This window comes from Marmota flaviventris, chromosome 16 (assembly GCF_047511675.1).
Source record: "Marmota flaviventris isolate mMarFla1 chromosome 16, mMarFla1.hap1, whole genome shotgun sequence".
Taxonomy (NCBI): Eukaryota; Metazoa; Chordata; class Mammalia; order Rodentia; family Sciuridae; genus Marmota; species Marmota flaviventris.
Window position 1 is genome coordinate 20378178 of NC_092513.1, and position 144179 is coordinate 20522356.

Sequence of the window (144179 nt, forward strand, 5' to 3'; positions counted from 1 at the left end):
AATTTCTGAGGAATTTCTAGTCATGTCACCTCTCTAGTTTTTGATATTGACAATTTGACTTTTATTTCTTTTTTCATCACTAGTCTGGATGAGGTTTATTAATTTTATTGATCTTCTCAAAGAAACAGATTTGGTTTTATTGATTTATTCTATTAATTTCCTGTGTCTCTTTTATGATTCCCTTTTAGATATTTATTGTTTTCTTTATTCTGATTACTTGGAGTTCATTTGCTTTTGTTCTTGATGGTTCTAATTATGGGATCTGAAGTCATTAATTTGGGAATATTCTTCTTTTCCAAAAGAGTCACTTAGTGCTATAAATTTCCCTCTAATAGCTGCTTTTGCTATATCCCTCAAATTTTTTTTGAAGGCCACATATAAATAGGGTTACGGGTATCACTTTTTGTCACCATTATTGTATCATTTCAAGCAGCATTTTATCTTGGCCTTTGGGGGGAGTTCCCCACCCCCCCACACAAAGCTTTCTGATCATTTTTGTATTTTAGCTGAGAGAAATTACCTTCAGAAAATGGAAAAATTCAAATAACCTATGGATGTCTTGGCTGCTTAGGAACCTAAGTGATAGTTTCAGAGAAACAGTTTATCACTCAAAATCCAGTGACTCTCACTCTACTTTAATTAATAAATACTTATTTAATAAATAAGGCCACATTATAAAGGCTCTCCATGTTGTAATTTTTACCACTGCAACTGGCCAACCTGCCATATTTATCTTAAGTAAATGCCTGTTGCCTCTCTTTCCTACCACTTGTCCATTTACATTAGTCAAGTAGATTCAAATGTATGTCAAGGTTCTAAAATAGTGAAATAAGTAGAAAATCATGGACAATGTTTAAAAAATAGAGATGCAGGTCTGGCTGATGCTGAACAGTAATATCACTTTTATTAATAATAATTATAATAATAACTCACACTGTGGATTTTTTACTATATGTCAGGGCTTCAGCTAAGTGGAGTCTTCTAAGTATTGTCCCATTTAATCCTCATGACAATCTGAGATGTAGAACGATCCTGATCCTCACTTTGCTTAAGAGGAAAAGGAAGCTCAGAGCAACTGATACACTACTCCAAGTCACAAAACACATGAAATAAATTTTCAGTGACATGGGAAGGAATAATACGGCTCAAAGGAGGAAGCCATCTAGTTTTTTAAAAAAAGAATACAGATACATCAGTAATCAGGATGGTATCAACATTAATTTTTAAAGTCAAAAGAGAAATGATAGAAATTTCTGCACTTACCAGTTCCATTATCTTTAGACCTTCTAGAGGAAGATGCTCTCCAACAACTTTTACCTACAGTCATCCTCCTGCAGAATCAATCTATTTTTTCCTCCATGGAGAAGACAGAGAATATGAAATCGATATTCATTCACATAGCATCTTTTGCTAATTTTATAAAGAAATTTATTTTGTTCTTCAGATTTCAACCTTTTCAACTTCCATTGTCGATCCAATTTTCTAATATTTTTCTCTCCTCAAATTAGTTTAAATACACATATGTACAGATATCACACAATTACAAGACAGTATAAGGGTATGATTAGGAAAGATCACGTGATTTCCTTAGGTGACCCAAATTAGGCATATTCAAAATTTTTAAGCCAACATATTGCATGATGGAATTATGCAGATGTTTGAGCTAATCAAGAAATGTAGTGTGAAAAAGCAACTCACTGCCACAAAAAGACTGATAAAGAATGAAAGAAAGGTGAGATCTATCCCAGCAACACTCTCAATGAGGTTGGGGTTTTACAAGTCGTTTTCTTTTCTTTTCTTTTCTTTTCTTTTCTTTTTTGTTTTGTTTATTTTTTATTTTCATATAAATCTTAGAGGTGGTAAAATACATTTTTCTGTGTGCAGGAAAATAGCTCACGTGAGTGTGGGAAAGAGTGGGAAAGGAGCACCAGACGACCTGCCAAGGGACCCAGAAATCATTTTTCAGAATGTTCACATCATGGTAATTCATCTCTATCCCAGCTGTACACACTTCCTGAAACTTAGGGAAGTGTCCTTTAGATAATTAGGGATTAAGATAATTGTGGCCTCCAAATCACTGGCTCATGCCTGCTTGATTCCACTCACTCCACTCACATGATTAATATTGAAGACCACTGTTACCTGAACAAAGAATCTTCCTCTAAGGAGCACTCATGAGCAGCTCTGGACTTGTCTTTGTAAAAGCACTCAGAACACTGGGAAAGAATGACCCATCCACTTATTCCACTCACAGCGGGCCCTCCTGGGCTAGGACAACGTCCTTTTCACTTTCTAAAGTGACCAGCACAGCACTGATTCCTGGGAGATAGGAAGCCCTCAATAAATATTCCCGAACGAAAGAATAAATTCGATTGGAAGACTACGGGGCAATCATGTCAGAACATGCCTCCTTCCCTTGCCATGCAATTATGAAACACCAGACCTGGAAATAATCAAAGTTCCTAAACATTTATTATAAAGATTTAAAGATTTTATTTGCCAAGTAGTAATTTTAAAATTAGTCCTAAATTAAAATCATGGATTGGTACATTGGGTAAAACAGGTAATCTTGGCATGTTTTTCTATTTTAAAAAGTTTCTAAAAGTTAGACTTCATACTTCATATCATATTATTGACACCTAAAAAGTAAATGTATCTTGAATGTTTCCCAAAGGCCCATGTATTAGAGGCGTGGTCCTCAGGGTATGGCTATTAGGAGGTGGTGGGACCTTTAACAGGCAGGGTTTACTGGGAGACTTTTTTAGGGTATGCCCTTGAAGGAGGCTGTTGATAGCCTCCCTCTTTCTCTTCCTCTTCCTCTTCCTCTTCCTCTCTTTCACTTCCTCACCATGAGATGAGCGGTTTTGATCTGGCAACAATCTCTCCATGATGTGCCACCTTGTCACAGCCCAGGAGCAACAGGGCTAATGGATTATGGATTGGAACCTCTAAAACTGTGAGCCAAGATAAACATATTCTCTTTACAAGTTCATTACCTCAGCTATTTGTTACAGTGACAAAATGTTAATACCAAACATAACTAATTTGGGCTCTGAATATGCCAACAAGTAATATATAAGATTATTAGTACAAATGCCCTTAATTCCACCAGTTTCATCTCACCTTTTAAAAAGAAGAGAGACAAACACACATCTGTGCCCATAACATGCGAATGAGCCAGTGGAACCAGCTACAGAAAGGCTAAAATAGCATCTGTGGCAAAACCACGAGTATTTTTAAGCGTCAGCAATACCTTGTACCTTACAGTCTTAACAACATTATGCATAAAGCAATCATTCACAGGTATTTGGTTAGTTTGCTTTGTGTGGTTTGCTTTATTTCCATTCTTCCCTTGGGTCTTGAAGAAAGTATAGTGATGAGTAGTACGTTGAGGAGGAGAAAGTATGTGGTGAGACAAGACTCTTGTGAAGAAAAGTAGTGAGGACCCACCACCCACTGTGGTTCCTTTAGAATCATATTATGGAGCAGCCACTAGGTTTATTAGATTGTTATGTCTAGGTAACTCCTTAAGATGACAAAATTAAAGTAATACTTAAAAGGGTATTGGAATTTTCCTTGAGTCCCTTTTTATATAAAAACTGTGGCCATGGGGCCGGGGCTGTAGCTCAGCAGCAGAGCATTTGCCTAGCATGCATGAGGCACTGGGTTCCATCCTCAGCACCACATAAAAATAAGCAAATAAAATAAAGGCATTCTGTCCATCTACAACTACAAAAAATTTTTTTTAAAAACTGTGGCCATGACAGTATTTTATCCTAAGTGTCCCATATTAATTTACTGGCCAGCCAGATAGTTTTCCTTATACAATAAATTGTGTGACTTGTTTTATATGAATTGGTTTTAGAATGGCATAAATTCCCAAGGTCGTCCTCTTTATAATGCCCTGTGCTGTGGCAATGGGCTTGTGACTTTGATTCTCTCTTCTTCCTTGTAAGTTCTAATGATGTGTCTAGACATGCAGAGGGAAGTTTTAAAAAATTTGAAGCAATCAGCAACATAATTTGAACAGAAAAATCACATACAGCTGAAATACTGAGTTGATTGGATAAAATGAAATAAACTGCCCATCAGACCTTCCTTTTCACTGCCTGCTCAGACGCAATTCTTGTCTAGGACACAGTACTAGGACTCAAAATTGGCAGAAATCTATGCAATCTCTCTAAATTGTTGATAGCCAGTCTCAAGCATAGAAATAGAGATCACCAGTTATGATGAAGTAAACCAGTTCTCCCTGGTCATAGAACCTACGTGGGTATAGACAATACCCCCAGTAACTGAATGAAAATTGGCTTTTTAGCCTAAGATTTGATGACCATGTAGATACAGTATCACATTTTTCAATTTTCAGTTTCTCTACGCATTTACAAAATGTCTGTTAACTAACCTTGCTTTACAAATATAGAAGCAAAACCGGAACTTCAGGTATATGGGAAGAAAAAGAAGAAAAGAAAGTTCTAGAAACTATCCATGAAAATTATCTCATGATGTCCTCAAAAAAAAAAAATCCTTCATTCCTCTGTTCAACAAAAGGTGATGAATAGTCACTATGGGAGCACAGTCTAACATGTCACAGACACGACCCAGGCTCTCAGGGGTTATAATGAGTTGACATTGAGTAGATGAGCACCATCAAGCTCCGGGCACTGATGAAAGGACCCTGTGTAGTTCTCTGAGATTAGATGACAGAGGAAGTCGGCTGAGACCAGGGATCTCTTATATCAGATGAGGCCACAGAGTTCAGAGGATAAGTCCCTTGATCAAAGTCACTCTGTAGAGAAGGAATGGAAGTAGGATTCCTTCCTCCCTGTCTCCAGAGCCCTTACCCTTATTCTTCTGTTTTTCTCAGGCTTCTCAAGATGATGTTTTGTGACACAGGAGGATTCCTTTCAGGTCATACCTGTTGGCTCCAATCCTGGAAATTTCAGTGCCGCACTGTTGGGAGGTGAGGCCCAGTAGGAGATGTTTGGGTGGTGGGATGGAGACCTCATGAATGGATTAAAGCCTTTCCAACAGGAATGGATTTGTTGCCCTGAGAGAAAATTGTTACAAAGAGAGGCTGCCTCTTGTATTTCATCTTTTCTACATGCTCCCACTTGCCCTTCTGATTTCTGCCATATTATAAAAGAAGCATGAAGTCTCTCACCACATATGGCCACCTGATCTTGCACTTCCCAGCCTCCAGAAACATAAGCCAAAATAAACCTCTTTCCTTTATAAATTGCCCATCCTCTGGTGTTCTGCTATAGCAATAGAAAACAGATTAAGACACCTCCCTTTCTTTTAGTTCACCCCGGTTTATATTGCTTGCAAAGGTCCATCTAAGTCTAAGGCAACTGTGCTTAGATTAACTGTGCTTTTGCACCTCTCTGGTTCCAAGCTGGGGCTTGAAGATGGTAGTGAAGTTGGTCTACAAATCCTTGGTTGGTCATTCTTTTCCATTGTTATATGTTATAAATACCGTATAAAGGATAAGGATAAATGCTCCTCAGACCTAGGACAATTCCAAGTCTTACAGTAAACACCACCATAACTCCTTTGTGCATGGAAATTAACATTAGTTTTATTACACACTTGTTAGGCTAGTAGTCAAGGTAGCTTATACTGACCAAGTTTTTCATGTCTTGGTATATCATTATTAGGTAATGAAGGCGTTACAATATTATTTGTTATTATTATTTTCTTTAAATTATTCTCACATTCTCCCCCAAACCAATTGAAATATCAGAATGTTAAAACCCATGTAAAATAAGATGTTTCTTTTTTTAATTTTTTTAATTGTTGGTGGACCTTTATTTTTATTTACTTATTTGTGGTGCTGAGAATCAAACCCAGTGCCCTACACACACAAGGCAAGGGCTCTATCACTGAGCTGCAATCCCAGCCCCAGATAGTTCTTTTATTTACAACTGATAAATGTCTAGAAATATGTGTTAAATGTCTGGTATAAGATCATTTTTGAAGTTAAACACTAAATTAAGTTTTGCATTTCTATCAGTTATTGGCCCTCTTACCTGTGAATTCAGTATCAACCTATAATGGAAAAAGTTAGGTTCTTGCTGATGTGTACTAAGTAATTAGGCTTACCATGACTGTACCTGTGCTGAGCATGTACAGACTTTTTTTTTTTGTCATTCATCCCTAAATAATGTAGCAGGACTATTTATGGAGCATTTTGCATTGTATTACAAACTGTAACTAATCTAGAGATGACTTAATGTACAGGAGAGGATGTACATAGGTTATATGCAAGTATTAAGCCATTTTTTTATAAGATACTTGAATGTCTGTGGATTTTGGTATCCTTAGGGGCCCTGGAACCAATCTCCCTTGGATATACAGGGACAACTTTATATAAAATAAATAAAGGTGAGAGTATATTATTCATATTATTCATTTTATTAAAAAACAAACAAATTCAAAGTCAAATTTTTTTTCTGGCAACAAATCTTAAAAGAATTTTTTGTTGTTGTTTAACTACAGTAACTACTATGTAGGGAGCATGCATTCTACGCTGGGTGCTGGATTTGGTAATGTACATAGACTGCCTGTTAGAAAAACCCATGTATCAATCACGTTAGTCCTTCTAATGGACTCACAAAATAAAAGAAATGTTTTTGGCTAAAGTTTCACAGTTATTCTGATGCATTCTTCAAATGAATATTTTTATCTGCCTTCTGTGAAAAGAATGATATAGCATTAATGCAGAAAGAATATTTCGGAAAACTTAAATAAGGTAGAAAGATGATATGACCTGGAAAGTCTTGGTTCTGATGAGCTGGTTTAGTGCAGGAATAGAATGAAAGAAATGGGGGGGGGGGGAAGTAAGCAAATCCTTCTACTAGCTCTGTGAAATGTCAGATACCTTAAGTAAGCACTTAGCATATGCATGCCTGCAGTCAGTTTTTTTAAAAATAAATTCCTTAACATGTTCCTGTCTCATAGTTTTCTTTGTTGTCAAAAAATCCCTGATACATAAAAAGCAGTGTTAGAATTCTGTGGTATTGCTAAAAGTTCTCATGTATATATTCTGTCATCTTTTAAATCAGCAAAGTGAACATTTTCGTAACTTGGAATAGATAACTTTCATTTTAGAACTTGCAAATATACACTGTCTTCAAATGGTAAATGTGATTATTTAGCATGCAATTTACATCACTGCTGCAGGTAAGTTTTGAAATCTGCTTTTGTATTTCATTTGGGATTTTCTATTTTTATTAATTGAGATAAGCAAAATATCTTTCTATGATTTTTCGTACTTTTTTAATGAAATGAAGCAGCTACTGATAAGTAGTAAAAAATAAGGTGTTTCACTTTTTGTATTTTTTATATTATAACATTAATAACATTTAGACTCACCAATCCAGATGTATTAGTCAGTTTTCCATCACTATGACCAAATACCTGAGGTAATCATCTTAAAAGGATAAAAGGTTTACTTTGGCTCACAGTGTCAAAGGATTCAGTCCGTGGTCACTTGGCCCTGTTGCTTTAGTCCTGCAGCAACACAATACATTATGGCAGAAGCACGTGGGAGATGTTTGTTCACCTTGTAGCCTCAGAGAAGTAAAAGAAGAGAGGAAGAGGAAGAGTCCCAATGTCCCCTTCAAGGACACATCAGTCAACTCACTTCCATTCCTGGGCCCCACCTCCTAAAGGGTGCATCACCTACCAATGGCACCAAGAGACAATCCTTTAGCACACAGGCCTTTGGGATCCAAAATCCAGACTATAGCACCAGGCACCTCTACAATACTAGGAGGGACTCAAACTCAGCATTTTATGAAGGCTCTAAATGGATTACATAAGAATCACTGGAAATTATTGGAAAATACACAACCCAAAAAGGATAAAAATATACATTTACAATCGCTGTGTGGCCCAGTTCTGCCCTAAGGAGGCTATTTTCTCCTTGAACTGGAAGCCGTGAGCCACTGCTGTGTGTGCTGTTTTCATGGATGGACAGAGGACCTCTTGCGGACGGGGTCTGAGCAGACTCTGGATGTCTCTTGGCGAGCGTATGTCCACATGACCCTGCTAAACCCATTATCCAACTGGTCTTCAGCTCGGCATCCTTTATGACCATTTCCAACTCTCCCTTTTGTGACTGTCCCTTCTTGGTCACACTTGAGGAGTGCACTCCTTGAGCTGCACTGAAGGCCCTGTGAGTTCATTATTGAATATTTCTGGTTTCCTTCCAATTTATCAGGAATACCCAATGGGCAGTTGGAGAGAACTGAACTACACTGCACAGCAGTGCTGTCCTGGGCTCCTCTCTCACTCTTCACCAGCCAATTCCCGGTTGTCGCTGTTTCTCAAAGGGCGGTCCATGTATTAGTCTCCCGGATGTCCATTAAAAACACAGAAACCCAGGCCCACTTCCTAGATTAAAATCTCTTAGGAATGGGAATAGGTCACTGTATTTTTAAATTTCCCAGGATGGTTTCTGCAGACACACAAGACTGAGTGTCACCATCATAAAATAGATAGATGAGCTGAGATGCATCTAATGGACCACACTTTTTCCAGCAGACTGCCTTTGGACATCGCCGGCAAAGCTGGCTCTTCCTTCTCCTGATCTCAGACTGCTGATCCTCAGACTGGGAAGTCAGCACTGCAGCCTGCTGGCCCACCCTCTAGGTTTTAGACTTTCCAGCTTCCAGAATTATCTGAACCCATTCTTTATATATATAAATAGAATAAATAAACAAATGTACAATTGAGAGTTTCAATTACACACACACACACGCATACACACACTATTGATTCTATTTCCCTGGAGAACCCTGATAAATACAGCAGCCTTAAATAATAATTCAAGTCACAGAGACCTTCTTCTACAGATGATGGGGGAACTTCAGAGATTTCTGAGCACAGAAGTGAGTTAACCAGGCCAAAGCTGGGTAATAGTGTCTGAAACTGGAGTGCATGATGGTTGGGAAGGAAAGACAAGAAGCAGGACAATCAGAAAACTATCATGAGAGTCCAGTGCAGCAGCATCAGGGAGAGACAGAAATCTCAACAATAAAATCAGTAGAACTTGCTAATTGGTATGAGATGGGATCTGAGTAAGGGTGAGGGAGGAGACGGGGCAGAGGCTTGAGGACAAGGATCTAGGCAAATTGTGATGGCCTCACTAGAACAGGAATGACAAGAAAAATCTGGTTTGTGGGAAACTCTTGAAAGCTCAGGTTGGAAATTATGAATTTGACTTGCAATATGGGACATCTGGGTCAAAATTAGAAAATTATAAGAGAAACAATAGCAAATATTTATTGAGAAATAGATTCAGTACCCAGTGATTTACAGGTCTTATTCAATGTCCTCTTTCCAAGCATCTCATAAGATAGAAACTTTCCACTGTGCATGCATCCCCTGTGTACAAAGGAAATTAAAGGGGTCCTTGGGAGAAAGCATTCACCATGTCTTGAATGGAGAGTGAGAAGTGTGGCTAGAAAGTGTGGCCAGTGTGGCCAGAAAGCTGTGAGCAAGAGATGAGAAGGTAGATCATGAGAGCCCGGTCAGGGAGGACCTCTGTACGGTGTCCACATTGGTAAAAACTCATGATGAGAAATCATTGAGGGGGAGAGGAACTCATGTTTTAAATTATTTATTATTTCAGAAGAATTACTCTGGCTGCTACATGAGAACCTACTGTCTGGGAAAAGAAGAGTAGAAGCAGGAAGCAGGTAGGAAACTCGTGGCAACCCAGGCCAGAGGAGCTGATTCTTTGAACCAGGGTAGAGAACATGAGGCTGGGTTGGGGAACATTTTGAAATGAGCATCTTAAGGATTCACTTAGGAACTTAATAGAGAACAAGAGAGAAAGAAAGAGATCAAGGATGACTCCAAGGTCTCTGGACTCAACAAGTGGTGCCTATGCAAAGGTATTTTTTTTTTTTGTACCAAGGATTGAACTCAGGGGCACTCAACCACTGAACCACATCCCCTGCCCTACTTTGTACTTTATTTAGAGACAGGGTCTCACTGAGTTGCTTAGCACCTCACAATTGCTGAGGGTGGCTTTGAACTCACAATTCTCTGTCTCAGCCTCCCAAGCCGCTGGGGTTTCAGGCATGCACCAGCACACCTGGCTAGGCAAAGGTATTAACCACTATGGGAAACACAACCTGGGGCAACACTGGGAGGAAAAACCGTGAGTCCTAGTTTAGACATGTGGAACTTATTATCATAAGTGAAAAGTAATAATGATATCCCACAAATGGACCGTCTAGGGACAGGGTGACAAGATAGAATCTGAAATACTGAAAAGTGCAATAGATGACTTCTATCTACTTATTACCCAAGAAAGACCATCCTTTGGGGGGAATGAATCATTTTTATGTATCATAATATTCATATGCATCAGAACCCAAACCCAGGATACTATAAACTCAAAAACATACAGAACTGTGTTACACCCTAAAGAAATCTTGAACGATTTCCAGTGATGGTTAAGCACTGAATCTTTCCCTAGTGGAAAGAGAGAAGCCAATACAGGCTTAAGAATAAATCAGCTCTGATTTTAATTATTTCTTGCCTTCTACTTCTTTTGCTGTTGTTTTGCTCTTGTTTTTCTAGGATTTTGAGATGAAGTATGAGATCATTTATTTGTTGGTTTTTTCTTTTTTTAAGGAATGAACTCCAAGCAATGAATTTTCCTCTTAGAACTGCTTTCAATGTGTCCCATAGATTCCGATATGTTGTGTCAGTGTTTTCATTAATCTCTAAGAATTTTTTAATTTCCTCCTTGATGTCTTCTATAACCCATTGATCATTCAGTAACCTATTGTTCATTCTCCAAGTGATGTATTATTTTTCCTTCCTTCTTTTATCATTGATTTTCAGTTCCATTCCATTATGATCAGATAGGATGCATGGTATTATCTCTACTCCTTTGTATTGTCTAAGAGTTTCCCTGTGACATAATATATGATCTATTTTTGAGAAGGATCCATGTGCTGCTGAGAAAAAAGTGTAACTGCTTGATGTTGGGTGGTATATTCTATATATGTCAATTAAGTCTAGGTTATTAATTGTGTTATTGAGTTCTATAGTTTCCTTATTCAACTTTTGTTTGGAAGATCTGTCCAGTGGCGAGAGAGGTGTGTTGAAGTCTCCCATGATTATTGTATGGTGGTCTATTAGACTCTTGAACTTGAGAAGAGTTTGTTTGATGAACATAGCTGCACCATTGTTTGGGGCATATATATTTATGATTGTTATGTCTTGTTGGTGTATGGTTCCCTTAAGCAGTATGTAGTGTCCCTCTTTATCCCTTTTGATTAACTTTGGCTTGAAATCTATTTTATTTGATATGAGTATGGACACTCCTGCTTGTTTCCGAAGTCCATATGCGTGATATGATTTTTCCCAACCTTTCACCTTCAGCCTATGTATGTCTTTTCCTATCAAATGCGTCTCCTGTAGGCAGCATATTGTTGGGTCTTGTTTTGTGATCCATTCTACTAGCCTGTGTCTCTTGATTGGTGAGTTTAAGCCATTAACATTTAGGGTTATTATTGAGATATGGGTTGTTCTTCCAGCCATATTTGTTTATTTATGTTACTAAACATGGTTTGTTTTCCTCTTTGATTATTTTTCCCCCCTTTACTGTCCTACCTCCCACTGTTGGTTTTCATTGTTATTTTCCATTTCCTCTTCCTGTAATGTTTTGCCAAGGATGTTTTGAAGAGATGGTTTTCTGGCTGCAAATTCTTTTAACTTTTGTTTATCGTGGAAGGTTTTAATGTCATCTTCCATCCTGAAGCTTAATTTCGCTGGATACACAATTCTTGGTTGGAACCCATTTTCTTTCAGTGTTTGAAATATGTTATTCCAGGATCTTCTAGCTTTCAGAGTCTGTGTTGAAAGATCAGCTGTTATCCTGATTGGCTTACCCCTAAATGTGATCTGCTTCCTTTCTCTTGTAGCTTTTAAAATTCTCTCCTTATTCTGTATGTTGGGCATCTTCATTATAATGTGTCTAGGTGTGGGTCTCTTATGATTTTGCACATTCGGCTTCCTGTAGGCTTCTAGGATTTGGGATTCTGTCTCATTCTTCAAGTCTGGGAAGTTTTCTCGTATTATTTCATTGAATAGATTGCTCATTCCTTTGGTTTGAAACTCTGTCCCTTCCTGTATCCCAATGACTCTTAAATTTGGTCTCTTGATGTTATCCCATATTTCTTGGATGTTCTGCTCATGGTTTCTTAACAGTCTTGCTGAGCTGTCTATGTTCTTTTCAAGTTGAAATACTTTATCTTCATTGTCTGATGTTCTATCTTCTAAGTGTTCTACTCTGCTGGTAGTATTCTCAATTGAGTTTTTAAGTTGGTTTATTGCTTCCTGCATTTCTAGGATTTCTGTTTGTTTGTTTTTTATAACCTCTATCTCCCTGTATAGTTGATCTTTTGCTTCTTGGATTTGTTTATGTAATTCATTGTTGAAGTGATCTTTCATTGTCTGATTTTGCTGTCTGATGTCTTCCTTGAGACTCCAGATCATCTGAAGCATGTATATCCTGAATTCTTTATCTGACATTCCATCTGCTGCAGCTATTACCTCTTCTAACGTTGAGTTGACCTGCATTGCTTGTGGTCCTTTCTTTCCTTGTCTCTTCATACCGTTCGCGTTCCTTTCTACTTGGTGAAACTGTTGTGCTATTGAATTTTCCCCCTATATATTTATATTGGTCTTGTATAGTTGCAAAGTCTCCCTTGCAGGCGCGGGCGGCGGCTCTGCCCCTCCTCCAATTTGGGCAATGTGCCTACCATGCCGGCAGGCCACTGGGCCTGCTCTGCCGGTCGGTAGCAGGTCCGCCTACCTTGCAGGCGCGGGCGGTGGCTCTGTCCCTCTGCGGGCCGCTAGGCTTGTTCTGTCAGTGGTTGCAGTTCTGCCTACTTTGCAGGCGCAGGCAGCGGCACTGCCCCTCTGCAGGCCTCTGGGGCTATTCTGCCAGTGGGTCGCAGGTCCGCCTACCTTGCAGGCGTGGGGGGAGGGGGCGGCTCTGCCTCTCAGCAGGCCGCTGCTCCTCTTCTGCCGGTGGGTTGCAGGCCCGCCTACCTTGCAGGAGTGATTGGAAGCTCTGCCCCTCCGCGGGCCACTGGGCCTTTTCTGTGGGTGGTCACAGTTCTGCCTACCTGGCAGGCGCGGGGGGTGGGGGGCGGCTCTGCCCCTCAGCAGGCCGCTGGGCCTGCTCTGTGGGGGGTCACAGTTCCCTCTACCTTGCCGGCGCAGGGGGAGGGGGCGGCTCTGCCTCTCAGCAGGCCGCTGCTCCTCTTCTGCCGGTGGGTCGCAGGCCCGCCTACCTTGCAGGAGTGATTGGAAGCTCTGTCCCGCCGCGGGCCACTGGGCCTTTTCTGTCGGTGGTCACAGTTCCGCCTACCTGGCAGGCGGGGGGTTGGGGGGCGGCTCTGCCCCTCAGCAGGCCGCTGGGCCTGCTCTGTGGGTGGTCACGGTTCTGTCTACCTTGCCGGCGCAGGGGGAGGGGGCGGCTCTGCCTCTGAATATCTAGAATAATGCCTAGAATTCAGAGGACACCCAGTGAACAAGGATAAAGAAAGAATCACACCTTCCCTCTAACATTCTTGCCCTGCCTGCACATGTGCGGTGAGACAGATTTAAGACCTATCCTCTTAGCACATTTTAGGCAAACAATGTAGTATTTTAACTACAGTCACCAACTGCACATTCATTAGCTCCCCAGAGCCTACTCATCCTGCATAACTGAAACTTGGTACCTATTGATCAATGTCTCTCCCTTCCCCCCGGGGAATATATTTCATAATCAAAGAGTAGACCTTAAATATACAACTCTTGGGGCTGGGGTTGTGGCTCAGTGGTAGAGCACTTGCCTGGCATGTGTGAGGCACTGGGTTCGATCCTCAGCATCACATAAAAGTAAAACAATTGTGGGGGGAAAAAAATAAATAAAAAAAATAAAAGTAAAACAAAGGTATTGTGTACATACATCCACAACTAGAAAAAAAATTCTTAAATTTATATATATATATCACTCTTATAGGTCAATGATAGCTCAATAAAGCTGTCCTAAAAAAGAAAAATAGAGAGAGGCAGGGAAAGAGGGAGGGAAAGAAGAAGGGAAGAGAAAACAGTGAATAGCAATTACTCACTGGGAATTCTTGCTGTTGAGATGTCTACAACTTTCAGAGAGTCTATCTAGTTCTCCCGCCACCCTATATTGGATATCTTTTTTTTCCCTAATATCACAACCAAATAGATGTTAGCAATTTAAAGTAATTATCATTAGATGTTCTCTAATCTTTTCCTCATCCCTCAAAAGGGGTCTAAATGTTTAAAGGTATGTAGGGCTTACGAGAGTAGAAAAAGCATCCCCCATCACAATTATAAAACGGGATTACTGTCACTCATGTAATAGCTTTGCTAAAACTCTATTTTTTCAATTGATTAGAAGTTATATGTGACTATAATTAATAAAAAGGAATTAAGCATGATTAGAATTATTTGCCCAAAGAGGTGATATTTTTATTCAACATGTTGACCATACAAATTATATATTATTAAGTATTATTAAGTAATTTATTATTATTAATGTAGGTGGTTACATTTGCCCTAATGATAGGCATCTAGATGTGCAAATACCTTAAAGTTTTAAGAAAACAAAGGATGTACTAACAGGAAAACAATTTATGGAAATACAAATATCTCAGTAAAAATTGTTCCCAGTATGCACTGAATTCAAAGGAGAGGTATTAAAATAAATCAGACATATGTTATTTCTCTGCTCTGTCTTTTGCAGCCCTCATCCTGGTGTCTCCTTGTCTCTTTTACCAATTAGGTATTAATATGTGAGCTTAGGACTCAAAGCTCCAGTATTATTACTCTGAAAAATTATTATCCAAAAATAAATCACAAGTTTTCCTGGGATATTGTTTTTACTAATTGCTCCAAAAATAAACAGATTGTCATAGATATTTTTCCCCAAAAAAATTACCTTAAGAACTCTGGGTATTAGGCACTGAACACTGTATTAACTATTTTTGTTGGCCAAGGTCAAGAAATCAAAAATGATTCTGTGTTTTGACAACAGCATAGGACACTGGCTAAGTTCTAGTCCCAGGGAGAGTCAGGCTGTCCCAGTTTAGTTTTGGACTCAGCTGCTTGTTCTATACCTCAGTTTCTTCTCTATAAAATATAAACATTGATGACAAGGATGGTCCAGTCACAAGATTTGTGTGAGAATTAAATGGGTTAATTTCTGGAAAGCATGGTGACAACTAGCACTTACTATCATTTCTTTCTGGCAGTAGACAAACCAATTTCAATAAATCCAAGTATTACGATTCTTTTCTAATCTAGGAGATCGACAGTCCTGGAGATTCCCACCAAGAGAAGCTCATTTGCATTTTCTGATTCTGATGGGAACTACGTACTGCTACCATATATAAAGTTCATTGGAAAAAAAAATAAGATAAATCTGGGTTTGTTTTGGTAGCTTTTAGAAGGCCAGTGGATAATTTTAAAATAGTTTAAATTATTTTATTTATTTTATGTGATACTGAGGATGAAACCCAGTGCCTCACACATGCTAGGTAAGTGGTCTACCACTGAGCCACACCCCAGCCTGGATAATCACATTTTTTGGGAGGGGCTCCAGCTTTTTAAGTCCTACCTAAAGAAACTGTTTCCTAAAATTTTTATTTTGCTAAACATCCTTTAATTTTTCACATATATCATTTTTTCTCCCTCTGTACTGAAAGTTCACTAAGACTTGGGATCTTCTCATTTTTACCTCCATATCCAAGTACCATATTGCAGGTTCTCCAAAATCTTTGCTGATTGATAGCTAAAATGGCCTTCCGTTGGTATAAATCACTTTGTAAATTTACAAGGTTTCCAACACATATCATTGAGTATGAGAACTGCCTCAGGACACACATTTTCCAGTTTAGAAAAACTGAGGTTGAGAAGAATTAAATAATCTGCCAAAGATCATAAAAGCATGTGAGCAGGTAAAAGTCAAGCTTTGAGCCAGGTCCTCGGAGCAAGCCCAGTGCCCTTCACACTACGCATGGCCCACAGCCAGCTTTTCACCCTCCACCTCTAGAACTTACAGACTCACAGCTGTGCCAAGCCCCTCATCTTCCACATCAGGAGTAAAATGGTGTGTTCACTGCCAAGTTTGGAATTCAGGGTCCTGAATCCTTACGCAGTGTTCTTCTAACTGATAAGAAAGTGCATCCATAGAATATTGAAAAGAAAGGTCAATGGAGTATTAAAGTCAATAACTACCCCTTCACTCATGCCTAAAACTTAGACCAAAATGACTTGCAAACTCCTAAATTTAAATATATATATATTCTCTAAAAGAAAACTGGCTAAAGTTTTAGAACCCTGAGGATGTATGGTAATACAAACCCTCGATATTTACCTACACATTTTACTTCTTTTCTCTCTTTTATTTATTTACTTATTTGTAGTTGTAGATGAACAGCATGCTTTTATTTTGTTTGTTTATATTTATATGGTGCTAAGGATCAAACCCAGAGATTATGTCCATCCAGCAAGCGCCCTGCCACTGAGCTACAGCCCCAGCCCTTCTTTTCTCTTGATAGAAGTTACATACAGTTTCTTTTTCTTTCTTTTTTTTTTATTGAGGCTGACTCAAAAATTTGCCTTTGGCGTGAAGGATCGATATTTTCCCTTCAAATTGATTAGCCATGAATTAATTCTAGTGGAACAGACAGAAGTCTCAGTCCACAAGCTCAGGTGTTCAGGCAATCTTGCTGGTTTATGGCTTTTTAATCAAGTTAATAGGCACCAGGCCTGCATTTTCACCCAAGTCAGAACCGAGTACATCCTCCATTGCCTTGGTGCACCACAATCAATGGGTAGAGAAAAGGCAGGAAGTGCCTCCCCCAACAGTTTGTAGTGACCATCATTGGCATCCTGAGCCTTCAAGCTGGAGTGGTTCTGAGGGCCAGGACTCAGGCCTTGTTGCTGTATACGGGAATTAGAGATCTTTTCTTGGTCTGGAAATCTCCATGCCCAAAGTCTCTTCTCTAAGCGCCATTTTTCTGAAGTCTTCCCATCTCCCAGTCATTATCCCAACATGATGCATTTATTCCCACTTTTGATGGGATACTTAAACTTCTTATCAATTTGAGAGACTCTTTCTTGCTTTCTACAGGCCCTCAAAGACCTTATTGACTACACTTTTTCTGATAGGACAGTCTCATAAGCTCTTAAATCCCCAGGAAGGAAGGAAGGAAGGAAGGAAGGGAGGGAGGGAGGGAGAGAGGAAGGGAGGAAGGAAGGAAGGAAGGAAGGAAGGAAGGAAGGAAGGAAGGCCAGCCAGCCCAGAGGGGAGGGGATGGGAGGTTCTCATTTCCATTTCACAAAATCCCTGAGCCAAGAAAATTGGACCAGGCTATAGAGAAGAGAGGGGAATTACCAGAAGAAAGCAATCAGTCAAAACTTCTCTACTTTACCCTACCACACTACTTTTGCTCTTAGATCTTTGAAATGAATAAGGCATTAACGCTAAGCTATTTCATTTGAGACAAGATTTAACAAGATTGGCTTCTCAAAATTATCAAGTTCAGCACAGTTGACTACACATGAATATAAACTTCCAACAGGCCCTGCGGACATCGTGAAGGTGCAAAGCTGCTGGATGAACATAATCTCTTGTGTAGGAGGGAAGCAGGTGAGAGTTGAGAAGGATGAGCCCTGCTAATAAGGGTAGAATCCCTGACACACCCTCTCCCTCCTTTCTCCCAGCCACTCCCTGATCCTTTAACACCTTCAAATTCATCCATCTCTTCCAGGGATTGCCAAAGGGAATGTGGACACAGTCTTTAGGGAGTAAGTTCCAGGGTCTTTTGTTTTGTTTTATTTTGTTTGACTTATCTAAAAATATTTATTCCTTAATAAAGGAATAGTTTTTGAATACCCACAAATAACATTTGGTGGAAGGAGACAGAAAGATAGAGAGAAAGAGGAAAGATCAATCGTCACTTCTTCCAGCCTCAGTTTTTTTAATAAGGGGAGAATATAAAAGGGTTGTAGTCATCTTCAGAACTCCTATTACAGGATTACAGGCTTACAAATCATTTAAAACAAGGATAAAAGAACACTGGAAGCTCCCATTTTCCAAGACAGAGAGGTGCTGATATTGTTTCAGTTTTGTGTTTACCTCCAGAAACTTGGTTTTGACCTGGTACTGAAAAAGGAATTAGATTTTAGAATTGATAGCAATTCTTCTGTTTAGATTTGTTTATTCCCCTTTCCCACTTATTTGCTAGTCTATCATTTATTTGTATCAGTACTGATATTTATTTTAGACTTTGAGTTATAATCCTATATTATTTATTTTGCTACTGAAATTGTTTCAGCATTGTAAAACAGGTCTTTAAAAAATAATGTTTTTTTAAAAAAAAACAAAAGTAAGTTGGGCATGTAGCACATGCCTGCAATTCCGGCAACTTGAGAGGCTGAGGCAGAAGGATTACAATTTTAGGGACAGCCTCTGCAACTTAGCAAGACCCTGTCTGAAATTTATTTTTTAAATGGCTGGGGATGTAGCTTGGTAGTTAAGTTTAATCCCTGGTACCAAAAGAAAAAAAAGAAAGAAAATAACAACCATACAAAATTAAAATCAAAATATATCCCCATTTTATAACAGAGAAACTGAGACTCAGAGATCTTAAGCAATTTTTCAAAGAGAGTGATTTAAATCCTTAATTGCAGGTCTCCAAGGCAAGCAGAAATTTTCTGTACCATTGCCTCCAGTGGTTGGCAGGAAAAAGGAAAAAAAAAAAAGAACTGGAGAAAGGCCAAACTTACTGTTTGTTTTGCCCTTAAGTAGGCCCTTAAAAATGACTGGCCTAATAAAACAAATTATTGGAGGACAGAAATATCATCTGAGCCAAAACATAGTCATCTAGTGTTATGCTGTGAATGTACATCAGATCATACTAATGATTGGAGAGCATGTTGATGCAGAAAAACACAAAATAAATTCCATACCAAAAGCACCTTGAGGGAGTAACCAAAGCAATATTATTAATACTGTTCCTCTAGGCAACACCTGCTCACTCCAGGTCTCCAAAATTTAATAGGAATTAACAGGAATTCCTTCCCTTCCTCCATTTCTCCACCTGTCCTATTTTTTAAAGCTCCTGTTTCAATCTCCTTGGTGGTGATTAAGCCAAGTGGCAAGGCAATAAATGGTGATTTAAGACAACAAAAGTCCAGGTAAATGTAGTAGGAGCCACACACGCTGTCCACCCCACCACGCCAGGAGGGAGTAGGTGCTGTCCATGGTGGTGCCTGGTGGGAAAGAAACTATGGAGTAAAGATGACCTGGGAAGAGGGAGAGTAGATCCAACCTGCTCTTCCCAGTCCCTTGCTCCATACTTGCCCCAGCAAGCGGCACTGAGGAAGCTCTGGAAAGGGGATGCTTGAAAGAAGAAGATTCCGATGCTGCTCCATGCCTGGGAGGCCCACTTTCCCGTATGCATTTCCAAATCACAGAGCAAGTTTCAATCCTGTGGGCAGAGTTCTTCCCCAGGAGGCCTGCGTAGTGGGCCTGCCCCTCCACCTTCTTCCTCCCACACCTAGCACTGAGCTGTGTCCTCCCCTCACACCTGCCTGGCCCACTCGACCCGTCTCCCACCCACAAAGCACACTGAAGCCTTGCTTCACATCATCCTTATTTTGTTTTGGATCCAAAATATTTAAAATCTCAATTTGATCTTAATTCTACCCAATGGTAGAGTTTATTCCCTACCATCCAGACACAAGTGCTTCAGAACACATTTTAAATAAGTCACTAACGCAGAAGGGCTTGCTCCCTGAAATATCTCTAGGAAAAGATCAATAGCACTTTCTCAGTGGTGGCTGTGCAAAAAAGCCTGTTAAATCCTTAAATCCTGATGTCTAAGCCAAGTTCAAGACCAACTAACTTAGAATCCCTGAGAGTGAGACTCTAGCACTGGTGTTAAAACTATATATATATTTCCCCAGTGACTCTAATGCACAACCATGAGGGAGAACCACTATGTGGACATTCCTGTCCTGCTGCTGGGGGCCAGGCAGGGTAGACATTTACTTCTACAGCATTCCCCCACATGCAGTCCAAGACCCTCAGGAGTTGCATGCAACTGTCTTGAATGGTAGAAAAATAGAAGAAATCTGGGACCTTGGACCCTGTCATGAAGCCATCATAACAGTTCAGAGTTATATCGTGGAGAAAGAAATTCTCATTGTATTTAAATTATTATTAATGCCAGGTCTCTGTTTCTTTAGCTAAATCTACACCCTAATTAATACTATCTCCAGTTCATTCCTTTAGTACTGTTTCATGTTCGTGGCGTGGTAAAGAACTAAGGAATGTTCTAACCATGTGCTGAAGTGGTGGCACTGGCAATCTGGTACCAGCACCATATCATAAACACAATGGGTGCAAGATCCAGGTAGTGACCGCCCATGAAACAACCAGTCCCTCAGGGCCAACCTGAGAAAAATGGGCAGGAACCTGTACTACTGAGGAATAACCTAGGAGGAAATGCAAGATAAATCATCCTCCCCTGAATAAACATTAAAGACGGAGGTTGACACTTGACTTACATCTATATTTGGACAAATTAGGATGAAACAGATGAGTTAGTGCACAAACCTTTGTGAAGGGAAGACTTGAGATCGAGTCTACCACTTGACCATGGGCCAGGGGGTTGACCCCCATTAACCTACATTTCCTTCTCTGGAAACAGAGTTAGTAACAGCTACTTCAAAGGGCTATTTTATGGATTCCGTTAGATGACATACTTTGATATTGGCACAATGTCTAGAAAAAATATCTATGCTCAATAAATAGGCTTTTAAATATTCCCCACTCCAGCCAAAAGAAAAACATATTTTCCCCTGAAATATAGACTTTATTCATTCCTGTTTGGGGTCCAGTAGATCTCCACTCCTGAAAGGTCCCTATTCTTCCCTTCCCAGAAGAGTCTAGACAGAATCCTACCTTTGAAGGATAAAGGATATCCTTCAAACAAACGTGCATGTGTAGCTCCCAGAGAGCCAAGAATAAGAAATGTCATTCTATTCATATACTGAGTAACCAAATGGCAGAATACCTTAAACTTTAAAAATCAAATTAATGGAATTTTGACATTTGCAATCATGGGCGAAGCCAAAACAATGTACTTTAAATTCTCTCTTGACAAGAATAGTTCCCTCCCTAACAGCAGGTAAGTCCTAGCTACAAACTCAGCTCCCTGCTCAGCTGCTTCCCCTGCCATTTCAAAGCCCATCAAGATGCTGTATTTTGCTGGCTTTATTCATGTAATATTAACTTCTTTCTCAAACACTTATGTGCTAAGTAAATCTCTGAGCACCAAAAAAATAATAATAATAATAATTCACAAAGTTGCCAATGTAATGTAGTTTGCTACCTACCTGTTGTTTGGCTGTAAGTGATTGCACTAGTTTGCTAGGGCTGTCATAATGACATACCACAAATTAAGTGCCTCCAAGTACTGAAGAAGTCTAAGATCAAAGTGTTGGCTGGGTTGGTTTCCTTCTGGGGGGTGTTCCATGACTGTCTCCTAGATTCCAGTGGTTTGCTACCAGCTTTGGCATTCTTTGGCTTGTGGAAATATCAACCCAATCTCTGCCTTGATATTTACATGATGTTCTTCTCTATGTGCATATCTGTGTCCAAATTTCCCATCGTTATAAGGATATTAGATTAGCTGCTCCATATACACTCCGGTGTGACCCTATCTTGCAACTACTCTATTTCCAAGGAGGTCACCTGCAGAGGTACTGATGGTTAGGACTTTAACATGAAAATGTCAAGAGGACCCAGTTCAACTCATAATGGCTATTATATTTGTTCCTTAAATCTGAAAAAAGCCAAGGGAGGACAAGAAACATCTGCATTCATTGTAAATCTAGCGTCGTGGGAAAGCATAAACTGTTACTCTGCACATCGACTGTAATCAATGTTTTCGGTACAGAAGTCAATCTATGTGAAGCACTCAGAATAGTCCCTGGCAGCAGATTAAGTGCTTGACAAGCATTAGCTGTTGGTAGTAGTGGAATCCATATTATTAGTATTAGATTTTAAATCACAGTATTCAATATAGTGTCAAAAATACTTCAGCTGCCACTGTGAGTATGAATAACAGTTGGAAATAAAAACGAGTGGAGGTAAAAACACAATGAGATGAGCTTCAGTGCAGTTGGCCGTAATTGGGAACTCATCAATTAGCTTTTCATGATCTAAAATTAATTAGGAACACAAAATTAAAGTGTAATGAAATTATTATGTAAATATTTCCCCGATATATCTTTTCCCATCACATGCTTTTACTTTTACCGAAAAACAGCAAAGAGGAAGCAAGAACACCCCCATAGGATGTATTAAATGAATGATCTATGGAGCTGTGCATCTTGAAAAATATTAGAAGTATAAAATTAAGAAATGCATTCAGATTATTCAGCTCAAACATTGGAAATTTTAAAATAATATGCAAATATTTGGTTGTATTTTATAACAATTGTTAAATTAAAAAAAAAAACACTAAACAATGCAAATATTCTCAAAAGTGGCAGCAATCGTGCTGACACCTAAGTTTCTGAAACTTTGTAAGTGAAGTTTATGCAAATGTTTGAGTAGTAGAATTAATCACAAATGGAACTGATTTTTAGGCAAAACAGGATTAGGAAACAGTTTGTTTATAAGCACTAAAGGAGAAAAATTCACAGGTGCACGGTCCAGATTTCCTTGGCTTTAGAAAGAGACTACCTTAGGTGTTTAGGTAACTGGAACTATTAGTTTGAAGGAAAGGGTACTGAGTATGAGTACCAAGGAAAAGGAAATATGATGTTATAATAAGAAAACAGCAGCCAGTCAAAGCAGCACACATTTAACAGTGAGATGACTCTGGAGAGTATAAGCCCCATGGGGTCTTGAAATCACAAGCACAACAGGAAGCCAGGTCAATGTTTCAGGAAGAGCCTGGGAAGCCTTTCTTACAAAGATGGGCCATAAGCAGTGCTCTTAAGGACCACAGACAGGCAGGAATAAGTGGGGATGCTCTACTCCCAGGAAAGGAGACGGAAAGAACAAGATCTTGAAGGATGATCAGCCAGCAGAGCATTAACAGATAAAGTCCCACATTGGTGAGGCTAAGTTTATCCATCTACTTTCCCCTTGAAGTCATTTTTAGGTCTGTGTGTTCCTGGAAGGTCTACTAGTGTCTTGAGGTTTCCACTCTGGCTTAGCCTCCACAACCAACCCAAAAAATGAACGATGCTGAGAAAGAGAAGCAAGAGCCCAAGGTGAGATTCCATATCTTACCCACCTACACATCACCAACTACTTTAATCAGTTCTCTCTTTATATTACTTTAATAAGAATCAAAAATTATATTATCAAACTGACTTCAGTGGCATGGTACAGTTAACAGCAAAGAAGAAGGAACACAAAATTAAAGGGTTCTTTCTGTGTTTTGCATGCTGATTAAGCCCTGGATCCAGCCTAACCGTCTCCATTCTTAGGAAAGCTACCCAGCTTCTCCGGGCTGCAGATATGGGGGTTACTCTGTACCCCAGACCTGCTGGTCTCTGGTTCATCTCTTGCCATTTGTGTCTGCCCCACATAACTTATAGACAGGAGCCCTGTCAAGACTCAGCTTCTGGAGCCAGACCACTCACATTTGAATCCTAACACTATTTTGTGTAGGTGTGACCCCAGGTAAATCAACTAACCTCACATTTTCATTTGTAAATGGGGATTGTGAGACCACTAGTTACACAAAAATCACCTTGAGCTGTCAGTACCTTTCTTTAGTAAGTGCCCAAAATATGTTAGCTATTTGATTCCCCAAGTGTGTGATTAGAGTGTACTCAGGAAATGCTGTGGAATGAATGAATGTCTTGGTGAAAAAAGTGCCTTCTTTGTGTCTCTCCCAAAACCCAGCTCAGTGACTGATTATAGATTTGAATGAAGAAAGACTGTGATGCAAAAGTTCTGCCTACGATGAAGAAACAAAGTCATTGAGGTGGCATTCTAGGTCCCCATGAGAAATTTTTCTTGGCCAGAAAAATTTCTCAGTCTTTCTGTTTGGGCATTTTGGGGTTGTCTATTGAAGCCACCAACACAAGAAACCCATGAGATCACTCTGAACTTGACCTCCTATATAAAAAGGTATTTACAAGGGAGAAATCCATATGAAGGAATCCATCTTCAACTTCTGAAATTTGATTGATTTTGCACATGATGTATGCTGCTGGCACCCCCAAGTCCAGAAGTTCTGGAATCATTCTTTTAATAACAATTCATGAAACATTGAAATATTGAAGCTAGTCATTGGTTTATGAAACAGAAAATGAAGGGTGGAAACCTGATTGAATGCTAAGGGTGGAGCATAGGTGGTATGAATCATTCCACTAGATTAATGGCAGTGTTATCTAAAAGCAACGTTATCTAAAAGCTCTCTGCAAGGTTGTCCTGCGTTTCTGTCAGATATTTGTACTACGTCTCACCTAAGAACCCTTCAGTATGAATCAGAACTTCTGTACACATAAATATAAGATTTTAATTCCAAAGACTGAAATAAAAGAGGACACTAGCTCAGGGTGTCACAGTTGGTAAAATGGTAAACAGGCAGAGCCTGTTTTATATGTGGGGGTTTTTGGTGTGTGCTTGCTTCTTCTTTGTTTTTTCCACTTCATCTCTGCAGATTGACAAACCCTTTCTACTCTTCCCCCTTAGATTCCAAGAATAAGAGAAAAGGAAAAACAGGAGGAAAGAGATCAAGGCACAATATTCTTCCAGAGAAAAGGAGACAATAGTTGATGGTACGTAGTAAAATTTTTACATAGTAAAAAATGTGCCTTCCCAAAGATCAGAATACATTGAGTCAAGTGTCCTTATTCTACAGATGGAGAACCCAGAGTAAGTGATTTGTCCAAAGTCACAGGTCACTGCACTGGGTTTCTCTGTGGATCAACTGTAATTCTCCAGTGTAGGTAATACCCTGTCTCTTTAGCTTTCTCTCTGCATTTTCTTTGCTCTTTTCTTTCTCTGTAAGGAAGCTATTTACAAAGACCATTCAAGACAAGACAGTGGCACTGTAACACAGATACAGCCTGAGCTGAGGCTTTATCAGAAGGTTTTCAAGGACTTGTATCAAACCCTCCTTTGGAAAACAGACTGTATAGCCCAGCACTTACAGGAGATCTGTTTGTTGAGAATTTGACTTAGAGCCACAGCTATCCCCTTTGTAAAACGGAAACTTGAGGCTGAAGGGGTTAGCAAACACATCTCTGGTGGTGTGTGAGCGCCATCTGACGCCCAGAGGCAGAGTGGCTCCAGGCTCAGACTTCTGATAACATACAGCCTTGATTGACATCTTCACCAGAAAATGTCATCAGAATATGGGGCCACCCACTCAGATTCCTCATCAGTGATACACAACAACTAATATCCATTCTGACTGATTAAACAGTTGTAAATTTCATGTCGTCAATATTTTTCCTGTGAATTTGATTTTATACTTATGGCCTGGGTCTTGTCAAGTCAATCTCCTATTTTATGTGTATATTATGTCACCTCCAATTTCATTCAGTCAACTAAAGCCTTCCCCTCAATCTTATCATGGAGCATAGATCGAGGCTATAAAAAACCTCCAAGTCACTAAAGTCATGGAAATTGTGAGAAAGCATCACCCCTGAGGGGAGGTCCAGTGTGGACTAAAGCACCGTGAGCAGGGGGAGGAGACACCAGGGAGAGGAGACCTCTGTCCACCCAAGGACAGACTCCAGTCAATCTCCCAGCCTGCACTGGTTTCCCTACCACTCGCTCTCTTCTCCCCTGAACTGTAGGAAGAGACTCCAGAAACGAGATGGGTAGCTCGGGGGTATACTTTAATGGATTGAAAATGATGAGGAAAGCCACTTTGTGTCAGAAAGAAAACGGGGTTTGTCTGTGTGGGTTCATTTTGTCCAATGAGGGATGTTCTTGTTAATTAATTACACGGTGAGCAAATTTATAGAGATAGCTTAAAGTTGAAGCTTCAAAAGTACATTTGAGACACAGACATAACTTGCAGTAACCCAGGTACTGCATCAGGTACAACTATTTAAATGTATGATAAAAATTGTAGATGTCAATCAAATACAAATGTGACATGGAATATATAATTTTCAAATTATTTGGAAAGCCAAAAGAGAAGGGGGAGGGAGGGAGGGAGGGAGGGAGAGAGAGAGAGAGAGAGAGAGAGAGAGAGAGAGAGAGAGAGAGAGAAAGTACTGCACTAGAAAACCAAAGGAAAAGTTACCTAAGCCAAGTCCTAGTTGTCAGTTTTAACGTCTCTGGAATTTGCACTGGCCATTGTGTGACCTCCATGTCTAAGGAATCTCAATTCTGAACCAAATGCCCACCACCCAAGCTCTTGTATGAGAGCCCTTTGTAGGGGCTCTGGAACATGGGGGAAATTCAGAATTCCTTTTCTATAACTTCACCCCAAGTTGGGTTTTGTCATTCATTTACAAATATTTTCTACTCTGTTAATACTTCTTTCCTTGACTTTTTTTTTCTAATTTAATGTACCTTACTTAGCAACCAAATATCCACATCCCAGTCTCCTAGTTTTCCTCTCCCCTTCCTTTCCCTTCTTATATTATGCAATGCTCCCAAACGGCACCTCACAGAACACTAACGATGGTGACAGTTCTCTGCCAGAAGAGGTGCATAGTCATACATATGGTGCATTCTAAATATTCAACTGTCCCTCCTAGAGATCTGTAATCCTTCTTAGCACTATCTCCCTATTAGGGAACTGGACCATGCCTAAGGTATTCGCCGCTGGGACCTGGTAGGTGCTCAGTGAACGACCTGAATGAGTCAGGATACCAGAGACTCCCTATGGATCTTCTTGATATTCTTTTGCCCACTGTTTCTCAGGAACTGTGTGTGTGTGTGTGTGTCTGTGTCTGTGTGTGTGCATGCTTGTGTGTATATGTATGTATGTCTGTCCTAATAAAATTCATTGAAATGCAGACACAATCCTGAGACCATAACAAATGTCCTTATTCTTCCAGGGCTTTTTTAACCTGCTTAGAAACAATTCCTTCCCCTGATAACCCATGTTGTCTCAGGTGTACCCCAGCTTATGCGTGCACAAAATTAGAGCAATGCTTGTTACCCCTATTTTGTGGGCTCTTACCTTTACTTGCCACAGACCCCTATATTTCTAAACGCTCCCTTGCATATTTCTAACAATACTCAAGGACTGCCTCAAATGTACTCACAAGCAAACTCAGGCAGGTATCCTATGAAGTATCCCAGCCACCTCTCCTCTGGTGTCATAAGGCACCAGGGCAGCCACTGGTAATGCCTGTTTTGGAAAGCCCCTGGAAAATGCCATTTCTTCTTGGGACTTCAGCATCCTCCAGCTACTGCTGCTGCCAGTAGTATCATGATTGTACCTGCAGTGCTTTTCCTCCACGACTGCATTTCCCAGGAAGTGTAGTCTGTGCTACTGATAAACACCTTATCTACCAGGCTGATGTTTTGAAGACCTGGAGAAGTCAGAGGTGCTCTGCATTCTCTGAAACCCTCAGTGCTGAAGCTATGTAGCAATCTCTTACCAAGTGGGAAGACCCTTTCTCTCCCACGGAGATTATACCCACTACCTGCCAAAGTGGTGTCTCAGCCCCTGATAAGTTGCAGATGCAGCCACCTTGCTATTGCAGAAGACTCACAGGGATACCTCTGGTCCCCAGGCATGGATGTTGCTGGGGCTCCAGCTCTGTACCACCCACTGACTACCCTCCCTGCAGGGCTCCTCTCTCCACTCTCACCTGCTACTTGCACTAGACTTGGCCTCTACTCCTGCCAAGGCACCAGTGGCCCCCTAGACAGCAACATCAGTGCAACAAGACCATTCTGTAGCCCTTGCCTCTCCCTCCTTCTCGAGCTGCCTCCCTTCTGCCTCCCTTCTCCCTCCTTTCCATCTTCAGTCCAGCTTCAGAGCATTTCCCCTATCAACCCTGCCTCTCCAAAACCTCTGGCCTTTTTATAATGGCCAGAGTGATTTTTGGGACGTTGACACTTTGAGGACCTACATGGCCCATTTATCTAAATCCTTCCAAATTCCAGAGCTGTATATTCAAATTGTCCAACATGATTCCATTTAGAATCCACAGGCATTTTGATCTCAGCATGTGCAACTCTGAACCTGATGCCCTCCCAGCTGTTTTTCTTGGGTTTGCTATTGAATCATTTACTCAGAACTCCTTCAGTATACTTTTATAAATATATTACCTAATATTTCCAACAAACTCGTGAGAGAGTTACTTCTGCTTTCCAGGGGCTAAAACTGAAATTTAGAATAATGGCACAAATTTTCCAAAGTCCCCAACTGATAAAACATAAAACCAGGATTAGGCCCTGGTTCTATCTACCCCAAAGTCTATACAATATGGATAGACAGGAAGAGTCCTGAAGCTAGAGAACCTCTGTGCACCCAGTTCTTAGTTTAATGTCTGACACTAAAAAGGCCTGCAATAAGTGCTTGATCCTTGAAGTACTAAATATTGTCTTACAGTCAAATATACGTAAAGCACTATGCTCAGGATCAAGGGTGGAAGGATAAAGAACAAGACATAACCCCTTCTCTCAAAGAGCTACTGTCTTGTTTAAAGAAAACATTATAGGCAAGATTCAAAAGAGGGTAGGTAATTCATCACTACTTTCTCCAACATTATTCTAAAAGTGCTAACCAAAGCAATTAAGACCTAAACATAAATAGAGAATAAATAAATTAGAAAGGAGAAAATGTTATCTTTATTTGCAAGTGTATGATTCATAGAGCTAAAAATTCAACTATGAGAATTTTCTGAAATAGAATTGAGTGTCAGTTACCCAAATCAGGTACCAAAGTAAAATATTTTCCTAAATATCAATAATAAAACATAAGGGGGAAAGATCCCATTTCTAATACAAAACACCCAAAAATCAACTCAAGAAATGTGAGAAAGCTATATGAGGAAAAATATAAATTATTCTGTAATATGCATATTTTTTTAAATTTAATTTTATTTTTTTATTGTTGGTTGTTCAAAACATTACATGTTTCTTGATATATCATATTTCACACTTTGATTCAAGTGGGTTATGAACTCCCATTTTTACCCCATATACAGATTGCAGAATCACATCAGTTACACATCCATTGATTTACATATTGCCATACTAGTGTCTGTTGTGTTCTGCTGCCTTTCCTATCCTCTACTATCCCCCCTCCCCTCCCCTCCCCTCCCCTCTTCTCTCTCTACCCCCTCTACTGTCATTCATTTCTCCCCATTGTATTATTTTTCCCTTTCCCCTCACTTCCTCTTGTATGTACTTTTGTATAACCCTGAGGGTCTCCTTCCATTTCCATGCAATTTCCCTTCTCCATCCCTTTCCCTCCCACCTCTCATCCCTGTTTAATGTTAATCTTCTTCTCCTGCTCTTCGTCCCTACTCTGTTCTTGGTTACTCTCCTTATATCAAAGAAGACATGATACCATCTCACTCCAGTAAGATTGGCAGCCATTATGAAGTCAAACAACAACAAGTGCTGGCGAGGATGTGGGGAAAAGGGTACACTTGTACATTGCTGGTGGGACTGCAAATTGGTGCAGCCAATTTGGAAAGCAGTATGGAGATTTCTTGGAAAGCTGGGAATGGAGCCACCATTTGACCCAGCTATTCCCCTTCTTGGTCTATTCCCTAAAGACCTAAAAAGAGCATGCTACAGGGACACTGCTACATCGATGTTCATAGCAGCACAATTCACAATAGCAAGACTGTGGAACCAACCTAGATGCCCTTCAATAGACGAATGGATAAAAAAAAATGTGGCATTTATACACAATGGAGTATTACTCTGCATTAAAAAATGACAAAATCACAGAATTTGCAGGGAAATGGATGGCATTAGAGCAGATTATGCTAAGTGAAGCTAGCCAATCCCTAAAAAACAAATGTAATATGCATATTTAATAAATAATTTAAAAGATCGTGTTTCTAGATGAAACAGCTTAATATTTTTTTTAATGCCATAGTTTTAAAATCATACATTTAATGCTATTCCAACCTGAACTCAACATTTACTTTTTGGGAGGTAGAAAACAATATCAAGTTCCTATGAAGAAGAAAAATACAAGAATAGCCAAGAATTGTTAAAGAAAAAAGTAATGAAGTGAGTCCTGCCTTTCTAGATATTGAAATATACCTTTGAGTAAAGCCAAACCACAAAGGACCAAAATAAGTCTGTAGTACATAATGGAAAACCCAGAAGAAGACCCAAGACAATATATTTGGAGTGAAAGTGTCATTTCAAATCAGTGGAAAAAAGATTATTATTATCAAAGAGTATTTGATAATAGTGTTACACCACAGGCTCTACCTTAGTGAATTCTCTACTTCATTCCCAGGTATCTATTGTCATAAAACAGAGCAAGCTCCCAAGATTGGGGCCTTAAAAGTAACTAGTTCATTTAGTTCACTTTTCTGTGGGTCGGCAATGTGGGCTGCACTGAGCAGAGTAGCTCCTTTTTTCTGATTTTGACTGGGCTCATTCGTGAGTCTACCATAGCTACTGCTCAGCTGATCTCTTGACTGGGCAGCAGCTGGTCTGTGACAGCCTCGCTCACATCTCTAAAGGTGACTCCTGTTAGCTTGAGTGACCAGATTAACAGGGCCACATGCATCTTCTTATGTGACCCCATAGGGTTACAGGACAGCAAGCAAAAGCAGGAAAGTCCTGTGAAGGACTGGCCTTGAACTGTCACAATGTCATTTCCACTACATTCTACTAGTCAACACAAGTCACAAGACCTGCCCAGATTTAAGAGATGGGGAAAGAGATTCCACCTCCTGGTGGGCAGAATGACAAAAAGGGGTTCATTCTCAGCTGAGTAACTAAGAGCAAAAGTTGGAAAGATGAGTTCAAAGAGGTATTGGGGGTGAGAGGTTGAGCACACAGAAAGGGGCATTAAAGGGAAGGAGGCAGAGCACATTGGACCTTAGAGGACTCCAGCTTCTCTCTGGACGAAGTAGGGAGCACCTGGGTGGTTTGAAGAGAAGACTGTATTGTCTGACTTAATTATCAAAAGTATGGCTCTATTTTGTTAAGAATGAACTAAATGTAGGGTAGGAGAAGCAGAAAACCAAGTTAGGAATCCCCTGAAACAAGTCAGGAGAAATTTGGTAGTGGTTCAGATCAAAGTGGTGGCTGTAGAGGTGGCAAAGCTGGTCAGATCCAGGGTTTGCCAAGAAGGAGGATGAAGAGGGAAAGAAACAGATGAGACAAGAATAACCTAAGATTTTTGTCCTGAGAAATTGGAAGGATTGAGCTTCCATTTATCCAAAACAAAACATGCTCAGGTAGAATGGGTTTAGCAGAGAAAATCAGAAATTCCATTTTGTCCAGGGTGAGTTTGAGTCATTGATTAGATAGGCAAATAGAAATGTCAAGTAGGTGTCTGCGTAGAAGAGTAGAGCATCTTAGAGAGAGGATCTAAAGGAGAGAGGGGGCTAGCCAGGTAGAGGAGTAAACACAAGGATCTCCAGCATCATCACCGCAAATTGAGAGATTGTCATCCCAGAACGACAGAATGTGTTTGAGGTGTATATATGATTTCATCATGGTCTTCTTCACAGGCTGGAAGGAAGCTGCGCACTGAATACAAGCCTGAAATGGAAGAAGTTTTCATCACAGTACCCTGCGTTTGGTCCCACATTACCAGGAGATGCATTAGCCAAAAGTTGCCAGGAAATTGGTTCCCGAAACAATACAATTCTCCAAAATTTTGTTCAAAAAACAAATAGAGAATTTAAAAAAAAAAAAAAAGCTAAGCACATCCTCTGTAGGGTTGAGATGTCTATCTATACCAGACCAAAGCCTTACAGAGTCACGTTGCCATTTAACTCCCTCTTCCAGAGAGCTGGGCTTCATGTGACCAGGTATCAACAAGTTCTGGAGCGACTGCATCAGCACCACTCTCCTGTGGCGAGCATTGAAGGAAAAGAGCTGCAGGGCAGAGGAGAGCAGCCCTGTCTTTCCTCCCCTCTCCCCTTAGCTCTCAGTTCTTCCCAGATAACCATGTGGGTGAGAAAGGGCAGGAACAGCCTCAACTGGAAAGACTACTGGGAGGACCTGACTTAGAGTCACTCTATCTACATGTCACGAGTATCATCACTGAATCAAATAGGGGATTTGATTTGTCCACCAGGAGGTGGAATCTCTTTCCCCATCTCTTTAAACCAAGTATTTCTTTTTCTGAGGGGGAAAAAGAAAACACTAAGAATCATAAAAATTAAAAAAGAAGCATGGGCTGGTGCCGGGGCACATGCCTGCAATCCCAGCTACTGAGGAGACTGAGGCAGGAAGATAACAAGTTCAAGGCCAGCCTCAGCAGCTTTGCAAAATCCCATCTCAAAACAGAAAGAAAGAGAGAAGCATAAAAATGAAGGGGGATATTCATGAGCTTCATAAACAATACCGTACAAAAGAAACCAGGTACCAAAAAACACATGTTGTATGATTCCACTAACACAAAGTTCAAATCAGGAACAAGTAATTTTGTCATGATGGAAGGTGGGTGGAGACTGAATCAGGCACCAGAAGACTTAAAAGTAATGTCATGCTTCTCATTCAAGGAGCTATTGGATGAACATATTCAGTGTGCAAAGATGCACCAAGCTTGGGACATGTGTGTTTTTCTCCATGTGTGTTTATATTTAAATAAGCTAAAAGTTGAAAACCTAATGGGTAATAGCTAAAGATATGGACTGAGGTAGATCATGCCTAATTAAAGAAGTGTACCATTCAAAGGCAAATATTTTATGGAGAAAATGTACAAGTTAAGATATCTCATGGGAAGAAAGTTCAAGAGTTCTGCTCCACCTTTTGGTCAAATCAGGAAATTTAAAGGCAGAAAGTAAACCCATAGTTTCTCTCTCCTGTTTTGTGATCCTGGTTTTCTCTGTCTTGCAATTTCCTTTATCTTTCCAAACTCCTTTTCACAGCCAGGCCAGGTGAGAGCTCAGTACTATAAACTTGTAAAACTATCTCCAATGGCTTGTTTTACAAGATAAGAGAAAAGTGTACTTGGAAGGATTTTTTTTTCTCAGCCTTCTTTATCTCTAGCTCCTTATAAACAGAGACAAAACTGTCTCTGAGGACGACAGTCACTTGAGCAGTGCTGATACTGTGGAAAAGGTTATCTAAGTACAAGTGACATTTAAGGTCTTTACATGAATCACTTGATGCCAACTTTACTAGCAATTTTTCTATTTATCATTTAATTTATGGCCAACACTGCTAACATCTTCAGCACTCTGCATCCTGAATGCCAAAACAAAAATAAAAAGCCCTGCCCCACACTTGATTACAGGTGTGCACCACTACATCCAGCTCTTGGCTTGCTTTTTAAGCAATACTACTATACTTCTGACTCATTTTCAACAGTTGATAAATTACGGTCATTAAGAGTCAAGTTATACAGTAACAGTAACTGTTTTCATTTTCCTAGATTGCATGGGTGATAAAAAGAATTCCAATTACTCTTTAACAGGCAAGGATGAGAATATGAACAAAGAAACTTTTTATAACTGCTTCCCCTTATTCAGAAGCAATAAGGAACATTCAGTGGATCTTTACCTAACCTGTAGTTCCTTTATTCCGATAAGATTCATTGTACTTAGTTACTCTAAAGCTGTTAGAAAGGTTCCTGAATTTTTTGCCAGTATTTAAGAACATTTTATGTACTACAATACATGCCACTTCATATTAGTCAAATATGGCCATATCACAGAATGTCTGTTATAAAACAGTTATTAGGGTGGTTTCAGTTTAAAAGGTTTTTGCCTACCTGATGCCAAGTATCAGTCTGAGCAATTCACTCTATCCACTGATTTTACATGAAGAAAAATAGGTATACCAAAAAGTATAAAAGCACTTGAATATTTTAATGGATGAAGTGGTGTGGAGAAATAGATACCAACATTTCAAAAGGGAGGAAAAGAGCCAATATTAGATAATCAAGTGAATTTTAAGAACATTTCCCACCATAAAGTAATTTATCAATAATATTCCAATAGTATTGATTTCAGTAGGTTATTTTTATTTTTAAGACATTTCTTTTTTAAATTCATGGTGGACTGAATTTTAAGTCAGACTTCAAGTTGTTATCATCAGGAAACTCAGAAAGTTCTAGCACTATAACATATTTTCTTTATGTGATGATAAGTCATATTTAAAAGATGCCTAGGAAGAATCCAGGAATGTCTCAGATTTATAAAACCATAAGAACAGATTGTATTCAAGATTATAATGACAAAATAATATGCAAAAAAGCACAAAACCTTTATTAAATGACCACATAGTAATCTGATACAATACTTTCTGATACAGGAAACGCATGATGAACTGACTTATAGTATATACAATAATTCCAAAGTAAAACAAAATCGGTAGATAAAATCTGTATCTGCACATTGTCATCTACTTTTATGACTATTTCCCTCTATTTGGACACCCTCCTCCGTGTACCCATTTCCCTGTGCATTGATGGCATCTTCTCAATCCTCCTTCTGGGTAGTGACACTTCCAAGTGTCTTCAAAACAACAGACTTCCCATGGTTCCAAGCTCTGATCATAGCCAGCTCGCCCAGAAAAGGAAAAGACTGTAAATTCACAATAAGGGGGTTCTCTAAGGAATTTTACCAACTGATCCCTCCCTCTTTCTCCGACCTGGTCTCTTGCCGCTGGGCGCCTCCCTTCCAGCCACTGTGAACTTTGTCCTACTTCCTTGCTGGGCACCACTGAATTCTTCAACCTTCAACCTAGAACAGCCTTGACACACACAATCCATCTTTCTCTTCGTGATTCAGCTAACTCTTAAACTTCACTCAGAGCTAATCTAGGAAACTTGACATTGCCCCCTTAAAACCCCATGGCTGGTTTGATGTTTCAAGTGTATATATATGTACGTATGCATATCTAGTTTGTGTGTTCATGTACATCACTTATTACAGTGTATACCTACCATAGCATTATTATAATATATCACACTGATTGTTTTTATGCATCTGCTCAATGGGCTGTAAACTCCTTGAGTGCAGAGATAATTTCATAGTCAACTTCATATCACTAATATTTAATCCCAGTGTTTGCTTATAGTAGTTGCTTATAAACGTTTAGTGAGATCGATGGATGGATGGATGGATGGATGGATGGATGGATGGATGGATGAATCAAGAATGACTTAAGAGCAGGTTAAGGCTGTCTTGATGTTCCTAAAGTCTGTTATGCAGGTGACCACTCCCCCCTGCTAAAGGTGAACCATTCCTCGTTTTCACTGTATTCTACACTTGTAGTCAACAGACTAGTTATTCAGATAGAAAGAAAAGAGAACTACAATTCTTTGTAGCCTCAAAATAGCCTGAGACAGCTAAAAAAATCTCACTAGAGATCAGAGGACTGGTTTAAAGAGGATGGTGGTCAAAGGCATTGAGAACCAGCCATTCCTACTTTAGAACTATATATAGGGTAGCCCAGCACTGATGGTGGTACCTAGCACACTGTAGGGTACAAATACCTGTTAAAATAAATCACAAACACAAACAAAATACAGATTAGATCTGAACAAATTATTTTCTTAAGACAGTGACCTCCCACTTAGAGATGACCAGCCCTGACAAGCTTCAGAATGCTAATAAGTTATCCTTGAATACTTATACACAGACAGCATTACCAATAGATTAGATGAACCATATGCTTCTCAAACATAGAGATGACTATTCCTTAAGTGCAAACAGATGATGTAACTAATAAAATCCAAAGATGGTGTTGAATTCATTAAATATTTTAACTAAAATATAGTTAGTACCCAATACTAGTATAAGTATTGGCACTCTAAAAAGGGAACTTCCAGTGGAGGACTTAAAACTAAACTCCATAGACAAGGATTGACAATGTCGATTTCATTGCCTCAATATATACGTACATAAGCTGACCTTACTTCTTTTCACAATGATGAATAACAAAAATATTTGCATGGAATTAAGTTTTACCTATGTGCAAAAGAAGAATAGATTTTCATTTGGAATAATAAATTTGAAGTAACAAAAGGGAAATAAATATATACATACATATACTAAAATTCATACAAAAATATGTTAATGTATCAGGTCTCCTCCATACATCTATTAATCTGAAGTGTTCCCTTAGCCCATAATCACTATTAGCTAAATGAGTCTGCAGGCTGACCTGCTGTCTCACTTTACTCTGTAAAGAGCCCCAGCTCAGTAGCCAAGTGGTCCTTCTTTAACAACAACAAAAGCAGAGGAATAGATTTGAACTCATCAGTAACTCTAAGGCAGGTTAATTGCCTGGTCCTCCTTGAATTTGGGAATCTTCTTAAATTCACTTTGCTTCTTGAAGAAAAGCTGAGCCAAGATATGATCTGCAGTGGCCTGGAGATAATCATCCATGTCAAGGGTTTGCAGCTGATAGCATAAATCAAAAGAAGATGTGTCAGCACAGAAATGCTCAAATTCCCAAAGAGATCTTCCACCTCTGATGTAAGTACTCCCTGGCAGTTAGCTGTCTAACTTTACCCAGTCATGCACATAGTCACCTTGGGTGCCAATCTTCCCTTGCTTATGGGAGTTGGCCTTTTCAAAACTGAGAAGTAAAATCAAACAAACAAAAAAGGTCTGATAATACAGATAAATGGATAAAAAAGTATAGTATATGTACACAATAAAGTTCTATTCAGTCATAAATAAAAATGTAACTATAATAGCCAGGTATGGTGGTGCACACTTGTAATCCCAGCAGCTTGGGAGGCTGAAGCAAGAGGATCACAAGTTCAAAGCCAGCCTCAGCAATGGCGAGGTGCTAAGCAACTTGGTGAGACCCTGTTTCTAAATAAAATACAAAATAGGGCTGGGGATGTGGTCAAGTGCCCCTGAGTTCAATCCCTGGTAACAAACAAACAAACAAAAAGTAATTATGTCATTTGCAGGAAAATGGATGGAACTTAAGAACATTATGTTAAGTGAAAGAAGCCAAACTCAGAAGGTCAAGGATCAAATGTTTTCTCTCATATGTGGAAGCTAGTGAGGAAAAAGGAAAAGGAAATGTGGGTGGGGCATCTCATGAAAATTGAAGGGAGATCTATAAAGTACAGGAAAGGGACCAGGGGATGGGAGGAGAGAAGGGAAAGGGGAAATATGGGGGTGGGTGATATTGGCCAAATTATATTGTTATCTTGTGTTCATGTATAAAAATGTAACAACAAGTCCCATCATTATGTACAACTATAATATACCAATGAAAAGTATGGGGAGGCGGGAAGGCCTGATAGCTAGAGGGGCTAGAGCATCTCAGGCTTTCTTTAGAAGCAACCTCTGTCCTTCTGAGAAGTGGTTCTTTTTGAGGAGTGAGCAGTTTCATCTGATTGCCTGTGAGGAAGGGCTGGTATCCGAAGGACTTCTCAGAGCTCCATACCCAGAGGCATGTGATGAGGCAAAATTTACTGCCAAGTAAGCGATCCTGGCACTCTACCCCCTGAGACTGGTTTCTCTCTGCAGAGCTGATTATGTCCTCCTACCTGGCCTAATGTCCAATGGGGTGGGTCTGACTCCCTGTGTCTGTTCCCTGTATTGTGCCCCCCACCAACACACACACACACACACACACACACACACACACACACACACTCTTCCTTGGCCTGCTCTTCTCGATTTCTGCATGTGTATGTGTGCATTTCTTTTTCCCCCTGGTTCTGTGTGTGGGTGTGTCTGTGCATGTACGAATCTCTCTCACTTTTGTCTGTGTTTGTCTCAACATATGTTGGTGCCTCTGCATTTGTCTTTCTTTCCCCCTCCAAGTGGGGAAAAAAAAAAAGTATAAGTCTGTCTGGATGTGGGTGTGTGTGTGTCTCTTCTCCTGTGTCTCTCTACAGGTCTCTGCCCTTCTGTGCATAGGTGTGTTCCTTCCATTTGTGGGTCTGTGTTGCTTCTATCTGTGTGTCACTTTCTCTGTACCTTGTTTCTCTGTATTTCTCTTTATTTCTCTATATTTCCCCCTGTGTGGGCATCTGTATTGTGTGTAGCTGTGTGCCTGCCTCTTTGTGAATGTGTAACTCTGTTTTTCTTTCTCCACGCTCTTCCTTCCTTTCTCTTCATGCTCCTTATGCAAAATACATCCCTGTTAGAAGCATGTCCCATTACCCACTCACACAGGGTAATGAGGGGCTCTCATGCCTCAAGGACATGAGACATTCCTAAAGGCAGGAGTGAGTAAAGAAATTGTCCTACCCAAAATTCTGATTAATTTCTTTCTTCCTTGTCAGGAATCACTCTTATATTGTCTTTTTGTTTAAAATTTCTATATTTCTACCTCTTTACAACATTTTAAGTTCATTATATTTTATACTCACAAAAAAAATTTCTCTTGTATCATTTTTTGGGGGACAGGGGGTTACCAAGGATTGAACCCAGGGGTGCTTAACCACGGAGCCACATCTCCAGCCCTTTTTACTTTTCATTTTGAGACAGAGTCTCACTAAGTTAGAGCCTCACTAAGTTGCTGAGGGTGATCAGCAACTTGTGATCCTCCTGCCCCAGCCTCCTGAGTTGCTGGGGTTACACACTTGCTCCACGGCACCCAGCTTCTACTCATTTTTAATTCTCTTTTCTTATTCTCCACTTTTAAAACTCTAACTTGCTATTTTTAGTTTTTCCTTCTTGCCCTCTTCATATTTGATTAAATTGACTTTTGCTTTCTGATTTGTTCTTTTAATGGCTGTACAGAGTGGTGCCAAGGGGGTGGCAGCAGCACCAAGACCCACATCAGAAATAGGGATCGCTTCTTCCCCAACAAAATCTACAGCCAACTTTTGATCCATCTCTTTATAACATGGGTCTCTACAAACCTCTCAGATATATGGACCCAGGAAGGTTTTGAGACCCAGGGAAAGAGCTGCTAGAATTTTTCAGTTTCCCTGAAAGAAGGTGGGTATCTTCCTGGGAAATGAACATCACCATGTGGATCCTAGCCCATCCTAGGGCTGAGGCCCTGTTGATGACACTGCATAGCTCATGCTGGGCTCGTCACTGGAACTCTTTTGGGGTCTCCTTGTAGGAAGAACCCCAAATAGGAGCCATGTCTGTCCATTCTGGACTTGCCTGGGGGTACCCACACAGATCATTATAGTTCTTACCCAGTCTTGAACGTAATCTAGTCCTAAAGATAGTTTAATTTATCCTTGTACCTTGAACCCATTATTCCATTGGATAAATTTTAAAAGCAAATAATTAAATTCAGCAAATAATTTCTCTTCATTTATGTTTTATATATAATTTATGTTTTCTTACTTTGTTTTTAATATGTTTTCTTAATTTATAGATGATGGGAAGAAATGCTACTTTACTACCCTTGCAGTCTCCCTCACACTCTCTTCCCTTCACTCCCAGTACATTTAAGAGGAATGGAATGGCCAAGCTCCCTTCAGCTCCTCCGTCTTTGTGTTTGAGAGCTAGAAAACCTTAAAAGAGCATGCTCTGTTACTTTATGCCATAGGTATAAATGGTATACAAAGGACCCTGCATCAACATGGAGAGGCCTATCCAATTCAGGGCATAAATCTAGGAAACCCACCTGCCCACAGACATTAGTCACATTCCCTAATATCTGCTTTATCAGTAATTAATTTTGTGGATCTCTATACTGATCCTTTGGTTCAGAATTTGGGGGATTAAGAGAGAAAGTGATACACTGGACCCTTTAACCAAATGGAAGCTTATTTGATTCCCCGCTTCACACAGTTTCATCCAGCTCACTCATTCATCCATTCTACACACATCTACTAAGAGCCCCCTTTGGTCTGGACACATGGCTCAGCAGAATTTTCTACAGATCACTGAATCACAGTCTTTCTTAAGCTGGCTTATTCTTACCTGATCTCCAGTGCTGAAGGCAAGAATGAAAAGCAAATCTTCATCACATGTGTTCTTAATGTAATGCTGGGTTCCAATGGGGAAAAATACCACATCTCCAATGTTAATGTTAAACTCTATGGTACTCTCAGTATTAATAATGCCCACCTAAGAGGGAGGAAGTTATAGAAGTTAAATTACATAAAAAGAAAGAAAGAAGAAAGTTAAGCACATAAAATCAAATATTCACTAAGGATAAGTATTGACAGTGAAGAACAGAAGAAGCATATGGTAATACAGGGACTTCTTCATTAGGGTAAAGAGCAGAGGTAGAAAATATTGTTCACAAGAAAAAAATTCCTGTTTCAGAGATGTAGCCCCCAAATGTTTATTTAGATAAATGTTCTTCCAAGTACATTAGTGAGTTCGACATGCAGAACATCATGCAAAACAAAACAAAAAAAGCATCAACCACAACATTCTAAATAAGGATTACAAATTATGTCCTATATACTCTAGGCAGAGGATTTACAATTCCATGTTTCACTACCCTTTTGCTTTTATTCCCACCAGTTTCCTGAGAGGGTGGTATCCTAACAGTCTTCCTTAATAATTAAGGAATCAATGCAAACACACAAGCACAATAAAAATAAAGTCTGATCTTTGAAATACAATCTGTGGAAGATTAAAAATCGCTTTTTCAATTTACTAAACTTTCATATCTAAATACATAGAATAAAACTTTTACTATGAATAACAAAATGAGTGAATTTTAAGTCTGGTTTCATTTTCCCACTCCACCATTGTTTACTTACTTTGTGACTTTAATATGCTTTCTTAATTTATAGATCATGATATATTAAAGTTGCTTAAAACTAAGAATGAAAGGAAGAAATGCTACTTCACTACCATTTCCCTTCATGCAGAAGAAAGTCCTTTCGCATATTCTCTCTCTTCCCTTCACTCCCGGTACATATAAGAGGAATAAAGTTCCCCAGAGAGTCTTGAAAAACTACAATCAAATCACTATATTAGCACACTACCCAGTTTAGCTTTTCTTATGGTACCTATGGAACTGATCATCCAAATCAGGCTCTCTGAAGAGTTAAAGCGGGTGTCATTAATTTTACCTAGACAACAAGTACACATCAGGAGTATCCTGGATAAGCTGGGATATATGGTCACCATACTGATGCTCTGCACCTTCCCAGCTACTCACACTCACATAATTCTCAGAGGCAAACAGTTCCCCCAAGGGCAGCAGCAACTTCCACTTTGTATTACCTGAGGATGCAAAACTCTGAAAAACTAAGCAAGTGTTGTCTGAAACATTCTTGGCCTCCTCTCATGCACATCTTGAATCTTTCTGTCTCATCAAACTTGGAGACTATCTGCATGATACCCTCTGAAGAAACTGTGCCCCGAAAGCAATTAGAACTGAGTCCTTTTTATGTTACTAATGACTGAACCAAAACAAAGAAATACCTCAAATTTGCTTCTTTCTGCATAAAAGAACATCCAAAAAATGTTTTCAGAGAAATTACCTTTCCACATCCACTTAACACATATCCCATTTCGTTCGCATTAAAATGAAAATGTGGTTGTCGTAATCCATTGTTATAAATTCTGAGTGTACTCAAAGCGAGGGTATTTTGATGCTTCAAAAAGGAAAAGAAAAAGAAATCTAGTTATTTAGCCCCACATCTTACTCAATAACTTAACAATCAAACAATCTTGATAGTAGCTAATACTTATGCAGCTCCAACTTTATTTCCTCACACTTACTATATCAGTTATTCCTCACAACAATCTTATAAAGTGGGTAGTTTTATACTATTTCACAGGTGATAGAATTAAAATCTATGTTGGTTGAGAAATTTACCTAAGGTCACACAACTAAGGAGTGGCAGAATTAGAATCTGAACCCACACAAAGTGATGACACAACTATGTGATACAGTCAATTCAGCATTTCAAACTAATGAAGAGAACTCTCGAAAGTATCCAGTCTTTTCATTAGTCTAACTATTCATGCCAGAGAAGTGCTCCCTGTATTCACACTGAAGCTTCAATCACAATTTACATTGATCAAAGCAACCAATGTTCAACAGAATTTTCCTTTTCCTTTTGTCCAAAAGAAGTCTGAATCCAATCTAAATCTCACAGTTCATCAATTTGAATGCTTATCAAAATATTTTTCTCAGACAGGCGCAGTGATGCACCCCTGTAATCCCAGCAGCTGGGGAGGCCAAGGCAGGAAGATCTGGAGTTCAAAGCCAGCCTCAGCAAAAGTGAGGTGTTAAACAACTCAGTGAGACCTGCCTCTAAATAAAATACAAAATAGAGATGGGGATGTGGCTCAGTGGTCAAGTGCTGAGTTAAATCCATGGTACAAAAAACTAAAAATAAAAAAATTCTCAAATACCTGATTAAGGAATTCACTGAAAATTTTCTCATTGTTGCTGAGTTCACTATCATTCCTCCAGTGTTGTGCCTTTTGTATTACTCCTCCTGGAAACTGATATTCTTTTGAACCTGAGTGAGATGAAGTTTAAAAAACAAAATAAGGGGGCTGAAGGTATAACTTAATGGTAGAGTTATGAATAATCCTCTGGGTTCAATCCCTGGCACCACAAAAAACGTTTTAATTTATTATAAAAATAAAATCGAACAATAACAATGTACTCCAATGGAAATCCAACCAAGCGTGCAGCTCTTCTTGTCACAGAAAACTTATGTAGTAGAAATCACTGACAGTGGAGCATGGGGCCCCCACAATATTAACCTGACCCAGTCAGAGTCTATCCTACCCTCTAAGTGCTCTCAAAATTTCTAGCCTAGAGTGTCCTCTTTAGGAAAGTGTTCAACTCAGAGGACTGGCTAGAAAACTTGGGAGTCATCCTGCACACCATTTCCTATCCCACCTCTCACGCCAGTCAACCATCAAGGCCTGTTTGCCCTGCTTCTTTAAGGATTTTGCTTTGCAACCTTTCTGTCCCTGTCACCACTGCCAAGTACAGACAGGCCACCATCCTCCCTACCTGAGGGATTGTTACAGGCCCTTGACTAATCACCCTGCTTCCTGTCTGGCCCCTTTCAATCCATTTTCTACAATTCAGCCAGAGTGTTCTTCATTTCAAAGAGCAAAAAGGACTGTATTCCTCTCTCCTTTTAACTCCTCAATAGCTCCTTTTTTCCATTAAGATACTGTACATACTCTTAGAATGGTTTCTAAACCCTGCATGATCGGATCCATCCTCTCTCTTACTTAGCCTTCTTTCTTGCAGCCTCCCCCAGCCCCAACACTCACCCCTCACACTTTGAAATCCACTATCACATTCTACTGTGCCTGCAGGACTATTTCTCAAATTACCTACTCTGTTGAGAAATGTGGTTTTTCGTTTTCCTCTTGGTTATGGCCCACCATAAAACATACACATACACATGCACATGTACACACATGCACATTGATTCAATCCAAACATATATGATTTCATATATAAATGCTTAATTAAAATGGTTTCATAAAACAGCATGCTGTACCTTTAAGGTCATAAAAGTATCTCCACACAAGGCTGTCAGGAGACTGTACATAACTAGCATTCATAACCAGTTCTGCCAAGTTGGAAGGAAGATTGACCGCCTGATCCTCTTTTTGCTTTTGGAATTTTCTAATGAAATCAATTCCACCTTCAGGCTGAAAGACATAGGAAAGCAAATAAATAAGATATTTGTGAAACATTCTACAAATAGACGGGTAAGTAGCCAAAGGCAGGATAACATCAGTAGCATGGTTTTCAGTAGCCCAGGCAGAAGAGCTGATCTCAATAAGACTTATGCTTGTGATCTTTATGAAAATTCCATAGATTTGCAATGTATCTTAATTTTAAATGGTTGGTTTCTTTATGGTCAGTACAAACTCTTGCAAAATTATACATTGGCTTCTATACTTACTGTTATTCTCCCTAATGAATCATTTCTCATACTTATCCCTATTGCTCTAGACTACTAGTGTCCACTATAAGGTAATCTCAAAAACTTCCTATGCAGATTTCTAAACTTAATACAGAATGCCCTCCAACTGCCTACCAGAAGCCACCATCAATTCTGCACATTTATACTCTCAGCATCCAACACTGACTCCCTGTAAGCAGCAATATCATTTGTCCCTCCAATGATAATATAAATATATGGAGAGATCAAAAGTAGTGATTCGTGGTACTAATTTTACAATTAGATAGAACCAAGAAGTTCTGCTATGCTATTGGTCAGTAAGATGACAACAGATAAAAATAATGTAATGTAAAAAATAAAGAAAAATTATATAAATATAAAAAATAATAATGTAATGTATATTTTTTTAAAACTAGGAGGGATTTTTAAGGTTTTTACCATAAATAAATGATGTTTGAAATATATAGATAGATATAGATTATAGATATATGCTTAACCTGATTTAAACATTACATCCTGTATCCATGTATCAAAATATATTGTCGTACCTCATTAATATATACAATTTTATGTTTATATATACATCAGTTAAAAATGCATTTTAAGGGTCTGGTGTTGTGGCTCAGCAGTAGAGCACTCGCCTAGCATGTGCAAGGTGCTGGGATTCGATCCTCAGCACCACATAAAAATAAAGAAATAAAATAAAAGGTATTGTGTCCACCTACAACTAAAAATATACATTTTTAAAAATGCATTTTAAAACAGTATTAAGTAGTGATTATTTAGGAAAAGTATGGGATCCTCTGCATGAGACTAAGAAAATATGTTTCCATTATCTGTAGAAAACTTCTCCCTACAGAAAGAATGAGTGAGCTTATGGTTCCTTAGGAATATAAATTACAGTAATTTTTCAGTGATTACATTATATGCTTTCTGCCAATACATTAAAGTTTCCTATGGAAGACCTTCATGAAAGAAAATAAAAAGAAACTCAATTTCAACAAGTTTCTTTCTTCTGTAGGGACACAAGATCCCTTTGAGTCAATAATTCAATGTTTAGCATACTTATTAGCCAATCTTCTGGATCTGTACCAACTGCTGCCCTACAAACACAAAACACTCATAATCCCTTTGTGCCTACCTCACCTTCATGGTGAGATGTGTTTTTAGAAATGGTGCATACCTTAAGTGACCTTGAAGCAATGTCTTCAGGTGTAGAAAAAAATACATCATCAACATCCAGAGTCTGAAGTTCATCATGTGTAGAAAAAAAGAGTAAGAAGAAGCAGTCTTCATCGCCCACATTCTTTATCCAGTGTAGTGTGTTTTGGGGGAAGAAGATCACTTGGCCAGCTGTGACATTGTATGTAGTAACTATCTCACCACCATCATCAACCACCCCAATCCATGCTGTTCCCTGAAACATAAAAAGAAAAGCACACCCCACTTTGCTTTAGAGCAATGTTTCTCAACCTTTTTTTTTTTATTACCTTCTTTCCAAGGTATGTTTTTAAACTTTTTTCCCTAACACCATACAGAATTTTAACATGACAGATAGACTCTAGATCAGTGTTCTGGATACTAATACTGCTTATGAGCCATTATGTGTACCTACACTTTATGTGTATCTATCCCCCGCCATGGGGGCAATATTCCCTTCATGGAGCTTCCATTCTACAGAATCTGAAAAGACTCAAACCACATGTTGAGGATATGTGCATGTTCATCGATGACTGTGCAAATACCCATTTGTAAGTATGCTTGTGTGTATGTATGCATACAGATGTGAGTGTGCTTTCCAGATAGAAAAAGTTTACACACAACTTTAATAATAAGCCATCTACATTTTAGTATCAGGGATCCAAGCATTTTACTTAATTCAACTCAATTATTCCTTATATCTACCCTATGAACACTAAAACTACCATTATCACATTTTACAGATTTAAAACTCATTTAAAAAATTAGTTTGGTAAGAACATAAAATTTCCCCAGAGTTACTCAGTTTGTCAAGGGCAAAGATGGTATTTGGGCCTAAGTAGTCTGCTCCAAAGTAGACACATTTTTATCCACACTGCACCATACTTTGATTCTGCTGATATAAAATTCTATGCTTTCTCTCATTCTCTACTTTTTCTTTATTACACTTTGAGGCAGGTAGTGAAGATACCATTATTTACGTTTTACCACAGACTCATAATTATAGAGTGGAATGTATACAAAAAAAATATGTAAAATATATGTGAAAAAGAAGTCTTTGTTCTGTCTGCACAGACAATATGTCTGAAGTTCATCATGTGTAGCTTGGATTCACTTGGGTATTAAAGATAGAGGGGAAAAATGAACCTCAAAGAGCTCTTTTTTCAATCCATACACAGAGAAGGAACATCAGAAATCTCCATCTGTCCCTAGCAGGGCACCAACTATTCCAGATGCAGAGCAGAGAGAGTAGGGTGCTAATGGGATCCTCCTTGCATACCAGGCGTACCAGCCACCTCATCCTCCCTCTTCCCTCAGGGCTGCCTGCTAGTCCCAGGAAGACCCTCAGAAGCACAAATATCTCATGATGAGTCATGGAGGGACTCCTCCTCATCCTATTTGATGGTTCCCTGCTTTGATTGTGACAGTTGGTGATCTTACAGTTTTCCTGGGATCTAGAGAATGTTCTACTCCACACAGTTCACATTTAGAAGCTCACATTATAAACACTCTCTGGACTTCCAGAAGAGCCTCCCCAGGCTGAGTTAAGATTACAGGGCTGTTATCTCTGAAGTATGTTCCAGAGCAATGTCCCTAGCATAGAGTTTGTTGTATAGTTCCCCTTCTAAGCAAGTCCACTTAGCAGCCTTATCTTTCAACAACCACTCTGCCACTGCTCAGTGAGGGCTATGAAAAATTAGTCTTTTGGAGATCATCCTCCTTCACATATTTTTATATGTGGAAAAAGACAGGAAGTCAGAAAGCATGTCAATAACCACAGTATATCTTATAGCCAACAACTATAGTACATCTTTAGAAAAGTCACCTAATCTTTCTCAGTCTTTCATGGAAAATAAGAAGGGCTTGGTCTCATATAGATGAAACTCCAATCTTTTTTCTTGTTGTACATTCTAAAACTGAATGAATCATCCAAATGCAAAAGAGGTTTAATTAATTAATTAAAACAAAAAGATACACCATAAAATTGACTGTACATCCAAGTACCAGATCATCAGAGTGTGACCAAATTCCGAAAATTCTGGGAGGAAGACTTATTCACCACTGCTTTCCCAGTATCTAGAATACAGATGGAGACCTATAAATACTTTTTGAAATTAATGAATTCTTTGAAAATTCAAGTAAGTACACTCATTTCAACTCCAGCCATCTCCTCTTACTTCATTTGAATTCAAAATATTCTGAAAGGTCTAAACCACAAAAAAGCATCCAGGTGGCCTAATCTTGGGGACTCAAAACTCAACACAGAAAACTAGTTGCTGGTTTTCTCCATGGAAGAGAGCTGCTGTTTCTTTGCTCATTAGATCATAGCTACCACTTTTAGCTTTCATTCACAGGACTAAAGAGTGATCTTATTATAAAAAATAGTGTGTGAAAATGATTTCATACTGAAGAAATTGATGCCAAAAATAATTTCAATAAACAGGCTGATACTTAAAGGGACTGCTAAGTAATCTAACTAAATCTAATTGAAACCCTGGATGGTTGTCTGTCACTTAGTTAAGTAGGCTTTGTGACAAAATAATACCCAGAAGACATACAACATATATGCTTAAGAGCAGAGTGTAGGCGAACAGTTATACCTGTACCAGATAGCCATGTTCATTAGCATTGAAGTGCCAGTGAGGGGCCCGGAGCCCCTTGCTTTTTATTCTCAAGGTCCCCAGAGTCATATGTGATTTCTGACTGTTCAAGCTAGTTCCAAAGGCCTTTTCTTCATCATTGAGATAGTCTTTGACATTGTTTCTGTACCGGGCCCACTGGATTGCACCACCAGAGAACTCAAACACCTAAAAAAATCAAATACAAGCAACCATCAATATGGAGGGCATCCCCTGATAAATGTGAGGCCACTTGATCTACAGAGTAAGAAAGAGGTAAGACAAAAAAGGCAATGGAAGTGATGTGAATTTTGGAGTCTCATAAAGGAAGATAATGATTAGCCAAGTTATATTGTTATATATTGTGTACACATAGGAATATGTAGGAACAAATCCTATCAGTATGTACAATTACAATGCACCAATAAAAAATGTGGGAAAGAAAGAAATAAAATGAAAAAAAAAGAAGATAAGAAATAGTTCTGCAAGAGTCCAGGAATGACTGACAATAGTGATATATGCAGAGCTATCATCTAAGCTCTGCCAAAGACATCTATACTAGCAAGAGAACATAGGGATTTTCATTTGTGCACCTGCAATTCTCCCTTCCCGACGAACACAGAATTATGTACTAAAGAAAATTTCTGCCTGAAGCTGACATCAACTAACTTTCCCTTCTTCTCTATTCCTCACCTCCCTTTATCATACTGGCACTTCAGGACAGAACACAGCTTAGTAACATGAAAAGGTCATTTTGAACACCATTAGAAAAATTTAAAAATTATGAATTGCTCAATTCATACCTTAGATTTTGGTAAGTGATTAAGAAACTGGAATTTTGGATCAACTGCCTTTTGCACTTTAGGATCCACTGTGGTTCGCAGAGGCCAGACTCCAGCTGCAAACTGAACATTTAAACGAGACTGGGAGTTGTTAATATAAACCAAGGAGAGAATCAGTACTCCTATAGCTGTTGTGACGACGCAGGCCAAGAGACACACCAGGAAAATGCTCAACAATGACCACTGCTTCTTCTTTTCCTAGGAGAAATGATGAAGCCATTATTCTATACCCAAGACACATTAAGAAGAAAGATTGCCTCCTTTCTCTATTTCTTAAATTTTTCTTTCCACGAACTTCAACTAAATTTGACTGACAAGTGTAGTAAAAAGAATATATTTTTTAAATAATACTTAAATTGTATGTCTTATCTATTTGGTATTGAATCAGAAAATGATCAGAACAGTAGGCACTACCTCCCTAAGAAAAGAGTATTTCCTGAGTTCTGGATCAGGATTCTGGGAGAAGCCAAAAACAAAAACTTGGCAGTGGAAAGAACCTTAAAGATTTTAGGTTAACCTGTATGTCCCATTTTCCCAGTGAGGCTCAGAAAAGAGCAATGACTTGCGAAAAGCTACACTGTTACTGCAACTGTAGATCTAGGAAGAAGTCCTTCTGAGTCTGTGCTATTTCCACTAAATCATAGTGCTACTACTTCATATCATTTGGCAATCATTAAACTTTGAGTCAATTCTTATGGTCCAATACTCTCAAAGGAAAGTTGTTGTTTTGTTATTTAAATATGGCTCCAAGCTCACCTTTAGGTTAAAAACAAAAGGACAACATATAACTTTATACATTTCAAAGAGTGTAACTTTACTAGACATTAATATTTTTTTCCTTGATCACTGACCCTCATCAATATTGCTCAAATACTTTACAATGTAATTAATACATTTCCCATTGTGACCTAATACAACACACATATAAACACACATGTATGCAGGCATGTGTATGTATACACACACACACACACACACACACACACACACATTTAAACAAAAGTTTCCATTATTCTTTCCATTTTTAAATGTATATTTTATGACTACTATATTCAACCTGTAGTTTGTCTGGATCCCTTTACATAGAAGAGAGGATGAACTCTTATTCTGCCTCTTCAAATTGATAGAGAAAGGAAACATTATGAAGAAGAACTATGAAAACCAGCTGAACAAAAAAATTCCTCCTTTAACTTGTCTGAAGCTCACTGATGAGCATGGATTAAAAACATTGCCTCTAGAAAGTCCCAAGTAAGAGGCAGGTTTTTAGCTGGTGATAATAACCATTAAGTCAAAAGCATTTATTGGTACTGTGAGCAACAACTCAGAGAGAGTTGTGCCATTAAAGAGCTAGAGAATATATGAGTCAAGTTTATGAGAGAGAAGGTAGAGCAAGAAATATTCAGAGCAGATGTTTCGTCTTCAAGAGGGTCTCTTAGAAGACCTGGGTAAAGCTCTTTCCTGAGCTCTGCATAAGGGTCTGGGGGGAACCTAACCTCAGGATATAAATCTCCATCTTACCATTCTGGAGATGGTATTGATCTTCCCCATAGACAAATCATTCTGTGCTCCTTCTTCATGCACTTCAAATGCTGGGTTGTCCATTAGCAAAAAGTATAAAGAAGTTCACTGGGGAAAAAAAAAAGGATAAAGGGAGGAGAGGATAGCTTTAGCAAACTAGGAAATTCCTAGGAGAAGAATGAGCATTCCCACGTATGGGACTACATATATATAGCTGACAGTTAAGGAAATGAAATAAGGAAACAATCTCTCAAATTATAATCAGTTAGAAAAAAAAAACCCTAGAAAGAATTGCCAAACAAGAGACCAATAAAATACTTCTCAATCCTTTGCCCACTGATGACACATACACAGGTATCATACATACACATGTATGATAATAACATCAGCCTAGGTTCCAACAAGGCTTCAGGTAAATCTACACTTAAGTGATGGAGAAGTAAACTCAGGGCTTCCTTCTAAATTTAAGATGCACAATTTCCCACATTTTGACATCTGAAAATGAGATGTGTTTCAAAATGAATGGTCTTTTAAAGTCACTGAAACATAGTGTGACCTCTTTTGTTTGTTTTATCAGGCAACAGTATTATAGCAATCTTCAAAGCAAGTTTTAAACAATATTTTTTGTTTTACTATATTTTAAAATATTTTTAGTTGTAAATGGACACAATACCCCTATTTTACTTATTTATATGTGGTACTGAGGGTCGAACCCAGTGCCTCACATGTGCTGGGCAATGTGAGTTCTACCACTGAGTTACAGCCCCAGCCCTTATACTCTTTCTTGGAAATGTGAAAATACCACCAGTATTATTTGGAGACTATACTTAGCGTTTATTTAAACGACAGGACCAGCTAATCATCAACCAAACTACATTAAAACTCCCAGATGGACTAAATCAAACACTGCAGCTGGATAAGTTCCCTTCTGATCTTTACAGATAAGAAAAGAAAGCCCAAAGAGGCTCAGTATTTTTCCCAAGGTAGCAGAATAAGTCACTGGCAGAACCAAAACAAAAGGCCAGCTCTCCCACTGTCAGCCAGAGGTTTCCCTACAACTTCTCTTTGCAGCAGTAGGACTTCATGCCTTTGTTACACATGTAAATAGTTCAACGTGAATTCAAGCAGGACCAGGAATGCAGGAATATTATAAAAATGACATTAGGGTAAATGAATGTCATTCCATGGTGTAGTTCAGAGACCCCTCACTCCAATAGTGGGTATGTCAGCCATTCACATCACCCAGAAATGGATTTGGCCCTGTTAAACCAGAAATGCATAAAAGACTGGGAAGAAAAGAGAATTTTAAACTAAACCAGATTATACAAACAGAAATCAAGCAAGTGCCAGACATACAGAAAGAGTAGATAACTAGTGACTTCATTTAGATTTCTTTGTATAATATTTAGACACACATCTAATAATCTTTTTTTTTATTTGGCACCAGAGATTAAACCCAGGGGCATTAACCACTGGGCTACATCCCTTTTTTATTTATTTTTTAACCATATGAATAATATTTCCTGATTTTCTAACATTGAAATTAATCTGCCACTGTGTACAAGTTTTACATGGAAAATTCCAGGCTCCCCAACTAGACTGTACATTTGACAATGGTTTCTGCTTTCTTCATTTACTCCAAAGCCATTTGTACAGAGTAGACCATCCACACACAGCATGGACAAGGACAGATGAGAAGAGGGGTGCATAGTCTACCCCCTGACAAGCATGCCCTGGGAGCTTAGGCTCTCTGTGTTTAATCCTTATCCAGTTCCTCATTCTCCAAGATCCAGAGAGGGGCTCATATCCCATTGGTACAGAATCCATAACCGGTTCTCAGTCTTGGCTCTCTGTTGGCATTGTCGTCATCTTCCTGGATGTGGTTACACCTCTCAAAGTTGCTTCACGTAGCCATGAAAAATTGATCATTACAAGTGTTCAGTGGGCCCTCAGTTCAGGTCCACTGTTCCTTTGCAGTTATCTGGAAAGCCTGTTTCATACTTTTACCTGCACAACACACACAGCTAAGCCCAGGCTGCCCTAGGGATATTATGGGGTATCCACTTTCTTTGGGGTTCCCCCATACCCACAAAGATTGGATATGGGGCAAAGTTTCAGGTACAACAGAGACTGTAGGGAAAGGCCAAGTAAATCTAATAATCCTAGCAGCTTCTCTGTGACCAATTTTATTTCTAATCATCTTCTAGAAATAATACCTCCATTCCACTTAGCTCTTAAGTCTACTTAGCTCTTAAGTCTTTCTCTGTTTTTGTCAGACTCACAAGACTGAAAGCTAACACCACTGACCTGGAGAATAGGGATTGGGCCTATTTGCAGATGTTTTACTAAGCCCTTGACAGCTAGCTGGTAGCTTTGGTGCTGTTGCATGAAGCTGGCTCCCTGTGTCAGTTTCTCTGTGAGTGCAATGCATAGACCCATCCTTCCTGAATATTGCCTAAGACTAGTCTAACTCAAAGCCACTGCTACAAACTGCCTGATGATCCACAGCCACAGAACAAAATCTGCAGGAGAGGCTTTAGATCCAGGCATTTCCCTTCCCTCTCTTCTTGCTGTCCTTCTGTCTTGCCACACTTCCCCATAACCTGTGGAGGTTTTTTTCCTCGTTAGATGTGATGGAGTCTCTGGAAATGTTGCTCCCTGGGTCTGGATCGCTATCCTGCCAGGGCTGTCTATGCCCAGGCATTGACTATGTGGGCAGTCAGTGAACATCGAGCCTCTAGAGGAGAAAGACATAAAGAGACAGAGAAAAGACAGAGCTCCACTCATTTCTGATAAGAAATGCTTCTGTCTTATCCACTGGAAACTGAAAACTTGTTCATAGCATTGATTCCTGTCCCCTGGGTCCTCTGTCTCTGGGAGAGCCATCCTATAGGTATCATGGTTAGCAGATCCCCTCAGGGGCCATCCAGTAATTGCTTCGATGGCTGAAAGTGCCTCTTAGTTTTCCTCACTCTCTGAGCCACTTAAAGTCATATATAATTTTTTATGCCAATACTTGTATTGTTGAGAAAAGTATAAAAAATATTTTTCTGTTTCATCTTTTATTCTTTTATTCTTCAAATTTAAGCCATAAATGATCAGCCACAGGATGGAGCACACATTGGAGGATGTTTGTGGTCCTTTCTTCTGGCTTGCACACAGCCTCATCATCCCAAAAAGGGCATATCAGAGGCTACACCATCCCCCTTTCCCTCTGTAGTGACCACAGAGGCACATCCTAGCCCTTTTTTATATTTTATTTAGAGACAGGTTCTGAGTTGCTTAGGACCTCTGCAAGTTGCCGAGGCTGGCTTTGAATTTGTGATTCTCCTGTCTCAACCTCCCAAGTCACTGGGATTACAGGTGTGAGCCACTGCACCCGGTTCTAAGAATCACTTCTAAACAAGAATCATACTACTTTATACTGTGGCCAAAGATAGGCATGCACTAAGACCTCGTAGCTGGAAAGAACAATTGCTAAATACATGTCCAATACTTCTATTTTCCCTTCACTGTACACCACCATCAAATATTTCTTGAGGTTTATTTATGCTGTCAAGTTAAGCATAATTAGGAAATACAAACATTTTTAGTTATCAGTGGCCAAGCTTACACCCTAAATATTTAACAACCTATGGAGCACAGGCACTGATGAATCAGAACAGAAGTAGTTGGTTGGTGTGGTCACACCAGTGGGGATTGGATAAATATGAGTTCTGCCAATAGCTACCAAGCTGCACAGGTTTATAGTGAAGTGGCTAAGAGCCAGACCACCATGGTTCAAATCTTGATTCCACTACTTACCTGCTAAATGAGCTGGGGCAAGTTGTTTAACCTTCCTGTGCCTCAAATTCTTCATCTATACAATGGTACAATAATACTGGTTTGAAAGGAATGAATTCATTACTATTTGTAACTCTCTTAATGCAAGGCCTGTACAATAGTAGATGTCCAATAAATATCAGCCTTGCTCCACAAGCCGACTTGATATTTTAATAATACATCTATTTTAATATGGCATAAGAACACTTTGAATTCATAAAATGAATAACTCCTAATAATTCAAAGTACTACAACCTCACTTATTATACTAAAGGATTGACAGTATTATCATTACACTACAAATCAGAAAATTAGAGCAAAAATATCTCTTTATGTTAATCCAAAAGTGAATTATACCTAAATCTCAGCTTTTCTCATTGTCATCTCAGGGTACTTCTTATCACTACAAAGCTGTGGTGGGATACCCTTTATCGTTTAACTCCTTCACCTTTTCTAAACCACTCCTCACCATTCAGCATCATTGAAATCCATGGCCACTTTAATTTCTAAAATGGAAGGTGTGGGGAAGAGAAAAAGAATTATTGATAGTCATGTAATTATCCGATATATACAAAAAATATATCTATTTTTAATGAAAGAAAGAAAATTATAATTAGAACATCACAGTAACAATTGCTGCAGGCAAATTTCCCTGATGGGTGCTAAGAACATTGGTTGAAAACTTAAGCTGAAAGCAGAATATCTGCATATCCTTAAAGTATCTCTCTCAAATGTTTGATAATTACAAAGGGAAAATAATAACTTGTATAACAGAGTATTGGAAGATGTTACCTTTTCAAGTGATCTATATTAATATTAACCTTATTACCCCTAGATATTACACACCCTTGATATAATGCACCGAGAAGGGTAAATCACCTCCAGTCTATGGTAGCATTCCCAGTGAGGCATAACTTCAACCTAACCTTGAAAAAAACAGTAAAACATACAAATCAAGAAACAGTTTACAAAATTAATGATTCTCCAAAGTAGCAGTAGCAAAAGAAGAAATCAACAGAGTGAAGAAACAACCTACAGAAAGGGAGAAAATATTTGTAGACTACTCATCCAATAAGAAATTAAAGGCTGGGGTTGTGGCTCAGAGGTAGAGCGCTTGCCTAGCATGTGAGGGGTCCTGGGTTCAATCCTCAGCCCCACATAAAAATAAATAAATAAAATAAAGGTGTTGTGTACAACTACAACTAAAAAATAAATATTAAAAAAAGTAAATTAATAACCAGAATACATATGGAACTCAAAAGAACCTGACAGCAAAAAATAAATTAATAACCTAGTGAAAGAATGGGGAAATAACCTAAATAAATACTTCTCAAAAGGTTATGCATAAAGGAACAACAAATATATGAAAAAAAATGTTCAGCATCATTTATCATCAGAGGAATTCAAAACAAAACCACTCAATGACATATCATCTTAGCCCAGTTACAATGGCTGTTATCAAAAAGAAAATAATAATCATACATGCTGGCAATGATGAAGAGCAAGAGGAATTCTTACCCACTCTTGTTGGGAATGTAAATTAGCACAGTCATTATGGAAAATAGCATGGTACTTCCTTGAAAAAGTAAAAATAAAACTGTTTTATAGTCCATCAATCTCACTTCTGGTTATATAGTCAAAGGAAATGAAATCTGAAAAAATATCTACACTCCCATGTTTATTGAAACACTGTTTACATAGCTAGATGAGGATCAACAGATCAATGGATAAATAAAAGGTAGTATATACACAATGGATATTATTTGGCTATATATACACAATGGATATTATTTGGCTATAAAAAAGAATAAAATTATATAATTTGCAGCAACATGACCAGAACTAGAAGATATTATGTCAAATGAAGTTATAGGCATAGAAATACAATATCGCATATGCTCACTTACATAGGGAGGCTAAGAAATTGATCTCATAAAGCAGAGGACAGCATAGTAGTTACCAAAGCCTAATGTGAATTGGGACACAGCTACAGAGAAGAAGAGCTTCTGGTGCTCCGCAGCACAGTAGGATAACAATGGTTGACAGTAATAAATTGAATATTTTAAAATAACTAGTAGAGAGGATTTTGAATGTTCCCAGCAAAGAAATGATTAATGTCTGAAGTGATAGTTAAAGCAATTGCCTCAACCTAATCATTACACATTGCATAGATGTAGAGAAATATCACCCTGTAGCCCATAAATATGTGACACAATTGCCATGTGTCAATTAAAAATAAAAATATATTTAAAGAAAGGCAACTAGGTCATAAAGGCAGAAAAAGACATTGTTACAGATTGAGGTCACTAAATAAATGTGACAATTAAATAGATTGGATCCTACAACAGAAAAAAATGACATGACAGGAAAAACTAGTGAAATCTGAGTAAAGTCAGCGGTTAACAGTTTTGTGCCAGGATAATTGCAAACCATACTGTAGTTATGTGGGAGTTAACATAAGGAAGAGCTGAGAGAAAAGCACTCAGGGACTATCTTTGCCACCCTATAATCTAAAATTACCTCAAAATGAAAAGTAAAGATGGGCGCAGTGGCCCGTGCCTGTAATCTCAGCAGCTCAGGAGGCTGAGGCAGGAGGATGGTTCAAAGACAGCCTCAGCAAAAGCAAGGCGCTAAGCAATTCAGTGAGACCCTGTCTCCAAATAAAATACAAAATAGGGCTGGGGATGCGGTTCAGCGGTTGAATGCCACTGAGTTCAATCCCCAGGACCCAAAAAATAAAAACTAGAAATAAAAAAGAAAAAAAAAAAGTAAAGAAGCATTCAGGAGGAACACAAATTCAAGGCAAGCCTCAGCTACTTGGTGAAGCCCTGTCTCAAAGATAAAAAGATCTGGGGATGTAGCTCAGTGGTAGAGTGCCACTGGGTTCACTTACAAGCATTGAAAAACAAAACAAAGTAAAAAGAAAGGGAGAGGGAAAGAAGGAAGAAAAATCATTTTAAAAAATCTATTCTTTTTTCCTAGGTACACAACTGATGAATATTTCCCAACATCCTTTAAAGTTAGGTGTTGTCATGAAATTGAGCTTTATTCAATAGACTATGAGCAGAAGTTCCATGTGCCATTTTTAAGTTAAGATTTTCTTTAAAAGGCGGGTGAGGGTAAGCCCCCTTACACTCTCACCATCTGGGTTCTGTGACGTCCTGTGGAGAATGAGGGGAAAGTGGCAGAGCCACTGGTGAGAGGGGCCTGGGTCTCCCACTTGCTGTGCCAAGGAAACCCATCTGCCAATGAAGATCATTTCAAACTCCTGCATATACAAGTGCTAAAGTTTTGACACACTGTACCATTATACTTCTGGGCAACCTATTTTTTTTACCCTATCTAAAATCAAAGCATATTTATAATATTTCCAGCCCTTATTTCACACTGGAATATGCTATAAACTTTATTCCTTGAAATGTTTATCTCTATCACAAGGACTAAGAGCATACAAATAATAAATTTGGCAAATACAAGAGATGTTAACTACAGTATCTACCAAAGGGATAAACCAAATATATAACTCTTCACTTCATGACTTGAGTTTATTTTGCCAGAACACATACAATCACAAAAGGATAATGTTTTCCTCCAAAAACCTGAGCCAAGTAGATACTTCCATACGTCATGCTGTTAGAGGAGAAAAAGCAGTGGTAGAAAATTACCTCTAGCTAGGGAATAGGGGTGGCAGGGAAAGGGAGGGAGAAGGGGGATAGCAAGGATAGTGGAAGGAGATGGTCATCATTATACAAAATTCATGTATGAAGATGTGAATTTGGTGTCAACATACCATATATACAAAGAGAGATTTGATAAATTGTGATATATAAAGGTGTATTAAGAATCGTAATGCAAAAATAAATAAATAAATTTTAAAAAAGAATTGTAATGCAAAAAATTATGAATGTAATGCACTCCACTATTGTCATATATGTAAGAAATAATTAAAAAAAAGAAAAAGAAAGAAAATTCCTCCCAAGGCTGGGGCTGGGGTTCAGCGGTAGTGCACTTGCCTGGCATGTGTGAGGCACTGGGTTTGATTCTCAGCACCACATATAAAGAAATAAATAAATGTCTATCAACAACCTTAAAAAATATATATTAAAAAGTAAAAAGAAAATTTCACCCAAAGGACTTAAAATCAGCATACTACAGTGATGCAGCCACATCAGTGTTTATAGCATCTCAATTCACAATAGCTAAACTATGGAACCAACCTGGATGCCCTTCAACAGAAGAAAGAATAAAGAAAATATGGTACATATGCACAATGGAATATTACTAAGCCTTAAAGAAGAATGAAATTATGGCATTTGCAAGTAAATGGATGGAACCAGAGAATATCATGCTAAGTGAAATAAGCTAATCCCCCAAAAACAAAAGACAGAATGTTTTCTCTGTTAAATGGATGCTGATCCACAGTGGGGGTGCTAGAGGAGTAGGGAAGAATGAAGGAACTCTGGATTATGCAGAGGGAGTAAGGGAAGGGGTGGGGCAGTAGGGATGGGAAGACAGAATGAGACAGACATTATTACCCTATATACATACATGATTACACTACTGGTATGACTCAGTGGCATGTGCAGCCAGAGGAATGAGAAGTTATGCTCCATCTGTATACAATGTGTTAAAATGCATTCTACTGTCATGTATAACTAATTAGAACAAATTTTTAAAAAAGAAATAAATTGCTCCTGTCTCTCAATTATCTAACTGCTAAATTTAACATATTTGGGAAATACAAACATTTCATCTACCAGTGGCCAGGCTTATACCCCAGATATTAAACAACTAATAGGACACAGGCACTGACCAATCAGAACAGAAGTAATTAGTTCAGTTGGCTACACCAGTGTGTATTAGATGAACATCAGATCTGTCTGTGGCTACAACCAGAGCACAAGTTTATAGTGAAGTGATTAGGAGTACAAACTCTGGAACAACCTTTTAGGGAAACAGAACTTTTGGGCAATCATTTGGGTGACAAGGCTGATAAGACAATGTTGTGCTATTCTTTCTGCTTAATTCCTTTGAAGCCTCTACCAGTAACAGGATTTATCAATGTTCTCATTATGCAAATGTTTCTTATCTATTGCTCAACTTCCAGATGAGCACTAGCTATCAGGAACTGATGACAATGTTGAGTATTACTAAGTCCTAAGAGACATAGCCCCTTATCGCAAAGATTTTACAATGCAATGATTCATTTCAACTCACACATACAAGGAAAATTGAACATAAAAAATTGTGTTTTATGATACCCTGATAACAAGATGGGGAAATCACCTCACTAACCCCAGAGATAATACCATCCATTTAAATTCTAGATCTTTGTGGGTAAAGGTCAACACATATCCCGAAGAATACTCCCACACCCACCGTTACCCTAGTACCACCCTTGTTTTTAGGAAAAACTTGAACTGTACTGGCATTGGATGGAAATGAATCTCCAGGAAGTGTCAGAAAATTCTGGGAAGGTACCTTGACCTTGTGAAAGTAGGGAAATGAAACTATTCTATTCATTCAGCTCTATGTCACGTAGTAATACAATTTTGGACTAATTTCTTAACCATGCTAAAGTGTTTCTTTACGTGTATGAAATGAAAGCTACAATCAATGACCCTTCTATGGTTTGGATATGGGTTGTTCCCCGAGGTTCATGTGCTGGAAGCTTGGTTCCCAGTGTGGCAGTGCTGAGATGGTAGAGCCTTTATGAAGTATGGCCTGGGAGCTGGGAATACAGCTCAGAGGTACAGCACTTGCCTAGCATGTACAAGCCCTGGGTTCAATCCCTGGCATCACATACACACACACACACACACACACATACACAAACAGGGAGCCTAATGGAAAGTAATTAGGTCACTGGAGATCAATCCTCACAAATGGTTGAATGCTGTCTCAGGGAAACTCAAGTCTGCTACGACTGGATTAGCCCCTTTGAGAATGGGATGTTATAAAGCAAATTCAACTGTCTTGGCTTGCTTTCTTGAATGTGTGCCCCTTCTGTACATAACCGGTTCCTTTCCAATTCTTTTTCATGTTTTGAAAACCCAGAGGGGTTCTTTCCAGGACACTGGCACCATACTGTCTGAAACTTCCACTCGCCAAAATCATAACTTTCCATATAAAGTTCCCAGTCACCAGTATTCTGTTATGGCAAAACAAATGAGACTAAGACAGACTCTTGACTGTCTAGCTCTATCACTTGAGTTGGTGATATAATGATTTTGAGAAATTGCATCAAACTCCTAGCTTCCCAATACTGCCATTCTTTTAAGATTCCATTAGATATAACAATAAAAACATAACAAATATATTTAGCATTTCAACTATTTGGTTCCCCCCCCCCCAAATAAATGCTTCATGTGTAATCTAAAATGCCAATCTAACAATATATTGGAAGTGAAGTAAGACATAAGGTACAACAAAATCCAGCTAAATCCAAAGTCAGGAAACTTTTATCATAACTTATGTGCATTTGCTCAACAAATACTGATTGAATGCCTACTATGTGCTGGGCATGGTTGTAGGTGCTTGGGTTTTATTAGTAGACATAACAGACAAAAATTCTCTGCCCACATGAAGCTTAGAGTAGAAGAGTCGAATAGACGGATGGATGGGTAGCTAGATGAAATAAAGTGATAACCCTCACACTGTGTTTGAAATGGTAAGTGCTTTGAGAGAGAAAAAAATTAAGGGGAGGGCATTAGTGCATGATGTCACAGGAAGCTACTGTAATCAGGTGGTCAGATTTGTCTTGTCAGTGGTTTAGTAAAATTACAAAGAAAAAAGAGTTCTGTGCTTGTCTCAGCTTTATTGGTGGTAAGCTGTGTGCCTTTAGGCAAAGAATACATATTCTGGTGTCTGTCTTTCTTACTCTTCAGGTAAACAGGTAACTTCATAAGCATGAGCCCTTGCCAACAACTTCTGAAAGCTGTGGTAAAAATTCAAAGAATACAAGAGACAGTGTTTTAGAAAAAACTTGAACTCATCATAAAATGGAAGGGAATAGTAGTTGTCTAGTCTTCTTCCCTTTGGAGGAAAAATAAATATCCATCTAGATTTTTCACACTCCTGACAATTTTTCATATTCAAAAGCAAAACCTCTGACTTGAGAATTAAATAACAAAGTAAATACTACACACAGTTCTAAGAAAGAAGCAACCAAATAAATCACTAAATACAAGGATAGGTCCATGGAAATCTTTCACTGAATACCATTATAGCAAACAAATTGATCAACTGATATATATAAAGTTCTTGTTCAGTCAAACAGTGTGTTAAGAGGCTGAGAAGAAAATCAGAAAACAAAACATGATCTCTTCCTCAAGAACAAAATTTTCCTTTCATAGCAGCTGACCAAGGGAATAAATATGCCCCCCAAAACCTCTGTACCTTTCCAAGGCCTTGCTCACTAATGACCCAAGCACATAATGTAAGCCTGTGGGTAAGGAATGCAGCATCTCTGATGCAGTCATACAAGTTTGAGGGAACTTGTTTTGAACAATGTCAGTGCACATTTGCTGACAAACCCTGACGTTATGCTGCCAGTCACCACAGAAGTAGATTCTCACCTCAATGAATGCAATCTGTCAATGTTTTTTTTTTTTTTATTTTCGTTTTGGTTTTGCTTTTTGTAAATTAACAAATCTTTGGACGAAAAAGAAATCATTCTTAAAATTAATGGGTAAATGAACTGAACACTTTCCCAAAGAATAAATGGTCAAAAGTTATATGAAAAAAAAAAAAGTTAAACATCTTTAGCCACCAGAGAAATACAAATCAAATCTACTGAGATTCTATCTCACACCAGTTAGAATGGCAATCATCAAGAATACAAATAACAGGGCTGGGATTGTAGCTCAGTGGTAGAACACTTGCCTAGCATATGTGAGTCACTGAGTTAGACCCTCAGCACCACAGAAAAATAAATAAATAAAATAAAGATATTGTGTCCATCTACAACTAAAAAAAATTTTTTAAAAAGAATACAAATAACAAAAATGCTAATGAAGTTGGGTGAGGGCTTTTATACCCTGATGGTGGGAATGTAAATTAGTATTGCCACTAGGGAAATCAGGATGGAGGTTCAGCAAAAAGCAAAATATAGAACTACCATATGACCCAGCTATACCACTCCTTGGTATTTATCCAGAAGAATTAAAGTCAGAATATTTTAGAGATACACATATACCCATATTTATCATAGCACAATTCACAATAGCTAAGCTATGGAATCAGACTAGGTATCCATCAACAGATGGACAAAGAAAATGTGGAATACACACAATAGACTTTTTTTATTGGTTGTTCAAAACATTACAAAGCTCCTGACATATCATATTTCATACATTAGATTCAAGTGGGTTATGAACTCCCATTTTTACCCCAAATACAGATTGCAGAATCACATCAGTTACACATCCACATTTTTACATAATGCCCTATTAGTAACTGTTGTATTCTGCTACCTTTCCTATCCTCTACTATCCCCCCTCCCCTCCCCTCCCATCTTCTCTCTCTACCCCATCTACTGTAATTCATTTCTCTCCTTGTTTATTTTCCCATTCCCCTCACAACCTTATATGTAATTTTGTATAACAATAAGGGTCTCCTTCCATTTCCATGCAATTTCCCTTTTCTCTCCCTTTCCCTCCCACCTCATGTCTCTGTTTAATGTTAATCATTTCCTCCTGCTCTTCCTCCCTGCTCTGTTCTTAGTTGCTCTCATTATATCAAAGAAGACATTTGGCATTTGTTTTTTAGGGATTGGCTAGCTTCACTTAGCATAATCTGCTCTAGTGCCATCCATTTCCCTGCAAATTCCATGATTTTGTCATTTTTTAGTGCTACGTAATACTCCGTGGTGTATAAATGCCACATTTTTTTTATCCATTCATCTATTGAAGGGCATCTGGGTTGGTTCCACAGTCTAGCTATTGTGAATTGTGCTGCTATGAACATCGATGTAGCAGTATCCCTGTAGTACGCTCTTTTAAGGTCTTCAGGGAATAGTCCGAGAAGGGCAATAGCTGGGTCAAATGGTGGTTCCATTCCCAGCTTTCCCAGGAATCTCCATACTGCTTTCCAAATTGGCCGCACCAATTTGCAGTCCCACCAGCAATGTACAAGTGTACCCTTTTCCCCACATCCTCGCCAGCACTTGTTGTTGTTTGACTTCAGAGTGGCTGCCAATCTTACTGGAGTGAGATGGTATCTTAGGGTGGTTTTAATTTGCATTTCTCTGACTGCTAGAGATGGTGAGCATTTTTTCATGTACTTGTTGATTGATTGTATGTCCTCCTCTGAGAAGTGTCTGTTCAGGTCCTTGGCCCATTTGTTGATTGGGTTATTTGTTATCTTATTGTCTAATTTTTTCACAATAGACTTTTATTCAATCATAAAGAATGACATCATTATTTTCAGGAAAATGAGACAACTAGAAACATAATTATAAGCAAAATAAATCAGACTCAGAGAAAAGTATCATGTGTTTTCTCTCATATGTTAAAGCTATATGGAAAAAATGGGGAAATAAAAAAAGAACTCTATGAAATTAGAAGGGAGACCAGTAGGATACAGGAAGGGGAAAGAAGAAGAGAGGGCAGGTATTAGGGAATTGATCAAATTATATTTTTATTTATGCAAAAATATGCCACAATTAAACCTATCATTTTGTATCATCCATATGTACCAATTTTTTAAAAAACCTAACTATAAGACAGTTGGTGAACAATGTCTTTGGAGAAGAATCTTGATCAAAATAGGAATATGAAAGTTGTCAGAAGGAAAATGGAGCCACTGAATCAAACCTCAACAAAATAAAGTCAGGAGGTTATAAAGGAGAGAATCTCATGCACATATGGCTGATACAAACACTATCACAAAAGATTCTACCAGGACCGGGACCTTGCACAAAGGTTACCAAAACCTTACACACACACACACACACACTTCTGCAAGGCAGTTGCTCCAGATTAGGTTCTCAGAACACCCTATTATCTTACTTTTGAAGTGCTTGTTTAACTATTTGTAAAATTATCTATTGTTAATGCTACCAATTCCCAGTTACAGATTGCATAGAATGGAGACATCATCATTAAAGCTTAGTATTAGGCCTGGCACTTAGTAGGTTTAAATGAATGATTCATTCTTACATGATTTTTACAATACAGTACATTTGCATATCTTCCCCCAAGCTACTACCAACTAGTGAACAATGCAGTCAGCACTCATTACTCTCCCCTTATCCTACACTTCTAGAGCACTGTTAACATAGGAGAAAATTTAAAAAATTTTTTAATGTATATGTTATAGGAATATAAGATGTGCTATATAAAAATATCAACATTAATTCATTTCAACATTTTCCAGTGGTTACCACTCAACAATCCAACTGTAGTAGCTATACTTCTGCCTTCCTAGAAGATGGTGTCTATGTCATAGAGCAAGAAAATATCAGGAGAGTCTACAGCATCTTATTATTCCTCCTGTTGCCAGAGAGCAATGATGTTTTTAAGAATATCAACACAGGGTCAGGAGGGTGGCTTGATGGTAGAGTGATTGCCTGGCATGCATGAAGCCCTGGGTTCAATTCCCAGAATTAGGGGAAAAAGGAAAAAGAATGTCAACACAAAGGAGAATTTCAAGAGCTCCCACAAACCAGACTGCGATAATTTGAGCTTCAAATAATAGTTATGTTGTGGTTAATTGGGATATACTGAATCTATAAAAGGTCTTAAGTTCATAGTGATACTCTAAGGATAAAAAGTATTATAGAATGTTGATAAAGGCATTTTATTGTACTATGAAAATGTACATAGAATACATGCTATAGTTCAATAAGCAAAACATTAATATGTAATAAAATTTTCTATTCATGATAAATGATTAATAAATTATATATACTTATTTTTGTGTAGGCAGAACACTAAATATGGGGAAGGGAATGGGAAGTGTTCTGAGTAATCCTGGGAAAAGCAGATACTGAACCCAAACAGGAAGGACTGAGGATCACCAATGGCCATTTATAACTGGAGGAAAAGGGGATCCCACAGTTTATCAGCAACCAAGCTCACACTGTCAATTTGTAAGCATAGCACTGCAATCTGTAGTATGCTGAGCAGCGATGCAAAGTCAAGAAAGCTCCAAAAATGGTCTCTGCTGAAACTACTCAGGGCTGCCAATGTAGTGCAGATTCATCCATAGAAAATCTATGATTACTTTAAGTTCCAATAAAATTTGTGGACACTGAAGCTTGAATTTCATAAAATTTTGGTGTCACAAAGTAGTCTCTTAATTTTATTCAACCATTTAAAAATCACTTATTTGATAGGCTGTACAAAAAATATCAGTGGGCTAGATTCAGCCTGTGAGCTATAGTTTGCCTACACCTGCTGTACAGTACATGTGTCTTCTCCCTGTTCCCCAAATCAGGAACTTGTCATTTAGAAAGGTGTGTGATCATAATCCATTAATCATCATTTATTGGCTTCTCTTTCAAGCAGGTTGGATCCTACCTTATTATAGGGATAATTGTTCATAGGAGATTGCTAATGATCTAGTTCCAGAATAACCAGTAGTTGTCTACTTCTAAGTCAATAGCTTTTGGAAAATCTCTTATTGATGTTTAATTTGACCTTTACTTCAATATTGTCAACATCAAGTGCCAGGTTTCTGTTCTCGCGACTTAAAGGCTCAGGGGTCACTCCAGGTAAACTGGGCTAAGTGAGCTGCGCAAAATAACCACACAAGAGATACAAATACCTTTTTCTTTGGGGTCGCTGTGACGGCTCCTCTGAACTTAAGGGTCCGCGGGAAGAGAGAGAGAGAGAACGCGCTGACCCCTTTTATTGAGGAGAAGCTATTCAAATGAGACAAGGGGTCTGGTTTCAGGGGACTGAGTCTATCTTCATGATGTCCACTGTCAGCAGGTTGACTGACACCTGGGTAGGCCACACCCAAGGGCACAGTAAGAGAAGGGGACACACACAAGGCACTTCCATGGAAGATTCTATCCTAAACAGGGCAAGGGGTTATATTACAAAGGAACAGGTGAGCATAGCTTCACCCATGGGGCTGTAGCAAGACAGTCACTGGAACCCTAGAAGAGCGGAGCAGTCTAGCAGCATGGGTGCCTGACGCCACATTGCCCAGCAGGGGAGGGAGTTAACTCAATTTACATGCGAGGTTGGTCTCCCACAATCAAAAGTATTCCTACTTTGTCCCCTTTCTATGTACCTCCCAAATACAGAAAACCGTAGAAAGTATTAGCTCACTCTTGACAAGCAAGATCCTCTTAATATCCAGGGAAGCCCCAAGAACACAGTCAGAACTGAGTTTGAACTTTCTCATTCAAACCTGAAATAACAGATCCTAGGGAATGCTACTTTCCACAAATAGAACTGAGTTACAGGGCTCTGGCTCCCAGCTTTACAATTCAGTTTATGTCAGTTCAAAATAGTGATATAGTCAAACTTCATATTCTACCTATTTTATGTTGACCCTTTCTGTCATTGCCTTTGCCTACCCCACAGCTTCTCTAGATGGCTTAGAAATGATGTTGGAGAGACTATGCCATTAGTTCAGCCTTCCAACTAAACTTGTTTTAATCATATCGATGGGACTGTTGGCTCTCTAGGACAAGCCAATGTCTGATACACATTTATTCTTTTCTACTTTCTCCAAGGCCACCCCTTTACACTGGCAAAAGCATATGCCAAGGCACAAACAAAACCTTGAGCATGTGATGATATCTGGGTAGAGATTGGCACAATGTAAGTTCATGGTGGTCTGGTAGGAATCCAGGGGCTGATGCATACTAGAGGGAAGGGAAAGAAACTGGGGCCCAAGAGTCGTAGTGCCTTAAGTCTAAAAATAAATCTGGCTTACAGAATGGTGAAATGCACTCTGGGGGAGTGGGAGTAACAGCTCTAACAGGCCTATGCCTTGTTCCTACAAAATAGACTGAGTAGTAACAAGAAATTATAATCAGCTGAAATTCTGACACAAGATGACATGACTCTGATTACAGACAACAGCTACTGAAGAGCACTTACCATATGCCAGGAACTGTACTAAGCAAGCCCTTTACAGGCATCTCCTCCTTTAATGTTTACAACTGTGAGTTAGGAACCTAGAAATTTAGGGTCAGAGCTTCAATTTGCCCTAAGTATCCCACCAAATAAGAGAAACAGAGATAACAGTTAAATTTTTAAGTCTTCCTAAAAAAAAAAAAAAAAATCTCATAAAACTATACATGTGCATGCATGTGCACATGTGTATACACACACAAAAAAGAGAAATAACTACAGAAACTTGGAGAACATTTGTTCTACTTCGCTCATGTTTTTCTTCCAACAGCTTTTTTCTTTTTAACCTAAGAGTAGCTCTACATCTGAACAAAAATAATAGGTCTACATTCTAATTTCCAGTACTATCTAAAGAAATTAACAGAGTATTGATGCCATGGTATTCAGGCTTTAAAAAACTGGTTACTGGAAAGAACTTAAATGGTTGGTTTTAGATTTTGAGGAAAAGTTCTACTTACTGCAAGCACAAATCAATGATGGGACTATGAAAAATTATATTCATACTAGGCTGTATAAAAAAAAATGGTCTCCTTCCTTTTAGCCTATATAGAGGACAAAATCCAAGATTCTTATGTGATTATACCAAGTGCTTCAGATGGGCCAAGCCACCATCTCAGATTCATTTACTCAGCAAACATTTATGAAGCACTGTTACTGCTAGGCACTATTCTATTGGGAATATAGCACTGAATGAAACCCAGTCCCTACCTTCAATATTGTGAAGAAAAGGAGAAATACGGCAAATAGCAATGGCATCAGGGGAGGTTGGTGATCAGGGCTGGCCTCTGCTAAAACTATCCTTGAACACACAAGTCATGGAGTATTGGAGGATAGACTGTCCAGGTGGAGGACAGTGCAAAGTTCTGGAGGCCAAGGCATGTTTGTACATACTTGAGAAAAAGACCATGTGGCAGAATCACAGAGCAAATGAAATGATGGGAAAAGTTTGGGTTTGGGAGACAAAGGGAGGTGGTGGCATGCCACACAGGCCTTTTTAGATCTGGTAGGAATTTCAAATTTTACTCTGTGATAGGAAGGCACCAAAAACTTAGAAGAGCTGCATTACATCTGATGTGTCTGCGAAGGCAATATTCTTGCTGGTATACAGATCAAGGAAACAGCCTCCTATCTTACTCCTAGTGCCTCCTTCAACTAAATGACTGCATTAGCAGCTAGTGAGATATGGGCCACATACACCTTTTCTCAATTAATCCTAAAAATGAATCTTAAAGGTACAAAAATGAGAGTCGGGTGGGAGTATAGCTCAGTAGTAGGGTAACTTCCTAGCATGTGTGAGTCCCTAAATTGGATCCCCATTGGAAGAAAAAAAAGTGGGGAGGTGAACAGGCCCAGGCAAGGTCACATCACTTGACCACAATATTAAAGAGAATAATAAAGATCAGGATGATAAAAACAAATCTGATTCCAAAGTCCATACTTCTTCCACAACACACAACATATCCTCCTGATTCAATACATTCTGCATCAGAATGTTTTAGCACTCAGGTCTTTGTATTACCTTCCGGATGTTATAAATATACCTTGACCCAATTCCTCTGATGAAAACTTGTTCATTTATCTTGATTGACTTAAGTATCCTATACTGAGTGAAATCTTTCCTGATTTTTCTCAGGCCACTGAGTCGTTCCATCTTCGGTGCTTCATTATCAGTTGTTCCATCCCCATTTCTCTGAAGCAGTACTTACCTGGTTGTAATGTATCTTTACCTACTTATATATTTCCACCATTAGTTTATGATAATCATGCCTTCCTGCTCATCTTCATCCATCCCACCCATTACCTTCCCCTCCCTCCACACACACATCCAGCACAGTAATGAGTAAGGAAATCAGAGTTCTCCCAATCAACCCTATGCATCTTAGATATAGGGTATCACATTTAAAATAAAAGAAAAACACGGAAAGCTAGAAAATATCCAGAAACTTAAAAATGAAGAAACAAAATTTTGTCCAAAGAAATATTTTAGAAACTGTAAACACTCAGCCTGAGGATGGAACATTGTTTTTGTCGTTTTTAATATTAGGAAGACTGAAATATGTATATGAGATGGTTTTGAAAGGCAAAATTAAGAGCAGTATATGAAAAACACAGAAAATCACATCATGGCTTAATTGAAACAAAATAACAAAGCATTCCAATTGCAGGGGATTTTCCACTTCCAGAAACATTTATATAAAAGCTTATAGCCACCTTGAGGAAAAGCAATGAATGCTCTATAGCCCTGATATTTTGAGGGTAACATTCATAAAACTCCAGAATACTTATAATAGTGCCTAATTTTTTAGTTCATGAACTGTTTTTAGAAAGTTATCATATTCATTGGGTTTTGGAAATAATGGCTCAAACCTTTTCACTGTTCTTCAGTTTTTTAAATGGCTACCTTTCCTATATGTCTGCATTTCTTGGACAGGCTCTGCAGTATGTTGCAAAACACAGGACAGAAGTGGTCAGCTGAGACATCTTTTTTGATGTTCCCTCCCACCAAAACCTTTCTAAAACCTGATTAACTTGAGTTGCCAATTTATAGACCCTCAGGCTCCTAAGTCACCCTGAAGAGGCTTTCCTGTTGCTCTCTGGCAGCTGCAGCATCACTAAGAGGAATGGGTGTGAAAACATCTGATAGCACTCTCTTCAGCCACAGTCCAAGATCCTGCCATTCTCCCTAGTGACTTCACAGCCTGGCCCAGGAGATCACGGTCCCCAACACTCCCAACAGACATCTCCCCCTCCAAGGTTCCTGACAACTCCAGCACCCCTTCAGCTGTGGTGTGTGCAAACCAGTAACCTCTACCATCCCACAGGCTAAGCTATTCTTCCTACAGTAAACTCTAAACCCAGAAGCTGGCCATTCTCTTCCAAGTTTGTCTTTCCTTGGATTCTCTTCCTGAGTTCTAGGGTATCACAAAATTCCCTTAGTTTAAAATATTTTAATATTAAATCTCCCTTGCGGACTAAGGACACAGCTCCGTGGTAACACTTGTCTACTATGTGGGAAGTTCTGGGTCCAATCCCAGTACCACTAAACAAACTTCCCTTATTTAAAACCACAGTGTAGCTGGTGTCTAGATTGGACTTAAACTGACAGTTACCACCAAGCCAGGGTCAGAGAAGCAACACAATGCAAAGCTAGGGTCTGAACGTGTGCTCCCAAATCCAGGTTTTTGAAAACTCAATCCCCAATGCAACAGTTTTGGACGGGTGTTTAGTATTAATGTCCTTATATAAGGGCTTAACTTAAGGAATTTGGTTCCTTTCAACTTACATCCCTTCTACCACCAAGACAGAAATCCTCCCCAGCTTCCCAGGATGCATCATCAAGGCACCAACTTGGAAGCATAAAGCAGCCCTCAATAGAGACAGCAGAACCTGCCAGCATCTTGATAGTGAACTTCCAAGCCCACCTGAACTGTAAGAAATTTCTGTCCTTCATGATTTACCCAGTTTTGAGTATTTTATTACAGCAATAAAGATGGACTAAAAGAGTCACTAAAATTTTTCTAGATTTAGCTCTGGGCAAATAAAATGGATGGCAGATTTCATGAAATGTGAACTACTGAACACTTTTAAAAATCTTAAAGTTTGAGGGCTCAAGAAGTCAGAGGCTTATAACATCCATAATACTTACACAATTGCTGATCCTATTTAATGAACAGCAGCAGCAGCATCAAAAAAGGAAGAAATAAGTCTCCAAAATATGTATAATTTACTTCATCTTAAAATGTGTTTACATAGCATCGAGAGAGGGAGGAATGAATAATAAGAGTACGATGATTTTTAGGGCAATGAAATACTACTCTGTATGTATGGTACTATAATAGACATATGTCATTTGTATCTTTGCCAAATCCACAGAATGTGTACCAAGAGTGAACCCTAATGGGTGAGGATATGACAAGCCAGGTTCATCAATGGCACCAACTCTATGACTCTGGCAGTAAATGATGAAAAGAGGGAAAGCTATGAGTGTGTGGGAGCAGGGAGCTGGTGGAAAATCTGTTACTCTTAACTTGCTAAAATTGTTTTTAATAATAATAAGAGAAATAGTTATCAAAATGTTTTTTTGTTTTGTTTTGTTTTGGCATCAGGGATTGAACTCAAGGGCACTCAACCACTGAGCCACATCCCCAGCCCTTTTTTTGTATTTTATTTAGAGACAGGGTCTCACTGAGTTGCTTAGCGCCTTGCCATTGCTGAGGGTAGCTTTGAAATCGCAATCTACCTGTCCAGCCTCCTGAGCCGCTGGGATTACAGGCATGCACCACCACGCCTGACAAAATGTTTTTAAATAAAAAGATTTGCAGAATATCATATAAGTAAAGGATGTGGTATCTTTTGTCTTAAATTCATAATTTATACGGAAAGCTACATTTAGAATCATCAATGAATACCTAAGACTACTTTATACACAACAGAGTTTACTTTTTCCTGATTATATAAAGAAATAGAAGCTGTACTATCATCAAAGAAATAAAACACAATCAATCAGCTAACATTTTTTGAGATTTATCCTCTCCTGAAGAAGTATAAGGAGAACTATCCAAACATCAAAGCAAGGAAAACAAAAGCTAAATGAGTGAGAGGCAACCTACCCAAGTTTGGAAGATGGTTAGAATGTCTGAAAAAGGAAAGGTAAACCTCGGTGACAGCTTTAAAAAACAAATGTAAAAGTAAGCTTTAAAAAAAGAATGAAAACTGGATGAATACCTTTAATCTGAAAATCCTAACACTGACATAATGCTCAAAATTTTTTAGATTTGGTAGCATTTCATATTTTGGAATTTTGGATTAGGAATGCTCAACCTAAAGTCTATACAAACATTCTGAAAATCTGAAAAATGCCAAATCTGAAACACTCCTGGCCCCACACATTTTGAAAAAGGGATATCCAATCTGTATTTTCAAGTGTGAGAAATAATATGCACAAAGATGAGGAGACATGTAGAAAGTTTGCAAGATTCTGAGTAAAACAATAGTGTTAAGGCAAATTGTTGAAATAAATCAGCAAAGTTAGAGTAGTGGTATACAATGTTAAGTCCACTCAGTCTAGTTTCCCTATAAAAGTCAGCAGGGAGAAAAGTTTAAGGTAGGAATAGGCATTAGAAAACAAATAAACCAGTCCCAATGAATGCAATAAATGACTGATAAAGTTGTTTCAATCTGAGAAAAAGTGTTACTGTCTAGAATAAGGGCAATGTAGAATAAACAGGGAGAATAAAAAGCCAAGATTTTTTGCCCACAAGAGACATGGGATTATGAAAAAACAAAAATGAAGGAATAATATGAAATAACACAGGAAAAAATACCTAACAATATAACTTGTACAACCAGTCAAGGTTGAGGCCTAGATTTACCCAGTCTTACATAACAGACAATGCAATCCAACATATCATATAACCAAGTATAAAACATCTATACATGGAACAGCATATACAGTTTTGCACATTTCAAAAACTCTCACTTGCTCAAAAACTATCAACTTTATTGGCCTTTGCTTCTTTTTTCTCTTTTCATGCTACTTTCCTTTTGACAAGTTCATTTCCTGACAGTACTTCAACTAAATAGATTTTCAAATACAGGAGTAAAGGGTGAAACAGAAACAAAACAAAACAAATAAAAATTCACATCTGTAAGAGCAATCCCGTGTATTCAAACCACAGGAAAAAACAAGGAATCTTGTCATGATTTATCTTTGGGTGACATTGTTTTGTAACTACATATAATTTAACAAGGCATTATAAACCATTAAATACAAAATTCCAAAACATTGCACATTTATAAATTTCAAAAAGAAATAACATAATTATAGTGATATATGTCCAAAAAATAAACCTCATTTTTGTCAGAAATCTCTAGGAAGGAGAAAAGAATTGTCACAGAAAAGACTGAAAGTAGAATTCACGCTGATAATGATGACAACATGTTTCAGTCTTAAACTCTTCCTATATTGATTATATCTTTATCCCTTGATCTCAAAAAATTTGGGGGATTAGGCTTTTGTAAAATACATTTTTCATATTCAATTAAAATTTTTGAAATATCTTACTAAATTTGTTAATTTTTTTCTATTTAACAATTTCTCAATATACCTAAAACAGTGAAAGAATTGATAAAATTTTGTATTCACAATATAATTTTTTAAATATAACTGTTCTCATTATCTGTCTTAATTAATTCTCTACTTAGCAGTCTCCATACTGCTGGTCCCTCTTTCCTCCCAAAATTTCAAAAACAAACAAAAAACCTTGAAATATTAACTAAGCATGTAACTAAATCATTTCTGTACAGAATTTCCTGAACATTTATTATTTAGATTTTTTTAGTTGAGTCACATGTTTCTTTTGAGAAGAATGGATTTTGATAAATTCCTTTTTTTTTGGGGGGGGGGGGGTACCAGGGATTGAACCCAGGGGTTCTTTTAACACTGAGCCACTTCCGCAGCCTATTTAATTTTTTGTTTTGAGACAGGATAGCACTAAGTTGCTCAGGGCCTCGCTAAATTGCTGAGGCTGGCTTTGAACTTGTAATCCTCTTGCTTCAGCCTCCCAAAGCCACTGGGATTATAGACATGTGGCACCATGCCTAGCCTATAAATTCCTTTTTGTAGGTAAAAGAATAAAACTTTTCCATATTTAACACAAAAGTGAAAATACTGCTCTCCACTGGTATTATAAAGTTTCTTAAAATATTAGTTATAACATACAATTTTAGAATAGGATTATCTTGTTCATTATTGGAACTACATTCTTGCAAATAGGAGCACAATCCAAACTGGCACTATTCAAAGTCATTATAGCACAATCTCCAAAGAGATTATGGCTATGGTATATATTATGTTGGTCTACATATAGCTAACATGCAATTGGAAATCATTGCCTGATGTCTTTATCATCTCTGCCTTCTTTAGAATTTGTCTAAAGGAGGGTATCACAAGGCCTGGAACTTGATCCACCCAGATCCACCTGAAGTTTACCCACTGAAAATCTGCGTTTTTAATAGCCAAATATAGGGCTGGGGATGTGGCTCAAGTGGTAGTGTGCTTGCCAGGCATGCGTGCGGCCCGGGTTCGATCCTCAGCACCACATACAAACAAAGATGTTGTGTCCGCCAAAAACTAAAAAGAAATATTAAAAAATTCTCTCTCTCTCTCTCTCTTAAAAAAAAATTAGCCAAATATAATCTTCAAAGTAATTCCCTATTTGGTTATGCAAACTCTTTGCTGCACAACAGACCATAATTATAAAATAGAATGTCAGTGGTAAAAACATCTCCACAAAGTAAACAAAATAACTTTATTGGTAAGTGCCTCTTGAACCAGTCAAAGCAATAAAGTTAAAAAAAAAAAAAAAATAGCTGAGCACAGGGGCACACGCCTGTAATCCCAGCAGATCTGGAGGCTGAGGCAGGAAGATTGTGAGTTCAAAGCCAACCTCAGCAGCTTAGCAAAGTGGTAAGCAACTCAGTGAGACCCTGTCTCTAAATAAAATACAAAAAAAAAAAAAATGGCTGGGGATGTGACTCAGTGGTTGAGTGCCCCTCAAAATTTATGAACATTTTCAAGGTTAGTTTTTTAAAAAATATACTTGAATCAAAAATACAATAGTACATGGCTTGTATTAACTTTGTCAGCTTAAGCAATAGGAAAAAAATACATATTTGTCCTGTGGTGACTATTTATTGTGGTGACAATTTTATTTTCCTCTTCACATTTTTCGGTAACCGTTTCAATCCCCAGTAACAAAACAAAACGAAACAAAAAAACCTCCCGGGCAGAAGGTAACCCACAGGATTTAGTCTTTAGTGTTTGACACTTCAGTTCTGTAACAAAGGTACTAAATACAAACAATATCTTGGGGAAAAAATTCTTTGATACTATGTGCTTAGAAATACCTGACAGTAAATTTACTTAGCAAAAATGCTGCCATTGGGTAAAGTGTTAGTATGTAGTACTTGAAAATATGTTCAGATATTCTTTAATTTCATTAGGCTGTTCAATATGTTATATTAGTCATGCTTTATGACAATTTTTAATTGTTCATAAAAATGCTTCCTGTTTATTATAAATAGTTATAACACCTGCTTGGAAGAAATTACAAAAATCAAAGAGCTATGTTCAGTTCTAGCTAGAGTCAAACTCTGAAGACTATAGAGGCTTTAAAGAAAACCCAACTCTTAAAAAATATCTTTAAAATACACAAGTTGATTTCCACACTTTTAAAGTTTAGTTTCAAATTTCATAAAGCAACTGGAATCTAAGTCCAGTTTTTAATACCTAACCTTAAGACTAAAATCTGGAAAATAATCTAATAAAGTTCAAATGTCTCCAGCAAAGTGATTTGTAAACTGTCAAGTATTATAAAGATTATCTCACATAGAATCAAAGCATTAGTTGAATGAGTTGTTAGATGTCACAATAAAAAATTCCTTTTAGCTCTATATAACCCACTGTTAAACTGATACCATAAAAAAATACAACATATCTTAGAGATATTTGATTTCTGAAATTTTAAAAGTAACAGACTTCCAAATAAACTATAACAATTTTGGTATTCCTTTAAGCTGCTTAAAAGTGAATGCTATATTTTTTTTTTTTTTAAAAAAAAAAGGGAATACTGAAGAAGGTTAAGCATAGATAAAAACATCAAGAATTAAAATCATCCATGTTTAAATATTACACATTTCCTGGTCTAAAGATCAAGATCAAGTAACACTTTAACATAAATTGTGGGTCCTTCAGTTCACATTCTACTATTTAGGCACAAAATGAAGATAGGTCACAAATTTATGAACATTTTCAAGGTCAGCCTTCAAGAAATATACTTGAATCAATGACAGAATAGTGCATGGCTTGTATTTACTTTGTCAGCTTAAGTAATAGGAAAAAAAATACATATTTGTTCTGTGGTGACTATTTATTTTGGTGACAATTTTATTTTCTTCTTCACATTTTCGGTGACTGTTTCCCACTGGTATCATCAACCAGGTCTCTCAGGCGAGATAAGTGGTGCAAGGCCCTTCATTAAAAAGTATAGAATACATTATAAACCAACATTAAGGACTGAATAGCCAATGAAGACAGCAAGAAAGGGTGATTTACATTGTTTATTAACTTCAAAATTAGTAGAAAAAATGAACTCAAGAGAATAATATAAATATCAAACTACTGAAAACTATTCCTTATAAAACTTTTGAGATCTGAATATTTGAGGGTTAAAATAATTTCCTAATCTTCAATAAACATTTATTTAGAAATTGTATTTTTGACATTCAATTTTTAAGTTAATCTGCCAAGTAACCTAAGAAGAAAGAATAACATATCATTTGTATCATACTTAACAAGTGACAGCACTTTTAAGGTCAGTTACAGTTGTGAATAAAACACATTTTTATTGAGTGGGAGGAAAATCAATGACTTCTCCAATATGAGTGAATAGTGTATATTATCCTAACCATAAAACATGGAAAAGATGACCATATACCTAACCAGAATACTTTGCAACCTAGAAAGCATAATTCTGGAATTGAATTAATTTTTAATTACCCTTAAAAAGTCAATTTACAGACTAAAAACAATGAAAAGTATACTGACACACTTTTGAACATCTGAATTTACTTCCTAACAGTTCAAATTCTTTACTGACAAAACTTTTCAAATTTAAGATTGCTCCTGTTATCCCAACAAAATCAACAACTAAATGCAATCTAACAAAACATGAATTTTGTTCTCCTTAAAAGTAGAATTTTGTAGGTAGCACACTCTAAAAGCACATATGGATCAGTATCAGTTTTTTTGGTGACTTACAGCCCAGTGTTTATTTTTAACCAAGAAAAAGATCTCTTAAGATACGTACTTTATCTCAGAAAACACACTTGGGTCTGCAACACAAGTACAATATAAATGTTTTTAACAGCAATGAAAAGCTTGAAATCATTCACTTCAAAATCTAAAGCAGAATGATGTCTTCATCCTAGATGATCAGCTAAGGTCCTATTCTCCATGAACAATTTACACTATCATTAGTGTTAGAAATAGGTTTTCAATCCAGACTGCCTACTCTGTCTGAGTCCCAATGCTACTTCTTACTAGCTTTGCAACCTTGAGCAAGTTTATTTATTAATACTCTATAACAATTACGTAATCTATATTATGAAGACAAAAATAGTACTTTCCTCAAAGGGTCTTAAGGATTGAATGAATTATACTCAATAGCACTTAGAACATTCAAATATTCAATAAATGTAATCTGTCATTATACACTGATTTCTACTAAGTATAAAACACCATATTCAAGTACAATGACAAGCTACAAAGAAAGAAGCATTATTTCTACCAAACATGTATATAATTAAATTAGAGTCCTAAGTTCACATCTTATGTTTATACTTTTCCACTACTTATTTACTTAACAGAATCCTAAGCAAATTTTGAAAATAAAAAAGGTAGGAAACATTTAGTTAGCTTCACTTATTGTCAAGTTTTGAAATAAGTTACAAGAGAAAAATTTTTTATCTTATTATTTCTTAAACTTAAACTCAGTAATTCTATCTTCTGAGGACACTTCATAGTCACACAACCAAATTCATAAAGAGCTTTCTCTTTTGTCAATATCATAACCATAGAAAAGATTTATATTCTTCACTTTTATATTAGAGAATTTAACTAAGAAATTTAGATGTATCTTTATATTCAAATATTATACTTTATATATACTTTGTATATAATTTTAGATGTCAAATAATGATACATTTGTTGCTATTACATGTATTCTAAACAAACTATAAAAATTCATTTCACAAGTTATTATTATAGGATATCCATACATACTATCTCAAATTATTGCTATTACTCAGAAATTAAAAGAGAAAGTGAGCTGTTCATATCTGTTATATTTTAAGTGTCTAAGGATATCTCATTAGGTCCTTAGAACATTTTAAACAGGAAATAACAGATTTAACAGAAAATGTTTTTCTAAGAAGCTTAAATATGCCTACTATGCATCTATTTTTGAAACTACTTAATTCCATCCTAATTTTGGTCAAAGGACTGTCGATTAAGTTGAATTTGTATCTATATTAGTAAAGAATACTTACTTTTGAAGAGACCTAGTAATAGGAATCATACTTTCCTTCAATTGTAATTTAGAGAAATCATCCTCTGAAATCTATTATTAAACACCAAAAAGCAAAAAAAAAAAATATTTTTTTAAATTTCAAAATTAAATGCTATTAAAATATGATTAAAAACATAAAAAATATATTTTCTCCATTTTCAAGAATTAATTTTACCATCAAGTTAAGAGACCATTAAATGTTTTTATTTTTCCTTTATTTTAAAAATACAACTACCACTTAGATTCATCTTTCAATTATACATTAAAAATTATACATCCAGGAGCTAGGGTTGTTGTTCTGTGGTAAAGCACTTGCCTAGCATGTGTGAGGCACTGGGTTCAATTCTCAGTACTGCATACAAATAAATGAACAAAATAAAGCCCACCAATATCTAAACAAGTATTAAAAAAGAAAAAATTCTACATCCATTAAAAATTAAATCTTTGCCTCAAATTACAACTTCACTGAATAAGGTGGTATCTCAATGATGCTTAAAAGGGGAAGGGAAAGAAGCAGGGTTACACTCTGTATGTTAATGTTATGATTATTAGAATGTTGGGAGAAAAATTTTAAAATATAATTCAAATGAATAGGTTGTAGTAGTTCTCAAGAGCTGATCCACTCATTAAAAACTGAATTTTAGGGCTGGGGTTGTAACGCAATGGTAAAGACATGGGATTCGATCCTCTGCACCACACAAAAATAAACAAATAAAATAAAGGTACTGGGGTTGGGGTTGTGGCTCAATGGTAGTGAGTCTGCCTAGCATGCATGACGCACTGGGTTCGATTCTCAGCACCACATACAAATAAATAAAATAAAGATCCATCAACAACTAAAAAACAAATATTAAAAAAATAAAATAAAATAAAGGTATTGTGTCCATCTACAACTAAAAAAAATTAAAAACTGAATTTCATAAAACTCTATTATAACAACAAAACAATGACAACCAAAACAAAGCTAACATTTATTGAGTATTTACCAGTAAGTTGCAAAGCACTATATTAAGTACTTTATATCATTTGTTTCAACTTCTCAACAACCTCAGGTCCAAAAGGATAAATGCTACATGATCTCACTTATATGTGGAATCCAAAAAAGTCCAACTAACAGAAGTAGAGTAAAATGGTGGTTACCAATGGCTGGTAGTTGGTAGATAGGAAGGTATTGGTCAAAGAATACAAAATTTAATTAGGAGAAATACATTCAAGGGAGCAGCTGTACAACATGGTAACTATAGTTAATAATAATGCACTGCACACTTAAAATTATTGGCAGTATATTTTAAGTGTTGGTAATATATGTCAATTAACTCAATTTAACCATTCCACAGTGTATACATATTTTAAAGCATCATGTTGTACACCAAAAATATACACAATGTTTATTTGTCAATTTAAAAAAATATATTAAAACTGAAACTAAGGAGGTGAAATGATATGTACAAATGTTCTACTTGCTAGTAAGTGGCAGAATTAGAATTCAGACTTTAAAAACTATACCTTTATGAAGAAAATTCATCCCCTATAGAATAGCAGCCCAGATCTCAATTTATAAGTCAAGTTTTTGCTTACTTTTACCTCTTCTTTTGGATCTGTAGTTCTATTCTGATTAAAACTTTCTTGTACTGCTTGAAGATTAAATAACATTTGTTTCAAAGCTTCAACAGGACCATGATGTTTGCCTCCAGAAAGGGTAGAGCTCTACAGTTAAAACAGATAATAGTAGACCATTCAAATGTCAAATGTGAGAGAATTTAATAAGAGTTTTATTTTGTGTTATTTTCCCCCAAAATAAAATTAATACAAAAATCTAAATAATGTACATTAAAGTGTTTTAAAAAATCAAAATTGTAACTTAACCACTTCCTCATACCCAGTCCCCAGATGAAGCTATTTGGAGATAATATGATTAAGTTTGGCATATTCTTTCTAATCCCTACTCTTTCAAAATGAATAGTAAATGTTTATATTTAAACAAATTAATTTCATAGGCTTAAAATTACAGTTTTTTATGATGGAAAAGATCTTCAGAGAGCAGGGAAACCAGCATGCTCGTTTCAGATATGTAAATGATACTAGTTATCAGCTGAGTTAGGACTAAAATTCCAAATATAGCTTTCTCCGCAAACTTACATGTATGTTTTCATAAAGAGAATACTGACCTTTCACCTCTTCAGGTGAAAGAACTACCTAAATATCACATCTCATTTATCACTGACCTTACCTGTGTCCAAAAAAGGCAACAGCACTTAGCCAAATAAGGTGGACAGGATTCTCTTAAGATAATTTGTAAGGGATATTTTAAAACTTCTTTTAAAAAGCCTTAACAGTCTATATTTTTTCATATTTTAAATGAGTTGCTATGTCCTAAAGGCTATACACAAAGTAGCAAATAAATTTCTGAAGATATCTGTAATTTAACATATTTCAGCATTGGCTATGCAAGTATACATAATATTTAAACTTCACTTAAATAGGAAGTGTTTGACTTATGTAAGACATTCAAGGAAAGCAGAATGACTAAAAAGATTTTAAAGATCCTCCCACAGTTAGATGAACACGATATAAGAAACAGAGTATGGGAATATAAATGGTACATCCACCATGAAAAACAGCATAATAATTCCTCAAAATTCTAAACACAGAATTACCCTATGATCCTGCAATTTGCCTTCTAGGTATATATCCAAAAGAAGCAAAGGCAAGAACTTAAGCAGATATCTGCATACTCATATTCATAGCAGCATCCATAATAGCAAAAAGCTGAAGAACCCCAGTGTCCATATGTGGATGAATAGATAAATGTGGCACATGCACAGGAATATTATTCAGTCTAAGGAACAAAGGAAATTTTTGTCATATGCTCCAACATGAATGAATCTTAAAGACATTAAGTCAAATGAAATAAGCCAGTCATGATAGGAAAAATATTATATGACACTTCATATATGTGGTTCTGAGAGTAATAAATTCAGTGACAGAAAGTAGAATGTTGCTTTTACCAGAGGGTGGGGGGAGAGAAAATGAAGAGTTAGTGTTTAATGGGTACAGAGTTCCCATGTGGGAAGATGAAAAAAGTTCTGGACTTGAATGATGGTGATAGCTATACTATGTACAAATACTAAATGCCTCAGTAGTACACTTAAAAAGGGCTGAACTAGGTTAGCACAGTGGTACAGCTGTGCCTATAATCCTTGATACTAGGAAGGCTGAGGCAGGAGAATCACAAATTCAAGGCCAGGCCCGGCAATTTAACAAGATTCTATCTCCAAATGAAATTTAAAAAGCAGGTGGGGATTTGGCTCAGGGACAGAGTATTTGCCAAACATGTGCAAGGATCTGGCACCAGACACACAAAAAAAGGTTTGGTTAAACTGGCAAATGTATATATATTTTTTGCTATAAATATATATAAATTTCAAATTTTAAGAAGAAAAAGAAGCAGAGTATAATGATTCAGTTGGCTTAATAAATGTTGGTATTGTGATATATATACTATATATATACATGTATACACACACACACACACACATATACATATATGAGATTTGTCATTAAAACTGGTAACAAAGTGGGGCACAGTGGTGAATGCTGGTAATTCCAGAGGCCTGAGAGGTTGAGGCAGGTGGATCACAAACCAGCCTTAGCAACTTAGAGAGGCCTTAAGCAACTCAGCAAGACCCTGCCTCTAAATCAAATATAAAAAAGGACTGAGGATGTGGCTCAGTGGTCAAGCACCTCTGGAATCAATCCCCAGTAACAAAAAAAAAAAAAACAAAAACAAAACAAGACTCTAGTAATCAATGTCTCTGGGTACATCTTTTTGTTTATCTCTCTCAGAACCATAGTAATGTTTCAAACATTCAAAAAACAGACAATTTAAATTAAACGGAACATGAGGGAAGCCCAAAATGTAATAGTAAATTACCAACAGTATAATAAATAAATACAACCACACTAAAGGGAGTTAGTTGGGAAGAAAATAATTAGAAATAAAGAAGAAAGCATGGGTGATGTATACCCATAATCCCGTGACTTAGGAAGTGTAGGCAAGAGGATTGTAGGTTCAAAACTAGCCTCAGCAATTTAGTAAGTAACCTAGTGAGACTCTATCTCAAAATAAAAAATTAAAAAAGGGCTGGGGATGTGGTTCGGTAGCTGAGTGCCCTTGAGTCCAATCCCTGGTACCAAAAAAATAAAAATAAGGAAAAGCTAAACCAAACCTTGTAGAATTAAACTGAAAATCTTAAGTATCAGTATGAACTCCTGGTTTTATATATATCTATATACACATATACAGGTATAGAAACATAGATGTGTAATAACATATGGTTTGGTATAAACATGCTTCCATCAGCCTGCTGAGTCTAGAATGAATAACAATCCAACAGCAATAAGCACATCCAGTGCCTAGCTCTTTGTTTCTAAATACCATTTTCTAATAAAAACAACCACAGCTCCTCAGAGAAGAGCTCGAAAAAGAATGGGGGCATGTCAAAAGGACACAGGAACTAAGCGCAAGGAACTCTTATGGTCCTAAACTGTAACAATTTGAACAATATAAATAATTTTGTATTATAAAACTAGAATTAAAAAAAAAATCTGAGTCCCTATTGATGTCAATAATTTCATAAACAAATAGGGGAGAAGGCATAACTATTATTACACAAGAATTTCAATTAATACATGTTGAAGACAAGATTCACCAATGATATTAAAATTAGTGGATATAACTTTGCAGTCTCCAAGTACCTTCCCTAAGATACATACTAATTATAATGGGAAATGGTAGCTTTACTAAAGCTAATAAATACCACCTTAATCAAGCACTCAAGTTTAACACCATCAATATGAACAGAATATTATACTGTTATATTACTATTATTTTACTGTTAACATGTCAATATTATTATCAATGACATACATACTGTCAACCATCTAAAATAATGCACTGAAAAGGCACAATATTACTTCATTGGTATTCTTGCCAAAAATGCACAACCCCATCCTTATCATGAGAAAACTTCTACAAACAAACTATCTACAAAAACACTGATGAGTACTTTTCAAGTGTGTCAAGGAAAGACTAAAGAGCTGAACAGAATAAAGTCAATTGAGGAAACACTACAACTAAATGTAATGTTGGATCCCAGAGTGGAACCTGGAATAGGTCATTGAGTAAAACTTGTGAAAGCTACACACTGAAGAGTTCTGTAACTAAGACAATGACCTGCTAATTATTGTACTATGGTTATATAAGTTGTTAATATTATGGGACTCTGGGAGAAGGGAACACAGAAATTTTTATATTATTTTTGCAACTTTCTATACATTTAAAATTTCAAACAAAGCAAACCTCAAAAAAACAAAAATGATCCTGGTAGTGAGGTTGTGTATGTGTGGGCAAGGGGGCTAGGGTATCATTGATTAGTATTAATACTCATCTATCTTAATCTGAAAAAAAAAACAAACTCCCAAACTTATTCTTCGACCAGTACTCCTTCTTTAAATAAACGCCACCACCAATCCCCTATATTGCTTGGCTCAATCATATTGTATTCATCCTATCAGGACTATCTTCAAAATATATCTCAAGTCTAACAATTTGTGACCACCTCCAACATGCCAACTCTAATCAAAGTCATTACTCTTCCAATTCCAAAAGACTGCAATAGCCTCCCAATTAGGTTCCCGGCTCCTTCTCTAGGTAGTTTCAAGATATGCTTCACACAACAGCTAGTTTCTACTTCAAAATGTAGATCTGTCATTTTCTATTTTAAAATATTTATAAATGTATATTAGAAACACAAACCTCAATATTCTACTGACCTGAGAAAATAAAATTTCCTGTATAATGGTCTATTTACATGTTTTCCAGAAACAAACAAACATTATAATAATAATTTAGCCTATCTGCAGAATTCAACCCCAGGTCCTTCTACTTTAGAATATTAAAATAAAATTACCAATAATTCTAAAAGGAGTTATGGTTTTATGGATGTGTGTTGAGAATCTGGGCTATTCTTGTTGTAAAACACCTAAGAACTTAGAAATTAATAACTATATATTAGTCATAACCCTTCTTTTAATAAGTTAAGATTTAATTTCACTCACCTGATTATCATTGTTTAAAAAGTCTTCAAGAACCTCTTTAGCATACTTTTCACTTGAAGTTTGTCGAGGACTATCATTAGAATTAACAGGAACAGGAGATTTGCTAAACAGGATTGAAAAGATATAAAACAGCAATTAAGTTCCCAAATTCCAAAAATTATACAATATATTACTTTAAGGATTTTCAAATGCAAGTGGTCACCAAGAAATAACCATCATGAATATGACTCACATCAATGTTGGATGGTAATTCCTCTATCTTCTCCCTAAATTGATACTAGAATCCAATCCAATCCCCCCTCCCCCGTCCTCCTGATTCACCTTTCAAGCTTTGAAGAAAAACTTTAAAAAGAAACTGAAGATACAAGTCCTCAACTAAATGAATAAGCCCTTAACCACAGAACAGTCATTAAAAACTCACTGTTTAAAATGAGCAGTACAGCCGGGTGCTAATGGTGCACACCTGTAATCCTAGCAGCTCGGGAGGCTGAGATAGGAGGATCATAAATTCAAAGCCAGCCTCAGCAACTGCAAGGTGCTAAACAACTCAGTGAGACCCTGTCTCTAAATAAAAAATACAAAATAGGGCTGGGGATGTGGCTCAAGAGTGCCCCTGAGTTCAATCCCTGGTACCCCGACCCCTGCCAAAAAAACTGAGCAGTCCATTTTTCCAATTAAACATTGTTAGGACTGGGGGTCAGTGTGCTCAGTAGTAGAGCACTGTCTAGCATGTGCAAGGCCCTGAGTTCAATCCACAGCACCACAAACAAATAAAAAGATTTTTAAAGCTATTTACCCAATGATAATAAAAAATCCCACAACTCCATAAATTTCTACTGAAATGGCAGTTAGATGTTCTCCCACTTCAAGGTGATAGGACAGACCACCCCTCCAGAACTGGTTTTTACATGTGGATAGATTATAGATTATACTGGGAAAAGGATTACTTTTGAAATTAAAATTCCTGAGCACAATCCCAATCCCATTTCATAATATGATCTTAGGTAATTTGTCAGAACTTCAGTTTCCACATTTGTCACTACTTAAAGGTAATGCAAAAATCACAGTGTTAACTCTCTATGAAGCTGGTACATTTACTATAAATACTAATTTTTTCTTAATGATTAAGTAATAGAGGAAAGAGCACTCTCAGCACTCTATTCATTCCATTTGTTACTCATATACCACTAAAAAGAATGTAACTCTCAAGAACTCAGAGATCTGAGAATCTTTTTATATAATTTAAATGTCACGTGCTAATATTATTTCTTTATAAAAAGCACTTCTTTATTGGCATATTCAATTGCTAATTTACCATAAGCTTTTTCTCACTTTAAGTAGTCTTTTCCCTTATTGTTTACCAATAAAGTTTATATATCCATCAACCAACTGTTGTAAAAAGACATTTTCACACCCAATCACTGAAGATGATGTGATTATTAATGCAGAATTAATTATGTTATTCCTCTACCTTTGTATTTGTTTGAAATTTTTCATAATAAAAAGTTGTTTAAAAAACAATTAACTGTTATGATTATATTCTTCCTTTTAGAATTCTACCTTTAGTTGCTTCACGTTCTATTTTGTTTCAGCCTAATGTCAGGTTGATAATAATTTGTCAATCTGAAACAGATTTGTTTTATCTACAAATATAAGCATCAAAATGTTAACTGATCCTTCAAAACTGAACTACTCTGTATGCAGATTGGTAGGCCAAACCAAATTCAAGAAATTAAGCTAAAAGAAGAAAATGAAATATTCTGGATGATCATCATCGCTACTACGACTTATAAAAATGTTCATCCTTAGTCACAAATTGTACTAAAAGTAATTTAACACTCTAACCAACTGACTCTTCATAACAATTTCAGAGCAGTTATTTTTTTCTCCAACTCTAAAGGGCAAAGATGGGAATCCAAATTGGAATTACAATCAGTGTCAACATTCAAAAATTAGGTATTTAATTTAGAAGTAATCAAAAATAAACCCAGGAATTAATAAACTCTAACAAAATGAAAGCCCAGACAACTAAAGATAATTTAGAAGAGGCTGGGAACAGTGGCAGATATCTGTAATCCCAGGAGCTCAGGAGGCTGAGGCAGGAAGATTGCCATTTCAAAGCGAGCCTCAGCAACTTATGGAGATCATAAGCAACTTATCAAGACCCTGTTCTCTAAATAAAATACAAAAAGGGCAAGGGATGAAACTCAGTGATTCAATTGAACCCCTGGGTTCAATTCCTGGTACAGAAACTAATGATAACAACAACAACAATAATAATTTATAAGAGCCTAAGGCATGATATGTCACCAATAATGCATTGCTGGTAAGTCCAAATGTAATAACATCACTAACAATAAAAACTTTCCTACTTTCCAAATTCTAACTCCACATTCACACTCTCAGGTGGCTAGGTAAACATTTTTAGAATTATTCTGAGAAACTATAAGATAGAAAAATTAAAAACAACAAATGAAAACAATTTTAGAAACTACAAAAACCTAAATGATAGACCATATAAGAAAATGCTCATCATTTAAGGAAAATGGTAACTAAAAGATAATGTAAAATATAAATGAAAAGGAATGAATAACTAAATATAAGGATATATATTTAGTGAACATGGGGAGGGGTGGAGCTTAAAATTGAAAAAAGGAACAAGAATTGCCTAACAATTCTCCATTTGCAAATTAACTGTTTTTGGTTCTAATCCCTCATAATGACATATACCAATATTTAACAGTGAAACAAAATGAATATGTAACAAAGATAGAAATTACATAATGTACCTATGGGTATGAAACATTACACCATCTTGTGGTAACAATGAACACTGCAATTTAAAGTAACCAACACTGAAGGATGCATTCTACAGAATTACAAAGTTATTATTAATTACCATTAAGTTATTTAAAAAATAAATCTGATGTTCACACAGCATTTTTCATTTGGGAAACTGAACAGCTTTTCCATTGTCACTTACAAAGTAACAGGAATATTTTCCCATGATCTTTCAGCTTCAAGTTTATCTAATGAACAAGGACTATCATCCTTTTCCACAGACTTTGGTAATTCTTCAGTACACTGATCCAGATTTTTCTTGGCCTTCAGGATAAGCAGTTCAATTTTGTCACCTAATTTAAAAATATTATATTAATTCTTCAAAAACAAATGGAAAGCACTACAAAATCTCACAAAGGCAACAAGATTTAAGATAATTAAGACATTAACAGCAAATTATACCAAATGTTAACACTTCAAGCAAAGAAAAAAGGGGAGAAAAAAATAAACCTAAAGAATCTACATTAAATTAAGGTTAAAAGCATTCTAAAGACATATATCATTACAGCAAAAATAAAACATAAAAGATCCTAGATATTAGTCCAAATTTTCAGTACTTCCTTTTGTTTAAAAAATCAAAAACAAAAAACTAAAAACAAAATATTACCACTGAATGGCTTTTTGGATTGTCCTGAGAGAAGTGGATTCTCATACTGACATTGGCTATGTTCAGAATCACATCTGTATTCATTAACTAATCCTTTATCATCACTCAAGTAATTTGAAAAATTTGAGGGCTCAAAAGAATATTCACAACAATCTAACTTATTTGTAAGCCAAGAAGTTCTTTGTGCCTGATAACTATGTCTAGGGGAAGAATGGTCTTCTTTAAATACTTTATAAACCTTTTGACTACTTGCATCAGGTAGCAAGTCTTGATTGTGGAGCCAGACTGGGTATTTGAAATCAGGTAAACTACTTATCCCTGAAATATTGAGGTCAGATTTCTGGCTAGTGAGCCATCTTGGATAATTCTTTTCAAGACTGTGTTGTGAACTCTCTTTCAATGATGATTTCTTGGGAAAAGATAAAGATGATTCAAAAATACATTTATTGGTCCTATTCATAAGTTTTGGGCTTTTTAGTTTACTACATTGCTTTCCATTTATATTTGTGTCTACAACACGTGTAACTAAGTTATCCTTGCCCATGGAAGTGCAGGAATCTTGAAAATTCAGATGCTTTTTAATGGCCGAGGAACCCAGTCTTCCAGTGCATTTCTTGTTTTTCTTGCATAGTTTTACTGGTCCAACATCAGTAAAAGAAAATAATCCATCTGCTGGAAGTCTTAACAGATCATCAGTTGTTAGGCTAATGGAATCTATGTCATTAACAATCTCTCTTCTATATGATAAGGAGTTTGAGTGCTTTTTGTGATCAAGATTTTCAAAAGCTGAAAAATAAAACATAGTTCAATTTATCTTCCTTTATCATCTATACTTAGTAACATTCAACAGTAAACAAGAATTAAGGAACTGAGAATTGTTTTTGTCACCTCATTATCCTCACTAAAGTTTTAATTGAATGTATAAAAGATACAGGTTAAGAAAACAGAACATGCTTGCTTTCTCACATCTCTTCAATGTTTAATTTCTATACATTTCTCTCCAATCACCTAAATTTCCCCATGTTTTTTACTTTAGGATTTCTTCAATTTTCTTCATCTAGACATACCCAATGAATTAATACAATCAAATCAACATGGTTCATTCAATATTGGCTGTAACTTAGAAAAATATGCGGTTCAACTAGGTGGAAAAATTAATTTTTGTTCTCTCTTACCCTGCAAAGGCATGGTTACAACACAGAAGACAGGTGTTCTAACTCTATTCTTCTGAAAAATATTGTTCATAACTAAGAATTTAATGCAAACTTTTTCTATTCTAGGCCTATTTCTGTAAGTGCTCAATAAAATGCTAACTGGTTTATCAGCAACTGCATTATATGAACTTGTCTTCGTGGAAGTTTTATCAAGAAAACTCTTTATCTTTTGAACATTATTGTTCCATAAGATATAGATCAGAAAGACTAATACAGATCTATCTTATCAATTGAAATTGAGCAAGTATAAACTTAGAAAGGGTGCACTTTAAGGTCATTAAGCTAGTTAATGAAAGCCAAAAAGCACATTAGTACTCTATCCATTACAAGATAGTAAAATGACTTAAGTTAGGAGCTACCTGCTCTTAGACTCATCAACTTCCCTTGCAAGGTCAAAGAGGAATTTTTAAGCTGAAAATTTCTGAGAACCAGAGAATTATGTAAGCATTTCACAAAAATATTCAGATTTTTTTTTACTATAGGTTATTTTTATTCTGACATAACAAAAAAAAAGTTTAACTTTATAAGACTACAGTCGATCTCTGAAATGCTTCAAATTATTAGACAAAGAAAACAAATAAAAGCATACCATTGTTTGGTTTATAAATATATTTGGAGAATTGAGGCACATTCGCAGATCTCTTATCACTGCTAATTTTTCCAGTGCTTGTATCAGAGTATATTTGGCTTAAATAAAAATCATCAATGTAGGCCTGCAGAGCCTGAGAAGCAGAACTGTACAGTTTATCCTTATAGTGAAAAGGGCCATTAGAGTTGGAAGAATTACCACCATTCAGATTGCAGCTTGCCAGAAGGGAAGAGACTGAAGATTCCTGAGAACAAACTCTGTGCTTTGTGTTTGATTTTGCCATGGCTTCCTCAACATGGGTTACTTTTATCCATTTTCCTTAAAGACAACTGTAACATGAAAACAAATAGTTAAGGCACCAATTAAAAGGAATAATGATGATATACAGAGAAAATTACTAAATACACTAACTTAAAATTTTTCTTTAAGAAATAAAATCAGTTATTTATAATAGAAACTCCTTTTCAGGCATTGTAGGTTTCCTAGTATTTTACAAATTCTTTCATCAATGATGTAGAAAACATTTATTAAGCAGCTACTATGTGCCTGGAAGTATGTATACAAAAGTTGTCTGAGAATATACATGAGAAGTATCAATGAAAGAATACTCACATTTAAAGTCATAAAAACCACTGATGAAAGTCTGTTTACTAATGGTGACATATTCTATGACATCACAAACCTAACATTCCCTTATATACAATAAATCATAAGCTTACAACCATTCACTGCAAATAGTAGGTACTCAATGAAAAGGAAAAAAGAAATTTGTTGCCCAGGCTGGCCTTGAATTCTTGAGCCCAAGAGGTCTTCCTGTCTCAGTCTTCTGAATAGAGGAGACTACAACTGTACCTACCAACTTCCAATACATTTTTAAAGTCATTAACCATTGGAAGCAAAAAGAAAAACATCCACTTTCAAAATTGTAAATGCCAAGATGAAACTTCAGTCATTCTCCCAAAAAAAGACTAACGAACACAAAATATAAATAAACTATAAGTCTTACTTCAGAATGAGCTAACAATCTGAACTTTTCCTAAAATAACCTTTTTTTGACAGAACTGGGGATCAAACTCATGCACACTTGCACACTAGACAAGCACACTACCATTGAGCCACACCATTCAGCCTTTTTTTTTTTTTTTTTTTTTTTTTTTTTTGGAGAGAGGGGGTCTCCCTAATTTACCCAGAATGCCTTCAAGCTTGCAATACTGTCTTACCTCAGCTTCCACAGTAGCTGGGATTAGAGGTGTGCACCACCATGCCCAGCTAAAATAACATTTTTTTAATACCATCCTATTTTCAATTTTTATGTTGACCAGATTCAGCTCATCTTTCAAAATAAGTTTAGATCATGTGAAATTAACTTAATGTATTCATCTTGATGGGGTTTTTTATTACTAAAACAACTTATTACAGGAATAATAGGAACTATATTTAAAAACCCAAGAAAAAAACAGAATGAACAGGCACTAAAACTCAGAACATGATATGACATTTGTTGAGAAGTAAAGAATTTTCTATAATAAAAAAGAAGAATTAATGTCTAACACTTAACATGCTATGATGTTATAGTCAGTATGTTTGTTTTTTGGCTATAATTTTGGAAATATTTAAGTCACAATAGCATTTTAATGTAACCTTAGCAACTGTCAAATTTGCCTTTAAATTATAGAAAGTTTTAATCAAAGAGATGGTAATAACACCTCCTGTCCACAGCCTCAGAGCATGCCTTTCCAGAATTCTGACAGTGTTCGGACAACAGAACATAAGAAAACGACTATTTAGCCTCTTCCATATCCTTGAAATGTCATGATATAGGGAGATCTCCACAGAATGGCTTAAATGCACAAGAAAATTTACTTCCCTAAGTTTAACTGACGTCCCCCTGCCTTATCTGAACATATAACAGGTTACGATTTTATTTTACAAAACCTTAACTAATTGGGTTATGGTTCTTCATAAGTGGGTGATGACATTCACCATGTCATTTTAATTCACAAGCGTGACGACAAGAGAATCCACAATTTAATTTCTATTTTATGGAAAGTTTTCAGACCTATGCAAAAGTAGGTAGGGTCTTTGAATAAATTCCTCTGCAACCGCCACGCTGCTTCCACCAATGAGCAACAAACCTCAACTATCCAGATCCCCACCCCCTTCTCCCCACGTCAACCGCGGGATCATTTCGAATCTCACGCACTTTAAGCAAAGCCCGAGCGTCTTACCATTTCCTCCATAATCACTTCAGTTCGAATATCCCAAAGCAAATCCATCATGCTCAAGGGAACGTCAAAATTTAAGAGCTTAAGAGCAAAAAAAAAAACCTGATGCAAAACAGAGAATGTTCCGTGTTAAGAAGCCAAGAAGCGGCTCCCAGTTCCTAAGCTACGGAGGCGAACGCTGCTCTACTCTGCAGCAGGAAGACGGGACGTGCAAAGCCCCGGCAGCCGGCGCTACCTCCGGGGCCGGCATCCGCGCATTCGGAGCGCGACGGGTCTCAACTTTCCGCCCGATTTCTCCAACACCCCGGCCCCCGGCTTCAGTGGCTTTTCACTCCGAAACCTTTAATGCAGGGCGCCGCGGCGGGCATTCCGGGGCGACCACCCAGAAAGCGCAAGCCCGGGCCCCTCTCCCGCCGGCCCCGCCCGCTAGCGTTCCTCCACGTCCCCACGCGCGCCCCCCCTCCCGAGGCCTCTACCCCGTCCCTGCGGGCGCCCGTCCGTTAGCCTTTCCCTCGGGCGGTCTGAGGATGGGGCGCCGCTTCAAAAGACGCCCTTCTTTCCCGCCTAACTCACCCACGAAGGACCCAAATGAGGTTCAAAAAACGCACGTTTCCACCAGTCTCCGCGGAAAGCCCAGACCTGCTACGGAATGCAGGGGACGCGACAAAGCATCACCTCAGGCGCCCCAGCCCGCAGCCTCCGCCGCCGTCACAGCGCCAGCCACGCCCGCGCTCGCCTTCAAACCGACCCAACATGGCGCGGGCCTGCGGTGCGCGTGCGCGGCGCTCGGGCGCGGGCGGGGGCCCCGGGCGGGGGTGCTGGGGCGTTAGATCGCGGAACGTGGAGTTCTGCCGGGTCTGCTCTCTGGGTTGGGAAGGGGCGGTTCTGGACTCGGTCCACGTCGCAGCGCCCCACTCCCCCGCCTCCGTCCTCGCCTCAGTCGCCGCCGTTTTTCAGCCACTCTGCGCAGCCCACAGGCCGACCCTAGCGCGGGGCTGTAGGAGGCGAACGGTGGGGAGGGGACTGGGGGGCGACAGCAGCCTGGGTTCCTGTCGTTGAGAGGCAGGCCCCTCGTCCTGGTCTTTGCACGTGAGCTCGGCCTCCGGCTTCCCGAGAAGGCCCTCCCAGGCTGAGGCGTCCCGAGCAGGCAGCTTCCCCGCCACCTGTTTCCCGCGCTCCTTAGTCGCCGGTCCCACGCGGAGCCGGCCCTCCTGGGCTCGCAGCCAGCTCCTGGTACCCAGAGCAGATGCAGGATTGCAGAAGGCAGCTGGGCCTGGGATGGGATTTAACAAACCCCTTGGGGACCTTGATTCCCAGGGAAGAATGGCAGTGACCACCACGGATTGGGGGCCCAGTCAGGCAGCCCAGAAACAGGGCGTTCATACAAACAGATGTAAAGACCCAAAACCAGCATGTGTGAACCTACCTCCACGGCTGGGACAGGATGTGAGGCGCCAAGAATCCAGTTCATCCAACTGGTGTGTCAGAAAAAGATGCCATCTCAATATTGGTTTATGTTTATTTTCCACTGACCCTATGGGTGAAGACGTCCTTGTCTAATACTCCATCTGAACGCCTTCCAGCTCATCCAGTATGTCACCAGGTAACACCACTGAAGTCTAGTTGGCTGTTTCTACTTTCCCCAGGCTGAGGCATCCGGAGGCCTTAGCCTCTCTCACCTGCTAAACTTTGCCTTCCCATTTCTTTTAGCAAATAAAAGTCCAGAAGCTATAAAATTCAGTTTAGTGGTTCAACTAAACTGAATTTAATTGAAATTAAATTGTTACTGATCAGAGTTATTGATAAGAAAACAATAAGACAGTCTCTGCAGGAGTTTATAGCTAGTGATAATCTGAAATTTTTAGATCAATCAATGTCAAGTAAGTCGCTGTTAGAAAATGATTATATGTTAGGAAAAGCCCAGGTCAGGGATCAGCCAAGGACAATTAATGGCATGAGCTTAAAAAATTAGGACTTGTTTAAAATTAGGACAAATGACCAAACTGGGCTTAAAGAGGAGATTTCATTGGTGATGAGTTAGGGGAGAAAAAAAGTTTATGCCACAGTTACTTTCATAATTTTAATTAAAATCTATTCAGAAAAAAATCTACATTCTACTAAATATTTTATAATCTTTTTTTTTTTTTTTTTTTTTTTTTTTTTTTTTTTTTTTTTAGTTTCTAAAGGCTCTTCATAAACAGTATCTTTAAAGTGTCTTGTACTAACTTTTTCTTCTATCTTGGGTCATATAGAGCAAAATTTCCTAACACACAAAGTATAAATGAAGGACACTGAGAATATTTGAAGGAAATTATCAAATATATTGACCTAATTCATGGATCAAAGTAATTCTCTTTCACTTTGTTTCCTTCCAGGTTAACAGATATGGAGGTTTCTATGAGGATTTGGAGAAGAGTCTCAATGACTGCTAAAATTCTGGACTAGATTTGTTAGGAAAGGTAAAGAAACAAGGATCTACTAGAAGTAAAGAGGAGGTTATAATGGTTTAGTAAAGCTTTTCTAATATTAAAAAAAAAAAAGGTATCTACCTGTTGTGCCTTGCTGGAGAACTAAACAAGAAATAAATTTATGATCCAACAAGGAGTTTTTGAAGAGGTTTAACATGATAATTAAAATCTTAAGATGGTTTATTAATGTGCTCAAGGAGGCAGCGTTTTGAAAAAAAATTAATGATGATGTTAAGTGTGTCCATTTTAAGAAAAGACACTAACCTTTTTGGTCAATTATCACAAGGCCCTCATTGTTTCAGGCACTTCTACGTACGTTAATGCACTTAATCCTTGTAGACTCCATGGGATAAGTATTATTATCCCAACTTATAAATGTGGAAATTTAAGTTAAAATTAAGCAACTTATTCAAAAATACAGCTGCTGATAAGTGGCAAGGTTAGCATTTGAGTCCAGCTGTTTTTGATTCTTTGCACCATACCTGTCAGCTTTCCCTAATTGAAAACTGGTTTGATGGGCAGAAGGGCCAGTGAGTCTACAGCTTTCTGAACTCAATTCACAGGAACAACATTATGTTACTCAACTTCTTTGCTATTCCTACCGCTGTTCCTTTAAGTTGCTTCAAGATTACTATAAACTGGGTGGCTCATAAACAGTAAATGAATTTGTTCCTCACAATTTTGGAGGCTGGAAGCCTGAGATCAGGCTGCCATCATATTGGCTTCTTGTGAAAGCCCTCTTCCGTGTTGCATATTGCCACCTTTCGGCTGTCACTTTCTTGCTTTGTCCTCACATGGCAGAAAAGGCAAATGAACTCTGCGATTTCTTATTTGGACACTATAGTCTCATTCATGAGGTCTCTGTCCTCATGACTAATAATTACCTTCCAAAGGTCCCATCTCCTAATAACATCATATTGGAGGTTGGGATTTTGACATGTGAATTTCTAGGGAGACAAAAGCATTCAGTCCATTGCAGTACCTAAGTTCAAGTAGCAGTTCAGTAAATGTGTTTAAATTGAATAGATTTAAATCTGATCGTTTCTGAGGAAGTGGCATTTAAAGAAAGACACCAATCAAACCACATCAGTCATGTAAACACATTGGAGAAGAGTTTTCCAAGCAGAGGGAATAGCAAGTACAAAGACCCTGAGGTACGAAGTTGTTTGGTTATATTTAAGGAACAGCCAGGAGGTCAGTATGTTTGTAGCTAAGTGAACAGGAAACAAAGGATCAGATCATGTAGTGTCACTGCCACTCATTTTTAAAAAGTCAATTCCCAAGAGCACATGAACAACAGTGTTAGAAATAATAATGATTTATTGAATGACTCTTATATAACAGACACTGAAATACAATATTTAAATGCAGTATCTCATCTAATCCTTATGCCAATTCTACAGAATAGGTATTATCTCAATTTTACACCAAGAGGAAAATTTAAAAAACAAATATTAAGTAATATGCTTTACAAAATAAGTGGCAGAAACAAGATTTAATTCAGGTTTGTGTGTTTGCAAAAGTTTGGCTTTTCCTACTATTACCACAGTTTCTCATTTGAAAGATTATAAAAGAGAAAGGGATTCACCCATGCATGCAATCAACAAGTAATTATGTTGCATTGCTAGATGACAGGTATTATAGAAATTATATTAAAATGGAATGCAGCATTTTTAAAATTGTTTTTTTATTTAGGCAGAGGCGGACACATATCTTTATTTATTTTTATGTGGTGCTGAGGATTGAACCTAGTGCCTCACGCATGCTAGGCGAGCGCTCTACCTCTGAGCCACAACCCCAGCTCCCAGAATGTAGCATTTTAAAAGTTTGTATGTGAGCTAGGTATACACGCCTGTAGTCTTGGGAGGTGAGGAAGGAGGATCTCTTGAACCCATGAGTTGAAGACCAACCTGAGCAACTTGGTGGAATCCTGTCTTAACAAGAGAAAACAAAGTTTTCATATGATTATGTTCTTACCAATCATTTGTTTCTAAAACTTTACAGACAGATGGACTATAAGGCAATTGCCCAACAAACTGCTCAAGAAGTTTTAAGTTACAATCAAGATACATCCGGCTGGAAAGTGGTTAAAATTTCAGTAAGAAAAGTTAAATATATTTCAAGAATTTTTTTTTTTAGAATTTACTATAAAAACATTTTTTTTAATATTTTTCTTTTATGAAGCAGAAAAATGTATTTTTTCTATAATTGACAGTTTATTTCTGGATTTTTATTCCCCTTTGAGAAAAAGATAACTGTTTCCAGTAAGGCATCTAGAAAATTCCTTGGAAATCTGTGAGTACATGTTCCTATTTGCATTCATTTTTTTAAATTCAATGGCATTATTTTATCTGGAACTTAATTCTGCTTCATTAACTACAACATTATATGATAATAATCAAGAAACATTATTTAGTCAATAGGCTGAAATGTAGTATTAATATAATAAACCAATTACATACCATCTCATCCTTTATCTTTACACCTGAAGATAATCACACAAAAACATAAATAAATCCTTTTGAACTGGGTGTGTAGCTCAGCGGTCAAGCACTTGCCTGGCATGTACAAGGCCCTATGTTCAATTCCTAGTACCACCAAAAAAAAAAAAAAAAAATCCCTTCTAGTGAATAATTCATGAATATAGGAAATTTGCACTTCAAGAAATAATTACTTATAAAAGCACATTGGTATTTTTTAGCTAGCAGTAGTATTTTATGGTCTTCTAAACTCTTCATCTTTCCTTTTAAATGAACCATAAAAAGTAGTTTTCTTCCTCATTTTATTTCTCTTGCCGATACATGCAATTTTTTCTAGAGGTTGCTTTTAAGGAAATATTTGAGGATCCTACTTCTTCATATGCAAGCACATTAAGGGAAATTGTGCTGACGTTTTCTAACTTCTTTAGAGTTATTCACTTATTGCTTATGATATCACATCAGTTTCTTCAGATCATCATGTATTGTTGAGAAGACCAAATTTTATTCAATTCCTTTTCATTTAGAATCCACTCCTTTGAACTGCTTACTAAAATGTATCTTGTACATCTAATTTTCTACTATTGGACAAAGCTGGTATGATTTTTCCCATTCATTTTTAACAGTTATGAGAAAAATACTGCTTTCCTTTTATCTAAATAATTAGTGACTAAAGTGGCACTTATAGAAACAATGATGCAAAGAATGAGTACAGTCAAGTCTAGGCCCTCCAAGGAAATAAATTTTTGGATCATGTGACTTTTTATTACCTTTCAGACAAAACCAATGTAGGCAGAAACCTTGAAAGTTGTTCATTTCGTCTACAAATATGTCTGGAGTATTTATTTAAGCAAGGTACTATATATAATGCAAAGATCCTGTCAAATAGCCTCCCTTAGGCTGTTTCAAACTCTCTGTTTCAAAGTTTATTGAAATTTTTTATCAGAGATATTTTACTGTTGCAAAACTAAACAATTAGAACTTTTTGTACTCACATTTTGAATGGAATTTATGTGCATTGTGTACCAGTTATATATTGATGCACAAATTACACTATAATTTAGTATCTTAGACATTTTTCCAGGCACAGCTTAGCCTGATTCCTCTATATCAGACAGTTTCTCAAAAGTGTCCATAAGATGTCAGCTGGGGCCTAGGGCTCACTTGAAGGTTCAGTTAAGGGAAGGTCTATTTTCAAGCTCATTCACATAGTATCACAAATTCAGTTCCTTGTGGGCTTGTTAGACTGAGGGCCTCAGTTCCTTGATGGTTCTTGGCTAGAACCTTCTTTGTTATTTGATCTGTCGGCCTCTCCATAGAACTATTAAGACATGACAGGTTGGGCTATGGCTGTGGCTCAGTGATACAGCACATGCCTAGCATGTGTGAGACACTGGGTTTGATTCTCAGCACCACATATAAATAAATAAATATCCATCAACAACTTAAAAAAAAAAAATACATGACAGGTTACTTACCTCAGAGTGAGGGATCTAGGAGAGAGCAAGAAATAGAGCAAACAAGATAAAAGCCAACCTAATCCACAACCTAATCTTAGAAGTTACATCCCATCACATTTGCAATATTAAGTGAATTACCACATACAGTCCTGACTCAAAATGGAGGGGATTACTCAGGGTGTCAATATCAGGAGGTGGGGTTTATTGGGGAGGTTTTAGAGACTGCTTACTGCACAGTGGATTTGTCAAACCCTCCTTTAATTATATTTCAAAACTAAAATTAATAAAAAGTACATGAAACTTAATTTTGCATGCATGTTTTTCAATCACAGCCCACTGATTCTTCTAAATTTTCTATGGTTATGTCCAGAAAGAGTATGATTGGTGCAGTTTATACTTGTTGATATATATATATAGATAGATAGATAGATAGATAGATAGATATATTTATATTTTTATTAGTTATGGCATATATTTAGGTGCTAACAAAGAAAATCAAGTTGGGCATGTTGGCCAGGTTGGTATGCCTCATTTGAAAGTTTACATTACCCAGAGGAGAGCAAGAAAGTGAGACTACCACCAATCAAGGGGAGCTTACATTTTTCCATTGCTTCACATCTTCACAGTTTAAAAGAACTGCAAATAATCAAAGTAAGAAACATGTACATTTGAATTTAGAATGAGTAACCAGACATAAACATTATATACCTATGAGATATATACTATTGTCCAATATGGTTTGCCAAACTAGAGTCTGGGAGAAATGTAAACTGTCAAAATGCACTACAGGGGAAAAATGATTTGCAGGGTCAAATAAATTTTCAAAACACTCCATACAGTCTCTTCTTGGAGATTCACTCTTAAGATTTAAAGAAGTCTTAAAGTAAGTCACCTACTTAACATTAATTCATATTTTTTCAAAAATAAAAAAACTTTGTTGATCTGAAGGAAGGAACATTTACATGAAGGAATTTGAGAATAGCTCACAGAAAAAATTAGAAACCAACAATTTTAAATTAAAATTTTATTTATTTTATGGGGATTGAACCTAGGGGAACTCTACCTGTGAACTTCATCCCCCAGCCTTTTTATTTATTTTTTTATTTTTTGGTACTAGGGATTAAACCCAGGGGCACTTAACCACTGTGTTGTCCCATCCCCAGCACTTTTTTAATTTTTATTTGAAGACATGGTCTTATTAAATTGCTTACACTCGTGCCAAATTGCTGAGGTTGGTTTTGAACTTGTGGTCTTCCTGCCTTACCCTCCCTAGTCACTGGGATTACAGGCATATGCTACCATGCCTGGCTTTTTTCTTTTCTTTTAAGACAGAGTCTCACTAAATTTCCCAATGGTCTTAAACTTGCAATCCTTCTGCCTCAGCATCTAATTCTCTGGGATTTCAGGCCTATGCCACCAAGCCTGGCTTCAACTAAAATTTTAGAGAAAAATTCACATACAGAGAAGTAGTCTAATGAATTCCTTGCTTACCAAAGTATAAAAGCAAAGGCTCAGAGTAATAATGTTTTACAAATATAACAACTATTTTCTATACTAATAGTATTATTTTTTACCTCACTTCCTGAAGAAATTTAAATTTCAAAAGTTTAGAAGTTTGATTTTTCTTAAACTTATTCCCTTGCTTTGAAAAGAAAGACAAAGGGAAAAAGAGTGACCCACACTGTTCTGACTTTATTTTCATCTGTCAATCTTATGTTAATATTGAGCTTGAATTCAGTTTTCTCACACTGTCTTAATTTCATTGGTATACAGCCAAACATACACGAAGGTTTATTTTCCCATGTTGTTGATGGTAAGCTGGAATTTACTCTTGGAACAGTATTAGTTCCTTTAGGCCAGTGGTTGACAAACAACTGCAAGTAGAATACATCTGGACTGCTGCCTATTTCTGCACAGCCTTAAAACTAAGAATGACTTTTATATTTTTCACATGGATGAAACAAAATCAAAACAAGAATGTTTCCTTACATGTGAAAATTAATGAAATTCAAAACTCAAAATCTATGAAGCTTAATTAGAGCACAGCCATATCCATTCATTATGTTATCTATGGATGCTTTACCTCTACACTAGCAGAGTTGAATGTGACCTGCAAAGCTCATTATTTATCATCCAGACTTCTACTGAAGAGCCTACTGACCCTGCTCTAGACCATATTATGTTCTTAAATGTCAGGGCTCCAGATGCAATGGCGCCTGCCTGTGATCCCAGTGGCTTGTGACGCAGAAGCAGGAGGATCCTGAGTTCAAAGCCAGCTTCAGCAACTCACCAAGGCCCTGTCTCTAAACAAAATATTAAAAAAGGGCTGGGGATGTGTGGCTCAGTGATTCAGTGGGCCCCTGGGTTCAATCCCCAGTACCAAAATTAATAAATAAATAAAAATCAGAGCCATGAGGTACAAACCACACAAATTTCTCATCAATGATCATTGGCTTATGATAAAAACAGCAGGTAAATGTTAGTGGAAAGACTTCAGAAAACTATAAATAAAAACAACCCTTTAAAAAAGATGATCATTAAAATATTGCAAACAAAATTAGTAGAAAAATTAACTTGGAAATTCAATTATTGCAGTACACGTTTAAATAAGCATTGCTACTTCCAGTTGGATATTAGTGTACTAAATTGCTGACACAAGTTGAAAATCTGTAATTCAAGGCTGAAACCTGAGATATTCCAAATGTAAAACTTCATAAGCACAAAACATGATACCATGAGTGGGTAACTTCATACCATGAAGCTTTGTTCATTCACAAAATTATTTAAAATATTGTGTTACATTATATTCAGCACCTGTGATCCTAGTGACTTGGAAGACTGAGACAGGAGGCTCCAAGTTCAAAGCCAGCCTAGGCAACTTAGTGAGGCCTTATGGCAAAATAAAATAAAATGGGCGGGGGATGCAGCTTTGTGGTGGGGCACTTACTAGCAAGTGTGACGCCTTAGGTTTAATCCCCAGTAACATACACACACAGACAAATCACCTTCAGGGCTATGTGTATAAGGTATATATGAAATGTAAATGAATTCTGTGTTTCAACTAGGTTTCTCCCAAGATATCTTATTATGTATATGCAGGTACTCCAAAATCTTAAAAAAATCCAAAATCTTAGTTGCAAGTATTTCAGATAAGGTAATACTCAACGTGTATTACCTTCAGGGTTTTTATTCGTTAAATTTGCCTGTCTTCAAATTTGATAGCAGCTTATTTTCAGCTTAAACTTAAGTATTAAATTTTCTTTATTTTGTTAACTATAGATATCGTGTTGAAGGGATAATTCCAGAATCAACATTTAAACTATCTGATTTCCTCTACCAACCTGGAAACAGGGTTGCATGGGATAAAGCATTGAAAGTATACAATATGATACACAGGATTGATTCGGTAATTTATTTTTTTAATACTAGACTTTTCTGTGTCAATGCATCTTTAGTTTTATATCTTAATGATTTGTTTATTGAAACAATGTATGTAGACACTTAGTATTTATAGATTCAGATGAGTGAAAGTTTTTATAAAATTCTTAAAACTTTTCTCCTTATTAATCAAGAGTTTAATTACAATTAACATCATTCTGTTTGTAAATACATATCACATTTTGAATCTGGCAAAGTCTCTTGTACCTTTTGTTATTAGGGATCTGAACTCTCGGGGATTTACCTCCATGACATAGAAAACAAAAATTAAGCATTCCTGCATGGAAATCAAGACATATTTTAGTTATATTACATTACAAAACAGAAACAATGCAGATATCTGCTATTAGGACTTCCAAACAAACAGCATGTGGCACTGAGGACTAAAGATAAAATATAAAGTAAAGAAGTATGATTACATAAAAGGCTGCAGTTTAGAAATATTTTCAAATACATTGTCTTAGTTAAATAGATATGAAGAGGGATAATAAAAAGAACAGAAAAACATAGGTGATCACAGTAGAAAGTTGAAGACAGGTGGGAGGAAGAGTGAACGTGAGAGGTGAGTATTTTAAAAGGGGATGGAAGAAAAGATCAGGAAAGTGAAAATAGAGTGAAAAAGATCAGGAGGGGATGACATAGAGAAAGAATGATACGTGGTAAACAGGTAGAAACAAGGGGAGACAGGCAACATAGAGGACTCTTAACATTCATGCAGCACACGACAGATCTCACTCATTAAAACTGCTATAAAAGTAAGCACCAAAATGAAAAACAATTCTTACTGTGATATATTAAAATTTATTCTCCATTTATGTTACTGTTTGTTTTTTCCCTCTTAAGAATCTGTTTGGGGGCTTGGGATATACTCAGTTGGTAGAGTGCTTGCCTTGCATGCACAAGGCCCTGGGTTCAATCCCAGCACCATAAAATAATAATAATAATAATAATAATAGAAGAGAAAAGGGCTGAAGATGTGACTCAATGGCTTAGTGACACTGGGTTCAATCCCTGGTACCAAAAAAAAAGCTTGAAAACATTCTTATTATTTTTATTATTATTATTATTATTATTTAATAATAATATTTAATAATAGTAATAGTAATAATAATGAAAAAAGAATATGTTTTGTAAAAGGATCCTGATTTATTCCAGTCCCTTCCTCCCCAGACAGATGTTTATGTTTTTTTAACAAATGAATTCATTCCACAAATACACTGGAGCACCCACTATTCAGGCATTGGGAATACAAGACAGAAAGTGTCCATTCTTTCACAGAGCTTACATTCCCTCAGAAGAGACATAATAAGCAAGTAAGCAATTAAAAAGATAATATCAGATGATATTAAGCATTATGATGGCTAGGACTTGACAAGAATAGTATGACGATTAATAGTTCTGGCAATGAATAGGAGAATGGGTTATAAAGGGCAAGAATAAAATTGGTAAGAACAGCTAGTTACACCTCATAGTAATCCAGATTTCTACATCTAAAAATTAAAAGAGTAGACAATCTTAAGTACTCCCTGAATCTTCTACATGCCCCTTCAACACTGAAAATGCAAGCTGATTTGATGATAATGATCTGAAAACTGCAAAGCCTTGCTTTTTCCAAATAGAGATGCAACGTGTGCAATATAGTTCCTTGGGGAACAATACAAATGGTAAATATTAAATAATGTTTGCAATCTTTGTGATTTGATTTGTTGCAGGACACATTTATATGTCATACCATAACACAAAGTTTTGCCATGGGCTCCATTTCCCCCCGAGACTTTATCGACTTAGTATACATCAAGCGCTGTGAAGGGAACATGAACATTATCAGTTGTAAGTTGAAATGTTTTGCTCACATCTTGGAATTACAATGAGTCATTAATAAAACTTTTCCCTTTAATTTGCAGTTAGGAAGAAACTCTTATTTTCAGCTATTTCCTTTAATTTTTTATTTACTCAGTAGGACAAATACATACATGCATCAAGTAGATAAATATATATTTCACCCAGCTTAGGAGGTGTCATGTATATAATAGTCAATGATAATGTCATCTCCTGGACTTTTACAGCATAAACTCTGTAGGACTTAATAGATAGAGGTGCCTATAGACTAAAACTTCAAGATATACATTTTTTAAATCACAGAAGCAAAATTAAATTTTTGGATATATAATTTTATACTTCAATTTCTTAGAATGGCCATATATAGTAAATGATTGAAGTAACTGTTGAAGAAATTTCCACTAGATGGGTCATTACATAAATGTGCTTTAATTTCTTTTAAAAACTGAAGACCTTGATATATGCTTAGCATCTCCTTTGCAAATATGTCATTCTGTAAAATGTGAATGTGTAACCATTTCCTTGCTTGCATTATTGACTCAAAACATACCAAGTTGTGGTAGACATTAATAACTTATGGTGGAGAGACTTTGGGAGAATAGTGGCAAAGATCCCTGGTTTTCTTTGTAATTGATTTAATTTTACCATTCTTTTCTGAATAGTTTCCTCTACTGTGGGGATAGAGACAATTACGTTTAATTAGCATTTCCCAACAAAGTTTCAGTTACTCTGCCCAGTCTAACTAATTGCTGTCACTCAAATCCATTTTGTTCTGTTTTGCAGCAGGCCACTAAGAGCTGATGTTCATCATCTTCACATATTTTTCTCTCATTTTTGAAATGACAGAACATAAAATGTATCAATTACCTACAATACAAAATGCTGTCTTGTCTGAATCTGTTATTTTCTATATTTAGATATCAGACCATTTCTATCTGTTAGTGATCAGATAGAAATTTTTAAAAGCACAGAGGGTAAAACCAACAACTAAAGGTAATCAGTCATTTAGTGCAGAAATCACTACTGAATTTGCTATAAGAAGTTTCTATTGAATGAATTTTTGATGAATACTTGTGGGTTATTTTCTTAGTTTTATTTATCTTACTCTGAACCTTGCTTTGAGCTAAATATTTTGCATGCATTTTCATTATTGACAAAACTGAAGTTCACAGAAGTTAAGCAGTTAGGAAATTAAGTTGCATACTAATAAGCAGCTGAACCAGAAATAAAAACCTCTGGTCTGATTTTCCAAAATAAGTGCTGACTACCATACTGTGTACCTCATAAAAAACACATGCATGCCTGTTTGTAGACTTATTTCTTTGAAAACAAAATACAAGTATAATCTTCATATTTTAAATAGAGAAAAATATTTTACTGTTACTTCTGGAAGTACCATTAGGCCAATGTAATAGTCTCTGTTAAGATAATTATACAAAAATGGAAAATTCATTCAACCATATAGGCTTTTAAACCTGTTTCAGATTGTATTTCCCATATAACAGATTGCTTATGTTCAAATCACATAATAAAATTAACCACCTCTGACAAGAACAGGATTTAGTTGTGTAGAATAAACATATATTTAAAAAATTTTTTTAGTTGTAGTTGGACACAATGCCTTTATTTTATTTATTTTTATGTGGTGCTGAGGATCGAACCCAGTGCCTCACACGTGCTAGACAAGCGCTCTACCGCTGACCCAAAACCCCAGCCCCCAAATAAACATATTTTTTAAAAAAGATTTTAGAAAGAGTATATATAGCCATAAATTAAATCATAATTAAATCACCTCTGTCTGCATTTACATACAATTTAGATACTTTTCTGTATAATTACTAAAACAAATTCTACTGATCTTTATACTTTGCAGTTAGCTATAGGGAATTAGCGAAAGAGAGCATTTTTAAACTAGTCACTTTAAACATTTTTTTTTAATTAATAAAAAATAATTCAAACCATGACATTAATGGTCTTTTTGCTATTTCTTCTTTTGCTTCAAATCTCAGGAAGTAATTTTTATACAAGAAAAACTGTTAAAAGTAATAAATATAATAGCAGGGATCTGGGGTTGTGGCTCAGTGGGGAGAGCACTTTCCCCCCACATGTAAGGTGCTGGGTTCAATCCTTAGCACCACATAAAAATAAAAACAAAATAAAGATATTTTGTTCATCTATAATTTAAAAAATTAAAAATTAAAAACAAAAAGATAACAGCATGTTTAGAAATACTATTGCAAATGTATATACCTATAAAATTAATGCTAATGTTGATAATTGATAACTAAATTAAAATAAGTGTTATATATTTCTAAAATATGCTTCTGGCAATAGTTTTTATCTTTGTGAATTAGGTTTCATTTTAATATTTTTTTAATCTCTTAGCTAAAAGTGTGGATTTCCCAGAATATCCTCCATCTTCAAATTATGTCCGAGGTTATAACCATCCTTGTGGCTATGTATGTTCACCTCTGAAAGAGTAAGTGTTACTTGCATTTACGTATTTTAGCAGTTTTTTTTTTTAGTTCAACTTGTGATTTAGTTCAGTATTCCTGTTCATCAGTAGAAACGTGTGCCAGCATATTCTGTTGGGGGTGGGGGATTGTTGGGGCTGGGGTTATAGCTTAGTGGTAGAGCGCTCACCTAGCTCGTGTGAGGTACTGGGTTTGATCCTCAGCACCGCATAAAAATAATAAAATGAAGGTATTGTGTTCACCTACAACTAAAAAAAATATTTGTTTAAAAAAACTATCCCTAAGTGCCATTTTTAAAATAACTTTTTTTCTATAATTTACAATTTTAAATACAATTATAATGGTTCTGAAATTGCTTACTTCTGGGTGGGAACCTGGATCTAACATCAGTGAGGATTAATCTGAATTCTAAGTATCTGCTTCCTCTACAGTCCTATGCTCCTATTGCAGTCACATACACAAATTTGAAAAAAATTCCAACAGCCTAAAACAACTTTTCTAAACCTTATTTTCATCTGAAGTATGATTAGAATGGGCAATTTCCTGTAAAATATAAGTTGAGGTTTCTGGGATTAGTCAAATACATACAAACATTCCCCTGTGGTTAAACTTTCCCTGATGTTCTCCATTTCTCCATTACTCACTTCTATAAATTATTAGGGAGTCTTGTGAATTAGAAATAAATTCCCCTGAAATTTACCAGCAATGATTGCTTTATCTTAAAGAAATTTTTTCAAATGGACTGCCTTGCTCCAGCAGACAACCTATACAATGAGACATCCAAATAGGTACCTTCAGATAAGGGAAAAGCTGGAGAAATCACAGATAGGTTACTGCTGACCGGTGGCCAGCCTAGGGATAAAGAGATAATATAAAACATGAACTCTATTTCAACATATATCATTTCACAAATTCCTTAAGCTTTAATTTATGCCTAATGATTTCTTATTAAGTAGAAGGTATTGCCACATAAAAAAAGGTGTAAAACTTTGTATTCATACAATAAAAGCTAAAATAAAACGAATTGTTAGACCTATGATCCTCAGTGTTTCCTGTACTGAATTGGGGAACTAAAAAACTATTTTTTAACAATAATTGACAAGATCATTGGTATAAATGACAATAAAAATCATGTGTGCTCTTTCCACTCATTTGTTTTAAATGTATGGCCCAGATTTTATTCCCCATAGTAGGAGAGAACAAAACAAAGAAGTATTACTTTAAATCAGTGAGTTAATCTGTTATCAGCAGGGATTTTATTTGGGAAATTATACATTCTAAAGTGTGCTTCACAGGCAAGCACCCTTCTTGCACTTTGTCACTCTTAACTTTCCACTGCAGAAACCATGGGGCCAAAGCTCTGGGTGGGAACTTTGCCTCCCATCCTGCTGGAGTAGGATATATACAGTCTCATTCACAGATTCAGGGAAAGATACTGATTTTTTTTTTTTTTTAAATTAAGATTTTTTTAAAAGATTCTTTTTTTACTTTCTCTTTCTATGAAGCCCAGTATTTTGGTCAGCCTACATTTGTGAACAAAGCATGCAGGTCACTTGTAAAACATATCATCAGCAGTAACTTACTTGCTAGTAAATACTGGAAATGCTTCCTTATGTGTATCAATCCATAGTAAATTCAGACAGAGATTTGAGCGCCATACAAACTGCTAGTAAGTACTTGGCAATCCAGCCATTTCAGGCATTGTAAAAATAGTCTAAGCTCTGAATAGAGAAGAGTTTGAGAAAATGGACACTCACACATTGGTTGGCGCAGCAGTCTTCATATTGCCCAAAAGAATTGTATAAAACTGTATTCCCCCTTGCATGTTTTAAAGTTCACATTCAATTTCTTCATAGGACTAAATTTATGAAAAGGGTATAACTCCCTTAAAAATGTATCTTATAGATTCTAAATACCATAACAACTTGAAACCTACCATTCCCTTATCCATCACAAATGCAACCTATAGCAGTCAGAAATTTTATGTCCTCCTTAACCTCAATTTAAATTAAATTCTTCCCCTCACATAATCACATCCTAATGGAATAGATTTTAGGCTTTGAATTCTTTTTTAATTACCCTATCATAATTTTCTACAAAAATACATGGATTTAAGTTTTTTAATTTGTTTTTATTTCTGTGAACATAGTATACATAAGTTTTTTAAAAAATGCCTTCTTTTTTAAGTTGTTATTATTACACATTAATCAAAATTCTAAATTATAACTTTTGTCATACACTTACTAAGCATAAAGTAAACTTCTATGGAAACAGTTTTTTATTAGAAAAACTTTGCACTATTTCCAGGCATTGTTATAAACAATTTGCATACATTGACACTTTTTTTATATTTGTCTTTTAGTTGTAGGTGAACACAATACTTTTATTTTTATGTGGTGCTGAGGATTGAACCCATTGTTTTACACATGCTAGGTGAACGCTGTACCTCTGAGCCACAAACCCAGCCCCACATTGACTCTTTTCTATCCTCAAAGTGTCCACAGAAATAGGTCATATTCCTATGCCCAGTTCATAGAAAATAAAGTGGAAACCCAGAGATTAACTTTCTCAAGGTTACACATAGAAAATAGTAAAGCTCAGTTTCAAACTAAGACAGACTTCTGCTACCTCATTTTGTTTAACTGTAAATGGATATTACTAATAAGTGAGGCAACTTTCAATACCAAGTCTATTCTTATTTTATAAATAAAAAATTAAGAAACTCCTTTCGCCTACCCCTTGCCCTGGTACTGGAGATTGAATCCAGGGGCACTTTACCACAGAGCTACTTTCCCAGTCCTTTTTTAATTTTTTTTGAGACAGGGCTTTGCAGGTCCAGGCTGGTCTCCAACTTGTGATTCTTCTGTCTCAGAGGCATGCCCCACTGTGCCTGGTTTAGAAATGAGAAACTTTATTTACATAAATAAATAAGTTAAGATGAAAAGAATATAAATGACATTCTATGCCTTGGAATCCTTCTGGATCCTATATCATGAATCATATACCTATCAAAAATATTTTTAATGAGGATATTAGAAAAAGATTTATTATCCAATCATTAGTCATTCACTTTCTCAACTCACTTCCAATAAATTAATTTTTCATTAGCACATGCCACAATAAAGTACTAGGGGAGTATCCAGGACTTTTCAATGTGGATGACAAACAAGCCTTTGTTCTGTAAAGCAAGGAAAGAGTTATTTTAAACAGGTCATGGGAAACAACAAGCCCACATCTCCATCAAAGACATATTCTGAGATCAAATTAAGTTAAAAATTTGAAATTTTATTCCCTTAAACGTATTCAAGCTGGATGTGGTGGCACATGCCTATAATCACAGCAACTCAGGAGACTGAGGCAGGAGGATCACAAGTTTGAGTCCAGCCTCAGCAATTTAGTGAGGCCCTAAACAACTTAGCAAGACCCTGTCTTAAACTAAAAACTAAAAAATCAAAATTCTAAATTTGATGTGACCTTCGGTTCAATCTCAAGTGCAAAAAAAAAAAAAAAAAAAAAGTGTTCAAATTCTCATACCCCAGTTTGAAGATCTCAGGGTTGAATATAAAATACTAGTGCTCTGCCTAACATGGTGACTCATGCCTGTAACCCATGCTCCTCAGGACCCTGAGAACGGGAGGTTGCAAGTTCAAGGTCAACTTGAGCAATTTATGCAGACCTGCTCTCAAAATAAAAATGAAAAAGGCTGGGGTGTAAACTCAGTGATCATTCACTTGCTTGATATGTATAAGGCCCTGGGTTCAACTTCCAGCACCACAAACAAAACAAACGATTATAAATACTAGTCTTCTTAGAGGGCAATTTGAAAATAGCACATCCAAATGTTAAATGATCAACCCAGATATTCTAAGTACTAATAAAAGTGTGACTGGATACATCACAAAGATGTTTTGTTGCAGTTTTATTTATAGTAGAAAAAGTAAGAAAAAACCTAAATGATAGTCTATAAAAGGAGTACTGAGTATAAAATATTATAGATGGCCATAGGAAAAAATTAAACAGATCTATAAGTAAAAATGCAGATGAAAATGCACTATATTCTATTAAGAAGAAAATAAAACTAGTTGCAGAAAAATAAATATGTCTCATGTTTTTAAAAAACTATATATGTACATTTGACAAATGCCTATAACTTTTAAATTATATGCATATTATTTTTAAAAGTCAATAAAATGAAAAAAAGGAAAAGATGCCTAAAGCTAAAGATTTTAATATATATTCTGTTGAAGATTTTAATATATTTTCTAAGTACTTAATATTTTTAAGTAAAATTTTTATTTATAAGAATGTAACTACAGGGGCTGGGGTTATGGCTCAGTGGTAGAGTGCACGCCTTGCACATGTAAGGCACTGGGTTTGAGTCTCACACCTCATAAAATAAAGGTATTGTGTCCATCTACAACTAAAACAATATTTAAAAAAAAAGAATGTGACTACAAATCACTCTATCATCCCCCTCCACCCCACCCTCCACTCCCGCCACTTCTTTCAGTAACTAACCTATCATAAGCACTATGAAAGGAATCCATGGTGAATAAGACAAGAATCCTGCTTTCCATAAACTGGCAAATTCAATAGATAAATCTATAAATTATTTATCTTAACTCTTCCTTTGCTTACAGAAACCCAGCATATTCCAAACTAGTGATGTTTGTCCAAACCGAAATGAGAGGAAAACTGTCCCCATCAATAATTGAAAAGACCATGCCTTCTAACTTGGTAAGCTTCGTCCTCAATGCAAAAGATGGAATAAAGACACACAAAGCCCCATCAGGACATGGACATCATAATGGTCATGCATCATTCCAAAAGAAGAAATAAGGCCTTTCTGCTATTAAATCAGAGATTTAAGACCATACAAACTGTTAGTAAGTATGGTGAAGGAAAGAACATTGGAATAGGTAAAAATACACTATCCTCCTAAGTGTATTAAATCGTATTTGATGTTGACAAAAGATCAAAGGCAATTCAATGGAGTACAGGTAGCCTTTCAGCAAATGGCATTAGAGCACCTCATATCCTGCGGCTTTGACATGTCCTTACACCATACATAATAATTAACTCAAAACAGAACATGTAAATGCAAAGCATAACACCATAAAACCTTTAGGAAAACATCTTCGTAACCTACATCTAAGCAGAGTTCTTTAACATGAACCAAAAAAAGCAGGATTCATAAAAGGAAATTTTTATCATAAAATTTAAAATGTATACTATGTGAAAGATGCTGTAAACAGAGGATGAAAAGACAAGTGTAAACTGAAAGTATCTGCAAGGATGTGTATCCAAAACATGATGTATTTAGATAATGAGAGAGAGCTTTAAAACTCCACATTTTAATTAACAATCCAACTAGAAAACAGACCCAACGCCATGGACATTTCACTGAGCAGGATATGCAGATGGAAAATGAGCTCATGAAAAGATGTTCAACATCATTGACCACTGGTTAATACAAATAACAGTCAAAACGAGATGTCAAAACAATTATTATTATTATCAGAATGGCTAAGACTTTTAAAAATAGTGATAACAAGTGTTCACAAGGATGTGAAAAAACTGGATCAGTCATATATTGCAGGTAGGAATGAGAAAAGACACTGCCACTCTGGAAAAGTTTAGCAGTGTCTCATGTAACTAAACATGTGCCTAGTTATTGCACTCTTTCCCACAGAAGTGAAAATGTTCACACAAAAACCTGAGCACAAATGTTCATGGTAGCTTTATTCTAAACAACCCTAATCTGGAACCAATCCACAATTCGTTTAATAGGTGAATAAACTGTAGTAATCTATACATGGAATACTAATGAACAAAAAGAACAAACTATTGATACAACTCTAATGGTCTCAAGGGAATTATACTGAATAAAAAAATGCCAATCTCAGAAGGTTAAATAGTATATTTTTCCATGAATACAACATTCTCAAAATGATAGCTAGAAATGAAGAACCAAATTAGTAGTCATTGGGGTTGGAAGGGGGCCAGAAAGAAAGTAGTTATGGCTTTGAAAGGGCAGCAGGAAGGATCTTTGTGATAAACCTGGTCCGTGCCTTGACTGTGGTGGTGATCACACGAATCTACACATGCAATAAAATTATACACACAGAGAGATTCATGCATGTAAAACTGATGCAATCTGAATAAAAGTGGTATCGTTATCAGTTTCCTAGTTGTGATGTTATACTATAGTTATCCAAAATTTTATCATTGGAGGAAACTGGGTAAAGGTAATATTATTTTTTTCAACTTCATATAAATCTATAATTATCTCAAAATAAATTTTTTAAAAAATAGCAGCCAGGCATGGTGGTTCACACCTGTAGTCCTAGCTCCTTGGGAGGCTGAAGCAAGAAAATCACTCAAGCCCACAAATTCAAAACCAGCCTTAGAGAACCTAATGAGACCCCATCTCAAAAATGTAAGTAAATAAAAAGAAAAACCTATCTAAGCTAAAAAGTAATGAGTCATGCAACTGTAAAGACATATAATAGTTGATAGCATTGGTTTTTAAATTTTCTATTTTAATTACCTGATATAACTCTTCTTATTTACATAGTTGATATGTTTGCATCATTAATACTTTTTTGATTTTACAAGCAGTTTCTCTAGGGAAGATTTTTTTATCTTATTCTGGGGATTGCAGTGATTGTTAAGGAGATACTTAGTTTCAGGATAAAGTCTGCATTATTTGTAAATATTAAATTTCAAATCATAAATCTAAAGAAGCACACATATTTTTGGAATTATGGCTTGAATAGGTTTGATGTTTTATAGAAAATAATTTCAAACTTCAAGTGTAGGAAGATAACATATCATTTCCATGAAGAATAATTAGATCTGTCCATGGTAAAGTCACATCTAACACGCCAATAATTGCCTTTTAGGCTCAGATGTTTGTCTTCCTGCCAACTTTATGTGAGAGGATGCACAGAAACCTGGGAAGGGAGAGAAGACATAGTTGGGGAGATGCCTGGAGTTGGGAAATATAAAGAAAGCTCCTATGGTTTAGAACTAAAGGAAATCTCTACTTTCTGTTCCCAACTCTGAATGTTCTTCTCTCTTCCCTGAGTATTATTTTTCCTTTTCTAATAAATTTTTAGAAGACATAATTAAAGGTATAATTATATTGATTTAGAATATGCCTTAGTTTGTTGAGATGCCACTTTAACTATCTTCCAATTTATACTCTTAGAAGAAAGTGAGCCTTTTTAACCACTAACTCCATAAACACACATATCACTGAACTACACATTTTAATATAATATATAGTCATCCCTTGGTATCCTCTGTAGTTTCAGGATAACCTCCCTCTAATCCATAGATGTTTTCAAGTTCCTTATATGAAATGGCATAGTATTTGCATATAGCTTATACACATCCTCCAATATACTTTAAATCATCTCTAGTTTGTGATAACCAATATAACTAATATAAAACTATGTAAATAGTTGTTATACTGCATTACTTAGGGGATAATGGCAAGAAAAGAATCCTGTTCTGTCTAGTACTAACACTTTTTTTTCCAGTATTCTTAATCCAAGTTTGGTTTAATTTTTGGATACATATGGTTATGAACTGCCAGCTGCATATTCCTTTGAAATAAGAAATTACATCTATTATCAATGAAAATGAAGTTCACCTGAAATGTCTTTCACATTTTGACCAATGATCCAACTACAGTGGTACAAATTTATAATTTTAAAGTAGTAAAAGCAATCACATTGAATCAAATGCACATTTTTGCCAAAAAACTAAGTATTTAAAATCAGTATTTGACCTGGCTAAAGCCAGTTCCTATTATCATCATCATAGAATGAACTACAATACAAGGGTAAGTCTAGGGTTTCATCCAAAACTATTTATTTTTTTTTTTTTTAATGTAATAGCCAAGCATGGTGGAGCATGCCTGTTATCCCAGTGACTCAGGAGGCTGAGGTAGGAGGACCACAAATTCAAAGCCAGTCTCAGCAACTTAGTGAGACCCTGTCTCCAAAAATAAATAAATAAATAAAAGGAGTGGGGGGCTGGGATGTGCCCCTGGTTTAATCCCCAGTGCAAAAACAAAAAAAGTAATAGTCAACATTTTAATTTGTTGTTGTTTTAGATTTGGGTTTTTTGTTTGTTTGTTTGTTTGTTTGTTTGTTTTTTGGTACCAGGGGTTGAACTCATCCACTGAGCCTATTTTGCATTTTATTTATAGACAGGGTTTCACTGAGTTGCTTAGTTCCTCCTTTTGCTGAGGCTTGCTTTGAACTCTTGATCCTCTTGCCTCAGCCTCCTGAGTAGCTGGGATTACAGGCATGTGCCACTGCGCCCAGCTACATTTTAAATTTTGACATTAAGGCTGGGGTGGTGGCTCAGTGGTAGAGTGCTTTCCTAGCATGTGTGAGGCACTGAGTTCCATTCTCAGCACTACATATAAATAAATAAATAAATGTGCATCATCAAATTTTTTTTTAATTTTGACATTAAAATGTAAAGGAAAATAATTTCTCAGAACTTTCAGATACTAGACTATATATATATCTGTAGACGCTATATTGTACATCTTCAGTACTACAAAATACTTAGGTTCAAGAAATGCAATTATCTTACTTATTTGTACAAATAAAATCTTAAGATTTTTTTTCAGTCATATGATTTTTAGAATTAGCCTTGATTTAAGATTCATAGATTTGCCAAATCAGAAACTTCTTGATCTGCAACTACTGAAACTGGCAGTTTGCAATAAATCATTATGATAATATAATAAATTCAATTCTTAAATTTTATCCTTGCTTTGAAAGAGGTGCTTTGGGATTTAACTGGTCAGAACAAAACAATGTTTTTCACTAACACTTTCTTCATATGCTCTTTTCCATATGATGAAGATAATTTATGATTATATGACTACCAACGGCCATAATAATGATGTATAACAATCACAAAATATTGGGCTCAGAATAATAACCTTTTTTACCTTTTAAATCTTTGGGTCAGTGATTTATGTGGGACCAGCTGAGCTCCCTCACATGCCTGGCAACTGCTCCTGGATTGCCTGAGAAAGGGTGGTGTGTACTACAACCGTTGGGGTAACTTATCTCTGCTTCAAGATTCTCATTCCACAGTGGCATAGCCTGGTGTGTTCTCACGAAGTAGCTAGGGGAGGAAAGGATAAGTGCTGTTTCAAGTCTGAAGTCCTATGGCAAAGTCATTCCAATAAGCAAAGAAATAGAATTTACTCTTTTAGTAAAATTATAAAGTCATATGTTTGTAAAAGGGTACAAATACAAAGAGAAGTGAAGAATTGAGAGTATCAATGCAATTCATCTACCATATTTCACTCTCTGGCCTATAATCACAATTCCTTCAACATATAAAACATACTCAATCCTAAGACCCTAGAATATCAATCTTCAAGTCTAGGCTTTCACAGTCCATGTCAGGTTCAGATGCAGTTCCTCTTGATCTATAGACAGTGAAGCCCCCCGCCTCAGTGCGCACACACACACACACACACACACACACACACACATACAATCTACAATGATAAATAAGGAACCAGTATACTTTGGAAATGGGAAAGAATGGGAACTGCATAGTCACTGGTTCCTAACAGTTCTGATAACCCAGCACTGAGAGCTGCTCTGATTCAATTCTTCATAGCTTTTGGTTATACCGAAATGTTCTCCTTTTCCCATCACCCTCATCTGTATTTTATGAAGAAATGATTGTTATCTTAGTAACTTTCTCAGGCTGCTTCTTAAGCCAAAGAAAACCTGGGGCCCAGAGACATTTTTATAGCTTGAACTATCTTTTAGTACAGGCACATGATGTTTTGAACTATGCTGCTGCCTTTAAAACTGTTGAGCTTTTTCTACCACACAGCAAAGCCACACCTGTAATGGGTATCAATATGCTTTCCTGAACTTTTGCTATTACCTTCGGTTAAGGCTTCTGTAGGACCACACCCTTAAGCTTTGTCCACCACAGACCTATGCAGAACTGTAACTCCTGAAAGCTTAACAAAATATCTGATAGTCATAGTCTTGATTTGATGTTTGACTTGTCATGTCTCTAAGACTTTTGCTAATTTGAGAATGTGGAGAAAAGATGACAATTTTACTTTCCTGGCTATTTAATTTGTACTTATGAACTGGTATGCTTAAAAAAAATAAATTCTCTATTCTATGCAGCTAAATTCCACCAGGTGGCACTCTGTACATTTTGCCTGGAGAGAGCCTAGGCCTAAGCCAAATGTTATTAGGTACGTTTTGTTTTCCAGGGAACCACAAGGCAGCTGTTCTGCCAAATGTTTCATAACTTCTTAGAGAAGTTTCCTCATCACTATTCCAACCTTTATTGACAGTATTCTCAACTCCCTGGTGCCCTAAAGCCTAAATACCACATATTTTCTGTCCTTGTTGTGCAGCCCCGCATTTCCATGTGCCAACCTTTGTAGCCGTTAATCTATCACTGAAATAATGCTATAAAATCATACTTTTTTTGGTGACTCATAGATATTTGCTTCATTACAACTGATCTAGTACACTTTATTGGTATTTATATTAACTGTTAATCTTTCCCTGTTCAATAATTAATAAATGTAAATAAAATTGACTTTATAATTGTTAGTTCAACATTTTTTTCTTTGGAAAAATAATTACAACTTTATACTTTGATGAAACAACAGCAGAAAGATCAGGAGATTTAATTTCATTGATTTTTTTTGGTACTGGAGATTGAACCCAGGGGTGCTTAACCATTAAACCCCATCCCCAGTCCTTTTTATTTTTTGAGACAGAGTCCCACTAAGTTGCTTAGGGCCTCATTAAATTGTTGAGGCTGCTCTCCAACTTTTGATCCTCCTGTCTCAGCCTCCCAAATCGCTGGGATTATATGTGTGTACCATTGCACCTGACTCATATGAGATTTTTATAAGATAATATCTAGAATGCTTAGCTATCATTTGGAAATGGATATTCAGATATTAATAAATCTAAACATGAAGTTTGTTAATACTGAAATCATTAACAGCAGTTATGATGGCAACTTACATGATCACTTAATTTCATGTACTGTTTCATGGAATGTCACACATGATGCTAAAATATGTACTTGATTATTTGGCCATCTAAAACCAAACAACTGAATTTGGTTGAACACCAAGATTAGAGCTGAACACTTCAGTAAACATGTGCAGATCCCAGGAGTACATGCTTCCTTTTCACTGCCAGGGTATTACATCAAAAAACAGAAAACTGAACAGGAATGCTATAGTATGGCTGTTTGATATGTATCCAAATAAGTGGTTTAGATAAATCAACTGCAAAATCAATTTGATTACGAATTTGTGATTTCAAACAAAAATTACTATTATGAAACAACCACTTTTAAAAATGCAGTAATTTCAGATTGGGTTTGTGCTCAGTGCTAGACCACTCACCTAGCACATGCAAGGCCCTAGGTTTGAACCTCAGCACCACATAAAAATAAATAAGTAAAGGTATTGTGTCCACCTACAACTAAAAAATACTTTTTAAATGCAGTACTTTCTTTGTATATATACACACATACTATAAATATATGCAAACACATTTGATAGATTCTGTGTACCGGTTACTCACCTCCATTCTACACTGCTTCTATTTGAAAAGTTCAAAAGATGCTGGACTTTCTTACTACTTGATTGTGGGAGGCCAACCTTGCACAAGACTGAGTCACTCCCCAGCTGGGTGATTGAGGCCTCAGGCAGCAGCCATGCCACTAGATACCCCGCTCTTCTTGGGTTTGAGGGATGGTGTCTTCCTGCCAGGCATGTCTTCCTACAAGGGGTAATTGCGCCCATGGGTGGAGCTATGCTCACCTGTTTCTTTGTACTATTACCCCTTGCCCTGTTGGGGATAGAATGTAACATGGAAACATCTTTTGTGTTATCTTACTGTGCCCTTGGGTGTGGCCTTCCTAGATGTCAGTCAACCTGCTGATAGTGGACATCATGAAGCTAGACTCAGCCCCCTGAGACCTGACTCCTTGCCTCATTTGAATAGCTTCTCCTCAATAAAAGGAGTCAGCACCTGAGAGCTCTCTTTTTCTCTTCCCACGGACCTTTAAGGTCAGGAGTCATCACAGCAACAAAAAGAAAAAGGTATTTCTCTCTTGTGTGGTTATTTCGCTCAGCCCAGTTAGCCCAGTTCACCTGGAGTGACTCCAGAGTGTTTTAGTCACGAACAAAACCCGACACTTGATGTTTTATGTCTTGGGTAGTTACATAGTTGTTGCTTAACTTATTAACACATCCATTTATGTTTATGCACTTTTCGTTATACAGATTTTATAAGCTTTTTAACACTAAAAAAAAATCTACATTTGATGAAAGACCAAGAAAGACCTAAATTCTAATCATGATAAAAAAATCTAAACCAAGACATATTATATTATATATATATACACACACACACACACACACACACACACACACATACACAGAGCTCCAAAGATAAAAGAGAATGTTAGATCAGTTCTAAATTCATGGTTATAAAGACTATTTTAGAAAGTGAAAAGAACTGTACTTGAATGTCTGAGAAGTCACCCAAAAAAAAAAGATAAGCCCTCTCAAGATAAATATTTGAGCAAACATTGATTATATAAAACACTAACAATATTCTAATCTGGAGATTAAAGAACTAGAGGAATTTGATTAAAGTACATCAACATCTTTATGTTGTTTGAAATCACCATAGAAACTTACAATTTGTTATATGTTCAAGCAAGGTATATTTTTAAGGGAAATCAAAAAGGACTTGTAATAGAATGTTCACATTTCAAATAAATAGAAAATATATACTAAATGGAAAACTCAACCAATCAAAAATGAAGACAAGAGGTGGGGAAAAGCATAGCACAGAAAAAGATTGTGTGGATCCATCATAGGGGGTGTAGGGCAGAGGGCATGGAGGTAGGAAAGCTGGTGGAATGAGATGAACATCATTACCCAAGGCACAGGAATGACTGCATGAATGATGTGACTCTACATCACATACAACCAGAGAAATAAAAAGGTGTGTTCCATCTGTGTAAAATGAATCGAAATACATTCTACTGTTATATGTAATTAGAACAAAGTTTAAAAAAGAAAAAGCATGAAATAAGACAGCAAAAGTAAATCCAAACTTTGTCACTCTGGTGGAAAAGACACTATGAAGAGCTCTCAATACAAAACACTAGATTCTGGGGAAAGCAGACTTTTAAACTCATTGCTTGTTTGTCTTATATAGGAAATCTCCAGGCTTAACCCCTCTTGAGTCAACACAGGAAAACAAAACAAAAATGGAGCTGAAACAAAAGCAGGAAAGGAGCAGGAAGCACCAAGCACCAGGCAAGGAGAAGGATCCAAAGGTAGAATTTGCCCTGAAGATAAATGCTGATGACAGCCTGGCCTTAACTTCTAGAGAACAGTAGCTAAGTCTAGGGAGCTGACACTGAGACAGCAACATTCTGACAGGACACCTGAAGGGGGCTGAAGTGGTGCCAAGGGGCCAAGGTTCTTACCACATGGCAACAAATGCAAATCACTAGCTGAAAGAAAGCGTCCACCATGTAGGTTTTCTGACTTTCCATAGATTAAACTAAGCCACATACTCAAGCTTTATAAAGCCTTCAAATAATCAGAAATGGAACACAACATATTGGACTTTTTAAAAACATAAGAAAAGAATTTGTTACTGAATTCATAGACCTAAATCTGGGGTACCAACTAACTGGATTGGGTTGCCCACCTGCATCAAGATGAAGAAAACAATAACAAAAAGGAAAAAATAAATTGCAGTTTAGCCCAAACTGGGAAGACAGCTAATCTGTCTTCATTGTTCCTCCAACCCACAAAAACATCACATTTTAAAGAAAGGACCATGTATGGAGAACAAAAGCCAAGAAAAAGATTTATGTAGATTCAGCCAGGCTCTGCTAGCAGACAGGATGCGTCCTTTAAGGGCCAGGACTTTGGGGAGGCTTTGGGCTGTTTCAGTTTCCATTCTTGGCATGAAATGATTGCCCATAGGAAGCTGGGATGGAGAAAATAACTTAACAGATTAGCAAGACAATAGATGGGCTGAGGAAAACAAAACAGAAAACCAATCTGAAGCTTATTTTAAATTTTCTAATTTTAAATGGTCCCCATTAACAGATTTACAAGAAACTGTAAGTGAATAAACAAGATTAAAAAAGAAACAAAAGAAAAATATTGGATCGCAGCTCATTCAGCCATAGAACAGGTAATTTCAGGCTGCCATTCGCCTGCGTCTCGCAGACAAATTACTCAGGCTCAGTGCTAAAGAACCCTCCGAAACTGCTTCTTGGAGCCTGCTCCTATCAGAACATACACCGAGCACGGAGCGGCCGAATTCCGGCTCCCGGAACTGCTCTGGCCCAGGGCTAAAGAACCCACGGAAACTGCTTCTCAGTCCGAGTCCTGCTGAATACTGTGGAGGTAAATACCAACCGAGCCTTCATAGGCAGTGGCAACAGGACTGACACGGGGCTTGTGAGGGCCGGTCAGGACTCACCCGTTGCTTTGGTCACCCGGCAAAGGAAACGAAATGCTGCCATTCGCATGGGATACCAACATGGCAGAGATCTGATGTCATCAGAAAGCGGCGGAGGAGAGAACTTCATCGATACCAGCGGCGACAGAAACAGTTGGTCTCCTGGTAAAGAAAGTGAGTCACAAACACCCGAGTCTCTCTCACTTTGTCATCAAGCCAGAGGGGCAGAGCAGAGCTGCCGCCCGCGCCCGGAAAAGGCCCAGGGACCCGCCGGCGTGGTAGTCACGTCACCCCAATTGGAGTAGGGGCAGAGCAGAGCCGCAGCCCGCGCCCGGAAAAGGCCCAGGGACCCGCCGGCATGGTAGACACGTCACCCCAATTGGAGTAAGGGCAGAGCAGAGCCGCTGCCCACGCCTGCAAGGTAGGCAGACCTGCGACCGACCGGCAGAACAGGCCCAGAGGCCCGTCAGCATGGTAGACAGATCACCCCAATTGGAGGAGGAGCACAGCTGCCGCCCGCCCCTACAAGGGAGACTTTTCAACTATACAAAAGCAATATAAATATATAGGGGGAAATTTCAAAAACACAACAGTTTCACCAAGCAGAAAGAAACGCGAGCAGTATGAAAAGACAAGGAAAGAAAGGACCACAAGCAATGCAGGTCAACTCAACTTTAGAAGAGGTAATAGCTGCAGCAGATGGAATGTCAGATAAAGAATTCAGGATATACATGCTTCAGATGATCTGGAGTCTCAAGGAAGACATTAGACAGCAAAATCAGACAATGAAAGATCACATCGACAATGAATTACATAAACAAATCCAAGAAGCAAAAGATCAACTATACAGGGAGATAGAGGTTATAAAAAACAAACAAACAGAAATCCTAGAAATGGAGGAAGCAATAAACCAACTTAAAAACTCAATTGAGAATACTACCAGCAGAGTAGAACACTTAGAAGACAGAACATCAGACAATGAAGACAAAGTATTTCAACTTGAAAAGAACATAGACAGCTCAGCAAGACTGTTAAGAAACCATGAGCAGAACATCCAAGAAATGTGGGATAACATAAAGAGACCAAACTTAAGAGTCATTGGGATACAGGAAGGTATAGAAGTCCAAACCAAAGGAATGAGCAATCTATTCAATGAAATAATACGAGAAAACTTCCCAGACTTGAAGAATGAGACAGAATCCCAAATCCTAGAAGCCTACAGGACGCCGAATGTGCAAAATCATAAGAGATCCACACCTAGACACATTATAATGAAGATGCCCAACATACAGAATAAGGAGAGAATTTTAAAAGCTACAAGAGAAAGGAAGCAGATTACATTTAGGGGTAAGCCAATCAGGATAACAGCTGATCTTTCAACACAGACTCTGAAAGCTAGAAGATCCTGGAATAACATATTTCAAACACTGAAAGAAAATGGGTTCCAACCAAGAATTGTGTATCCAGCGAAATTAAGCTTCAGGATGGAAGATGACATTAAAACCTTCCACGATAAACAAAAGTTAAAAGAATTTGCAGCCAGAAAACCATCTCTTCAAAACATCCTTGGCAAAACATTACAGGAAGAGGAAATGGAAAATAACAATGAAAACCAACAGTGGGAGGTAGGACAGTAAAAGGGGGAAAATAATCAAAGAGGAAAACAAACCATGTTTAGTAACATAAATAAACGAATATGGCTGGAAGAACAACCCATATCTCAATAATAACCCTAAATGTTAATGGCTTAAACTCACCAATTAAGAGACACAGGCTAGTAGAATGGATCACAAAACAAGACCCAACAATATGCTGCCTACAGGAGACGCATTTGATAGGAAAATACATACAAAGACTGAAGGTGAAAGGTTGGAAAAAATCATATCACTCATATGGACTTCGGAAACAAGCAGGAGTGTCCATACTCATATCAAATAAAATAGATTTCAAGCCAAAGTTAAAAGGGATAAAGAGGGACACTACATACTGCTCAAGGGAACCATACACCAACAAGACATAACAATCATAAATATATATGCCCCAAACAATGGTGCAGCTATGTTCATCAAACAAACTCTTCTCAAGTTCAAGAGTCTAATAGACCACCATACAATAAACATGGGAGACTTCAACACACCTCTCTCACCACTGGACAGATCTTCCAAACAAAAGTTGAATAAGGAAACTATAGAACTCAATAACACAATTAATAACCTAGACTTAATTGACATATATAGAATATACCACCCAACATCAAGCAGTTACACTTTTTTCTCAGCAGCACATGGATCCTTCTCAAAAATAGATCATATATTATGTCACAGGGCAACTCTTAGACAATATAAAGGAGTAGAGATAATACCATGCATCTTATCTGATCATAATGGAATGAAACTGAAAATCAAAGATAAAAGAAGAAAGGAAAAAGCATACATCACTTGGAGAATGAACAATAGGTTACTGAATGATCAATGGGTTATAGAAGACATCAAGGAGGAAATTAAAAAATTCTTAGAGATAAATGAAAACACAGACACAACATATCGGAATCTATGGGACACATTGAAAGCAGTTCTAAGAGGAAAATTCATTGCTTGGAGTTCATTCCTTAAAAAAAGAAAAAACCAACAAATAAATGATCTCATACTTCATCTCAAAATCCTAGACAAAGAAGAGCAAAACAACAGCAAAAGAAGTAGAAGGCAAGAAATAATTAAAATCAGAGCTGAAATTAATGAAATCGAAACAAAAGAAACAATTGAAAAAATTGACAAAACTAAAAGTTGGTTCTTTGAAAAAATAAATAAAATCGACAGACCCTTAGCCATGCTAACGAAGAAAAGAAGAGAGAGAACTCAAATTACTAGCATACGGGATGAAAAAGGCAATATCACAACAGACACTTCAGAAATACAGAAGATAATCAGAAATTATTTTGAATCCTTATACTCCAATAAATTAGAAGATAGTGAAGGCATAGATAAATTTCTTAAGTCATATGATCTGCCCAGATTGAGTCAGGAGGATATAGACAACCTAAACAGACTAATATCAATTGAGGAAATAGAAGAAACCATCAAAAGACTACCAACTAAGAAAAGCCCAGGACCGGATGGGTATACAGCAGAGTTTTACAAAACCTTTAAAGAGGAACTAATACCAATACTTTTCAAGCTATTTCAGGAAATAGAAAAAGAGGGAGAACTTCCAAATTCATTCTACGAGGCCAACATCACCCTGATACCTAAACCAGACAAAGACTCTTCAAAGAAAGAAAACTACAGACCAATATCTCTAATGAACCTAGATGCAAAAATCCTCAATAAAATTCTGGCGAATCGGATACAAAAACATATCAAAAAAATTGTGCACCATGATCAAGTAGGATTCATCCCTGGGATGCAAGGCTGGTTCAATACATGGAAATCAATAAATGTTATTCACCACATCAATAGACTTAAAAATAAGAACCATATGATCATCTCGATAGATGCGGAAAAAGCATTCGACAAAGTACAGCATCCCTTTATGTTCAAAACTCTAGAAAAACTAGGGATAACAGGAAAATACCTCAATATTGTAAAAGCAATCTATGCTAAGCCTCAGGCTAGCATCATTCTGAATGGAGAAAAATTGAAGGCATTCCCTCTAAAATCTGGAACAAGACAGGGATGCCCTCTCTCACCACTTCTGTTCAACATAGTTCTCGAAACATTGGCCAGAGCAGTTAGACAGACGAAAGAAATTAAAGGCATCAAAATAGGAAAAGAAGAACTTAAATTATCACTATTTGCAGGTGACATGATTCTATACCTAGCAGACCCAAAAGGGTCTACAAAGAAACTATTAGAGCTAATAAATGAATTCAGCAAAGTGGCAGGATATAAAATCAACACGCATAAATCAAAGGCATTCCTGTATATCAGCGACAAACCCTCTGAAGTGGAAATGAGGACAACCACTCCATTCACAATATCCTCAAAAAAAATAAAATACTTGGGAATCAACCTAAAAAAAGAGGTGAAAGACTTTTACAATGAAAACTACAGAACCCTAAAGAGAGAAATAGAAGAAGATCTTAGAAGATGGAAAAATATACCCTGTTCATGGATAGGCAGAACTAACATCATCAAAATGGCGATATTACCAAAAGTTCTCTATAGGTTTAATGCAATGCCAATCAAAATCCAAACGGCATTTCTTGTAGAAATAGAGAAAGCAATCATGAAATTCATATGGAAAAATAAAAGACCCAGAATAGCAAAAACAATGCTAAGCAGGAAGTGTGAATCAGGCGGTATAGCGATACCAGACTTCAAACTATACTACAGAGCAATAGTAACAAAAACAGCATGGTACTGGTACCAAAACAGGCGGGTGGACCAATGGTACAGAATAGAGGACACAGAAACCAATCCACAAAACTACAACTATCTTATATTTGATAAAGGGGCTAAAAGCATGCAATGGAGGAAGGATAGCATCTTCAACAAATGGTGCTGGGAAAACTGGAAATCCATATGCAACAAAATGAAACTGAATCCCTTTCTCTCGCCATGCACAAAAGTTAACTCAAAATGGATCAAGGAGCTTGATATCAAATCAGAGACATGGCGTCTGATAGAAGAAAAAGTTGGCTACGATCTACATACTGTGGGGTCGGGCTCCAAATTCCTCAATAGGACACCCATAGCACAAGAGTTAATAACTAGAATCAACAAATGGGACTTACTCAAACTAAAAAGTTTTTTCTCAGCAAAAGAAACAATAAGAGAGGTAAATAGGGAGCCTACATCCTGGGAACAAATCTTTACTCCTCACACTTCAGATAGAGCCCTAATATCCAGAGTATACAAAGAACTCAAAAAAATTAGACAATAAGAGAACAAATAACCCAATCAACAAATCGGCCAAGGACCTGAACAGACACTTCTCAGAGGAGGACATACAATCAATCAACAAGTACATGAAAAAATACTCACCATCTCTAGCAGTCAGAGAAATGCAAATCAAAACCACCCTAAGATACCATCTCACTCCAGTAAGATTGGCAGCCATTATGAAGTCAAACAACAAGTGCTGGCGAGGATGTGGGGAAAAGGGTACACTTGTACATTGCTGGGTGGGACTGCAAATTGGTGCAGCCAATTTGGAAAGCAGTATGGAGATTTCTTGGAAAGCTGGGAATGGAACCACCATTTGACCCAGCTATTCCCCTTCTTGGTCTATTCCCTAAAGACCTAAAAAGAGCATGCTACAGGGACACTGCTACATCGATGTTCATAGCAGCACAATTCACAATAGCAAGACTGTGGAACCAACCTAGATGCCCTTCAATAGAGGAATGGATAAAAAACAATGTGGCATTTATACACAATGGAGTATTACTCTGCATTAATAAATGACAAAATCATAGAATTTGCAGGGAAATGGATGGCATTAGAGCAGATTATGCTAAGTGAAGCTAGCCAATCCCTAAAAAACAAATGCCAAATGTCTTCTTTGATATAAGGAGAGTAACTAAGAACAGAGTAGGGACGAAGAGCATGAGAAGAAGATTAACATTAAACAGGGATGAGAGGTGGGAGGGAAGGGGGAGAGAAGGGAAATTGCATGGAAATGGAAGGAGACCCTCAGGGTTATACAAAATTACATAGAAGAGGAAGTGAGGGGAAAGGGAAAAATAATACAAGAGGGAGAAATGAATGACAGTAGAGGGGGTAGAGAGAGAAGAGGGGAGGGGAGGGGAGGGGGGATAGTAGAGGATAGGAAAGGCAGCAGAATACAACAGACACTAGTATGGCAATATGTAAATCAATGGATGTGTAACTGATGTGATTCTGCAATCTGTATATGGGTAAAAATGGGAGTTCATAACCACTTGAATCAAAGTGTGAAATATGATATATCAAGAACTATGTAATGTTTTGAACAATCAACAATAAAAATTAAAAAAAAAGAAAAAATATTAATGAAATTAAAGTCATCACTAATGTTTTAAATAGTGAGATGCTACTGAAAAACAAATTAAGAGGAAGACAACTAATGATATCATTCAAAATGCAGCAAAGAGGAACAAGAAAATGAAAAATAGGAGAAATTATGTAACATGAAGGACTGAGTAAGAAAATCCATCGTTTTTGCAATCAGAGTCCTAGAATAGAGGAGAATCGGTATTTGAAGAGCTAGTGGCTGAGAATACTACAGAATATGAATTGTAAAATACAGGAAGACAGAATTTACCAAAAATAAAAAGAAATTAAATTTCCAAACCTAGTAAGTCTATAACGTGGGGATGGGGGGGGGGGGTAATTTTAAAAGCAGAGAGAGAAAAGGTAACCTAACAACCTGATTTTGAGACCCAAAGACATTGAAAGACTAAGTTAAGGCTATAAAATAAGTAGCAGAACTGATTACAACTCCTTAAAATTTTACTCCAGAAATTGTACTTTTGATACTTGATTTCATTTACCTATCTATACTGAATGCCTAATTCTGGCTTCACTTTTAACAACTATTTCATCTTCAGTTTTAAACTGGCCCAAGGACATCTTTATCCAAAGTACATGTATGAAGACTCAAATTGGGTGTCAACATATTTTATATATAAACAGATATGAAAAATTGTGGTATATGTGTGTAATAAGAAGTGTAATGCAAAAAAAAAAAAAAAACAAAGTACATGTATAAAGGCATGAACTGGCGTGAACATACTCTATATATGAAAAATTGTACTCTATATGTGTAATAAGAACTGTAATGCATTCTGCTGTCGTGTATTTAAAAAAAATCAAAAAAAAAAAACTGGTAAAACTTCTTAATGGTTAGTGAATTTTTCAAATCATAAGAAATCTGAAACTTACCTAAAATTTCCAATCTGGAGAAAAGTATCTTTCAGGCACTCCTCATTCACATTTTTGTGCTTTACTTTTAATATCTTTTTAAAATTTGTTTTAGTTGTCGGTAGACGTTTATTTTATTTATTTATAATTCAGTGTTGAGAATTGAACCCAGTGCCTCACACCTGCTAGGCAAGCGTTCTACCACTGAGCCACAACCCCAGACCTTAATATCTTCTATTTAGATTATATCTGTAAAAATTATGAACTTGAGACCAGGACTTCTCAACTCAGTGCTGAGAGTTCCTCTTATATATTTTAGAAACATCCTCTATTCTTGTGAATTATAAAATGTCCTCAGTTTTATATGCAATTTTTAATCTAGCAAGCAAAGGGAGGGTGAAACAGGGCCCTCACCAAATTAGTAAAGGTCTATTTGTTTTTGCTAAGATATCCATACAATCATGTCCCAATGCAGAAAAGATTTAAAAAAATAAAATCCATTGCTCTTAGACCCTACAAACTGACTAGAAAGAAATGGATCCCTTCCATTACTAGTTTTCCACCACCTTGCCTTTTTTTTTTTTTTTAAGTCAGGGTCTTGCTTAATTGCCCAGGCTGTACTTGAATTTGAGATCTAGAGATCCTACCTCAGCGGAATTACAGGTATATGCCATACATATGGCTACTACCTTGCATTTCTGATATCCATCTTTCCCTTAATACCCTTGCATGGAGAGTTCCTTCTACCACTGTCCTCTAAAATAAATACACACTCCTCCCACACCCAATACCCACCCTGGTGTTGGCCACACAATTTATTTATTCAAAATTTAATGAATGCCCTGTATGTACTGTGTATTGGGATAGGTTCTAAGTATATGAAAAAGTATTAATTGAGTATATATTGCTATGCTATTTTACAAGTAAACTTATTAAATAGTACACAGTACTTTAAACAAAGATATTTACATTTTCAATAGGTTAGTTGGCAGGAGTTCTTATTTGACTATTAATAGGTTAAATTTCTAGACATTCCATTTTTCACAGGGGCAAAAATAAATAAATAAAAACCCTGTTCTTTATTCTAGCATGACAATGATTTGATGAGCCTATATTTTATATGCAAGCACATATGTCTTCTCCCGAATTTATGGAAAATGTACTAGTTCTGACCATGATATTCCTTTTATTGAAAAGCAACATAAAATAGCTGTGGAAATAAGAGAAAGATAATATTTTTACATTATTGCTTCTGTTAAGAGGATTTTTATGTTTTGTGCTGGAATTTACTTCCTGTAACCACTCTTGCTTTACCTGAACATTTTACATTGGACTGCTACATTATTATTAGTGTTTAATTTAGAAGAGCTTAATAAATTGCTAATCTGAGGACAATGATACTTTCTTTGCTTTTGTAGTCCTTTCTCTGAACATGCTTACTTATGTACAATGTGGAAATCTGATCCAGGTCTCCTCCACTCAGCCAACAGTTCTTTTTGTACCTCTTCTGGAAGTTCATAGAATACTTGAGGATCAATGACAGATGGAAAAATAATCTTCTCATCAGCAGAATCTTGCTCTCTATTTTCTGTGGATCCTTGACAAGAGGCTGTTGCTGTTATTTGCTTATGACTATCTGTAGCACAGCGTTTGGAAAAAAGTTGATCACTCTGCAAATTTGGAAATGAATGGAAAGCAGAAACAGCAGGCTTTGTATTTGAGAAGTGGAATCCTTCAGATTCTTTAGGTCCTTGACTCATTTGTTCATCTTTTAATTGATTATCTATATAATATGAATAATCCTTTGGGCTAGACAGGTAAGAGGAACTACTGCTACTTAAGCCTGATGTTCCTGGTTCACAAGGAGACACAGACTGTACCTGATTATTACTGGATAAATTATCTCTAGAATTTAAGGATCTATCTTGCATTTGTTTTGTAGAAAAGAAAGATAATACTCCTCTGGTGGCATGTAATGGACAACTTAAACTTCCTTTCCCTTGAAATTTTTCTCTAAATTTTCCAGAAAGGATTTCTTCTTGAATATCTAATGGAAGCTGCTTGAAGACTTCTTGGTCAACACCCTCAGGAAGTGAACAGAGTGGGAATTCATTCATATCTTTTTCTTTAGAAAAATCTGTAGTATCTATTGGAGACTCGCCAGTTCTTGTACTTTCAATTCTTCCACTTGGTAGAAAATCCCAGTTTGTTTCTTTGTCTTTGGAAATATCTTCCATATGACTCTCTTTTATTTTCTAGAACACAAAAATAATAAAATAATTTGGATACCTGATACCTTTTTAAATAACCCTGCTGCTAGAAAATTCAATAAAAATTAAGTGTTCCATGAAGTTCTGGTATAGGCCTGAACAACAAAGGTGAGCAGTCAAACCGTTATGGAGTGGAAGAAGCCAGACACAAAAGAACACACTGTACTATTCTACTTGGAATCATCCCTACATATCTGGGGGACTGGTTCAAGGTCTTTCCCAGGATACCAAAATTCACAGCTGCAAAATAAACTAAAATAGTTGAACTGTATATTTAAATTAAGTGAGTTTCATGGTTTGTAAATAAAGTTTTTAATTTAATAAATAAATAAATAAACATCCCTGCTGCTGAAGTATGCCTGTAGTATTATCTACAGCAACCATTATGTTTCAAACCCATTCAGTACTTTGAATCCTTCGTGGCCAGTTTCAACAACTAGAGATGTTTAATCTATCACAATTAGTCACACTATTGTGTAGATCTTTACTCATTATTCCAGAAAGAGGTCTCCTTCCTACACAGCACTGAGCCAGGTAAATATGCCTTTAAAGATCTGGAAAGGACCTCATGGATTTAAAGGTCCAATTCTGTAAATAAAAGAATGGTGGACTAGAAAGAGTGATTCACTTAAAGGTATTTAAAAGAAAAAAAATACAGGCATGGAGATTCAACTACTGGTTTTGCAAAAATTATTGTTCTGAAAGATAATATTTAGCAGAGTATGGTGGTGCACACCTGAAATCTCAGTGACTCCTGGGAGCTGGGACAAGAGGATCCTTAGTTCAAGGCCAGTCTCTGCAACTTAGTGAGTCACTGTCTCAAAATAAAAAGGGTTAGGGATAGGGCTCAGTGATAAAATGCCCCTCAGTTTAATCCCCACTACCAAAAACCAAACAACAACAACAACATTTAACAGAAAGAAAAAGGTGCTTTTATGGTAAAAATCCAATATTATTTTTAAGATAAATATTTTATAAAAAATTTAAAAATACTTCCAATTCTAATATGTATAATTTTTCTATAAAGTTTTTCACTTGAGTTTCCCTTCTAGTTTTAAGCAAAATAAAAATATATACAGTCAGGGGGTAGAAAAGATGGTGGAATGAGATGAACATCATTATCCTAGGTACATGTATGACTGCACATGTGGAGCGACTCTACATCATGTATAACCATGTGTTGTGCTCCATTTGTGTACAGTGAATTGAAATGCTCTGCTATCATAAATAACTAATTAGAATAAAAAATAAAAATTAGGGGCTGGGGTTGTGGCTCAGTGGCAGAGCACCATGTGTAAGGGACTGGGTTTGATCCTCAGCACCACATATAATTAAAAAAAATAAAGGTATATCAACAACTAAAAAATATTTTAAAATTTAAAAAAAAATAAATCAATTAAAAATTTTTTAAAAATGTATACAAATATAATAGCTTAGTAAACTTCAAGAATGTAAAGGGAGAAGAAGAAATTCAGACCAGTATGTTTATTGAGTATCTAGTGTATGCCAGATATATACAAGCTACTTTGACTTCTATTGACTTCACTAATGCCACTATAAATTAGAGACCTTTAATTTCCATCCTATGGATTAATTAAAATGTAATAATTAAATACCTTTTTAATTTCTAGTTAATAATGGAATGGAAAAATGATCACAGAATAAAGTAATCTAAAGAGGGCATTAGGTTCATTATTTTCACAATACTATTCTATTCTCATTTTAAATTAAAAGTGGAAATAAAAATATTACTAAAATTATACTGATTAAAAATTTTAAAATAATATTTTAAATTAAGAGTTAATTATAGAGATTAACCACTTAGAAAAAGGTTATTTGATTTTATAAAATAGAGGTTTGCTTCTTTGGGACTGTGTTCTAGTCACTTGAAAATGTGACTGACTTCTGCCTCTGCTACCACACTATTAACTTTTAACAAATGTAAAATTAGTAGCAAATCCTTTCTTTTTTTAATATTTATTTATTTATTTTAGTTGTAGATGGATACAATACCTTTATTTTATTTATTCATTCATTTTATGTGGTGCTAAGAATTGAACCAGGGGCCTCGCACGTGCTAGGCAAGTGCTCTACCACTGAGCCACAACCCCTACCCCCAAATCAGTAGCAAATTCTAATGTTGCTATCAGAATTCAATTTAATTTCAAAACTAAGAAAATTTAAATACTTATAATAGTGTGCAAAACAAAGCTTGTACCATATGTAAAAACTGACCACAAAACGATCTGATTTCTAATTTCTGGAAATGTACTTCATATTTAGGAGCTAATCCATCACATTCCTGAATGCTATTAGAAAATGCATCCATACTTCCAAAGCAGAGAAGTTCCATAGTTTCTTCTCTAATCCAATATATTTCTACATAGATCACAATATATTTAAAGCCAGCAACCATTATATGATAGGCACCATTAACAACTAAATCATCTAAGCAATATCAGCCAAAAGAATCTAACACAAACTTAGATTTTTCATTTATCCACACAAGTCCAGTAAGAGTATACTTACAGTATACATAAGAGTGTACTCACAGAACTGCGCTTGCCAGAACATGACGTTGTTGACAATGAGGATGTTAAATAATAATCCATGGGCCCTTTCTTAGTGGTATTTAGTGCTTTAAGGTTGCAGAGGCACACACTTAAAAGGGTAAGGTGAAAGGGCATTTTCACATTCACCATATTTCGAAAAAGTTTCATAAGTATATCCACCATTGGTGTCATCACATCATAATTTCCTGAAAAAGAATGTTTAAGACAGTATCTAAATAGTTTATATCATAATTAATTAATTAATTAATACTAAGAGATTACTGTAACTTATATTGCTTAGATTAAAAAATAAAAATCCTAATTGGCATTTTGACATTATATAATTATCACTTATTCCCTTTGAATTTAAGGGACTCTTTTTTTTTGGTGGTGGTACTGAGGATTGAACCCAGGGCTACCACTGAGCTACATCCCCAACTCTTTTTCTTTTAATTCTGAGAGAATGTCAGACAACAAAATTGCAATCCTCCTGCCTCAGCCTCCCTGGTGGCAGGAAGTACAGGTTTGGGGAAAAATTACTATTTTTATCTATCTATTTAAAAACATTTTCTAGTGAGAATTCCTGATAGAATTAAAGCATATAATTGCATGCCACACTGCACAAAGACCCACTCTCCTTTTGGGGAGCATATTTCTAATTCAAAAGTTTATTTTTAAAAGTCCAATGTTGGGCTGGGGTTGTGGCTCAGTGATAGAGTGCTTGCCTCACACGCGTGAGGCACTGAGTTCAATCCTCAGCACCACATACAAATAAATAAAATAAAAATATTGTGTCCATCTATAGCTAAAAAAATATTTTTAAAAAAAGTTCAATGTCAATTAAATTCTTAGAAAATAAGTCCATACCTGCCCCTAACTTCTGAATTACATGGGATGGAATAGGGCACTGACGACTCTCGCGACAACAGTACTTCTCTGATGAATACCGACGGATTACTAATCTTATTGTACGGGGTTTCCTTCCATCTCGGGATACTCTAAAATGGAAATAAAGAATTAGAAAAAGTACTGAATAATACTTCATTTATTGAAAGGTATAATACTGAGTAACTATCAAATTATACATTCAGTAGGTAAATAGTAAACAATAAATCTTCCAGAACACCCAAATAAATATCTCAGTTTATGCACTAAGACTATGAAATTGAAAATGACAGACTCATAGGCCTTACTCAGAATTGAGTGCTGTCAGAAATAGGACAGAAATACTATATAATCATAACAAGCTGTTTTATAATCCAAATCTAAAGCAGAATATTAACACCTGCAGGAAATCTGACACAAGCAAATAACTGGAAAATTAAAAGAGGAAAAAAAATGTTTACAAAAAACAAGATTACTTCTGTTAAAGTAAAGGGCTTTCTGCAAATAGATCCAAGAGAGCCAGTAAGATCACCATAATATGATGAAATTTTAAAGCAATAATTTGAAAGATCAGTTACATATTATATTTAGGAAGATTAATCATGTGCAAAGGGTCTTGGTTTTGGTGTTAAAACAAAAATTTTATTGGTAAGGAAAATTCACTTAAAAAGTAAAAATTTAATTATTGAAAACAGATGTCACTCAAAGATAACATTTTCCTTTTTATCTGCATAGCAATATACAAAGATAATGAAATCACAAACATGAAATGCAAATATTACACCTTGTTAAACATGCTCAAAATGACAATTCTAAAGTGAAAAAATTAGTTTTGTAGCAAATAACTTTTTTCTTTCTCTTACTGCTTTTCAGAAAAGTTTTTGATGGATGCATAACTAGGATAATAAAATGTCATAAGTGATGTTACTCCTTAAATATCTTTTAGTTAAATTTGTTCTTTTAAGTAATTGCACAATTCAAAGAGTGTGATATGCTAATTAGAGGAAGGTTAAATACTATTTTATTTTAAGCTAGTGCCTAGAGGATGAATTAAAGATTATATGATTTTTACATTTCTTTCATATCTGTAGAATTAATCATCATATACTCCAAAAGGAAAAAAAATAAGTAATTACTCATACATACACACACATAGTTATATTTTTTTACCAGTCACTTAAATGCTATTGTAACTCCGTCATTGAACTAAGGAGCCCTGGTGTAGAATATGAGAACTGTCAAGAAGAGACATGGGTAGATGCTTAACATCTGCTATCTCACAGGTTTAGAGCACCTGGTCTCACATTTGGGTTAATGCTTCAAATAAGAGAACCTGTAAAACTTAACACTTTTGGGGATTTCTCTATGTGTAGAACTGTTTGCAATGGGCAGGCATTTCAGAATAGTCTTACACCTAGCTGAAGCTGAGCAGATAACCCAATTTCACTAGCACACTTCCCCCAAAGCCTGAGTCATACTGCTGGAGCTGGGTCACAGAGGCAGCCCCGATTGCATGCAGCAAACAATGAACTATATAGTTCTGCTGCACACATAAGCGGCACACTGCACATGACAGCAAAGTTGTAGGAATTATCACTTCATCAGTTTTCTGAAACTTATAATCATCCCAGAACTGTTTACTGTTTACAGTTAGCCCTCCTAGAATCATTACAGAAGCATGCCTACTCTAAACTGTTAGATCTCTGACACCCAATTTAGAAATTTCTAACAACAAAAAGAGAATCAAGAAGTGAAAGAAAAAGAGATTAATAATCTTCTATGAAGTAAAGAGAAATACGTGATGCCTACTAAGGAGCAACAGAAAACTAAATTTCCTTGCTCAGTTTATGTTATGCTGTTTGTATATTCATAATCCCAGTAAACATATTATGTCAACTTGCAGATCAGAATCCCTGAACACACTTGCAATCACTCATACATGGCCCCATAAGTATTCCTTCCTTTAACTCCATTTTCTTTTACATAGTCTGAGACAAAGAAAATACAAGGCTTCTCCTGCTTGGTCCATTATTATTGTTCTAATAACTTCCTGTGTTCAATAATCACAATCTATTCCTATGTGAGAAGTTTTAGAATTGTGAAAGAATTATTATTCCTCTCTGCATTTTTCCTTTTGTGGAAAAGCAAGTAATACTAAATTAAAAGCAAATGCTCAAAATTGCCATTAGGAAAAATTAAAACTTATTCCTTTTCACCTAAGGACTAGAATAGGTCTAGGAATATTAAGAGATATCCACAAAACCCCTTTTAGTAATAATCTATAGCTTAAGAATCCACAGAATAACTGTTGTAACTGTGTATTAAGACTAAAGGAAGAAGATGTATTAAATTGGTTAACAGCACATAATAATGTCTTTGCAATAGTTTATAATACACAGAGACCAGTGGGATAAGATCTATTAGGTCTAAACATTGAAAGAAAAAGAGATTAATACTATTCTGTGAAGTAAAGAGAAATACATGTATTAAGTTAATCTGTAACATCCAAGACACATCAAGAATTTTTTGCATGTATGTAACTGCATAAAAATTATGTAGAATGTTTTGGCAAAATGGATTAATAATACCTGTTCAAAAGGTTAGCAAGTAGTTCTTCAATCTTTTTTTTAGCTTCGACTTCTGATGAACATTTTTTAAATGAATCTTCTTCACTAAAGGACTACCAAAGAAGCGTAAGTGAGGATTAATGTAAACTCAAATAAATATACCCAATTATCAATGAATATGTCAAATATATATTTAATACATTCTTTACTAACTTTACCTCTTGTGCTTAATTTGAATCATTTAGTACACTTTTACATTAACTCATCTTATTTGCAAGTAATTTGTACTCCACTAGAAAATATACTGAAAGTCAAGAAAACGACAAAGTTCTAGTACCAATTCCAAGTTTTACTTTATGACTAATGTGAGTCTCTTAATGCCCTAGGACTAGAATCTGAGTTTATACTTGAATAAATTATTTAGCCTATCTAAAATACAGCATCCTCATCTTAACAAAAAAGGAGAAAGAAAGGAAGGAACGAAGGGAGGGAGGAAAACAAACAATAGTACTGCCCACCGGGGTTTGTTATGAAGATTAAATGGACTAATAAACATAAAGCACTTAGTAAAGTACTCTTTACATAGGCAGAAAAAGCCAATCAATTTTAACAGGGCGATGACATCTTTTTCCACTTATTAAATCACTGGACTATTCTGAAAATAAGATTTTTAAAGAATTAAAATATTTTGCCTTATGACCTATTAACAATAAGCTGTATTCAATCAAAGTAGCTAAGTTGAGATTATCAAGTATTAATGCTCTCAGGGTGTGGTGGTGCCTGCTATAATTCCAATTACTAAGGAGGCTGAGGCACGAGGATCACAAATTTGATGCCAGCCTGGGCAACTCAGCATAGTAGTTTGGATCTGGAATGTTCCCCCAAAAGTTCATGTGCTAGTCAATGCAAAAATGTTTAGAGATGAAAAGATTAAATTATGAGAGCTATAACCTCAAAAGGGGATAAACCCATTTGGTGGATTAATGATTTGAATTAATAATAGGCAGGTGGATCTTGCTGAAGGAAGACATCATTGGGGCTATGCCCTTGGGGACTATGTCTTGTCCCTGGTTCTTCCCCTCTCCTTCCCAGCTGCCATGAGTTGAGCAGCTCTCCTCGGCCACACCCTTCCACCACAATGTTTTGCCTCACCACAGGCCCAGAGCAAAAGGCCAACCACGGACTGAGACCCCTGAAACTGTGAGCCCAAAGTGAACTTTTCCTGCTCTAAGCAGTCCTTGTCCATCATTCTGCTGCAGCAACAAAAAGCTGAGTAACTTAGCAAGACCTGTCTCAAAAGAAAAGTTTAAAAAAGGGAGCTGGAGGTGTAGCTCTCTGTCAGAGAGCTTGCGTAGCATGCGCATGGCTTTGGTTCACTCCTCACTACCACAAAAAATGAACAAATAATAAATACATTAATGTTCAAGTTTCAACTTAAGAATATTTATTAATCTAATATAATAAAGCAGCAGCCTTCTCTTAGGAAAGGGAACATGAAAAGCAAACTACAATATTCTGAATATGCAAAACTGGAAATTTTTATCCAGATGTGACAACTAGTACAGTAAACATAAATAGTACACTACATATAACTAGAACATTAAATATAAATATCATTGCCACATACCTGAGGTGGTCCTGAAGGTGTCACAGGAGAGTTATCGTCTCCAAAACTGAGCTTATGAATACGCTGAGCAACTGAAATTCCTAATTCCTTTTCTAATATTTTAGATGAAAAGGTTTGGAGATCATGCACACTATTGATTCCCAGTGCTTCAAGGCGTTTGGCAGTTTTATAGCCAATACCTAAACAAAAAGAAATGCATATGGTGCTACAATAGCTTTCTTCCTTAAAATAAAGATAATTAAAATCTTAAAAATACATCAATCATATCTTAAGTTCCATAATTAATACTTTGCTAAGATCAAACTCAATTGCAAAGTAGATTATTATTCTTTCCTTCAGGGTCCCTGAGTAATATGTAGCTCCTTGAAGCACTCATAACATGTACTATTTACAGTCAATACACTCTTTTGATAAAATGAAAATTTTACCACCTGTTCTACAATACTGTGGAATAACTCAGGAATAATGTTTATTATTACTGTAAAAAGAAGAACCAAAATTGATTAATATATGCTTATTGGCTAACCTGATTTCTGTGCACAACATTACACTCATCCATAAATCACATATCTAGCAATATTTATCACCCAGAACACAACTAAGTGTGAAAAAATATAAAAACTAACAAAACCCCTACCACAAAGTTTTTGCACTAAAACTTATATTTTCTTCATCAGAGAAATAGGTCATTTAAAGCTCGTTCTTTCATTTTTAAAAAATATATTTATTCTTAAGTTTGAGGTGGACACAATATCTTTATTTTACATTTATGTAGTGTTGAACTGATTGAACCCAGTACCTTGTGCATGCTAGGCGAGCACTCTAACACTGAGCCACAACCCCAGCCCCTCTTACTGTCATTTAAAAAATAATAATTCTACAGTTATCTGGTTTCCTTGCAAAGTTAAAGCAATAAATCAGTGAAGACAGGCATGTAAGGGGAATTATTAAAATGTAGTGACAGGTATTTTTGCAGAAAAAAAAGGAGGCTTGGCAATTGGCAATGAGGGAAAAAGTAGAAAGCCTGTAAAAACAGATGCAATAATTCAAAAGGTAAAGTAAGAAAGAATGTCCTGCTTCAGTATGTAGTCAGTTTATTATGATCTGACATTGTTCTTCAGAACACAGATCCAAAATCTCAAATTATAATTATACTACGTGCTAAGGAAGGCAAGGCATTATACAATTTATTTTGGAATCATACAGGCATAAGTTAAAAATGGGAAGCTATAACACTAAACAGTTAAGTTTCCGTTGTCTTAGAAATTCACTTCCACAGAAGTCTTTTATTACATCCTATTCCCCAACAAAGTAAAAGAAAAGAGTTCAACATATTATTGATGGTCTATAAAAATGCAGGTTATCTGATTTTCAAAGATACAAATTTGCCCTATGAACTGAATAGATCAGTGAATTTCTCGAGGAAATCCATTCCCTGATCTTTAGAATGAAGTATTTGTTTTAGAAGTTTGGAAGGTCCATTGTAGCCATAATATTTTATATATAAAAACTAAAGAGAATTAATAAATGTTAAGCTCCCTTCTAGATGCAATGTACAGAACAAAAATATGAACCCAGGACTGCAAATCAAGGACCTTATGTTTCCAGGTTATCACTTGCATGATAAGAAACATAAAAGTACTTTTGTGTATTTCCTCATACAGATTTGCTCCAGAAAACACTATAGTTTTTTCTCCAACAGCTAAAGATATACCTCTAGAAATTGTTATTTACATCTATAATTTTTTATGATTAAAGAAATACAATAAAACATAATACATATTCTTCAATTATATTTGTCTTACCAGGCATTTTCTTTATATGGTTCAAACTATAAATGAGATCTTGACAACTTTCAGGTAACAAGACTGTTTGTTGATTTGGTTTAAAAACACCAGAAACTAATTTTGCCAATAGTTTATTACAAGCCACTCCAGCGCATCCAGTGAGCCCCAACTGATTATACATGGCTTCCCGCATTTCTGCTGCAATCTGAGATCCAATTAGTAGTCTGATGTGCATGATGTCATGCAGGTTTATAGCTAAAAAAAAAAAAAAAAAAAATGATACTGTTAAAAGTCACAAAAAAAAACATTTTCTGTTTTCTTTTTTAAAAAAGGATTTTTTAAAAGATGCAGGGTTTAATTTATATCCAAACCCTCCTACCACTACTACTACCACCCTGCCATCCATTTGACTTATTTCTTTAGTTCTTCATAGGAACATTGTAAACAAATAATACAAGTGAATTCCAAGGGTCTGTGACATGAGTATACTGGGAGTACTTAATGATTTAACAGATTATAATATGAAAACTGATATCTTAAAAATTTTCTAGGGATATTAATAAAACTTAAATCCACACTCACCTATAAATATGCATAAGTTGTCATAAGAATGCTACCATTACAGCTTTAAAGATCTAAATCCACACTTTACATATTAGCTATATGTGATGCCAAAAATAATTTCTGGCCTATACATAGTTTAAGAGGTCTTTTATGAAAAAGGTAGGGAAATTACATAGAAACAAACTTTCTTAGGTGTAAAAATTTATATCGGACCATCCTTATCTCCAAGACTCAGCCTAGAAGGATTCAGGGATGAAGTGTCATAGTATCTACAATTTATTTCCAAATGGCTCATCAATCTATCAACTTTTCCACAAAGAGAGCAAAATAAAAAAAAAAAATGGCAAATGAAAACTGGTTTATCTATAAGAGTGTAATTAAAAGGTATTTATTATATTATTCTATCAACTTTTCTATAAGTTTGAAAACTTTTTAATAAAAGCTTATGTTGAAGAGGAAGAACGAATAAATGATTAGACATTTTCTATCTAAGATATAAAGTCTAGCTCTCTGTCCATGATATGTTCTAACTAATAAAGTCTGAATTTGCTTCAAAAATTATATAGAAGTTATGTCTGGAATCATCTTGCTAGTACTTAGCCCTTATTAAAAACAAAACCAAACACAACAAAAACAGCATAGGTACAAAAGACACACATCAAGCTTCTAGAAATTCATCTCTACCCCTTTTCTTCTGTGGAGAGCTATACTAGAGAAGGATAACCAGGCCTCACAACAGGTGGGGTTCGAGAAACACAAGTTAAGAACTATAACCAAAAGGATCAGGCAACTCTTACACAAAAGAAAAGCAGCTTGTCTTCTATTTGGTATAATATAAAAGTTACCAGCAGAGTCACAAAATGTATGAAAGCCTAATTAAATATTCACCAGCGCCTACTAAAGCTATTTTCAAATGCAAATGGAAATACCACCAGTGATTCAGGACTTACTATGTGAAGGAAGGAGACAGTTGGTAATAATTATTAGAGCTAATTAAATAGGAGCTTGAAGAAGATACAAGCACATGGCAGATGATGGGGAAAAGACATGATAGGGGACAAACAGTTGTGAGGGATGGGAACATGAGGTTAAGGAAAAATTCCATATACTGGGCCCACTATGCTGACCCCCATAAGCTTCCCTTTAAAAAGCAATTTACCTGCAGCCCTGACTGTTTTAAGTAAATAGGCTATATTACATCCATCAGCAAACAACTGGTTGTCTGCAAGAGACATGCAGGCCTGAAATGCTGAACACATTTATTCTGAAGGGGCAGGGGAGCAGACTGTGAACCACACACAGACCAGATCCCAGAAATCAGGGAGATAAAGATAGTTCTACCTAACCAGAAAATCTGTTAGAACAGTTTCCAATTAGAACTGGTCAGCATGAGCCAAAGTGACCTAGAATTATCATGCTCTGTGGGGACTTGAAAGTCTGATGGCATCCTCTGCTGTCAGTCAAAAGTCAAAAGTCAAAAGGAAGACCTGAACAGGACTCTAAGGACACTTTAGACCTGGGACACCCCCCACCCAGCCCCACACGCCAATAAAACTAGAAGGTATGAGGGACATGCCATCTTCTCCTCTCTAAGGGAACCAACTCTCTTTCTGGAGAGTGTTTCCTTTTCTATTTTCCTACCCTTTTAATAAACTCATACCCGCTACTCTGAATGACATGTCTGAAATCCTTCTGGCATGATTTTAAGAACCAGTGAGAAAAGACCTCCATGGCTGCCTTAGCTCCACAGTAGACCCTTGCCCTATAACAGCTGACAGGCCAGTGACAGGTAGGCCTGGAAAAGATTCCATGGGTGGTAGTCTGAAAAGTCAGAAGAGCACCATGAGAGTCTTATAGCCCCAGAGGAACAGAAGGGAAGTTCAGCCTACCTCAAAATTTTGCTTAGAGATAGTTTCAGGAGAATCAAAAATTATTCTAAAAAACAGTAACAAGTTGACTGCTATAACTTAAGGGTGACCTAAAGAGGGACTCTTAAAAATGTGAACAGATATACTATGTCAAAGAGATGAAAACTGCACAGATCTACATGTCATCAAAATCTTATTTTCTACATATTTGATATGGAATAGCAATATCTGATTTTAGATCTTAGATTACTGACTAAATATAACTATACCTCCAAAAAAGTCATAAATCTAACAGAATGTCACAATAAACTCAATGAACATTAAAAAATGTATATACTTAGGCTGGGGCTGGGGCTCAGTGGTAGTGCACTTGCCTGGCATATGTGAGACACTGGGTTTAATTTTTAGCACCAAATAAATAAATAAATGATAAAGATTTAAAAAAAAGTATAACTTTTAGTTAGTAAGTGGAAGGAATAACACTCACGCTGATTATTATACACATGACCTGACACAGTCAATGCAGAAAGTTCATCACTTTGAAGTTGCTGGAGTTTCTTTTCAACTATTTCTGTTAGATCCACAAAATTTTCATCAAATCCAAGTCTCTCAACAACTGGACTAAATTCTTCCAACAATTCTAAATCAAAATAATATTGGTGCAGAGGTGTAATTAAAGTTACAACTAGAAAAGATTTAATGCTTAAAAATATACCAAATACATAATTAAAGGTTTTATATATATTCACAATTCCATAATATCTTTAATGAAAAGTCTCAGTTAACTGTTATCTTTGTTTTTCTGTACCATATTTTGAGTAGAGGCAATATTTCCCAACAAAACAAGTCTAAAAATGACATTCTCAGAGCAGTTCCTCATAGAAATACATTTTTAGCTCAATCTTCTATATGTAAACTTTCTATATCTGTAGTACATTAAATGCCAATGATTATAGTTAATTATAATCTTGAAGCACTATGTGAAAGAATAAATTATAAACTGCTTAGGAAAGTAAAAACAAGTAATAATATATTTTACCTATCTATATTCTCCACAACAGTTTAGGCAAAACAAAATTTAAAACTTCCACTTATTAGACAGCCGTGGTGGCACATGCCTGTAATCCCAGCAGCTTGGGAGGCTGAGGCAGGAGGATTGAGAGTTCAAAGCTAGCCTCAGCAAAAAGATAGATGCTAAGCAACTCAGTGAGACCGTGTCTCTTAAATAAAATACAAAATAGGGCTGGGCATGTGGTTAAATAGTTGAGTGCCCCTGAGTTCAATCCCTGGTACCAAACAAAACAAAACAAAAAAATTTTTTTTTGACTTATTACTGAGTCAAACAGAAAAGTCACTTAACAATATATAACAGTATTTTGATTGGCCATTCCCAAACATATGCCTTAAGCGTAAAATTGCAGATATGGACCACAACTTGCAGCTATTCACATGTGCAGCATCTGCAAACTACCTAGTCCATAAGTCAAATTTTACTAAATTGAATTTAACATGTAGAATAAATTCAAAAGGACTGTCAATTCTCATATGCAAGAATTAAGTAATAATAACTTTAAAATCATTTAGAAGAACTATTTTCTTCCCCCCTGAATCACCTTCTATTGAGACCTGTTGGATGTCAGAAAACAGTAGATCTTCAATATTCAGAGGACTGGTTCCAGAACCACTCCCAAGGAAACCAAAATCTGAAGATGCTCAAGACCCATATATAAAACGGCATGATATTTGCATATATCCTACACATATTCTCCTGTAAGTTTCAAATCATCTATACTTACAGTATCTTATATAATGTAAATAGTCTTATGCTGTATTGTTTAGGGAATAATGACATGATAAAAAAGTCTGTTATGATTTCAGTACTGAAGCCTTTTTTTTTTTTTTTTTTCAAATCCACAGGTTCAATCTACAGATGCAGAACCCATGGAGAGCCAACTGTATGGCTCTGAGCATACAAAAACGCATATATTCTTAAGGTGCCATAATCTGAAGACTCAGAATAAAAGGACTAAATAATTCCTCACTGATCACTTTTTTACAAAAATACTAAGTTATTTTATTTTACTAATACTAACATAGATATTAAAGGGAAAACAATAAAGGTAATAACGTGGGGTTTGGGTATAGCTCAGTGGTAAAGCCCTTATCTACCATGTACAAGGCCCTGGGTTCAAACCCCAGCACAGAAAAATGAAAAACAATGTGACTTGTGATCACCAAATATAACTCCAGCCTACACAGAGAAAGCTATTATCTCCTTTGAGGAGAGACTGACAGTGTGTCTGATTATATAAGATTGTTTTGTACTTCGTTCATCAATTTCTGTGATTTTTTTTCAAAAGTATCTACCTGACATCCAAAAGTCATGTAGGAAATAAAACCTTTTATCAAAAGAATGTAGAAAAAAAGAATCAAAGTTTTAAGCAGAAAAATAAGTCAAATACAGAGTAATGCACAAAGCTGGTGAACCACTAAATATTTTTTAACACATTGTTCTATCACTGGGTCACAGGGACAAATCATTTAACTATCCCATTCCTGAAAATTAATCTCTTTTCTATCAATTATGAACCAGGCTAAAATAAATCTTTTTCTATACATGTTATTTATGTACTTATAATTTTATTTCTATTTGATGAATACTCAGCAATGATATCACTGGTTTGAAGAATATTAATCTTTAGTTTCTCGTGTGTGTGTGTGTGTGT

General features: G+C 36.6%; 3 protein-coding genes across 10 annotated transcripts in view; 1 reads left to right on the forward strand and 2 right to left on the reverse strand.

Annotated features, from left to right (window-relative positions):
- Positions 1-71776: 71776 nt before the first annotated feature.
- Positions 71777-92528, reverse strand: C16H18orf54 (chromosome 16 C18orf54 homolog). The gene is made up of 9 exons (XM_027949022.3): positions 92366-92528; positions 91796-91873; positions 89568-89896; positions 87765-88550; positions 87300-87450; positions 84317-84419; positions 79775-79903; positions 78177-78247; positions 71777-76099 (listed from the first exon to the last, which is right to left on the reverse strand). Exons 3-9 carry the CDS (start codon positions 89848-89850, stop codon positions 76027-76029), a joined length of 1596 nt encoding a protein of 531 aa, XP_027804823.2. The 5' UTR covers positions 89851-89896; positions 91796-91873; positions 92366-92528; the 3' UTR covers positions 71777-76026.
- A 734-nt stretch (positions 92529-93262) lies between these two features.
- Positions 93263-110787, forward strand: Stard6 (StAR related lipid transfer domain containing 6). The gene is made up of 8 exons (XM_027949084.3): positions 93263-93395; positions 94168-94251; positions 96265-96358; positions 96506-96555; positions 101477-101603; positions 103348-103465; positions 105860-105953; positions 110589-110787. Exons 3-8 carry the CDS (start codon positions 96269-96271, stop codon positions 110785-110787), a joined length of 678 nt encoding a protein of 225 aa, XP_027804885.1. The 5' UTR covers positions 93263-93395; positions 94168-94251; positions 96265-96268.
- Positions 110788-128499: 17712 nt separating this feature from the next.
- Poli (DNA polymerase iota) overlaps positions 128500-144179 on the reverse strand; it is a 21984-nt gene continuing 6304 nt past the window's right edge. For all 8 annotated transcript variants that reach the window (XM_071602739.1, XM_071602745.1, XM_027948998.2 and 5 more), the window contains exons 4-10: positions 141941-142093; positions 139040-139276; positions 137235-137413; positions 135629-135720; positions 133023-133153; positions 132156-132361; positions 128500-129588 (exon numbers count right to left, since the gene is read on the reverse strand). In XM_071602739.1, the coding sequence (XP_071458840.1) occupies positions 128770-129588; positions 132156-132361; positions 133023-133153; positions 135629-135720; positions 137235-137413; positions 139040-139276; positions 141941-142093 (1817 nt within the window). In that variant the 3' untranslated portion in view covers positions 128500-128769. The remainder of the gene's footprint in view (positions 129589-132155; positions 132362-133022; positions 133154-135628; positions 135721-137234; positions 137414-139039; positions 139277-141940; positions 142094-144179) is intronic.

Excerpts from the sequence above, each read along its gene's own strand:
- C16H18orf54 (XM_027949022.3), bottom strand. The coding sequence starts at position 89,850 with ATGGCAAAATCAAACACAAAGCACAGAGTTTGTTCTCAGGAATCTTCA. Across the intron at positions 87,451-87,764 it reads ATCCAAAAAGCCATTCAGTG|GTGACAAAATTGAACTGCTT; the intron begins GTAATATTTTGT and ends TTTTTAAATTAG. Across the intron at positions 78,248-79,774 it reads ATCCAAAAGAAGAGGTAAAA|ATTTCAGAGGATGATTTCTC; the intron begins GTAAGCAAAAAC and ends GTTTAATAATAG.
- Stard6 (XM_027949084.3), top strand. The coding sequence starts at position 96,269 with ATGGACTATAAGGCAATTGCCCAACAAACTGCTCAAGAAGTTTTAAGT. Across the intron at positions 96,359-96,505 it reads GGAAAGTGGTTAAAATTTCA|AAAAAGATAACTGTTTCCAG; the intron begins GTAAGAAAAGTT and ends TTCCCCTTTGAG. Across the intron at positions 105,954-110,588 it reads GTATGTTCACCTCTGAAAGA|AAACCCAGCATATTCCAAAC; the intron begins GTAAGTGTTACT and ends CTTTGCTTACAG.